Below are 111,314 nucleotides of genomic sequence, written 5' to 3'. Positions count from 1 at the left end.
GCTCTTAACATCCCGATAGCAATGAATATCTTAATGCTTTGACAAAATATCCATAACAAAATGTCATCTGTGGAAGCCGTAGTACTGTAAAAGCACGACCAATCATTTTAGCCGACCCGCTAAAATAACTGGATGGCCTACCTGCCTGTCAGCCTTCCATCTGTGCACAAACTTATCTCGTGCCCTCATTGGTCATGTGCGCGTTCGTGTGTGTTGGAGGAGGGGCTCTATAAGGAAGTGGCAGATTTTTTCCGGCTGTGTATTTTCAAATTCTAGCGCACTCGAGCTGGTTTCTCCAAAATTACATACCCTACCTTTAAAGGGGCGAAACTGCAAAACAAACAACCAAGATATGAGTAGAGGTAAGTGGGAAAATATATACATTTTATTCTGTCATGCTTCAATGTCATGAATACAACATATACGCACAGTTTATTTTATCAATTTTCCAACAATGTGTCTGTATGTTAACATCTCGTATTCTATTTAATCCTATTACATTTTGGGTCATATTTATCAAGTTTGTGTATAATGACAGAAGAGACACATGACCAATCAGCATAAAACGACAAACGTACCAAACATAAAAAAACAGGGACGACAGCAGTTAATTAAAGTGACATTAGAAGAAGCATTTTGATGAAGTGTCTAAAGAACAAGTGTGAACAGCAGAAAGCCATTCATGCTTGAGGTCCAGCAGGACACCTGACACCACACAAGGACAATCCTAAGGGCACTGCGTCAACCCAAACACACACACACATCTGCTCACAACGCAATGATGATCCAAACTTAAGACCTTGGAGAAGCTAAACTATCCTCATGTTAGCGTTACGTTGGTGCCAACTGTCAGAGGTGTCTCTTGACTGTTCCATAATGATGATCAAGCGTTTCAATCCGTGATGGCGTTTTCTCTTTTTTATCCCCCTGCCCTGTTTACCAATTGATAAAAAGGCTTTTATGATCCTACTTTTCTCTTCCTACATGTATTGTTTTGAACATATGTTGTCCCCTATATTTCACCTGACCCCTCCTTGAACTCAATACATCCATTTAATGCAGTGGATAAATGGCGGAGAGTGAGTCTCAGCTCTGGGACCTCTTGGCACTCGGCTCAGTGCTGAAAGAACACTTATCCCCACTCACCCAGATCAAATTCATTTTCTGGCATTGACGCGGAGCAGCACCGTGGTCAGATCATTTAGAGTCAAGGTAAACTGCCAATAGTACACGCCATGAAACAAGATGAAACATGAAATATGTTGGCACACAATGAGCAGTGTGTGTCTCCTTCGCAATCTTCCCCTCACTTCTGCTCATTTTCTCTCACTCTCACTCACTTGAGCTTTAGTGGCGCCATAACCCCCCGAAAGGCAATTACCATGACAACAGCAGTCAGGCTTTGCACCACAGTAATTAGTGCGGTTAAAAAGGGAATTATGCGTTTTTGTCTGAGAAATGATATGACACACATCAGAGTGTAAGGTGCAGCCCTGGGGATGAACCTGTGGGGGGAAACGAGGAGGTAAAAAAAATGGTGGTGGCACACAAAGAGAAAAGAGAAAAGGCTAGCTGTATCAGGTCAGTGTATTAAGATCTCCATTAATCACTATGATACAGTGGAACCGATGAATAGAGCAGCCACGTCTCTATGGAAGTGATGTCATGTCCGTAGTTAAAAATGATGGTGGAAAAGGGGCTGCTCCCTGTCTCAGCAGGGTTGCAAAAAAAAATCATAAAATATCATCTGATGAAGAGACTCTTTCTTTCAAGTATGTAAACAGCGGCTGTGGCCCTTGATTCCTCAGCGTTGAGAGAAAGTGGGAGGGCCATTTGTTTTATTTTTTCCTCATTCTTGTTGAAATTCCCAGTGTAGTGCAGCTTGAATCTCATTGCCCTGGATTGCAGCTTGTCGGAGGTGTGTTCAGGCTCACCTCCAGCCTTGCTCAGCCGCTGTAATAGATGTGTTTGTTGCTAAGTGGCGGTTGTAATGGGATGCTTGTTTGCCTTGCTCGGTGCACTTTCATCCTTCACTGTAGTGCTAATGTAACGCAGCAATTTGTCTCACGGCTGCAGAGCTTTCTGCTAGGGGAAGAAAACAAAGACGCTGGGAGTCGGGCGTCATTTTATACTCTGTGTGCACATTTGAATTTGTGTTGTACATGTGAGTGTTTGTAGTCATTTGCCACCAATTGGGAGGGTGAAACAGCCATATCCCTTTCTTCTCTCATGCTGCCTCTGTGCAGAAAAGGTGCAGATTGTACAGATGGAGAAGGGTCCCCCGTGGGCTGCAGTCCAGTACTGAAGCGCCATATACACTGCAGTGCTCCATAAATAGAGGAGAGTGAGGGATGGGCAGAGGTGGAGGGAAGGGTAAAGATAGCACCAGTTCTCATCCCACACACTCGGATTGTCACTGGCCTCAATGAATCATCCAATCGTGGATAATCCTCCAAAGAAAAGTCCCCGTTGCTTTCTCACAAACACACACACTCGACGAGTCACTCCAAGAGGCCCCTTAATGTCGTGCACAGTTATAGCTGTTGTCAATGCATCATTTATATGTCTGAGTATCTTGGCCTCTACACAGGATGACCCGGGGTCGGCCCGTGGTGTCATGAAATATTCAGCATCTCGCAAAGCAGAGACAAGCTTATTTTTTGCTCTGATGAAGTGGAATCCTCTTTGTCTCAGCATCATTAAAGAAGCGTTCTTGTTTGTATTTTCAGATGCTGCCGCAATACTGGTGCAGTCACTGCAGCATAGTGTGTGTGTGGTAGAAATACTCCATGCTGCCTGTAAGTGACATTTAATTTAATTAGACATAATCATGGGATGGCGCATTGTTGTGAGTCGCAGCCACGACCTGGATATGTGGATTTGTGCAGAGAAATCTGCAGCATTACAGAATCTGTAACCTTGTTTGTTCAGGACACGTGCTGTTTGCCCTTAATTTATGTGTTGTGATCTCAGGGTACATGTATTAAGTGTATTTGCACATGATTATTATGATAAAATAAATCACATTGAAATGTCAAGGAAGCATTGCGCAATAAAAGCGCTATATAGCTCAGGTTGTAAGTGTGAATGTACGCCTCGCCTTTTATTATCCTGTTCCTTTTATAACCTGTATAATTACTGTTGTAGGCTACAGTGGAAAAGGTTTCAACACCTCCCACTATTTTTACATTTTATATCCATTTTACACGTCTTGACTTGAAACGCAGCCAGCGTCGAGGCTTAAGTGGAATTCTCGCTGTGTTTTGATAACTGGGCAGTGCGAGAGTTCGCACAGTGGACCCTGAGGAGGCTCTGATTTCATGTCATAATGAGACCCAGCTGTCAGAAACAGAAACCAGAGTCTTTGTTAACAAATGTTTTTTTCATCTCGGTTCCACAGTAAGTCACATCAGTGAGTGCTAAATGTACAATTGGGCTAATTGGTAAATACATTGGATAATTGGCTTGTAAAGTTCAGTTTAAGTAGGTGTCATCTTGGTTAAATAAGAAAAAAATGTATGATTATAACCTGTGACATCTTTAGGTGAATGTTGCATTTGCTTGTCTTAATCGTAATGTGGTGTAACTCATAATATCGAAAGCATTGTGTATTTCCTACATTTGCAGATTTAACTACCTGCTATTTTGACAAATGGTTTGGCGCACAACACACAATAATACCACAATAATACTAAAATAATTCTACAAAGAATATTATGAAACCATGAGCCTTTTGCAACAATAGAAGAAGCCACAACAGACACACAAACCACAGTAATGTTTTTGTAGTCACAGTACACATCCAACGGACACCATTATTATTTCTTCATGACTTTCTACTGACCTATTGAATGTAATTCCCAATTTTGATCCCATTTTAGCTCTGAATTGGTCTCCACCAACCCCTGAGAAAAAATAACCGTGTTATATAAGTGTGTTAAACATGTATAGCCACTAACTCTTTCAGTCTGCCATTTGGCACTGGGCATATACTGTAGCGTGCAGAAGGATGATCAGAGCTTTTAAATTGAAAACAGCTGTTTCGTTTTGCTTCTGGAATTAATAAGGGCAAGGGGGGCTGGACTGAAGATTGAAAATGTGATGTAAAACCAGAACAATAAAAAGATAATCAGTGGAACTGTAAGGGCAAAATGGTATGCTCACAAAGGTTGGGATGTGCCCACACACTCCAAGACTACGACACCTTTTACAGTCCTAAACTACAAGACCAATATAATGGTGCAGCTGACCATCAGAAGACACATACTGTACTCTTTGGGCAGCTTCACTATAAGTGGTATGGTTGTCCCTGTGCAAAGAGCTGAAGAGAGTAGCAGAGGAATGTATTTACTTGAGTGACCTCAGTAACAGTCAAAAAGCTTGACTTGGTGGTTTGCTTGATGATATTACAGAAGATTTTCTGAAGAGTTGGAGTTCATTTTCTGTCTAAAGTTGTGAATTCATCATCGTGAAGTAAGTATAGGATGAACTCCAATGTGCGCTCAAGGACATGAGCCAGGATCCAGCGAGAGGAAAGTGTAATCTGCCAGCACCGACACAGAGCGCTGACCCACGACCAAGGGCTGATGGGATACAATTTCAATCGACAGGCTCAGCCATTGGTAGGTACGGACCTGAAGCAGTTCAGGTCATATTTCTCTGGCCTTCATTAATTGGTATTTTGACTACAGTCCTCTCTCTTGTGGTAGACCACCAGTCCACCCACATGAAGTCCTTGAAGTGTGACATTGCAATTACACTCACAGTGACACATGGGAGAAAATCCCAGTCTGCTAATAGAGATCTGGTCGGCCTCTTCCCCTCTCTGCACTGAAAGGAAAAAGGAATTTTCAATAACATGGCCATTTATAGCTGCTACCACATGGCATTGGCACAGTAAAGCATAGAGCAGAAGGAGAAGTACTTTTCACTATTGATGGTTGTATAAATGCTAATGGTTTGGCAATCAATACAGCATTACAGTGCCCCCGGTAAATAGAATTATGATCCGGACACACTGTATAAATGATCACATGATTGATGTGTTAAAGCAGCACATTATGTCTTGATTGTATATTCAGCACAAAGAAGAGGTCAGTGATATGGAAAGAAAATAATCAGACTGGGTCAATAATCCTGGTATAACATCGTATTTGTCAATAGTGATGTCCAGCCTGTTTTTTTTTTTTACCAGTAGCATTATTCATTAATTGGCAAAGTGTCTCATTTGCAATGGGATAGAAGCCTCTGTAATGAAAACACACTTCTTCTGTGTTCAGCTAAATGAATGCAGAGCAGTTTTTTCATTCCAAATACCAGCGCCATTTTTCAAACATGATGCGTACATATATTCAAGAGGAAATTCATAGCAGGTGTGGCTGAATAATCCTCAATTTGGTTCTACCGAAACCCCTTTCGTGCATACGGACATATACAGAAAGCATTTACATAGAACTGATAGAGTGTGTGTGTGTGTGTGTGTGTGTGTGTGTGTGTGTGTGTGTGTGTGTGTGTGTGTGTGTGTGTGTGTGTGTGTGTGTGTGTGTGTGTGTGTGTGTGTGTGTGTGTGTGTGTGTGTGTGTGTGTGTGTGTGTGTGTGTGTGTGTGTGTGTGTGTGTGTGTGTGTGTGTTGTGTGTGAGTGTGTGAGAGAGAGAGAGAGACTCCATTTAAAATCTGACTTTGGCTTGGAGGCACAACTTGAAATGCATGACTAACAATATTTAATGACTGAAAAGCTTCTCTCTAAAGCAAACTCACACGAATTAATGATGTTCTAATTGAGAGAGGTACTGCAGTTCACATACATGAAGGGAGTCTCTCATATATTTCCAGTCTAGATAGTAAATGCCTTGTTATTCTAATCTTAACATGTCTCCAACGGCAAAATACGATGTGTGCCGGCCACTTTGATGAGCAGCAGACTGTCAGTGCTTCCTTTGAATTGATTTGCAGATGTTGTTCAGGAGTCAAGTCGGCACCCAACAAAGTCTAAAAATTGCAGTTTTTGAAACAACTTTTTAAGGTACAATCAAGGGCACTGGAAGCGGGGGGGCCAGGGGGCCATTGGCCCCCCTACTTTTCAGCCCTGCCTCACATTTTCGCAGCAGCAGATTCTTTTTTTTTTCAGTCTTTATTTCGAACAGATTAAAAAATAACAAATAACAAATGTGAAAAACAGAATACCGTATTGTTATAATACAGTATTTATCCACATCCATGGTAATATTTGTATATTAAAAAAAAAAAAAAAAAAAAAAAGTCTTCATATTAATAATAATAATAATAAATCATATGTGTCCGAAAGGGAGTAGGAAGCAAATGCTTATTAATTCCCACCCCTTACTTGATCAATGATTGTCCTTTAAATCATTATGCAAGTTATTCCTACTTCGATTTACATTTATACATACATAATCATTTCTCATCTTCAATCACCTTTCTTCATTCTCATATTTTTCCAAAAAAGTGTTTCTGTACATCCTTTTAAACTGAATTATGCTTGTGCTTTTTTTTAACTCCTGCTCCAAACCATTCCATAAAATCACCCCACAGATTGTTATACTCATACTTCTCAGAATTGTTCTGACCTTGAGTTGTTTAAAATGTAGATTTCCTCTCAAATTATACCCACCCTCTCTGTCTATGAACAATGTTTTTAATTTCCTAGGAAGTAGATTATGTCTGGCTCTGTACATGATTTGTGCCGTTTTAAATGGATAGTGGAAATTGAACCCCAAATAGTTTCGTTTTAACTTATATACAAGCATAATTACGTACCAAAACAATCACACCTGATTAAAAAAATATAATAATTGCCTTACGCATGTTAGAAGCACTTCCCCGAACTTTTTTAGAAACAAAATGATCGATTCAGCCAAACCGGAAGTGAGGAAAACTCAGGAAGACGAAACAATAACAAACCATGGCGTCTATGCAGAATGAACGTGGAAGGGCAAATATACCAGACAAAGAAGAAGGATTGTACGAGGTATCCAGTGATGATAGCGAGTCAGAAACATCCTCTCGGCTTTCCTGCGAAAATGTAGTTTTAGGAACTGAATCTGAATCCGGTTCACTAAGCGACGATGGTGAGAATATTGAGCCAGACGATGGACCATTACGTCCTTATTTGTTCGAGCCCGAGGTGATGGAGTTAGTTCACGGCATGGGCAATGGCGAGGATGACCAGGACCAGGCGCCAGATGATGCACCCCTACGCACAAATAATCTTGACTGGTAGGTCCCTAAGCATAGCTCACGCTAGGCGCTATATTATATATTGCAAAAGTTGGCATGCATGCACTGTAGGCCTATGGCTATGCCCGAGGATGACTGCATGTAGGGTACATTTCATAACATACCAGGGTCAGGTTCACATAAATTATCTTGTCACATTTATTATTGTATATGTAACAGCCTTATGGGTAGTGCTGAGTACCTGGACTCACATTCAGGTTCAGGTCCGGACTCAAGTCCAGAGGTTCAGGTTCAGGTCCGGACTTATAAGTCCGGACCTGAACCCATGGCTTGTGTCAAGTTGTATGAGTAACTAAAGTGAACTTATTGTGAGCTAATTATCAATTGAAAATTAACTCATAATAAACTCAAATTCAAACTCGTCAGGTTTATTGTGCTCCCTTCCAACTTGTGTCTACATTTCTCTACAAAGTACAAATGTAAAAAAAAACACTTTTTGCCACTTAGTCTACAAATGACTTATGACAGCAACTACAGTGAACTACTACAAAGTTCAAACGTTTATTTCATTTACCAAACTAAAGTAACCAAACAGTCCCTGAGCTGACTGAGCCTAAATCCCTAAAACGTTGCTGAAAGGTAGAGTGTAGAGTAGACTATACGCATTACACTGTTACACACCTACTATACAGTATAGGCTACACTGTAGTGGCTGTACAGTCAGAGTGTACTGTACTGTCTGTACACCATGTATTTTCTACAACTCTACATGTGTACATTATACAGTACATACTACATACATAGTGATGTACAAACATACTGTTAGAAATTAAAATCAATGTTGATATGGTGTAATTTTGAATTAAATACACTATTTAATTTAAATCAGTTTTATTCTGAAAAAACCGGAAGTTCACACTATTAACTTTTATTCTGAAAATTATTCACTTCCGGTTAGCATTAGCATGTGGCGAAATGCTACGTTTTCAAACCGTGAATCAAAGGTGAAATGACATGTGATGTTGTACACTGAGCACACTGGGATTAGCACTCATTTATTGACGCTGAATAATGTTTATCAGGGAATGTTTAAATGACCACAGAAACCAGAATAGACGTAAGTGCTAGTTCTTTTGCGAGTCCAAGTACCGGTTCCCGACGTTCCGGTTTTAACCGGACTTGAACCGAAACTTTTTACAAGTCCAGTACCGGTTCGGCGTACCGGTACGCAGCACTACTTATGGGCATTAATTACATGAATGAATTTAAATGAATTGTATACTAGCATGATATACAGCTAGAGCCAATCGGTCTTTTGACGTAGTATGGTCCTAATCCTAGGCTAGCCAGGCTGCCTGTCAAGTGTAGGCTGTACTCACAGTACTGTTAGTCTATCATGTCTATATGATGACTGTAGTGTACACATTCGACACTGTGTACCGGATTATCGGATGACGAGGCCTCCGGTCGCCTAATCGACAGGCAATAAATGGCGTTGTACACAATGGTACAGGCTAATGATGCATTAAATCAGCCAGAAAACATAATAAAATACTCGTGCCTCGTCCAATGTTTGTGCCCGTCTTCCTTTGTTTTCATCATCACCCGAAGATTCCCGAAGTATTTCGTTTCATTGAGAGGGCGTGGTCGGGAGCAGTAAAATTGAAAATAAAATGAAACTAGGCGCATGAAATAAAAATAAATGGTTTATTATGCTTATTTTTAATAAAAATACATAAGTTAAACCCAAAATTCGCGGATTTCCACTATCCCTTTAACCAGATCAATGAACTTCAATATGTGTGACTTCAAAAATAATACATTAGTGTGTTCAAGATATCCGGCTAGATATCCGGCTGTAGGTTGGTTTTGTACGTGTTTCCCCAAATCTCCACACAGTAAATCAGATATGGCTATATTAGTGTGTTATATAGAGTATACAATGAGTTATAGTCCAGAATGTATCTGGCTTTTCCCAATATTGCGATAACTTTGAAGCTTCGGCATAATTACAAGCGGAGAACGGAGTAGCTTAACGTCACAGCAGGCATAACAACAACCGGTGTTTCTCGTGAGTGCAGTAATCCAAACGAAAATATCTTCCCTCCGTAGTATTTTGATCATTTGCTCCGCTAATAATCAATCATGATGATTAATGATGAGAAATTATGGATTCAAGAGAAGAGAAAACTTTAAAGGCCTTTTTCTCAAAATGATGACTCTGTAACAGTCATTATATAATGTGACATATTTTGCTTAATATTTGGAGTACAAAAACAATCCTGATATCATTAGAAAGCTAGGAATCAAAATGTGTCTTCGCGTCAATGCGACTGATTTCGATGGAGCAGGTCACTTTGCATTAGGTAAAATAAAGCAGGCAGACATAACAGGAAGAATATGTACATTTTAACCCAATCAAATAGGACATTGTCACACCATTCAAATGTATCCATGTAAATTACAACCAATAAAAAAGCTTAGATTTGTTTATTTGTTACGTTGTTTACTTTATTTGTTACGTTGTTCTGTGTGTGTCAGCCTTTAACCTAGAAATAATATATACACTTGCAAACATGTCAGAAGAACCAGCACAGAAGAAAACTAAATACAGTCAATCTAAACTTCAATTTAACAACTGGAAGGTCACATCCCTGACATCCACATCTCCGGAGCCTGGACCTTCATCAATCATAGAAACAGCAAAGCCAGATGAACCCAAAAGCAGCACCTCTGCGGCCGCAGAAACTGTCAAAACCGCCGCCGCCCCCACCGCCGCCGTCGTTGAACCGAAACAGGCTGGTTCCGACTGCATGGAGGTTTGTTGTCGGGAAATTGAGGCGGGTAAAGCTGTCCAGCTAACTGTCGGAAAAGGGAGACCGCTTGTAGATTATTTGAGCAAAGAGAAGGTACTTCAACGCAGAATGGTACAAAAACAGAGAGAGGTTAATTCTTTGCAAAACTACTAAACGATAGTGATACATTGCGATGTTAACAACCTCATGATAACCTCATATGTTTTTAACTTAGGATCATACCTGTGTTTAGTCTAGAAAAAGGTAAATGTGTGCATTTTATTATAAAGTTGTGTATATTTACAGACTATTGCAAAAACTAAGAAGCTTATAAACATCAGGTTTAAAACTAAAAGAGCTTTACAAAAAGTAACACAATTAAAGATGTTTGGAGTTTTATTTGAGTTATTAATTTACATTTTTTGTCAAAGAGATGCTGATTTGAAACCGTTGTTAGGCCTACATACAGTTACGGAATTTCCTGTTTCTGCCGGAGAGAGGGGAGTTTGTCCCAAAGCTTGCCGCTGTATTTACTGCCTCCATCTGACAGGAGGGAGCGTCATGTGTCACTCCACGGAGTTCACTCCGTCACAGAGGGGGAGTGTGTAGGTGTAGGGCGTGGTTTGGGATTGGGCCATACACACGCACTTGTTTTGGCCCCCCCACTTCTAAAATGAATCCGGCGCGCCTGGGTACAATATGTTATATTTGCTGGCCCAAGGGGTCTCAAAATCAAACAATAACAAGAGATGGAGTTTGGAGCTGTCATGAAGTAGCGTGGGGTGGTAGCAGTCGTTTATGGTGTTTCTCTGAAAACTTAAAGGTCACATGTCATGGCCATTTCTACTGATCATAATTCCATTGTTGAGGTCTACTAGAATAGATTTATACTGTGCAATTTTCCAAACTCACATTGGTTTCGCATACAGCATCTCCGTAAAGTATGTGTATTCACTCTCTCCACTAAACGGCTCGTTGCAGCTCTCCCCCCCCCCCCCCCCCCCCCCCTCCCTGTGAGCACAGTGTGCTCTGATTGGTCGGGACGTTGTGAATCGCGCTAAGCTCCGTGGAGGTGTGATTTCCTTGTTTAGCGATACACAGCGAAACACAGCCAAACTCACCCTGAGCACACACAAAGTCTCAGCCGAAGTAAAAATAATAAGTATGGCTTGATATTGAGTAAGAAAAAGGTTGATGAACGCTGTGAGAATGGGTCTGCAGAGAGAATTTCGCCGCGATCCCAACTGTCTGTTATCAGCCTGCAGCCAGGGAGGAGAAATCAGCAGAGCTGCATGCACTGAGTGTGTGAGGAAGTCCGTGGATTGGTCAATTTGGACCAATCAGCGGGGGCTTAACGTAACGGATCCGCGGACGTAACATAACGGCTCCACGGATTGGTCCATTTTGTTCCGGGGACGACATGACATCATGATGTCCCCGGAAGAATCAAATGGACAGTGACGTATCTCCAACGAGGCGTTTTGGGGAGGTATTTTCTGTTTTAGAGTTTTACTCCCTACATGGTGTACTTTGAGGGTTTTGACTCTGCAGACCGTTTACATGCATAAAAACCTTCATAACACACAAGGGGACGGGCAATAACCGGAAAAGCATGACATGTCACCTTTAAGATCCATAATTCTGATAATTAATTTCCCTCATCCAAAAGATCTAAAAGTTCAAATGTGGCTTAAAATGTAATGTAATAATACATTGAATTAATCATTTCTGAGAACCACAATGCTGATACATGTGCAAAGATAATATGACACGGATCATTAACTAGATTTAAATTACACATATCTCTAGGCTTAAAACATTTAGAAATGGTACGTTTTAACTTGACAAAAGATATAATATAGATCTTATAATTTTAAGATATTTCAAAACAGAAACAGGATTTTCTATGCGTCTATCTAATGGTCAATAAAACTGTATTGATACACTTGTACAATGACAGTTTTGAATCAAGTAAAAGCACAAGCGTGCACATGTCACTCAAGGCTCCACACATCATGTTGGAGCCCATTAGGAGCAACACCTGACCCTTTACCACCAAGTGACAGGGACAAAGGGTTAGCAAAACATCAATTACACAAAAACACATCAATGACAGTAACACTGAAGAAGAGAGTGGCATAAAGTGTTGGAGCAGCCATTAATACGTCGTTTAGGCTTCCTTGTTGTGAGACTTTAATTGGCAATGCAATACAACACAATTAAAGAGGTAGCTGCAAATGCACTTAATGCTAGAACCACTTTGTATCTATATATTGTAACTAGCCTATGATAAGGAGGTTGCTGTGTTATTTGAGTGACTACTCTTTTTCAGGGTTTTCTTATACTACTTATATATTTTCCTTATTGTCACAACAAATACTCTATTCAAGATGACCTGCGACACCCCACTAGATCACACATTGACAACCTCTCAATACACTCTCATCCCACACAATTTCCCTTCCCTTTTCCTCAGAAGAGTCATTCCCTCCTGCATCTTGTAAGCTTTTCTTTTCTTCCTGAGGAGGGGAATAAAGGGGACCCCATTTCTCTCCACCTCCTTATCCCTAAATCCAGGCTGGTTTCCATGAGAAACTGGAAGGAATGTGTTTCATTAACATTCTTTGAGGAATGCATATGCACTTCTTGTTCATCAAATCTAAAGCAGCCTACCGCCTCCCTAATCGAAAGCAGCCCATGACGCCTTTTAAGTGGGGCTCAAGTGTCTTCTAAAGAAGCAGCATGTCCATATGAATGCCACAAATGACCACATGTTTGAGGGTGTGATCCCCTTGCTAAAGAAAGGATACAAATCATTTTGGCAAGATTATGGGACAGAAACGACGTAAACGTGTGCCGCAATATCAGCAATGCAGAAATAACAAACTGATCTTGTATCAAAACTGAACATCAGTTATAATTTTTCATTTGTCATTTTTTTTTTTTTTTATAGCTGTTCTATCTTGTTCCCTTTCCCATGTTTTAACCCTTTATTTCCAGAGTAGAGCTAGAGGGTCCTATCTTAATTATGAACAGTGAAAGATCCCAGAGGTCATGAGGACCCTTACGCTAAAGGGACCTCTGGGGTCGAAGCACACACAAACACAGACAAACATACACATGGATACCAAAAGGAAAACTCGTCTCATACAGCTGTCCGTCATCCAAACACTGTTTTGAGTAGTGATGCTACTTGATGCAGCTCAACAAAGATGGATGCTTCATTGACAGGAGAAGGATGAAACCGTTAAAGTGGTAGATTTGTTTAACCCCAATACAAATCCAATTGGATCATGGGAAATCTCTGCAGAGTGATGGATGCGGTGAGGTCTTGTTACTAGGATGTTGTTGTTTTTATCTGTGGTGTGTATCCCTTTGAGACATTTCTTTGAGTTTCTTTAAAGGGGCCATTCAAAAAACTTGTCAGAACGTATTTTATTACTCAACCTTAGAGTTGTCTGGCCCTGTAGATAGTTTTGGTGTTATATGTCAGGGCAATGACAAATCATTTTCTACTGTTTACATGTAATGAAGATAAATGGAATAGCACTTTCAGCATTTCCAAAATCTTGTTGACTGACGATAGGAGATTTCTCAGAAGTTGTTAGTGGGAGGACACGTTTTTTAGATTCTTCAGTAGTAGGCAAACTATCAAGACTAACAAATAGCACTACAGGTAAGAGGAGAAATATGTATTTTTTGTCATTTCTGTGAGGTGTCCAGTTGAAATGTGTCACTTTCCCAGCAGCTACATCACATCCTTTACCTCTTTATGACGAGGCTTATGACTCGAACACACATGCAGTGAGTATACTAGGAAATGCTGTGACTCAACACAGTGACTAGAAGGTACTCGGCTGCAGGAAACACAAAGCAGATCAAAACAGGCTCTGGTAAATCTGTGTGGTCTCTTTGTGGTATGGCGGACATTGGGAGGTAGCATGGAGCGAAGGGGGGAGGCCGCGTGTTTCACCTCCTTGAAAATCAGACAGAAAGTCATTGATTTTCCCATGACATACCCAACCCCCCAACACACACCCCTTCGGATTCAGACGGCTGGCGTGGGGAACATGCACACCATCTCACATACAAACATGCTCCTCAAACCCGGAGCCCTACCCCCCACCTCGGTCCCGGCGACCACCCCCTCTTCCCCTATCTCTCCCTAGCTGTCTCTCTCTCCCTTTCCCTGTCTCATTTATGCCTTTGCGGAGCAGCTGCTGCCCAGAGAACTGAGGGAGCAGCATTCACATCTGAGCACATTAGTCACCAGATGTCACCTTTTGCTGCCAGCCCATCGAACATCCAGGCAGACAATGCCCCATGCATTCTGAACATCTGACTTACGACGTCTCCTACAAAGGGGGCTGGGTGGCGCTCTGGACTCCAACAGCCACGGCTGGTGGAGCTCAAAGCCACGTCGACAGTGACACCTACAGCTTGTCCACACACAGTTGAAGTGGAAAGCTGCTCATGAGGCATTCATATCACAGACCGCCTCGAGATACACAAGCTGATAAGGGATATGAGCTCTCTCTGCAATATGGATGACAGTATTTTTGTTTACACCAAAATAGGCAGTTTTTCTAACTTCATACCAAACATTTTATACAGAAATGTGCAGAGAATTTTGAGTGTTTACCAGTTTTTATGTATCCTAAATATGTCTGAGCTGCTCAAAGATGCTTTCTGACAACCCTGATGTTGCCTTCGACACCAGCCACAGATCTGCCGCTGTCACCTTCAGGGTATCAAACCTGTGTTCAGACTCAGAGAAGGCAGCACGGCACGCCCCGCAATACAGACATAAGGAGAACAGACATGAGGACATTAGAAGAAAGCCAGGTATAAGGTCTCACTCACAGTAGTAAACAGAGCACACAGAATAGCAAAAAAAGCCCAGAGGCATAACACGTAAGAATTGTAGAATGCCATTAACTGGCACATGTACTTCTCTAGGCCTCATGTCAAAGTTTTCTATTTAAAAATATGCTATTATCAGGTTTACTTACACTCTTAAATAATGCATGCCAGTCTGAGAGCTGATGTCACGCTTATATGACCTTAGGAATGATCTAGTTTTATATTCTTTGCGCTCAATAGTTAATAAAAACATAGTTTTGTGGTTCAGTGATTTTCGACAGGGGGATTATAAGAGCAGCTTTAGCATTGCACTCCTATGACAAGTCGGACCCATGACAAAGAGTCTAAACATTTAGAGAACCAGAAAAATGTTGTCTTCTTTACTCCATAAATGATTCTTCACTGTCAAAACCTGGTGCCTACATTCCCCATACTGCAGCTCAACCCCCAATTAGCTGTTATGCTAATAGAAGCTAACGTAGCTTCAAGTCGCTAGCTTCAAGCTGAAATAATTTGTTGCAAAGGTCTGGTAAACTTAGATTTTTTCAGCATCACTTGAGGTAATTTATCCGATTTCCCGCAGGGTTCTGCGAAAAAAAGTAAATTATTGAAATTCATGTTTGGCAAAATGGTAGGTTCCGTCTAATTACTCAAATGAATACTTACTTTTCGGGATGCTCAATGTCTTTTTTTACTTGTTCTAGATGATTTCCCTAAACTGTTGGCTTATATACAATTTGTGAAAACATCTGTTTAATGCTCGCCTTGTTTAGCAATGTCATCATGTTCCAAAATTCCAACAGTTATTTTGGTGATTACAATGTTTTCACAACAGATAGAAATGATGGCCAACATTATATAAAAAGGTCATGTAAAAAAAGAATACTCATTAGACAAAGCTTTATTAAAGGTGTCAAAAAAGGTTGAGCACAAAATGCTATATTGCTATAGACACCAAAGACACAAATCACATGAAGTTTATGACATCACAGTGCAGTCATATATCCACAGATCACTGCCCTGGATCAGACAAAACAACAATTTAAGTGCTCTTTTACTCCCATTGTTTATCCTTGTTACGCCTTATCAGCAGAGTGATGCCTCCTCCTCCACCCTCCCTGCCTCTCTCTCCTTCCTTCTCTCCATATATTAAACGACGGGTGGCACTTTCCCCTCACAGCGTTATCTGCTACGTCGAGTCACCTCCAGACATATTAGCATATTTATCATCAGCTTCACAGTCTTCAAAGTCAGTGCTTGCTTCTCAGAGAGATGGGGAAGCGCCACCAGGAAGCTGCCGCAGATTGCAAAGCACATGGTGTTCCCCAGGGATCAAATATCCATTTAGGTAAAAGGAAGGGGGAGGCTATAAGCAGAATTCAATTCATTTATTTGCAGTGGTGATGATGTCTTTAGCAGTGACTTTAAATATTTGCTCAGCGCTAACCACACCTTCACCACAGTTTTGTGATGTTAGCACGCAGCTAATGCTGGAGGGAGCGCTCAGGATTCTTTAAGAATGGATGTGTTTGAAGAAGGATGCTGTCAAAAAGACTATTTACATGTCACACAACATAACAAACATCAACAAAACAAACAGAATGCAAGCTCATACATGAAATATCAAATCATAATGCAAATGATCGCCCCAAGTGTGTACTTTATCTGCTTCTGTTTGTTGTAAATCCTCTAATCTGTACATCCTTGCTGCTAGGAAACTGGATAAACAGATCACTACATCTTCTGTCAACAACATCACTCTTACCTGCAATATGTCCATCCTGATGGAAGCAGCTTGGGTCAGACTGCATTTGTCCTCACTCAATGCACACTTGATGGACAGCTTGTCCCAGCGTGTGGCTGCTGAAACAACTACGAGGTTAAAGGCAGGTCAGTGAGCAATGGGTTCCCCTTTGCATTACTGTACTGCAAGGCTGTACGACAAGCTTCAAGTTAAAGAACTTACGTGTTCATTGACTAGGGGAAGCGATACGCCCACATTCAATAAACAAAGCTGGTTCAGATTATTCTTTTATTAAGATTGTTTTTTAGTTATATTTTTGGATAGTACAAATAGAGGGGCATGAAAGGGGGACTCCCTTTATTTAAGTTGAAAAATCAGCATAAACTCTAATAAAGATTTTAGTGAAAAGTGCTTATAATAAAGTAAGTGAATATGATGTTTGTTTTTTCATAAACAGACAAAAATGTCCGAACTGCTACATCTCACACAGAGGATTACAATATAGCGGCATCATATTTCTGTTGTGTGGTTCTACTACATGCTTTAATGTTTAAAAAGGTTCTTTATTTGTCTCCTACTGCTTTTGCTGCAGCACCTCTTTTCACCCTCTGTCTGAAACCAGAGCCCAGTCTGCTCTGATTGGTGAGGGAAGTAAGTATAATTTGTCTGTTAAGCATTAGAGGTTCAAATTGGTCATTGTACTGTGAACAAGATGTGGTGCTGTGTTTCCCCTATTACATGTTGTCATTCATTGAGCCTGACTGCAGAGGGCACCTTTATGCATGACAATACACAGAATTTAGCTAGGCTACTTTTCTAGTTTGACTGTGCCTTCACTGCAACCTTTGCATAAGTGTCTCACCTGTGCTGCATAATACATTTTCAAAATTGACGGATGCTATTTTGTATTCTTTCTTTCTATTTCTATTTGTCACATGGCTTGCACAAAGCTTACTCTTGTTTTGATCCCTTTTTAATGTGCACTGACATTTCCTGTGAACCACCACTGCGTGAAAAGCCTCATTTTTCCTCACACATTCTCTCTTGATTCCTAAACATACATGCTCTGGTAATAATGTGATTTGAATCATTAATACGCTACATTGTAGGCACCCATTATAATTGGAAAATTAGTTACAGCACAGTGTCTAACTGCTTCCTACAACACTAATGCCATCCCTCTCTCTGTGTCATCTAAACCCTATGCTAATGAGGCCTGGGCACACAACATGCAGGAGGTTGAATATCAATTTAATAAGGCCCTCCCTGCAGGGGCTTTCAGAGAGAAATGACAGCCAAAGTGCATTAGTAATTCTACTGCTGTCACTTCTCATAGCTGCTTACCTTGCAAACAAACTGCTCTAATGGCACCTGCCTGCTGGGCAATTTAGACACTGTAGAGGCAACAGAACATGAAATGGACTGGAGACCACTGACCTAAATGAAAAAAGGCCAACTCTAAACAAGGAGTGGCTGTCTTATCGTTGGAGTGGAAAATATGTGGGCAATGTGTACGGACAATTAAAATACTTTACTGTAAATTAACCTCCAATACATCATTCAGTCTAAAATCCTTTTTTCTTCTCTGCAGAAAAGCTTCTTGATCTCAAATGTATGTGCCTCTCCTTGAATCTGAATGTTCCGGAATAATATACAGATAAAAGGCATAAAATAAATACTTTAATAAACAAATGAATGGTTAAAAGGAAGGGTTCATTACCTCCACTCATACAATTGTATTGCATTGACATAATCCCCTTTATTCCTCAAGGGGATGGGGGAGGGAGAGAGCATGATGGGATTGTGTGTGTGTGTGTGTGGGTGTGTGTTTGTCTGTCTGTGTGTGTAGGGGGTGGTATGGCTCATTTCCGTGTCAGCCTCTGTACGTCAGCAAGGGGGAAAATATGTCATTTCTCACTGCACCCAGTGTAGCGGCCCATGTTTTCATTCACTCTGTGTCATCGTAACACACTGATGCTATTGAGTGTGTCAGCTTTGAGGCCTGATTTGAACACGTTGACTGGTGAGCTAGCGCCACCTCTTGTTAAAACTCACATACTGACTGACTTCCTGACCTACTGCAAGTGTTACATCTTGTGTTGTCTGACTCTGAAATGAAATCCATCATGCTGCTTTTTATTTGTCCTACAGTTTCTCTCTTGAAAATCCTCTCCTCTAACAGACTGCTTGTTCAATATGCTGCGGCCAGATGCCTCTTAGCAGCCATGCCCCTTCACATCAATATGTCAGGTCAATAGTGTTGGGTGGTATTGAATGTGTCAGAGAAAAGAACTTCACTGGAGGAGGTGGGTTGGTGCTTGTGGCGGCAGGGGAGGGGGCCTGTAGCGTGCAGGTCTTCTGAAGTCGATCAGATCCATTCCAAGACTGCAGAGAAAGAAAGAAAAACATGCCGTAATCAGCTGGGTAACACAGAGTAGGGATATGTCAAGAGAATAGATGGGTCAAGTCTGAGCATCAGATCTATAGAGTCATTCTACTGGTAAAATCCACTTGTAGGTCTGCCTATAAAAGCACCTTTCAAGAATGTCAAACACTTCTAAATCACACAAAAATGCCTCCAAAGCATGGCTCTCAATTACATGACACTGTATATGAAGTACCCCAACACTTTAATCCCTGCTGCCACACCTTGTGTTTTACAGCAGACCTTATGTAAAGCCATAATGAGAGTAGCCTGGCGTGATTAGTATTGTCTTGGGCACATATTAAAGCCTGATAGGATGACACAGAGCAAGACTAAACATTTCCCATCCAGTCATGGCGACTGCTCATTTAACCATGGCAGATATCGAGGCAAAGGGGGCGTTTGTTTGAGCACCGCGGCTGGTTTCATTTCTCCCTTAAGTATGTATGAATATTTAAGGTGCTGCATGCAGTCGATGAGACTACCTGGTCTGTTTAAGCAAGGCCAGCTGCTTTTTCAGTAGACTCCCTCTCGTCTTTAACTACTACAGCACCCCAGTGAGAGTCCCCTTGAAAACAATTGATTCATAGTCATCTATCTCATAGCCGAGGGCTGGGTAATCACAGCCAGAGAATCAAATCTACCACACTCCTGTTCCACCAGGGAAAGGACTCTGTAATGAAATAACCCTCCTCTCAGCCTTAATTGTCTTTGTGGCCAATGGCATAAAGATTCAGCAGTTGCGTTGTTGTTTTTTTCCTCTGGTGGAATTAGAACAAAAATATTTAATTAGAGCATGTATTATTACGCTTCTGAATAAATATGCAGGCTTTTATTTCGTCAATCACATAAGATGGCCTACCCAGTGATATATTTGAAGGGTCACTTCCCAAATTATAAACACATATTGTCTCCTATACTTATGGTATCCAGGCATGCAAATAGCCTTGGCTTTCGGTGCAGAGATTTTGAGAATGTTCTGCCAATGCTAATGCAATAAAGCTGAAGGGCTTTTAAAAACTCAACAGCAATGTGATTTTCCATAAACAACTACTTGGTTACACTGAATAATCCACACATCTCACTGTCAGCCTGCCAGGACTATTTCTTTAGAATAAACTAGTTTCAACAAAGGTATTAACAGTTTAAAACCACATTTCTTTGCGATTTAGATTAATTGACCCTGTAGATGAACAACAAGGTGATAACAGGGATGGGCATTGATACACACAGTTATAGTCGACACACACACATACAGTTTCACGCAGCTCTGATCTCTCAGATTGTGCAGTATGCAAATGTTGTGCCATCAACTCAGCCTAGCGGAGAATGACAGGAACATTTGATGCAGCGCGGCTTTTTAGTGGAGTCCCTGCAGAAAGCTATTTTCACAGGATGTTATGTATGCATTTTTCAGACAGATTGCTGCAGGAGACAGGAGCTCAGGAGGGAAGCAAACACGACTGGAATGAAACACAAGCCATAGTCTGCTGAATGAAGTCAACCACAGTGCTGGCCGTAAAGAGTGCTGTATTCATCTCACATTTTTGCAGAGCCAAAATAACATGTTCGATACATCTTTTACATCTCTGAATAAAGCTTTTTAGGGGGGCAGGAAATCACAAGAACATTTTAACATTTTATTCTCATAAGCATAACTGATTTGGCTGTTTCATGATGCTCATTCACACAAATGAACATGCAATACTTGTTCATTTATTGGATACATTATTCAACCAATTATAGAATAAACACATTGTACACCACTGATTTGAACTGTGCTGTTCTTTCTTTATCAGTAAATGAACACAGTTTCAGATTTCTACAGATTTATGTTTTAACTATAAATACTGGACAAATGTGCAATGACAATGCATCGCAAAACCTTGCATGCTAATACCACTGTCACGGATTTGACTCAGGGACATTTGTGACTGAAGAGCTGACAACTACACACAGACAGACAGAAATCTGAAGAATTGAAAGATGATATTATCACATTAAATGATACAAGTAATACAACGTGTCCAAGTCTGAGGGGGATATGTTTAAATGCATTGTTTTAAACCTAAAGATATTCAGTCTAACATGATGTAAACAGATAAATGCGTTGCAGCACTTCTTTAGTCTCAATCTTTTTAGCATGATATCATATCCTTCTGACCCAGGCTTAGCTTTGAATGTTAAGAACTCTGAGTTTGACATTTTTTTTTTTACCAAATCCTAGAAATGTAGCGCTCGTTTGAGTGTTAGCATTAGCTTACGCAGAAAAAAACAACTAACATCTCCAAAAGAGAAGCCTACTTTTGAATCAAGTCAATGACTCATGGTTTTAAAAATAACTATTGCTGTAACAATAGTCCATCCATCCATCCATTTTCTCCCGCTTATCCGTGGTCAAGTCGCGGAGGTAGCAGTTCCAGCAGAGAGCCCCAAACTTTCCTTTCCCTGGCCACATCAACCAGCTCTGACTGGGGGGTTCCAAGGCGCTCCCAGGCCAGCGAAGAGATATAATCCCTCCACCTGGTCCTAGGTCTACCCCTTGGTCTCCTCCCAGCTGGACGTGCCTGGAACACCTCCCTAGGGAGGCGCCCATGGTGGCATCCTAACTAGGTGCGTCAACCACCTCAACTGGCTCCTTTCGACGCAAAGGAGGAGCGGTTCAACTCCGAGCCCTTCCCGGATGACTGGACTTCTCACCTTATCCCTAAGGGAGACGCCAGCCACCCTGCGGAGAAAACCCATCTCGGCCGCTTGTATCCGCAATCTCGTTCTTTCGGTCATGACCCATCCTTCATGACCATAGGTGAGGGTAGGAACGAAAATGGCCCGGTAGACAGAGAGCTTTGCCTTCTGGCTCAGCTCTCTTTTCGTCACAACGGTGTGGTAAAGCGACTGCAGTACCGCTCCCGCTGCTCCGATTCTCCGGAACAAGAACAAGACCCCGAGATTCTTGAACTCCTTCACTTGGGGTAGGGACTCATTCCCTACTTGGAGTGGACAGTCCATCAGTTTTCTGCTGAGAACCATGGCCTCAGATTTGGAGGTGCTGATCCATGAATATTACAAACAGGATTGGTGACAAAGCGCAGTTCTGGCGAAGGCCAACCCTCACCAGAAATGGGTCCGACTTACTGCAGAGGAACCGGACACAGCTCTCGCTTTGGGAGTACAGAGATTGGATACCCCATACTCCTGCATCACCTCCCACAGTAACTCCCTGGGAACCCGGTCATACGCCTATTCCAAATCTACAAAACACATGTAGACTGGATAAGCGTACTTCCCTCCAGGATCCTTGCGAGGGTAAAAAGCTGATCCGTCGTTCCACGACCAGGATGGAATCCGCATTGTTCCTCCTCAATCTGAGGTTCGACAAACGCCCTGACCCTCCTTTCGAGTACCTTAGAGTAAACTTTCCTTGGAAGGCTGAGTAGTGTGATGCCTCTATAATTGGCACACACCCTCTGATCCCCCTTTTTGAAAAGGGGAACCACCACCCCGGTCTGTCACTCCTTCGGTACAGTTTCCAACTTCCACGCAACGTTGATGAGACGTGTCAACCATGACAGTCCCTCAACACCAAGAGCCTTCAGCATTTCTGGGCGGATCTCATCCACCCCCGGGGCTTTGCCACTGTGGAGGTGTTTGACTACCTCAGTGACCTCCCCCGGGGAGATTGGTGTTGATCCCCCATCATATTCCAGCTCTGCCTCTAACATAGAGGGCGGAGTTGTCAGGTTCAGGAGTTCCTCAAAGTGTTCCTTCCAACTCCCTAACACTCCATCAGTTGAGGTCAACAGCGTCCCATCCTTACTGTACACAGCTTGGATGGTTCCCTGCTTCCCCCTCCTGAGGTGTCGGACAGTTTTTTTTAACAACTTTGGTGCCGCCCGAAAGTCCTTCTCCATGGCTTCTCCTAACTTCTCCCACACCCGCTGCTTTGCCTCGGCTGCTGCCCTTCGGGCCTGTCGGTACCTTGAACCTGCCTCGGGACTCCCCCGGGATAACATATCCCTGAAGGCCTCCTTCTTCAGTCGGATGGCTGCCCTGACCACCGGCGTCTATGGTGCTCTGGTACCACGTACACTTATGAGCATCCTTATGTTCGAACATGGTGTTTGTTATGGCCAATCCATGACTGGCACATAAGTCCAGTAACAAACCACCACTCTGGTTCAGATCAGGGGGGCTGTTCCTCCCAATCACGCCCCTCCAAGTGTCTCCATCATTGCCCACATGTGCATTAAAGTCTCCCAGCAAGATTAAAGAGAAAAAGTCCCATACAGGACTCTTTCCAGGGTCTCCAAGAAAGCCGAATACTCTGAACTGCTGTTGGGTGCATAAGCACACACAACAGTCAGAGTTTTCCCCCCCATAACCCGCAGGCGTAGGGAGGCGACCCTCTCGTCCACTGGGGTAAACTCCAACAACGAAGCACCTAACCGGGGGCTTGTGAGTATCCCCACACCCGCCCGGCGCCTCACACCTTGGGCAACTCCGGAGAAGAATAGAGTCCAACCCCTATCCAGAAGTAAGGTTTCAGAGCCGACGCTGTGCGTAGAGGTGAGCCCAACCAGATCCAACTGGTACCGCTCCACCTCCCGCACAAGCTCCAGCTCCTTCCCCCCCAGAGAGGTGACGTTCCACGTCCCCAAAGTCAGCTTCGCCCGGGTCTGGTCCGTCGAGACCCTCTGCTTTCACTGACACCCTTCTGGCAGCGCACCCGACCCGATCACTGTTTCCCGTAGGTGGTGGGCCCGCGGGACGGAGAAGCAGAGGTGTTGCCCACGTTGCTTTTTCGGGCTGGGCCCGGCCGGGCTCCGTGGCAAGCCCGGCCACCAGACGCTCGCCAACGAGTCCTCCTTCTGGGCCTGGCTCCAGAAAGGGACCCCGGGCTTCCTCCGGGCCGAGTATCCTCACTTTGTGTGTCGTCTTTCATGAGGTCTTTGAACAAATCTTAGTCTGGCCCCTTGCCTGAGACCAATTTGCCATGGGAGACCCTACCAGGAACACAAGGTTCCAGACAACACAGCCCCCAGGTCCATCAGGGCACACAAACCTCTCCACCACGGTAACCCCCTAAACGCACCAGGAGCGTCTGCGCTGCGTTACGGCCGCGCCGCGGCGTTCGCAAAGATCGCGGCCACTCTAGTCAATGGGTGCTATTCCACCAGACGCGCCGCGCCGCGGCTCGAAGCGTCCCAGAAGCTCCTCGCCGCAAGGAATTTCTAAAATATAGGATGAATCCTATTTTTGACGCAGCGCGGCGCAGGCAGGAAGTGATGAAAATCACCTTGTTGTCTGCTTTGCTGGTTGAGGGGGTGCACCCAAAACCGGCTCCTTCTCCTCCCCCCCACCACCGTCTTTCAAGTAGGAGAATACATGCCAGCGTTCTACTCCGGTTTACAGGCACTGTCAATTATATACAATAATTATGATGAATGCATATTTTTTTACCACTAAAATACAGCAACACATCTTTGATTCATGTCGTTTATAACTGGAATATTACAATTATTATTAACTGTGTCTGTAGTCTACAACACAACAACATAGGAAATAACAACAATAAACACGATTTAAACAGACACAAACATAAACCATTTAACTACATAGCCTACTACTTGTAGAAGTACAAATGTCCAGGAAATATTCCAAAATCAACAACAACAGCGAGGCTGCACACACGACGCTCCGCTTCCGCAACGTTTTGAAACGCGCCTGGTGTGTTTGGTTGCAGGAGGAGGTCGCAGGAGGAGGTCGCAGGAGGAGGTCGCAGCGTGGTGCAGCCGCAGCGCAGCGTGGTGCAGCCGCAGCGCAGCGCGGCGCAGACACTCCTGGTGCGTTTAGGGGGTTAGGTGCTGGTTATTCAGGGAGGTGGCTAACACATAGTGTGATATATAAATCAACCATGATTTTATATAATTTTAGAGTACTACTATTTAGATCCTCTCTGTTATCAACCCTATCAAGTAAGCTATAAGCCTACAAAGTACAAACTGTCCATCAATTCTCAGAGGACTCACACCTTTTTTCTCTCTAAAACTTGGCTGAAATGAGTGCACATTATGCCCAAAAACGACTGGATAGCTCTGTGACGAATACCTTCATCATGACAAAGAACTGGAAAGATTTCCATAACATGTGCACTCTGCACTGTTGAATAGTCCACATACAGTAAAATAAAAATAACTGTAAATAGATCTTCTTATATAATGCTGCCATTTTTCTGTGATGGATTAAAGGAGCACAGTGAGTGCTTCAAGAAAAGTGACTGTTTTCTTGTCTTTCTGCTGTCTTTCCCCTAAAGGGCCCAGACCCAACCCTGCCATCTGCTGGCTCCATCCAGGTGAACAAAAACTCATGATGGCAGATGACCCAGAGCACGCTGCGTTCCTACTGTTTGGAAAATATGTCAGACGTCCTCCAGCAGCTTTGAGTTTGATTTTAAAAACAAGAGACTAGTATGAGTAATATCAAGTGCTTTTAAACAATCACAGAAGAGGTTCATTTACAGAGGAAATAGAGTGCAGGAGGGAAAACACTGTGCTGTTATGAGGAGAGAGCGAAGTGTGTCATTGGTCATTGAAGGGGGTTTCAATGCTTATGAGAGGTGCCTCATTTTCCAGCACCATCTGTTCATGGTTCTGCTTGCTGGAAGCCTCGTTTGTGTCTAACACCTCCCACATGCTCGGAGCAGCCCGACACCAACAGCAAGGACTTCATCACCTGTTTCAAACAACTGCACAATGTGACCCGCTGCATCCGTTAGCTACTAATCACAGTGTGTTTGATGATGTTGTTAACCCACTGGTTGAGAGGTTCCTTCCCTCAGGCTCCCTTACAAAAGTTCCAACCAGCCCTGAGCCACTGCTAATCTGTACTTCGGAGGAGGACGACGACAATGAGAAAGGTTGATGGAGGAAGAGAGAGAGAGGGTCGGACCTGGAGGCTGGAGTCGACCCTGCTTCCCCCTGAGGAGGACAGAAAAAGGAGGAAGACAGAGGCGCATGAACAAGGCCATGCTCCTCCATTTCAATCAGCTGCTGCCGTCTCACATGGCAGCAGAGCATCCGGAGGGGAGGTGCCGTCATGAATCCTAATTGCTCCCTTTTCACCATATTGCAGGGTGTTTCTATGTAAATCTGTCCAGAGAGGTATCTAGTTTATGCAAGGCAAACTGTATGAACTGAATTGTGAGGAGGAATTTTACTCAGACAAAAGCTTGCTGGGGAGATGCTGGTATTATAATTCATTTGGATAAATTATTCATTTTGCACATGGCTCTCCTGAGTGCAGGACAGAGCGCGGTTTCACACACGTTGCTAATGTTTTGACATGTATGTATTCCACTCAATGGGCACTGGCCTCAAGTTAAGATATATGGCTTTAATAAGAGTGACGAAGATGCAAAATAATGAGATGTCTGGGAGGGGAGCTCCGGGGTGTCCGTGGAGAGAGTGAGAGAAACGAGAACATTATTCCTCAGCATGTCGACTTATGTGTCTGTTAAGCAGATTCTACCACATTGTTACACCTTTATGAATACCAAGTGATGCACACCCTTACACATGTATGGATTTGTAAAACTATAACTGTTTAAATCTTTAAATGTTCACAGTCAACAAGATTGGCATCATATAGGGACTTTGTGGTGACATGATAACATATTTTATGTTTAACATAAATCACTATGTATATTTCTACAGCAGCCATACATGCACTCAGGGATCAATCAAAGTCATGATGCTTTTAAAACTGTCAGGGACTACTCTAAGTCTAAGAGTATTATTTCACATGCTTAAAAAACAGACTGACGTATGATTATTCAATATGTTTGTCAGATCATAAGTCAGTTACATATATTATTCAAACAAAGTATTTATGTTTCACATTGAGCTGGAATTCTCTCAGCTGGAATGTTAAGGATAGCCTTCTTCTTAGGTCTATGCTATCTTTAACGCTTAAGGTTTTTCTCGGTGTCACAAGGATGAGGCAAGGTGGTGGCAAAGCTATACCCTTTCTTAACTTTCCTTTACACATGTCTTCTTTGTGTGTTTGTGTTTATCACAGTGTGGATAGCACATTTATAGCGAATGTTGTGCCAAAAGACACGTTTGGAAGATTGATTTGTCAAACAGACCGCAGAATACTCATATTAGATTTGGCTTATTCTCTCTCAACAATATTTGCATAACAATGCAGCATCTCTAGGCAGCCTGACAAGAGTTTGGTATCAGAAGCGTTCTGGTTACGATTTGTGGTCAGAGGCGAATTGAACATTTACATTTGAGCGGGATTTGGTGGCATGCAAGTTAAAAGTCTGTGTGGAGGACAAAAGAGGCGGAAAGCATTGGCTAAAATTCCATCAAATAATCCAATAACTACCATCTATTTGCCAAAAGAAATTAAACAGCTGAGTGTCTACTTGTGAAACAATATGTTTGGGAACCTCCAACTCTATTCTAGTGAATTCTAAACCACTGGTAAACAATGGCCAGTTCACAGAGGATGAAGTCTTGGCACGAATATTCAAATCGTCTGGAACACCATAAATATTGGAATTGTCATCAGCCTGAAAGCCGATTGCCTTTTGATGAACTCACAACGAAGACTGTTAGGATTTATTTTGTCACCCATGTCCTCCACTAAAAATATATTTTTGGTACGAGGCAAGAACAAGTTTAACGGGCATAGGGACACATGAGTTTCGTTTTAAGACATAATAAAAAAAGGTTGAGTAATTATCCTTTGAGTGATCTATTATTCTCAAAATAAATTCTAAGGCCTTCAAAGTGAACAATGTGTATCATGTGATATTCCACAACCTGTCTTCTCTCTTTGTTTTGTAAAATAGGCTGATTGAAAACCAAGAACATCTCATAGATCAAACATTATTGCTCTTGTGAGACCGATGGTATACAACTCAATATGCATTGTGCTGATCAAAACGAGTTGTGAGAAGAATACAATGAAGTCCATCTCCACCCCCGCCCTCAGAACACATACCCATACACACAAATGCACTCTGACGCTGAGCTCTTATTACAAACCCGTTCCTCACAAATGACCATAATCTATACTGTGCTCCCAATGGCTCTCCTGGGAAGCTCCCCTCATTTCATTTTTCATCTCATCCTCTTTCACTTTATTTCCAGTAATTCAAACCCACTAAATCCAAATGTGACGAGACACAGAGCCCTGCTGTTTTGAAAAGTTAAATGACTGAAGGCAATGATGTGCTTCCCAGCCAGTCTGTAAGCAGCACACGTCGCCAGCCACCGCCTCGCTGTGTGCTTAAACAGAAACCTGTGTGTGTTGATGTGCAAGCTTTTTTCCACGTGCACAGTGCCCCTTATTCCTGCAGCCGCCCGACCCTCTGCAGCATCTTTTTGAGGTGAAATTGAAATGGATTGTGTAGTTCAATATTTTATTGACATCAACTTCACAGAATGTAGCTGCAGTGACACCGGGGATAATTATTTCACCACAGATTTCTCCCTCTCTCTTTCTGCCTTCCTCCAAGCCCTTCCATTCCTGTAGAGAATTAGTTCTGCATAAATTACCCGGTGGAATATTGAATCAGTCTCCAGCCACCAAAGGCGAGTATGTGTGGCTGATTACCGAGCAGTGCGCACAACATGCATGCAGACAAACACACACACAGAGCAAAAAGGGAGAGGGGCCTCTAAGCGAGGAGCTGACACCATTGCAGAAAACATGGTAGAGGAGGAGGAGGAGGAGGAGGAGGAGGAGGAGGAGGAGGAGGAGGAGGAGGAGGAGGAGGAGGAGGAGGAGGGATCATCCAATCTGGATATGGAGAGCGAAAAACAGTATTAGCCACCCTAGCTATACACTATCAAGTCATTAGCAGGGGCATGGTTTTAAAGGAGGGAGGGATCAATCAATTGTCATGGGTCAATGTTTTGCAGCCCCATTATGAACCTTGGGTGGCTCTGTAAATTAAGCACAGTAATTACTCATGTTAATTACACAAAGATGGTGGTCACATTGATCTACAAATACGTGTTGCATAATGTAAATGGTATGATGAGTAAACACTGGGTTGCACTTGAGTATTTAAACAGACCCACACTCATCAGATGAGAGGCAGAGAGCAGCACTCCTCCCGGGTTTGAAGGGTTTCTAATCATTTATTTATTCTGCAGGCTCGTGCTGAAACCATTAGTTATCGATTAGTCAATTAACAGAATAAACAATTTGTATGATTGATTAAACATTTATTAAGCCAACATGCCAAATATTCCCTTGTGCCAGCTTCTCAAATGAGAGCATTAGACATGTTTTGTCTTTTTTATTTCACTGTAAATTGAGTACTTTTAGATTAATTGTAGGTCAAACAATACAATCAATTGAAGGATGTCATGTTGGGCTCTGGGAACTATTTTCTGGCTTAATGGACTTCTTGATTAGTTAACAATCTGGAGATATATGCATCAATTCATATTCATATTTGGTGGAAATTGTCAGTTCATCACATACCGTGAGAGCTTCAGTACATACAAGTGAGCAAAGGTGAGTTTTGCATAATTTTTCTTAGATCATTTATCTGAATCAATGAGTATTGATGAGTAAGGACAGTGATCAAATCCCTGGATACACAGTCCTGAGAGACACCAAGTGTTCTTCATCCAAAGTGATCTGAGGTATTACATTCCTCCAAAAGGGATTTCAATGTGTGTGTGTCCCAAAGTTATATGTCCCCAGATGTTAACATTTAGAGAGACATAGCTCTTTGGGGATGCCTTGCCTTGAGAGACTGATTCAGGAATCCCAGACCATGGTAAATGTGTTATTAGAGGTATAATTAAAGTCCCTTCGTGATGCAAGTGGAAGCAGAGTAAAAAATGGAAAATCAGATTCATGCAGGCAATTTTCCCTGTTGGTGGTTATCAGTTGACGGAACAATTCATCAGCTCAAGCAGCGTTGTGGAAGGAAACTCATCAGGAAGTCATCAGTCTCCCTCAGTGCTCCCTCCCATATGTATCAAACAATACCTGTATAACAGGTTTGTTTAGTCTCTGCACCTCCTATGTCTTTACATTACCAGCTGTTAGAAATGCATTTGGTGCCATCTAGAGGCAGGATTACAGACTAACCTCATTAGTTCAACTTCACCACTGAATAATATGAATGCAAATATAGGCACAAAAAGGTATGATAACATGCATCCAGGCATTTATTTGCTTTCCCGATGCCAACTTTGCCATCTTATTCAGTATAGAAAGAAAATGGTCTTCTTTTGTTGAATTGTCAATGAATCAAAACAACACGGTTACATTTTGTTTAAAAATATGAATGATGAACATTTCCTGGGGTGAGAACACTGCCAAAATATAGATAGGCTACAATTGTTTCAGAAAAATCATAACTAAAAAGACATTTATTTGTATTTATTTATTTCTTATTTTGCCATTTACAAACGGAAACTATCTCCTCATCTTGGATATTGCAAAAAATAAGCGAGCAAATATTTTTGAAATGTCAAACTATTCCTTTAAATTAACAATACATTCACATTTTACTAAACTAAATAACTTCCTGTAACTTATTTCAGTTAGTATAATTTCATTGACTTTTAGTAGATAAAACCTATTCACCATTCCCATTACATGTTTTTACAAATGTTAGCCGCTAGGTGTCAGCACTGATTTGAGACTGATCGTGCTCGTGCTCCCGTGCCTTCTTTTTCTTGCTGTTGTTGTTCAGACGCGTGTGCTGCTTTCAGGCACTTCTTGTAATATGCATACTTCAAGAAAATCAATTATAAACAAGCGTTTTCATGGGCTTAAAATCATAGATTTTAGAATAAACGTACTCTAAGTGATCTCTTAATGAAAATAAAGAACAATTGCATAGCACTAAACTCAGTATAAAATGTGCTTTTTCACCATTTACTATTAAAGTCGCAAGATTTCAGATGAACCCTGAAGGCAGTGTTACGCATGCTATCAACACATTGCATGATGCTGACTGCTAGCATTTTCACAACATATGAAAATGATATGACAGCGTGCTGGTTGCAGTAAAGCCTGGCCTGCTGGAATGAGGACAAAATAACAATTACAGTAGTTTCGCTGTAGCTTGGTTTGGAGAAGTTGCCAAAATGGTGAAGGAACAGTTCAGAGAGACAGATGTGGCCAAAAAAATGTAAGTCAAACAGACTGAGAAACACTGCTAGCTAACTAGCTCACCTGTTAGCCAGTGTCAGACAGTTTGCTATGAAGCTTATATTAACAGTGTTAACTTAAAGTTGGGTTAATATTAAAAAGGATACGTATGATTAAGTTTATCGCCGTTAGCTAGTTGTTCTGATAAACAAGTTAACGCCAGCTCACTAATGCATTGTGGAAAAGACAACGTGACATTCTGTCAAACTCAGTTAAAATGTGACGATTGAGCACATGTTGTAATTATGAACGTATTTAAGTGTTAAATCAATGGTAAACATGCATTAACCACAATTTGCATTCAATAAATATGTTGTTAGAATCTGTTCCTGTTCACTTCTCATGCAACAATGTGTCAACAGCAAAACTTGTTTTGGTTGTTTGTCAAGGTTTAAGTGCAGCTGATGATGCACTGTGAGATATTCCTTGCTTAATCGTTACTTTTTGTGCTTATTTGCAGAAGCCACATCTGCTTTGGCATGAAATCTGCTGAACAGATGCGGAAGCAGGCCCACATCCAGGTGGTCAGTAAGAATCTGTACAGCCAAGACACCAAACACACTCCACTGGCCTATGGAGTGTTGGACCACCGTATGGTATGACTTGCTTAGCATCTCCCTTATTTGCAGGGAAAGAAGATACTCATTGTCAATACACCAACATGCAAAACATGTCACTGTTGTCACTCATTTCAAATATTTATCACGCCTACCTTTAGGCCAACATCACACCATAGGCTCATCCCTCTGCTCATGTGTTTTTGCAGGGCACCAGTGAGAAAGACAGACCGTGTTTGACATGTGGGAAGAATCTGGCAGACTGCTTGGGACATTATGGTTACCTGGATCTGGAGCTGCCATGTTTTCATGTCGGCTATTTTAAAGCCATCATAGGAATCTTACAGGTGAGTTCACAGTCTAATCAAATACAGCACTTTAAGAGCGCAGACCTCAGCCAAGGAAAATTGCCCTTTCTCGAAAAGTCAACCAAAAGTAAATATGTTATGTTTGCGCCATGTGATCCAGATCTACTCAAATCTAATGGGTTCTTCCTAAGTTTCATGACTAATGGGCCGTTCATTTTTCTTTAAGCCTTCTGACAACAAACAAACAAACAGGAGAGTTTTTAGATTTATATAGTATTTATTTTGTTTACATCTTGGGCACTTACACATTTGTGCAAGGCTGTATTATTTGGTCAGCTTAAACAATAGTAAGACCAAAATTCAGAGCCTATGTTCCACACTGCAAGAAGAAGCATTGATACAACCAAAGTTAAAGATACCTCCATCGGGAATAAAGCAAACATTACATTACATTACATTGCATTTAGCTGACGCTTTATCCAAAGCGACTTACAATAAGTACATTAGACCAGGAAGACACAACCTTGAAGAAAACAGAATCATAAATACATCAGGTTTCATAGAGCCAAGTATTTTAAGTGCTACTCAACTGGCTATAGATAAGCCAGTCCTTTATTAGTATATAAGTGCTCTGTTAGCAGTTCGTTGTTAGTAATTCTATCGCTCGAAGTAGAGTCGAAAGAGATGAGTTTTCAGTCTGCGCCGGAAGGTGTGTAAGCTTTCTGCCGTCCTGATGTCAATGGGGAGCTCATTCCACCATCTTGGAGCCAGGATAGCAAACCCACGTGTTTTTGCTGATGGGAACTTGGGTCCCCCTCGCAGCGAGGGTGCAGCGAGTCGTTTGGCTGATGCAGAGCGTAGAGCACGCGCTGGGGTGTACAGTTTAACCATGTCCTGGATGTAGGAAGGGCCAGATCCATTCGCAGCATGGTACGCAAGTACCAGTGTCTTGAAGTGAATTCTAGCAGTTACCGGAAGCCAGTGGAGGGAGTGGAGGAGCGGCGTGGTGTGGGAAAATGTAGGAAGGTTGAAGACCAGACGAGCCGCTGCATTCTGGATGAGCTGCAGAGGTCGGATGGCACATGCAGGTAGACCAGCCAGGAGGGAGTTGCAGTAGTCTAGGCGTGAGATGACGAGAGCCTGGACCAGAACCTGCGTCGCTTTCTGGGTCAGCTGGAGACGTATCTTCCTGATGTTGTAAAGCGTGTATCTGCAGCAACGGGTTGTAGCAGCGATGTTTGCAGTGAAGGACAGTTTGTTATCTAGGGTCACACCCAGATTCCTTGCAGTCTGAGTCGGGGAAACAATAGAGGTGCCGATGTTGATAGTCAGGTCAAGAGTGGGACAATCTTTTCCCGGAAGGAAAAGCAGTTCAGTCTTGTCAAGGTTGAGCTTGAGGTGATGAGCAGACATCCACTGAGAGATGTCAGCTAGACAAGCAGAGATGCGTGCGACCACCTGGGTCTCTGAGCGGGGAAAGGACAGAATTAATTGGGTGTCGTCAGCGTAGCAGTGGTATGAAAAACCATGCGGGCTAATTACTGATCCGAGCGAGTTTGTGGTCTTTGAGGTATGAGGTGAGGAGGGAAAGTGCAGAGCCTGAAACTCCAAGTTTTTGAAGAGTGTGAAGGAGGAACAGAAATATATATATCGCCCTTATTCCACCTAGCTTAGTACTTTTGTTGTTATTTTGTTTTACCTGCTTGTAAGCGCTTTGAGCACCAGGAAAAGCGCTTTATAAATGTAATGTATTATTATTATTATTATATATTTCCTCTAGATGTCACTAGAGTATCACAATTATAACAGTAGGAAATGGATTGTTTTTGGCAAAGTTACTCGGCTAATCTTGTGGCATTGGGTCAGCTGTAAGGTTGGTGGTTTGAGCCCAGCCGCTGCAGATAACATTTCAAAGTGCCATTGGGCAAGAGAATGAACCCCTAATTGCTCGTGATGGCATGGCCAATGGTGTGTGAATATTACTCTCCCCTGAGCAGGTGACATCTTGTACAGCAGCCCCTGCCTCTATATCAGGGGTGGGCAATTATTTTGCCCAGGGGGCCAAATGAGCAACTGAAAATATTTTGGAGGGCCGGGCCAAAATGCCGAACTCAATTATACATAATATACATTTTATTTCTATATAGAAAGCAGTAAATGGCATTGTTTTGACCGCTGGTAAGAGTGTATGTTATTATTTGGCAATTAAAAGGTGAGGTTAGCTTTCAAAAATATCATTTATTCAAATAGAATTTCAAAAATGATAAACATTTTCAGTAACATTAATAACAAAGGGCATTTTGAGTTTCATATACTATTGAAACAAGGATTTTCTTAGCTTTCTAAAGACATCACATCATCTTTGTAGCCAAAATAAACGAGACATATCACTGAACTGTGTAAAGAAAAGTGTCCCAGTTTTGTAGCCTTTTTACATGCTTATATTAAACATTTAATGTTTTCAGAACTGCGCAAAAAAAAAAAAAAAAAAGATCAAGTGTCCCATTTCACTTGTTATATTTCCACATTTTAGTGTTCTTCAGTTCTTTTTTTTCATTCAGTGTGAGAAATCCAGTCTCTGTTGAGCTTTAACAAGTCCATCAAAGTCAGGTTGAATGTCTGAGGTGGAGATGCGAAGCACAGCTGACAGATGTTCATCAGTGAGAGAGGATCTGTACCTGGATTTGGTAAACTTCATGACTGAGAATGTCTGTTCACATGTGTAGGTGGATCCAGCTTTCACATGGCTATGCATTTCATGAGCAACAAGGCCCTTGCCCTGCAGTTGTGTGTTCAGTGCATTCAGCATTGCAGTCACATCAACAGCAAATGTTAAATCTGCCATCCAGTCCTCATCAGACAGCTCTGGGATGGTTTTGCCTTTCATCTCACAAAACTCTTTTATCTCTGATTTCAGAACCCAAAACCTTTTCAGCACTTTGCCCAGGCTGAGCCATCTGACAGCTGTGTGGTACCTGACATCACCATGTTCGCTCTCTTGCTCCTCCAATAGTGAAACTGCCTGTGATTTAATGCTCGCGCTCTGATGAAATGAACTGTTGTAGTAACAACATCAACCACATGGCTAAGTGTTAGCACTGACTTGCACAACGCTTGCTGATGAATAATACAATGTATAAACACCAATTTCTGCTCTGCGTTGAGTTCACTCACTTTATCTTGCATTCTTTTCAAAAGCCCAACATTTTTCCCTGTCAAATTTGGACATCGTTTACCTCGGTGAACAGATCACTCCCCGTTGTGGTTCCTTTCATTGGCCGCATTGCTGCCAGCTCCTCCGTAAGCTTGAAGTCGCGCGTTATCCCCCGGAGAAATATGAGCAGCTGGGCTGTGTCACGGACGTCACAGCTCTCATCCAAAACCAAAGAAAAAACGTCGAAGCTTCCCACTTCACTTTGCAGCTGAAACTCCAGATGTTCTGCGATGTCCTCCGCCCTTCTCGTCACGGTGCGGCGGGACAGCGGGATGTTTTCAAACGCTTCTTTTTTCTCTGGGCATAGCAGTGCTGCAGACTCGACCATGCACTCTTTCACAAACTCCCCCTCCGAGAATGGCTTACTGTTCTGGGAGATTTTGTGGGCTATCACAAAGCTGGTTCTGGTCGCTGCATCTCTGTCTGCATGCAGCTTTGTAAAACAGCCTTGTTGTTTTCCTAGCTTTGCTAGTAAATCAGTTGATGTCCGCGCTCGTTCGGCATCAGTCAAGTTTTTGTATTTCGCGGCATGTTTCGTCTCGTAATGCCGTTTCAAATTGTACTCTTTAAACACGGCGACATGCTCCCCACAAACCAAACACACAGGTTTACCCTTGACTTCAGTAAAGAAAAAATTAGTAGTCCATATTTGTTTGAACGGTCTGCTTTCGGCATCCACTTTCATCTTTTTGGCATGAGCCGACATTTTCGCATTTTTCAGGGGTGACAAGGAAGGTAGACACGCATTTCACGTGCACAGTTGACGTGCACGATTGCGTGCACTGTGAGAATAAATGGGCTTCAAAATAAAAGCAATGCGGTTTTAGTCCACCCATAAGATAATTAGAAAATATGTTTTATTTTCTAATTATCATGTAATCTTTCGCGGGCCGGTCAGAATCATCCCGCGGGCCGTACAATGCCCAGGTCTGCTCTATATGAATATGTGTCAATGGGCGAATGCTAACTTGTTGTAGTGAAATCAGGGATCAAATAAGCGCTAAATAAATTCATTTCATTTACCATTTATCTCTCAAGTAAATATGTGAAATATGAAAACAAGCAAATATGTTTATACCTCTCCAATAATAATAGTTTGTACATTTCTGTAAATGATTCAAGCACCTATGTGAGACAATGTTTTACCACCCTCATTGTGATCATTGTAATTTGTCATGTTTCCAGATGATCTGCAAGACATGCTCGAGCATAATGCTGACAAAAGAGGACAAACTGCTGTTCATGGATATGTTAAAAAGGCCCAACCTGGCCTATCTCCAGAAACGAGGGTTGAAGAAGAAGATCTCTGATAAATGCCGCAAAAAGACGATCTGTATGAGTTGTGCTGCTTTCAATGGTAATAAGAGAAATTGTTTAGTTTTACTTTTTGCCACATACGTTTCATTCTGATTCAATAATTGGAGAAGCTGAGTCGTGTGTCTCTTATACTTTTCAGGACCAGTGAAAAAATGCGGCCTGCTAAAGATCATCCATGAGAAGTACAAAACCAACAAGAAGGTGGTGGATGTCTTTGTGACAGATTTTCTGCAGTCCTTCGACACTGCCATTGAGCACAACAAAGTGGTGGAACCTCTGCTGACCAGAGCACAGGTACAATGTTTCACAGTTGGTCTCATTAGTGTTCCCATGCAGAGGGTGAAAGGTTACAGCAGTGTCAAACCTTGATGTTTTTTACCTTGAATTTAGTGATTCTACTTGTTGGTTATATTCTTAATCTATTATTTGTCGATAATATATTTCATCATGTAAATCAGGAAAAGCAAATGTTTAACACCAAGTATTGATTTATTAATAATAACTTAAATGTATATAGCGCCTTTCAGGGGTTTTTAAAGAAAAGAATGTTCCATTACATTCCAGTAATTTACTAAAAGGAAAACTTGTTTTTATAAACCATTGGTATATTACTCAAACAACTGTTTAGAAATAAGTATTTTAGTGTCATCAAAAGCATTTCAAGCAACACTGAGCCATATATGGAGGTCCTGCACATTCCTGTATTTTGCCTTGATTATTATTTCCTCTTCAGGAAAACCTGAACCCTCTGGTGGTGCTGAACATGTTCAAGAGGATCCCCCAAGAAGACATTCCCCTGCTGCTGATGAACCCTGAGGCAGGGAAACCCGCGGACCTCATTCTCACCCGCCTCCTGGTGCCCCCTCTCTGCATCCGGCCCTCTGTGGTCAGCGACCTGAAGTCCGGCACCAACGAGGACGACCTCACCATGAAGCTCACAGAGATAATCTTCCTCAACGATGTCATCAAAAAGGTTGGTATCTGTTATTGAAGATGATGGGGCTGGATGTCTGCAGGGACTTGTAGGACTTTAGCCTCTAGTTTTGAAGACAGAAGACACTAGATGATTGACCTCATTTCAAAGTATTGAGCTGTGGTGGCTTTTAGCAAAGAGAAAAAACCATCTTGTTTTTTTGCTGAGCATACAGCCTCTGAAATATAAATCCGGCGGCCGAACTCTGGGTCTAATATTGTCTTTAAGTGTAGAAATCAATTTTCTATGACTTCAAACCTGCCTATTAGTTTTTTATTTAGAGTTTTATTGTTTGTAAAATGGACTAACACATTATAACAAAGCTAACCCATTATGAGCTTTACAACAAAAAACGTCCTAAATGCAGTAATAACATTTCATCATTTCATTGTAGACGGTCCTCATTAACAAAGTATTTGATCATTTAGCACCGTATGACAGGGGCGAAGACCCAGATGATCATGGAGGACTGGGACTTCCTCCAGCTGCAGTGTGCGCTGTACATCAACAGCGAGCTCTCGGGCATTCCCCTCAACATGGCACCGAAGAAATGGACCCGAGGCTTTGTGCAGAGACTCAAGGGAAAGCAAGGTAAAGTGAATATAAAAATATGTGAGATCTTATTTTGCCAATTTTTAATGTTTTAAATAAACTCTGTAATGTGGACACAGTGTATTTATTCAACTCTTCACACTAAATGCCATTATCAAGTAAATAAAAAAACTAGGGCTGTCAAACGATTAACATTTTTAATCAGATTAATCACAGTTTAAAAAATGAATTAATCAGGATTAATCACCATTCTAACTATGTCCAAAATATGCCATTTATTTATGTATATTGTTGTGGGAATGGGGGGGGCTAGTGGAGTACTCCGTGACCACAGAGTGTAAACGTTGTGATCAGCTGTTTTAGCGCAGTTCTCCAGTGAAGGGGGGAGTCTCCCTCCGCAGCCGGTTGGCGTAGTTTTGGCACAATTCCGTTGTACCGAACGACGTTAACAGCAGCCCTGTCTGTGCACACGGAGACCGACTCTGTCGGTACGCAAATGCGCTTTGTGACACAAGTGACGGTACGCATTTCAGATTACGCACATAACCTGCGTACTAGTTAGTTATGTGCACCCCTGTACTACAGCAAAAGTATTCTCCGTCCGGACTTCCTGCAACAGCACGACGCCGTTATCTTGATTCTGATTGGCCAGAAGACATTATCAAAGATGTTCTATTGAGAAGTCGATCACTACGTGACAAAAGTTTTCAAAACCGTGGCTACTGAAATCAATCTGACTAACTGCTGTCTGTGCAATTTACTCCGCGCGAGTTGGCAGACTTTATTTTGCTTACTTTAACATCATTGTTCATGGTGGGGCTAAGCCATTTCTTGGTATGGGTGTAGCCTACCCCAGCCATACCCTGGCGCTGCCACTGGTGGCACGTATGGGGCGGGCCATTCTGCACATGCGTTAAATGCGTTAAATATTTTAACGCAATTAATAAAAAAAAAAAACCGCGATAATTTGTACAGCACTAAAAAAAAACACTTGGTAATGCCAAAAGTTGCACCTAAACATTTTGTTTCAGATTTGTCCATTTTTTAAAGAGATTAAAGTAGTCGGGTACAGTGTAAAACATAAAGCAGAGCAGATGTGGGTACCTATCCTAGCTTTCTCACTCTTGCACTCACATTTGAGTGAGATTTTTATGTCGGTATAATGGGTTTAACAATCCAAGAAGCACTTTACAGAAATTGCGTGTGCAACTCGGTGTAGAAAAGGAACTGAACATTTTAAATTGCAGACTGACTGATTCATTTACTGTGAAAAATTCAGGTCGATTCAGAGGAAACCTCTCGGGAAAAAGAGTGGACTTCTCTGGCAGAACCGTCATTTCTCCCGACCCAAACCTGAGGATAGATGAGGTGGCCGTCCCCGTGCACGTGGCTAAAATCCTGACATACCCAGAGAAGGTAAGCCTCCCTACACTAAACAACCACTTGCCAGGACTAAAGTCATCTAAATGTGATTCTTTATTATAGGTGAACAAAGCCAATCTGGAGCTATTGAGGAAACTGGTCCGCAACGGGCCTGAAGTTCATCCCGGAGCCAACTTCATCCAGAATCGTAGCACACAGATGAAAAGGTAAGGCTGGCTAAGTCTTTGGCAAATTAAAAAACATTCCTTACCTGACGTGGTTCACCTTTTAAAACAAATATATATTTTTGTATTTGTATCTTCTGCCAGGTTTTTAAAGTATGGAAACCGTGAGAAGATAGCTCAGGAGCTGAGGTTCGGAGATGTGGTGGAAAGACACATGATCGATGGAGACATCGTCCTCTTCAATCGACAGCCCTCCCTGCACAAACTCAGCATCATGGCCCACATCGTAAGCTTGGTTTTTGAAAAGAACAAATGAAAGAAAAAAAACAACCTTGTTTCAGTACACCGTGCTTTCATCACTTAACATTTATGCTATTATCAGGGTCGTTACCTTTCTCCCCTTCTGTCTAAAATAGCGTTTTCTTTTTCTTGATAACTCATGATGAATCCTCCACAGTTAACTTGCCAAAACAGTTAATTAAGGTCAGTGCAAAGCTAAAAGCTGCTACTTTTATCTGTGAAATGTTTATTTTTCTACAGTGGCTGGCATAAACACTATAAATTAAAATGCCCTTTAATGTTAGCAACAGTATAATTGAAGCATCTTTTACAATTATCTACTGAACAAAAAGTATTATCTACTTCAGATTAATTAGGTTGGCAGGCTTGACAGATATTTTTGGCAGTTAAGAAAAGAAAACTTTAGTAATTATCGGCGGTGCCTGAAACTGCTTCTATATGTAGGGAGGCGCGTGGTGCAGGGGGTTGTGCGATGGGGTTCGGATCAGGGTTCAAACCCCACTGCAGTCAGCATGTCGTTGTGTCCCTGGGCTAGACACTTCACCCCAAATTGCTCCTGTGGGGATTGTCCACAGTATTGAGTATGTAAGTCGCTTTGGATAAAAGCGTCTAATAAGTAACATGTAATGTAATGTGTCTAAGTAAGAAGTATGAATTTATAAACACCTGTTTTAAAAAATGAAAAAAGCTGTACAGTATTTAAAACAAATGGATGGAATGGGCCAAGATATGTTGAAATGTTCACAATATTAAGAATAATTTCACTGCTAAAGAAGACGCCGGGTTACACATGCAGTAAGTCTTCATTATGAATGTCTCTATTTTTACTGTCCCCAACCTCCCAGGCCAGAATCAGACCTCACAGGACGTTTCGGTTCAACGAGTGCGTGTGCACCCCGTACAATGCCGACTTTGACGGTGATGAGATGAACCTTCATCTACCTCAGACTGAAGAAGCCAAAGCCGAGGCCCTCGTCCTGATGGGGGTACATTTCATCACCACGCGGCTCCATTCACAACACACACGTCACCTAACAGAGGGTTCCTGCGGGGTCTTAAAAAGTCATTAAAAAGTCTTAAATTTGATATTCAGAATTTAAGGCCTTAAAAAGTTTTAAATATGATCAAAAAAATAAGAAAGGTCTTAAATATGATTTTAGAAGGTCTTAAAAATGATCGGATTTGAAAGGTAGCCTACTTCTGTGTTGCGATCACGTCTAAATGTGTTTTGGGGAAAATGTCCGGGCTGCAAAGTAACCAGCACGGTAATAGCCTTTCAGTTCCCCCCAACAATTTGTATTGAAATAAATCAACATGGAACCAGTAATCACTAACTTTGTTCCCCCCAGTAACCTAGCAACCAAGCTTCAGCTTCTAATCGACTTGGGCTACAAATAAATATGGGGAAGTGTAAGTTCAACCGTATTTGGTTGGAAAACATCAACTTTAGTGCTTGGTTGAAACCAGTGCAGGGAAATGTGTTTGAAGCCCGCTGCACCGTTTGCAAAAAAAATTAGCGTTCTTTTTTTGCAAATGTAGCGTTAGCTAGTGCAGCAGCTCCCACAACAACATCGGGGGACGTTTGGGTCTACGTCAACCCTAAAAACAGAGGTGTTGTGGACGCTAAATACCATACTGTAGTTAAACACCAATCCTACAACAGCAACGATGAAAGATTGTAGCCAAGGCAGCAGAGCTCAGAAGATAGCTCTTGTCACACACACACACACACACACACACACACCCTCACACATACAGACACACACACACTAACAGAGACACACACACACACACACTTTTTGTCTAACACGCTAACACAGTTCTGTGTACTGTTATGCTGTTATGTTCAGTCATTGTTCTTATGTTCAACATGAATACATTTATTTTGTAAGTATTATGGGACGTATTTCTTCTTTTATAGCAATTTTCCTTCATACTGTCTTGCTGTGAAATAGGGCTTAAATTCTATTCAAAGTGGTCTTAAAAAGTCTCATTTGAGTGTTTACATTCAGCGATTAAACCCATGTTTTTATCTTTCTTCCAGACGAAAGCAAATTTTGTCACTCCAAGAAATGGTGAACCTCTGATTGCTGCTATTCAGGACTTTCTGACAGGTCAGTGCGCTGACGTGGTACACTCTTTCTCTCTGTGCTCTTTATGTGATGTGAGAGTCCTGCTGCTTTGAGATACAGGTGGAGGATCATTTATCACTGCAACAAGGGCAAACTGGCTATGATGGTATAAGAAAATGTTCATTCTTTTTTTCCTTTGAATATTTGAGTAATCCGTAGGCATTCAATAACCATTTGTACCTAATGGGGGTGCACTTAAGCCAGAAAATACGAAAAACCACTGTATTTAATTTCCATTAATGTATTAGCTTATTTCTACCTCCTAGGGGCCTACCTCTTGACGCTGAAGGACACCTTCTTTGAGAGATCAAAGACCTGCCAGCTTGTGGCATCGATCCTCGTGGGGCATGACGAGAAAGTAAAAATCACTCTCCCCCGCCCTGCTATCATGAAGGTACTACACTCTGGTGGGCTTGTTACATAACTCCATGTCTTTGACCCGGCACTAACACTTTGCTGTGTGTCCATCAGCCCATGGCTCTGTGGACGGGCAAGCAGATCTTCAGCCTCATTCTGAAGCCCAATAAGGAATGTCCAGTGAAGGCCAACCTGCGGACCAGGGGCAAGCAGTACTGCGGCAAGGGAGAGGATCTCTGTTACAACGACTCATGTGAGTCAGAATCTGCTCTAAACATTTCAAATTAAAATGTCTTATTTGGCTAAGTGATGAAATGTATTCTACGATAATACTTAAATGGTCAGATCAAGTCTGAAATGCAGCTATATGTATAACATCAACATAGACAAATATCAAGACACAATACATGAAAAACAAACATTTAACATAACAGCACAATCGCTGAGAGAAAGCATGCTCAAAGACCCTTTAGCGTGCATTTGATCTGCATTTGTTCAGCTCTGTATTTACTGTGAGGATTGACGGATGCACAAAGGAGTGCTTCAGTCTGACTTTATTATATGTGATTCCTTTATTATCACAGTTTTCAGTCGGTTAATCCGATTTATTAATATACAAGAGGTTTAGAGACACCTGAGTAAAGCCGGAATTAGTTTTTAACAATAAATAACAGCCATCTTGGTGTTTTTTTGTATAATCACAATACAATGATGTACATCCAAGAGCTTACCTTATAAACAATCAACAACCTTATTAATGAAGTTTCAGAGGAGAAGCGATTGGGGATATAATTGAAAGCAACATAACAATACAAACATATTTGGTATGAAAAATGAATGCAAAATCCCATATCAAACAAACAGAAGAATGTTCAGTGCATTGAGATGCGTTAGAAAGAGATGCGTTAATGTAAAGAAAAGTGTGTTCTCATGTCAAGTAACAACTTGGATAGTTTCTGATCAGTTCTAATGGAATAATCAATTTCGGAATAATATATTGATAATAGTATTGCATTATAGATTTTCTCTAGGAGACAGTAAATGAAAAGGAAACATTTTCTTCTTAACTTTTATCCATGTATTTCTTCATTTGATTATCGTTGCTTTTTAATGACTGTTTTTAAATGCCATATTCTTAATGTCGTTCATTGTTGTAAAGCACTTTGAATGGCCTTGTGTTGAAAGGTGCTATATAAATAAACGTGCCTTTGCTTGCCTTACCTGAGAAAGCCAAGCTACTTTTTCCATGAGCTAAACCATATAATTTACTTAAAATATAATTTTTTAAATATCCCAAAATAACTTCACACGGCACCAGGTGTCTCAGGGCGAGCATCACGCTGCGATTTATTCCCCATGGTCCTGTTTTTCTATTCTGGGACTTAATGACTACAATTCCTGTCACATTCTCTCGTCACATTTTCAGTCGTGGTGATCCACAACAGTGAGCTAATGTGCGGCAGCCTGGACAAGGGTACCTTGGGGTCCGGCTCCAAGAAGAACATCTTCTACATCCTGCTGAGAGACTGGGGACAGCTGGAGGCGGCGAACGCCATGTCCCGCCTGGCCAGACTCACTCCGGCGTATCTCTGTAGGTGGCCTCCAGGGCTATAACAACTCTCTCTGATATTTGAATTGATATATATCAGTATCAACAGAAATAAACCTGTTGGTACATATAAGTTGATTAATACATTTTCAAGACTAAATGATCCTGCAAACTGGGTAATCTATAGAGATATTGATTGTAACTTCAGTTGATGTTGTTGTTGTTGTTTTTTCTTTAGCCAACCGAGGCTTCTCTATTGGTATTGGTGATGTGACACCTGGCCAGGGTCTGCTGAAGGCCAAACAGGACCTGCTGGATGATGGGTACAAGAAGTGTGACGAATACATCCAGGCGCTATCCACGGGCAAACTGCAGCAGCAGCCCGGCTGCACAGCAGAGGAGACTCTGGAGGTAGGTGTATATTCATCACAATTAAAATCTTCAATTCAACACTTTTATTTGCCACCGATAGCCTCTCACCCCATGGCAATTGTTGAATGCTCACACCATGGCTGAGTCATCAGAGATGTGACAGGTTACCGGTGAACATTTCTAAGTGAATTAGATATGAATCGTTGGCCAGGCAGTTTCATAATATCCTTTCAGCAAAGGCTGAGCATGGTCACTGGCTAATAATGGAGATGCCAACAAGACTGTAGAGCTGCCTGCCCCCTTTTAGTCCACCAAGCCCAATTCACACTTCTTCTTTGGATAAGAGACACCTGTGCTCTTTTGGGACACATGTCAACACATTTTGGACATCAGCTCGCTATCTTAACTCTCCGGTATCACTGTGGACGTTTTTGTCCATATGGGTCATTTTTCACTTTTCATTTTGCAATAACTTTGGTTATGTTTGTGCAAATGGCCTGGTTTTTTGTAACAAGGCTATTTTCTCGATCTATTTTGGAATTCCAACTTAAATGTGTCAAATCGGTCTTTAATTCACTGTGTAACAAATCGACTACGCTTATTTTACATTACATTGCATTGAGCTGACGCTTTTATCCAAAGCGACTTACAATAAGTGCGTTCGACCAACAAAATACAAACTTGAAGAAGACAGAATCATACAAGTACATCAGGCTTCATAGAGCAAACACATTTCAAGTGCTACTCAACTGGCTTTAGGTAAGCCAGCCCTTTATTAGTATATAAGTGCTTTGTTAATAGTTATATTGCTCGAAGTGGAGTCGAAAGAGATGAGTTTTCAGTCTGTGCCGGAAGGTGTGTAAGCTATCTGCTGTTCTGATGTCAATGGGGAGCTCATTCCACCATTTTGGAGCCAGGATAGCAAACCCACGTGTTTTTGCTGATGGGAACTTGGGTCCCCTTCGCAGCGAGGGTGCAGCGAGTCGTTTGGCTGATGCAGAGCGGAGTGCACGTTCTGGGGTGTACGGTTTAACCATGTCCTGGATGTAGGAAGGGCCAGATCCATTCACAGCATGGTACGCAAGTACCATTGTCTTGAAGTGGATTCTAGCAGTTACCGGAAGCCAGTGGAGGGGTTGCGGTCTTTGAGGTATGAGGTGAGGAGGGAAAGTGCAGAGCCTGAAACTCCAAGTTCTTGGAGAGTGTGAAGGAGGATCTGATGGTTGCAGCAGACAGGTCCAACAGGATGATGACAGAGGAGAGGGAGGCTGCTTTAGCAGTGTGCAGTTCCTCAATGACAGCAAGGAGGGCAGTTTCTGTGGAGTGACCTGCCTTGAAACCAGACTGGTGCGGATCCAGAAGGTTGTTCTGATGGAGATAACAGGAGAGTTGTTTAAAGACAGCGCGTTCAAGTGTTTTAGACAGGAACGGGAGGAGAGAGACAGGCCTGTAGTTTATAACATCAGACGGGTTGAGAGTGGGTTTCTTCAGGAGAGGGTTTACTCTTGCCTCCTTGAGACTGTTTGGAAAGTGACCAGAAGTTAGAGAAGTGTTGATGAAATGGGAGAGAAACGGTAGAATATCAGGAGCGATAGTCTGAAGGAGGTTTGAAGGGATAGGGTCCAGAGGACAGGTGGTAGGGCGGGCAGAGGTAATGAGGGTAAGAACCTCACTTGGAGAGAGAGAGGGGAAAAGGATGTGCGGGTGAAAGGAGGGTCTGGTGACCCAGTGGTGAGTAAAGGTGAGTCAGAAAAAGAAGAGCGAATATCATCAACCTTTTTTTCAAAGTGGTTAACAAAGTCGCTTGACAGAAGGGAGGAGGGGGAAGGGGCTTTGGGCGGGTCCAGGAGGGAGGAGAAGATGGAAAATAGTGTTTTGGGATTGGAATAGGAAGATTGGATCTTATCTTGAAAGAAAGTGCTTTTTGCCTGAGAGTTCGAAGCAGAGAAAGAGGAGAGGAGAGCCTGATAGGTTAGGAGGTCGTCACGGTGTTTGGATTTCCACCGTTTCCGCTCTGCTGCCGAAGGACGGTTCTATTAGCACGCAGTGCGTCATTTAGCCAGGGAGCAGGAGGGGACTGACGAGCCTGCCGAGATGTGAGAGGACAGAGAGAGTCCAGAGAGGAGTAGAGAGGAGAGTTTCTGCAGCAGAGTTTGGAGGTAGGAGTTGGAACGATGTCAGAGGAAGGGAGGGCTGAGAGCACCGATGAGGCAAAGGTAGAGGGGGAGAGGGAACGAAGGTTACGGCGGACAGGTGCAGGATGAGAAGAGATTAGTTCGTTATGTTTGGAAAGGGGTAGAGAGAATGAAATTAAGAAGTGATCGGATGTGTGGAGCGGGTTTACAGAGAGGTTAGAAGTAGTGCAGTTCCTTGAGAATATGAGATCAAGGACATGGCCAGCTTTATGAGTTGGTGGGGACGGAGACAGTGAGAAAGCTTATTGACCATTCGAGACAAAAATGTCCACTGCAAAAGACTTTGATAAAAACATTATATTAAAAGGTTTTTAATTTTCTTCCGCTCTAATAGAAAATACCAAGAATGTATTTTAACCCTTTAAATGCCATTTTGAATACATGAAACTGCTGGTTTTTTTCATGATGAAAACAGAGAAAATTAGCTATTTTCCATAAAATACATATCTGGGGACTGGCTCTTTTTTTTTTTTTTACAACAGACTTGGATATGTCAAAGATTAGCAACAAAATTGATTTGTTTGCATTATTAGTTTTTGCACAAAATCAGATTAAACAAAAAAACTCACACATTAGTCATTCGGAACAAAAATGTCCACTTCCAAAAACTGCTCTAAAATGACAACAGATTAATATTTTTTTAACTTTTTGGGGCTTTCAATCAACTTCAGTCCTGCTTGTCAACACTTCTGACTTTCCTCTTCTCTCCCCCTGCTATTTTTTAAAAAACATTTACAAAATGTTATGTATTTCACTGTATGAACACTGAACAACAGGTGCTATGACTCTGATAATACAAAATAAATAAACTTGTTCATTAAAACAAGTTATTATCGGTTCGACCTCGTCTACTTGCCAATGGAAAATGCTTTAGTGTCTGAAGGCCGACCCTTGATCAACCCAAACACTGATGCTTTCACTAACAGACATGAAAGGACAGGAAGTATCTGTCTGAAGGGAAACATTTGTGGAGTCTGTTCTAAAGGCTCCAATCATAATTCACAACACAGTTTTGTGTCTGTTTGTTGATCTTAATTTATGATGGCTTGATAAAAGTTTTAGTTTTTCAGCCAACAAAGATGATTAATTGCGTGTCCTTCTCCATAGGCTCTCATTTTGAAAGAGCTGTCCGTCATCAGAGACCGAGCGGGCAGCGCCTGCCTCAGGGAGCTCGACAAGAGCAACAGCCCTCTGGTCATGGCTCTCTGCGGCTCCAAAGGTAAGCTGACTAAAAAGGAAACTCTTGTTTCAAGTACTTTGATTGAGAAGAAGCATACAAGTGTAAGCAATAGTACAGACTTCTTTGGGGTGGAAATCATGCTTCTCTTTTTCAACATAGACAAGACCAACAGAACAGCCAACAAGAAATAATAAAGAAAAAACATGACAGGAATACCATACTTAATGACATACATTGTCCGGCAGTGGCTCAGTCAGTAGGGCCTTGGACTGTGAGCCGTAGGGTCGCCGGTTCAAATCCTCGACCAGACCTAAATATGGAGTGTGGACTGCTACTTGAAGAGGTCCCAGTTCACTTCCTGCCCTGCCGTGGTGCCCTTGAGCAAGACACCGGGCATCCCCCTTCCCCCCTCACTCCCATTGCTCCCCGGGCGCTGTGCAATAGCTGCCCACTGCTCCTAGTACTAGACTCCTGGTGCTAGGATGGGTTAAAAACAGAGAACACATTTCACTGTGTGCTGTGTGCTCTGCATGTGTGACCATTAAAGAGGGTTTCATCCCTCCGATTCTATTCTATACATAGAATAGAATTCTGGGAAAGAACATACAAAATAGTATATATAATACAAATAAATAAACTTAAAGGGTGCCAATGAGCCCAGACTACCCCCCCACCCTTCCCTCCCCGAGCAGTGCCACCCAAGCCATTAAAAAAACGATTGTTTGTGTAATGCATCTCAGCCGACCGTCCCCCTTATGAATGACACCATTGGACCCCACATCCTTTCAAATTCCCCCAGTCTATCTTTTAGGATTCTTTGGATCGAATTCTTTCAGTATCAGTCAATCAATCAATCAATCAATCAATCAATGTTTATTTCTGTAGCCCAATATCACAAATGTTACATTTGTCCCAGTGGACTTCACAGTGTGTACAGAATATCAGTATGACAATACGACACCCTCTGTCCTTTAGGGCTGTACACGAATATGTGTTCGTTGGAGTACTATCCTGGTTTAAATTTCGTTATTTTATTTTTTTTAAATTCAAATTGAATTTATTGAAATCTCCAATATCAACGTAAGAGCTTGTGCCTCTTCGGGGGGGGGCTAACACTTAACCATAAACGTTATTGTTTACTTTCTCCGTCTTTATATGTAGACTTTTCTCCGTTAATCTCCATCACGTTGTTTCCAAAGCAAAACAACTTCCTGTCAACTGTGCTAACTTACCTTCAAAAATAAAAGCATGTCCATAAATAGGAAGCCAAGCCAAATTACACTTAAGACATATACAACTGCAACGAAAGTAACAAACGCAATGCGATATCCTTTTCAATTTCAAAGAACACAAATTGGGTTATATTAACAAATAACTATAAAACAACAATACTGTAGAATAACAAAATGAATGCCGTGAATACACCGAAATATACGTGTTGAAGTGGTTCGCGCGGGCCGAATATTCGCTGCTGATTACTACCGAATATCTGGAGCCCGAAAAATGGTATTCGGGACAGCCCTACTGTCCTTAGACCCTCACATCGTACAAGGCAACACTTCTAGAGAAAACCCCACGGTTTAAAGGGGAAAATGGGAGAAACCTCAGGGAGAGCAACAGAGGAGGGATCCCTCTCCCAGGACGGACAGACGTGCAATAGATGCCGTGTGTAAATCAAAAAGATAATACATTTACAACATAGGTAGACCAAACCTGAAGAAGAAACCTTTCTTCAGTCAATGAAGAAAGGAAACTATTGCGGCAGTAATCTTAAACCAAGTGCCGCGAGGGACTAAACAAGAGAAAAAACACTGTGGACGCGCAAAAACTCAGTCTTTCCAACACAGTATGCGTTTGACCTTTTATTTGCTTTCCAAAAATGCAATATTCCATATGAATGTACGTATCTCCTTGTATGTGCCTGCGTGAGTGCGTGCGGTCAACAAAAATTGTCCTTCTCTAGCTCACTCCCCCATCTATTGCCACCTGCACAGGTAAAAGCAACCGGATATAAACACAAACGTCACCACCCCAATGCAATGACACGCCCACCACCTATAGTGACTCAAAAAACATGTATCTTAACAAACACAGAAATGGCTTCATATGTGGCTCCTACATTCCGGCCCCTAATTATATCAACATAATAATTACACAACTGGAAAATTATGTAGGAGACAATCAAGAAAAAACTTTTAAGGATAAAACGTCCTTTTGTCAAAGTGTCCTTTTCTTCTTTAGGCAAAAAATAGAAAATAAAATAAAAAAGATATAGTTTGTTAGCCTATGAAGGAGTGATCTTTACTATCACTTAAAAATCGGAAAAAACGTCAATGTCAAGGTCTATCAAGTTCACTAATTTCCTCACGGCTCTTCTGCTTCCTGTAGAAGGCAGATCTTTGTGATAGGCCTGTCCAGATAGCTTGTTTTTGTCTTCACTCGCACCTGACGTACAAGTCCTCTTCTGTCTGGAATGGTTTGTACAATCCTTCCTGTAAGCCATGAATTGCGAGGTGCTGAGTCGTCGACTATGAGCACAATATCTCCTGGTATGAAGTTGCGCTTGACATTTGACCACTTCTGTCGTTCCTGGAGTAGAGGCAAGTACTCCTTAATCCATCGTTTCCAAAACAAGTCTGAGATGTACTGAACTTGTTTCCATCTTCGACGAGCATATATGTCCTCTTTATGAAACAGTCCAGGTGGAAAAGATGGCTTGGTTTTTAGCAGCAAAAGATGGTTAGGGGTTAGTGCTTCCAAGTCATTGGGATCTGTGGATGCTCTCGTTATGGGACGGCTGTTGATGATGGATTCGGCTTCACAAAGAACAGTGTGAAGACACTCTTCATCAAGGTTCTGTGCCTTCAGGCTGGAATTCAGAACCTTCCTCACAGATCTGATCAACCTTTCCCATACTCCTCCATGATGGGATCCAGTAGGGGGATTGAAAGTCCACTTTATTCCTTTCTGAAGGAGGGTGTTGTTGATTTTAGCAATATTCAACCTTTCTATTGCCTCTCTCAATTCACGCTCAGCTCCAACGAAGTTGGTTCCATTATCTGAGCGTAATTCCAGTACTTGTCCACGTCTTGCGATGAAGCGCCGAAGAGCATTAACAAAGGAATCTGTATCCAAGGATGAAGCTACTTCAATGTGGATGGCTCTTACTGTTAAGCATGTGAAGAGAACACCGTACTTTTTAACTGTACTCCTTCCTCGCTTAACCTCAAAAGGTCCAAAATAGTCAACTCCAACACGAGTGAATGGAGGTTCATCTGGAGAAACTCTGTCTCGAGGTAAATCTGCCATCTGCTGCATTCCTGGAGCTCCATTTAGTCGCCGACAAACAACACATTTTGACAGGGTTTTCCTTATAGCCACACTAGCACCAGGAATCCAGTATCTTTGTCGCAGGCTAGATAGCATGTGGTTACGACCACCGTGTCCCACATCTTGGTGTACTTGCCGTAGAATGATGTCAGAAATGTGAAGATCTTTTGCCAATATAGCAGGATGTTTAGATTCTTCAGGCATTGCTGCTCTACTGAGACGTCCTCCCACACTCAGAACACCATCTTCAAGTACTGGGTTGAGCTTGTAGATGTGACTAGTCCTTTTCACACCTTCTCCCTTTTGCAAGCCTTTAATTTCATCAGGAAACCTTTTTCTTTGGCAAAAGCAGATCATTTCTTTCTCAGCTTTCCGGAGGTCCTCAATAGAAAGAAAACCGGAGACCACCTGAGCCTTGATAGTCTGCATTTCCTTTTTCATCTCTCGGTCTTGTTGTTCCTTATGCAAGCCAGACTGAGCAAGAGTCAGACTCAATTGCTTCCTCTTCCGACTAAGGCACAGCAGCAGGTTTTTCAACCTAAGGATCCAACCAACTGTCTTCTTCAGGTGGATCCAAGAAGAGAAGTGATTGATCAATCGGGTTACAGCATCCATCTCTTCTTCAACCTGCACAGCGTTCACATTCAGACTTATCTTGACCTCAGGGTCTTCTGGTGCCATTTCAGAGCCATCAGGGTTCCCAGGCCACTGTTCTTCAGGTCCAGTGAGAAACTGAGGTCCAGACACCCATGTGTCATCTTTCAGGAGCGTTTCCACTTTGACTCCCCTGGAAGCCCAGTCGGCAGGATTGCTTGCGGTGGGAACATATCTCCACTGAGATGGATTTGATACGCTGCGTATTTTTGAAACCCTGTTTGCGACGAAGGTTCGAAACCTTAATGTCTCATTACTGATGTACTTCAGTACGGAAGTACTATCAGTCCAAAAGATGAAGTCTTTAAGTTGCATTTGCAGCTCCTTCCTACACATCTTGTCCATACGACTTGCAACCACGGCAGCCGTCAATTCCCTTCGAGGGATGGTTATTGGTTTCAATGGGGCCACTCTAGCTTTTCCCATAATGAAAACACAGTGCACTTGTGCTTTGATGTTATGTAATAACAGATAAGTCACTGTTCCATAGCCGTCTTCGCTTGCATCTGCGAAGTGGTGTAGCTGAGCAGAGGTCACTTCCCCAAAATCCACCGGTTTTAGGCATCTGTCAACTTTAAACTCTTCGAGATTGCAGAGCTCCTTCAGCCAATTGTTCCACTCTTGTGCAGCTGAGGCTGGTATAATATCATCCCAACCAAGTTCTCTTCTGCACAAGTCTTGAAGAATCATCTTGGCTGATAGGACCACAGGTGCCAATATTCCTAATGGGTCAAATATTGAGCTGACCATGGAAAGGATCCCTCTTCTGGTTATGGGTTTGTCCTTGATCATGATCTTGAACTTAAAGACATCTGACTCAACACACCACTGTACGCCCAATGCTCTTTCCACAGGGAGTGTGTCATTATCCAAGTCCAGATCCTTAACTTCTTTCGCTCTCTCCATTGAAGGTATAGCAGCAAGCACGGTACGTCTGTTGCTAATCCACTTTGTGAGATGAAAGCCCCCTTGAGCACAAAGTGCACAAAGGTCATGATAGAGTGCCACTGCCTCCTCCTCTGAAACCACTGATGTTAGACAATCATCAACATAGAAATTGTGCAGGACAGTGTTGATTACTTTGGGACTGAACTGCTCCCGATGGTCCTCTGCACACTTTCTAAGGGCAAAACTAGCACAACTTGGCGACGATGTAGCTCCAAACAGATGTGCAACCATTCTGTGCTCTTCTAAGTTCTGATGATGATCTCCATTTGGCCACCAGAGAAACCTCAACAGATCCGAATCCTCAGCTGGTACTTGAACCTGATGGAACATGGCTTCAATGTCTGCCATGAGTACAACAGGTTCCTTTCTGAATCTTGTCATGACTTCAACCAGTGTGCTGGTAAGATCTGGTCCCTGTAGGAGCTGCGCATTCAGCGATGTTCCCTGGAATGTAGCTGCACAGTCAAATACGACCCTGATCTTTTTCTTCTTTGGGTGGTATACACCGTGGTGTGGTATATACCATACCCTGCCGTCACTGCGTTCCAGATCCACAACTGGCACTTTCTCTGCATAGCCCTTTGAAAGGATGTCATTCATGAAAGCGGTGTAATCAGCATGAAATGAAACATCTTTATCAAACCTTCTCTTGAGGCTCAGTGTACGTTGTTCTGCTACTCTCCTGTTGTTTGGCATACTAACATCCCTTTTCCTTAAAGGTAAGCCAATACAGTAATGGCCATCCATCAACTTAGCAGACTTTGTGACGTACTCCATAAAGTGACAGTCCTCTCTTGACGGTCCCATTTGCTCATCCTGACTGCATTCAGGGAAATCTGCCTTTTAGCTGCTGCTTCCACAGATCTTCAAGGTTTGCAACAGATATCCTATTGACAGTGACATCTGGCTGTCCACAAGTCATTTCACTACTCCTGTCTCCTCTGAGAGGTCCATTGACAGTCCAACCCAGCATAGTTTTGACTGCGTATGGGCCTCCGTCTACACTCCGAATAACTTCCCATGGCTCCAGTGCCTGAGGAACATTAGTTCCAATCAACAGGTCCACATCTGAATCAATCTCAGTAATCATTACATGTTTCAGGTGTGGCCATCTCTGAAGGTCTTTCTGACGAGGAATGTTGCCTCGATGAACTGGCATAGTTTTCTGGGTGTAGGTGTCAGGCAGCTCACAATAATGACTGCTGTCTAATCCAGCCACATGCAGGTCAGAAACAATGTGACTTCCAACTATTTTCTCCTGACCCATTGTCCGAAGGAGAATGTCTGTTCTTCTTCCCCTGAGATTCAGTTTGTTCATCAGCCGCTCCGTGCAGAATGATGCTGAGCTCCCAGGATCCAGGAAGGCATATGTTATGATTGTTTCATGTCCCTTCTTAGACTTTACTTGAATGGGCACTATGGAGAGAGTACAATCTGGCTCACCGGCCCCTGTAAGACCACTGGACTGAACGGAGATCAGAGCACTGCTTACAGCTTTTCCTTTAGCTTGCATTGTGTCATTTTCTTTCTCTTTCTGGTAGATATGAAGTATGCTTGGGTGCTTCAGACTGCATACTTTGCACGAGAGGCGTTTCCTGCAGTCTTTACTCATGTGCCCAATACACAAGCATCCAAAACACACACCATGTTCCCTCAAGAAAGCGATTTTCTCACTATGAGCCTTTCTTTCCAGTTGAAAACACAGATCCAGTGTATGTCCACCTCCACAAAACAGGCAAACACTTGTATCTAGTGAGCCTCTCTCCTTCATTCTTATTCCAGGTTCCACTTTATTGGCTGTCGTAATAGTAGTAGCAAAGCTGCTTCCCCTCATCCTTGAACGAGGTTCAAATGTAGCTTTCTTCACATCTTTGTTGGCTGCTGGTGGAGTATCCTGTATATCTCCAAACAGTGGATCACTCACAATATCCACCTGTCTTTCAATGAAGTTAACAATATCAGTGAATGTAGCTCTCCGGCCCTGCCTTTTCTGTAAGTCATAGGCCAGGGTTCTCCATTTGTCCCTATATTTGTAGGGCAACTTTTTTATGATGGCTAGCATATTGCTAGGCATGTTCAACTCACACATGAATTCCAACTCTTCCATGACATTGCAGCATCCTCTCAGAAAGAGACCGTAAGCTTGCAGAGCTCGCACATCTTCTACTCTTATTGGCTGCCATGAAAGAGCCTTTTCCATGTAAGCTGAAACTATTTTCTGTGCATTAACAAAATGCTCCTGTAGCAAAGCCTTTGCTTTGGCATATCCTCTGTCATGGGCCATATGCTGACAGCTTCTGACAAGCTCCAAAGGCTGCCCCCTGGTGTACTGTTCGAGAAAATACAGGCGGTCTTTAGGATTGTGAGTCTTCTCCTCAATGCTGTGCTCAAAAGCTCTTATGAATGCTTGGTATTGAAATGGAGAGCCATCAAAAATCTGAATTTCTCTTTTAGGCAGAAAAGAAAGAGACTGTTGCTGAACCAACATGGATGTTATTCATTTTGTCTTTCTAAGACATTAAGTAATGGGTTCTGAGCACGGCTGCTTGGTGCCAGTGCTGCTGGGTGATTGCTTTGGTGCTGTAACTGTGGATGTGATTGTGTTGAACTTTGATGTATATTGGCCTCTGAGATTCTTGTGGCTTGATGTTGCAGATGTCCATTGGCTACTTCATGTTCTCTGTGCGAAAACTGTGCATCAGACTGGCCACCTGTAGGCCTGGTTTGTGTCAGGCACAAATGTTTTTGCTCCAGCACTGAGTGTGGCTTCCTTTCGTCCCCTTTCCAAATAAGAATTCATGCCATTGGGACTCACAGATGCGTTACTTGCAGCACGAGACCTTCCAGAGCGTCTTAGCACATTCATTTTAGCCCTTGATGCGGCTATTTCCACTTCCATTTCCAGTTCCTCCCTCTGTTTCCTGAGCTCTTCCTTCTGTTTCCTGAGCTCTTCCTCTTGTGCATCCAATGCATGCTTGTCTTTTAGTAACATTTGTTGTGCCATGAGAGCGGCCATGTCAGCCTCAGCTTTGATGCATGAGGATGTAGCTGAAACACTGGGACCTGGTTCCAGCAGAGCTCTGCTTGCAAGACACATGCTTCCTATGTTTGAAACACTGTCGCTTGGTTTTATTTCATCTTGTGCTTCGGAAGTTTCAACATTTTCCCAGAGTGTTTTGAAACATGAGACATACTTTGCTGGTGTTCATCAGATATCTCATTTGAGGGCACATGTGCAATGGTGCTGCTCGGTTGTCTCCCAGTTTCAGAAAGCCATTGCTTGACATCGTCGATAAATCCATTATTGCATTTCAGTGTCTTGGCAAGCCATACATTTGTTTTTCCTGTTCGTCTGCAGGAAGAAGAGGAATTACAGATTTGTGTAACAGGGTGGTTTCATTAACCAGTTGAATTAAATGCTCAAGTTGAGTTTTGTATTTGTGAAAGTGTTGTCATCCCTTTGCATGAGACCCTTCATTGTTTTAAATCACACTTTTCATATTTGTGAACCTTTGATTGACGTTCCTTTTGAAGCTTTTCCATTTTATTTGCCAAAGCCTTGGCTTGAGTATCGACTCTCTCTTTGTTTCATCCATTTTTGCCACATTGACATCTGAATTTGCTCCACTTATTGACATATTCTTTTAATGTTTTAATGAATGCACCAACCACAAGCTCCAATCCACTCAGCCGAACGCTCAATATATCACAGCTGCCGATAATAAGCAACCTCTAGCGCACAAACCAACACACGCAAGCAACAAGTCAGTCCCCAATGGACACGCAGCAGTAACTTATTCACACTGTGTTTCTAACAAACATTTACACAGCATGAATGAAGAAGTTACATACCTCGCTCTTGATGCTGTGTGGATTGGTCCGTCAGTCCTTCTTTATCCTCCCGGCAGTACGCTGAAGTTTCCTTAATCCGCTCTCCAATACAGCGGCGAACACAGCACACAATGTTCCTTTTAATTCCACAGCGTCCAGATCGATCCTAGGAATCTCCGTATATATCTTCGTTTTCCGTAGATCCACGCTGTGGTACAAACTTTTTTGTTGACTTAATATTGCGGCAGTAATCTTAAACCAAGTGCCGCGAGGGACTAAACAAGAGAAAAAACACTGTGGACGCGCAAAAACTCAGTCTTTCCAACACAGTATGCGTTTGACCTTTTATTTGCTTTCCAAAAATGCAATATTCCATATGAATGTACGTATCTCCTTGTATGTGCCTGCGGCGTGCCAACAAAAATTGTCCTTCTCTCGCTCACTCCCCCATCTATTGCCACCTGCACAGGTAAAAGCAACCGGATATAAACACAAACGTCACCACCCCAATGCAATGACACGCCCACCACCTATAGTGACTCAAAAAACATGTATCTTAACAAACACAGAAATGGCTTCATATGTGGCTCCACAGAAACTCTTAACCGGTCAAAGCCTTGTTTCTCTAATAACAAACTCCCAGCAGAATAATGCTCAGCCTCTTAATAATGTAAACACTGAATTTATTTTGAGAAATATCCACAGGGAGGTTTATCCAAAACATTTTCAGTGAACAGTGGGTATTAGAATATTAAAACAAGTCTTTATTCAGATGACTGTGTCCTTTATGTAAGATTCAAAGTAATGAGCTGCAATAAAATATGTATCCCTTTTAGCTGTGGCTGAGGGAAAACAACAGTGTAGAGTTAAAAGCTCTTCATCAGGGAAAACTGTTTTCTATTAAGGCCAAACAGTGTGGCCTTTGCTGTAGTCTATTCACAAGCGAGCGCATTATTCTCCTACATGTTCCAATCCCTGTATTTAAACATAGAAGTGACCATAAAGGGCGCCCAAGTGGCCCTTGAAAACTGCGGTAAACATGTGCAATGTCAACAATAGTCTTTTGTGCAAGTAGATGCATAACTAGGAATATCTGCCTGTGTTCTGTTACTCTTATTTAGATTATTATTCATTTGTTTTTGTTCTATATGTAACATTTCCGCTCTGTATACGTTCAGGGTCTTTCATTAATATCTCTCAGATGATTGCCTGTGTGGGCCAGCAGGCCATAAGTGGCTCTCGAGTCCCTGACGGTTTTGAGAATCGCTCCCTGCCTCACTTTGAAAAGCACTCCAAAGTAAGATCCAATTTCTTTATTTAAATGACTGTGCTAATTGATACCTATGATTGATACTCCAAGGTGTTATACACGTTGTATTCTGAATTATTCTGCTGTTATATAAAATGGTTTCTTTTTTTCTTTGAATTGAATGGCTGTTATTTGAGGCTTTATGTGTTTTTTCCATTGAATTATTAATATTCTGAAATGGGATCACAACAACAGGGGGCCTCTTCCAGCTCTCACACAGGCTTTGAAGGGCCTTGACATTGATTTTTCTTTTGGTAGTTTGGTTTGTCATTATATAATCACAGCCACTGATTGGCTAAATCAAAAATCCTCAGTGCACTGATGGTAATCACTGTTTCGTCTCTATGTATACATTTTGTTTCTATGTAATTCAGAAGAGTAAAAACAAAATGTATAGAAACTGGATAACAGAAATAACTGTAGATACACTTACCATTTTCTGGAATATTAAGGCTTCACAATCATTTCTCCACAGCTGCCTGCTGCTAAAGGCTTTGTGGCTGACAGCTTCTACTCCGGCCTGACCCCCACAGAGTTTTTCTTCCACACCATGGCTGGCCGAGAGGGTCTGGTGGACACTGCTGTAAAGACTGCAGAGACCGGATCTATGCAGGTAACGCCTGATGATTTATTTCCAATTAAATCCTGCAAGTAGTAGCACCTATTCACAAATGATTCTTTGAATAAAAGAAATGTCTCGCAAAAACGTATTACAAGCGTATGTATGGGGCGGTAATAGTGGGGCGTAATTCACTCTACAACATATATTCATAACTGTTATATATGATGTGATGCAAGTACATTTGTGAAAAGAAAAAGGGTTCTTGACAAATAAAATGAGTCATTGGGCTGGAACTTATGGTTGTATTCATCTTACATTGCATTGCCATGGTAATATTTTCTTACCATTTAGTCTGTAGTATTGGAAAGTAGCAAAAATAGAGGAAATGGCGATCACAAGATGCACAAGCTGTCTTCAGGGTATTAAATAAAACAAAAATGTGAAAACAATGTGAAAGGGGGCCACTTGTAGTGTTGAGCCAAGATGGCATTAATTGGCTCTAAACATACGTTTTGTTCCTCACTGCGGTCATAACCATTTTACCAATATTGGTCTAAATTTAAAAAAGGAAAGACTTCCAAAGAATAATTGTCTATCCAGCTGTCCAAACCCCAAAAGATATTACATTTAAAATATACAAAACACTGAAAAGCAGCACATCTGGGAGCTGGAGTTTGTGAATATTTTGCATTTCTGCATTATAATGAGAACTTTTTTCATTCAATTAATCCAGGTTTGTCTCCAAACATGCAAATAAGATGCTTGAACACTTTTAGAAGAAGTTTGCATCTCATTTATTTTCACACATTTGTCTGAATGTAAATATACTTTTACGTCAGTGCAGATGGTGCCTTTCTTTCATGTCTCTGAGATATGTCACCATGATTTCTTTTTGTGTTCCTGCCTGTGCTTGGACAGAGGCGTCTGGTGAAGTCCCTGGAAGATCTGTGCTCACAGTACGACCTGACAGTACGCAGCTCCACCGCGACATCATCCAGTTTATTTATGGCGGCGATGGTCTCGACCCAACCGACATGGAGGGGAAAGACGAGCCGCTGGAGTTTCAGAGAGTCCTAGACAACATCCGGGTGAGCTTTCCTCGCTCGACTTGGCATTTTCATCTCTTTCATCTGCTGTTTCTTATCTTCCTCAACCTTAGGATCCTCCACGTCTGATGCGTCCTTGCCTCCCTGCACACACACCCCCACAAACTGTACACAAACACATGTGCAAACCCATACATTTTTTTGGTGCAGACATAAATCGCTAACAATGGTCCTTCATTCATTTTTCGTTTGGTCTCATATGTCTATATCTATATATATCGTATCTCGAGTTCATGGTCTATGAATGTGCTCTGCAAACTACTTCACTTTGAATAATTAGTCTGTTTTATTTGTAATAAAACATAAAAGTCTATGGGGCTTCTCAAAACCAGAAGGTCACGGTTGGAGTCTAAGAGGTAGAAGCCACATTTCCTTTAATTATGCTGAGCAACCTGCCCAGCTGCTGTGAGGCTAAAAAGAAGAAAATGGAGCGTAGTGAGCCAGCTGGTGGAGTAGGTCCTGGGTTTATAAGATGTGTATATTTTAAGAGAAAAAATAATAGATTTCCTTTTTTAATCGACCGTACTTTTCGTACTATAAAGCGCACCTGCATATAAGCCGCAGCAGCTAAATTGTCCGTCTGTCTTGCTCTCGTTCTGTCTCTCGGTTCCACTTTTACTTGGTGCGCTACCTGTCTCACTCTTTTCCTTCCGGCCTCCAGCTTTTCCTGCTGGAGCCCGCCCCTTAAAGGTGGCGGGCGCGGACCGGTCATAGAGCCCATAGTGGTTAAAGGTGGTTAATTTGTACCTGTAAAATCCATAGATTTAGGAGGTTCCCTAGTGGCCGTTAGCTGTACAAAAAAAATGGGGAAAAAAGTCGCGGCTTATAGTCCGCAAAAGTGAGCTAAGTTCAATCTCACACATACTAAACAGACACAGAAAAGACAGATCAGTCATCAGGCCTGTATGACATTAATATAGAAACCCAAGCTATCTGTCTAATAGCACTGGTTCAATAAGGAAAGCCTTTCAAATGTGAGTAACACTAATATATACCGATGCCACCGCGAGAAGCCTACTGCTAACTTTAAAAGGCAGCTCATTAGCGGAGAATCTCCTCATGTGAAAACATTATCATGTTTCTTTTTTACTGAAAAAACCTTTCATCATTTCAGACCCCAGGCAACACAAATAGTCAGGATCTTTAAAACGATTATATCATTAAATAAACTCCTGGGCTTCACAGCAGACTATTACAAACTGTGTTATAAATGTTGTATGGAGCTGTTTGGTTTCTTTACATCAGTAAAAGTTTAAACAAGGCAGTATAAAACCCATATGTTCAATTATAACAGTTATAAAAATACAACAGAAAGCTGTTGTATTTCTTAAAGTGAACACCCATTTATATGTAAGAACTTGGCCTTTTATAACTATTCAGGAAAATATAGTGTAGTTTCCCTTGTGTTTCTGTGTGACTTCAGTCAGAAATCAGTGTCAAAAGACACCTGTGTTTACCGCAGTGAGAGGTAATGAATGGCAAGATTATGTTTGCAGAGAAGATTGATCGAGATGATGAGCTCTGAAGGAAAAGCCATCTGCTGCATGTCATTTTGTTATTGACAAGCCATTTCTATACGAGCAATACTTCAGACTAGGGTTGCAAAGGGGCGGAAAGTTTCAATGGAAAGTTAAGCTGGGGGATTTTTGGAAATATTCAATGCAAAATTAAACAAAAACATGACATTTCAACAGATTTTTTTTATTTATTTTTAAAGTAGAACAGAACAAGTTTTAATTATTTTATTGAACAATTATTTGTTTCATTGAAGAAGTAAACAGGAATGTTGAGTTCAATATTACTCATCTGTGCATGTGATGGAGGAATGCACAGTGCCTGTAGGGGGTGTGGTCTCAATAGCCATGCAGTAAACAGTGTGCTATGGCATGGATATTCAAGTGTACTTGAATGGCATCTGTTTGTTTTAGTCAAGATTATGCTAAAATATACTTTCCCCCAACTATATTTCAGTTCCCTATGAAGAGCCAACGTTCAATTTAGAAAATTCCCAGTTTATTCCCATGGAAATTTCCATTTTTGAAAATTCCTGGAATTTTGCAACCCTACTTGTGTTGTACAATAAAATAATAATAAATGTGTGTGTATAGGCCTGTCACGATAATACATTTTGTTGGACGATACATTTTCCCGGAAATCATTGCGATAAACGAAAATATTGTCGGGTACCCGTTGTAAGACCATTTTAGACGACTGACATAATGATAATAGATAATAATAAATAATAATAATAATTAAGTACATCCTTTCAAACATGACTTTGTATTGAACATTCAACATTAAAATGAAATGTGAAATAATATTCAAATATATAATAATAAAACAAATACATTTAATTATAACAATTTCATTAAAATCACACACAACCATTAAATAGACTCAGGCTGGAAAACAGAGCTCTCTCTCATATATATATATATATATATATATATATATATATATATATATATATATATATATATATATAAATAAATAAATAAATATGAGCACACATTGTGTCACAAGCAAAAAAAAAAACTCCTTAAAACAACAGTCAAGTGTACAGTCCACTGTCCATACAAAGACCAAGATGCCTCAACAGGCCATATCCAAATCTGTATTTCAAGGATTTCGAACATGGAACACCAACATGTTTGCTTGTCGGGCAAATGCATCTTTGATTGCAAACTGTAGGGAAGGTGGGGGCTCTCCATCTCCAGCTGCCGTGTTTGCTCCCAGCTGGGAAAAACGAAATGGGTAGGTTGTTTTTCAGGTGCAGTTTAAGGTTGGTCGTATTGCTAGCTTTTGTTGCTACCTTTTTAAAACAAATGCGACACACCGCCCGGCTCATTCAAGTCCGTAGGTTCGCCTCGTTGATTTGGCTTAAATCCAAAAATATTCCCACACCGGAGATGTAGTATTAGGTTTTGCAACCAATTCCATTTAACTTCAAATTCCTCTCAAGTAAGTCACACGTTGTCTCCTGCTTGTCTCTATATTATTAATTTGGCTGCTGCACGCGGAGTGTCCTGACCTGGCTGTGTCATGGGCTGTGTGTGATCCCCGCCCCTCACAGCGCACCGGGCCGGCAGCCACAGCGCTCCTGGCTAAAAATGCTGGGCACATCCTTATGTAAACTAACACGCATGTAAAGGGCAATTTATCAAGCTCAGAAAAGTTATCGAGTCCATTTTTTATTTATCGTACCATAAGTCAATTTATCGATTATCGCGACAGGCCTAAATGTGTATGCATTTCTGTCTGTCCTCCATCTGTCTATAATGTATCCCATTATAGTAGGGCAGTTACCATCCATCTATCCTTGATGACATGTACACCCCCAGTCTCACGGAATTTCGTGTTAGTCACAAAATACAATTTAATCTATTGATTCGTGTTCACCCATACGATTTTCCAATTGTTTTCGTGTCACACAGAACGATTTTAAAAGCAACGTATTTCTATTGGTAGTATGTTTCGTGCCTGCACCATGTCTTTTGTCCGGTCGGGTCGTGGAAGACCGGAAGCTGTGTGGTTCATAAAAACATTTTCTTGCTCAATATCAAGCCACGATTATTGTTTTTATTTTAAATTGTATAATGTCGGACTTCTTTGCCGTCCGTGAGGAAAAGAAATGGGGCTCAGAATACTGAAATCTTTATTTATTTAAAAAAAAATTCCTTCTAATTTGTTATTATTTGGAGCAGGCACGAAACATACTACCAATATAAATACATTGCTTTTAAAATCGTTCTGTGTGACACGAATCAATAGATTACATTTCATGACTAGTGAGACTGGGTTGCATGTAATGGTACAAGCACTTGTAGCCAGTGGCGTTTTTATATGTACAAAAGTGGTGGGGCACAAAAAACTTAGATGTCTATATATAAGCTCCTGCAGTGAGGTTCATGGCTGGTGAGGCACTGGCACTGACTCTTCAGGTTTACAAATATTATATTTGGACCTAAATCTAAATCTAATATTATTTTCAAAAGCTTTTTTAGTCTGATGCTTCGATTAATTTTAAACACAGTTCAACAAAAGGATACCCAAAAAAAAGTATTTTATCATTTAAATATTGAATTGTTCTCTCTTAGTAAGATCCCATTTTCAATAAAATGGTGGTCTTACCTTGACTTGAAGATGAAGTCCATTTGCCTATCCTTCTGGACACAAATCTCTATTACTTTTTTGTAAAAGTCCTCCTTATCTTCTTGTAGTTTCAAAAATCATAAATCTAATCGATTAGATTTATGATTAAAAAATGATAAAAGTAGGGTAGACATGTGGATATTATCCGGCTGAACAAAACATGCATTTATCTAACGGGTACGTTTCCCACAGATCTTATTTCGAGCTATTTTCTAAAATCCTATGAAAAATTCTCATTGCTTTTTTGTGGAGGGAAGCCATGCGCAGCTTACTTCCTGGTTTTAGGACGCGTCTCGTCTCCTGTTCATACACCACACTTTTTGCGGCACACGTACTTACAGCCAATCAGCTCTGAATGATGTGAGATGACGTATGGTGGGGATGGCAGCTCTTTGCCCCTATGGTCATTATTTTTTTGCCACACACATTAAATAGGAAAATACTCTGAGCATGCGCAGTGTAGTTTTTACAGTCACCGTTCACTTAGACAGTGAGAGGGAGGGGCATGATCAGGTTTGGTCCCACATGGCTCTAAACAGCTCAATAGGCACACACTGTAGACACTAATTAGAATAACACATACTAAAACAGCAATGTACAGACGAATCAGATGATTAAACATGATCTTCAAATATATTTTATATATATATATTTTTTAATCATTATTTTTTATACTTTCTGCTGACACTAGGTGGGGCTGTGCCCCATCTGCCCCTAATGACCAGTCGCCACTGCTTGTAGCCCTATATACAGGGGTGCACATAACTTTTTTAGAGAGTTACTCAGATGAGTACCAGGAGACAGCGTTTGGTACTCACCACACACGAAGCGTGGTCCTCCTCAGTGTCTCCTTAACTGTCCTCTATTTACACTTCTTGCATGCTAGATGATGAAGATGATGAAGATGCACCTCCCTGTCTCTTTTTAAGCCTCCGATTTGCTTTCTCCAAAACTTGTTTCCAAAACTGTGAAGTTCTTGCATTTCCTGAGGCCAAGTGGAAGGATCAATACTAAGGAAATTATCACTTGACTTGAAGTCATATCTGATTTCAGATGTGGGAAGTTACTAAGTACACTTCTTCAAGTACTCTACTTAAGTACAATTTTGAGATATTTGTACTTTACTTTGATCTAATTTGTAAAATTAGCTGCACCTTTACCCGCTTTGAGAACACTTTAATGATCAGTCATTACAAAACATATAATATATATTATTCTGAAATGGACCAATCTGCACAATGAATACTTTTACTTTTTGTACTTTAACTATATTTTGATGATAATACATTTCTAATTTTACTTGAGTAACATTTTGAATGCAGGACTTTTATTGTAACAGAGTAATACTCTGGTACTTCTACTTTTACTCAAGTACAATATCTGAGAACTTCTTCCACCTCTGTCTGATTTCAAACTCTTCCATTAACACCCTGAGGAAGTTTGCAGCTGTGTGTTTCACTCCACTTTGTTGTAAATAGAACTGCAGCAGCTTGACCACAGAGCGTGAACGTTGTGATCAGCTGATTTTGGGCAGTTCTCCAGTGTGTGACACAAGTGACGTTACGTAATTCAGATTTTTGCCGCGTACCTGCGTACCAGTTATGTGCACCCCTGCCTATATACCTTTTTAAAGAAAACAGCTCCAGTGAATTGAGATCATAATGATTATTTGAAGATGTAATCGGAACTACTGCAACTCGTAACACACTCTCATAACCAAGAGATTGTGCTGGGAGTCGGTGAGTGCATTTTCCTCCTAACAACCCCCTTCTGTTCCCCTCAGGCGATCTATGCGTGTCCAAAGGAGCCCGCGCTCAGTCAGAACGAGCTGGTCCTCACAGCTGATGCCATCATGAAGAGAACCGACTTCCTGTGCTGCAAAGACGTCTTCCTGGAGGTAACCTCATCACAGTAGTGTGCTCTCTTTCAAAGTTCTATTTTCTTTTATATTTCTGAAAAGCACTCAGTGATCTAAACTTTAGGATTCTGTTCACCTTCACTTCCATCGTGGATAAGCGGTTAATTGGACACACAGTTTGCCAAATGAAAGTAGCTAAACTCCCATGGTAAAGTGGTTCCCTTCTTCGAAGTGTAGAGTAGCAGGTAGCACTCTTTGTTAGAGCTCACAGCTTATTTCAATGATAAACAATCTCCCAAATGTTTATTTCAGCAATCTTAATATTCTAAGCTTACGACTTCATGAGGAAATGCGCAAATGTTTAACATTTGTGAGAAAGTTAAGAAATTCAATCAAAGATTTGCATCTGCATCAACAATTCTCCAAGGTTTTTTTTTCCATTTAGTGATTATAAACCATCTATTCTAAGTGAAGGTTTTTGACGGATCCACTTAAAAATTTACAAGGCCGAGAAGACTACCTCCTTAGAGAATTTAGCACATTGTGCTTCCTCCAGAGCAGTCACTCATAAAGTGAAAGGAGATCTAACATGTTGAACTTTCAGTGTGCAGGATTTAAGGATAAAGCTGTGATGTTATGCTTTTAAATTCACACGGATTGATAAATCTTGCTTGCTGTTTTAGAAAATATTGTAATAATATAGCATTTCCTGTTCCTTGATAAACATGCCATGCAAAAGAAGACCTTCCTACTGCAGGAAACACAACAATTATTTCAGCAAATACAACACAAGGATACTTAAGGAATAAAGAATAAATGTTGTTAGAATAAATCTTACAGGGTTTATTGTACAAGGGCACAGGATGTCGAGTGTATCCTAACAGTGATGCAACCTTCAACTCATGTGCTTTTTAGGTTTTTTACCGGTACTTTTAGGGTTTTTTTTGTATATTTGTTTTCTGAAGTGATGACTGGATTAAGCACAAGTTTCATCATAATATAGTATTTTAACGATTTTTAAAAAAAATGCTATTTTCTGGAACTATAAAGGTTGACAAATATTTCAATTTAATTCGGGGCTGCTGTCTATATCATGTCTTTTAACAGATTCAGTTACATTTATATCAACTCCCAAAAGTAATTTAAATAGGATTTGTCTATTTGAAAGCGGTATTTGAAAGACTCAAAATAAACCTTCTGTTCACTATAAAGTGCCACATTTCACAATGATAATAGATTATTGATTTTAAATCGATACTTCATTTAGCTAAGATGGATCGTTACATCTCTAGTAGACGAAGCAGAGAAATAATCATTACACCTCCCTCGGTCAGCAAACATTCATAAGCACAAAAACATAAATTAAAGTGTTTGTTTTGACCGTGTGCTTTAATGAGGACGTCTTGTGAAAGGTTATTAGGCGGCCTTTAGAAAAACGGTTGCCTTGGGTTAAATTCTTAGCGTCAACATTTCATCATGTGAAGTCAAAGCCAGTTACATGCAGATAATTGTGAGCTGGGAGTAACTCATGTGAACCTTTCCCCCCTTTCGTGAAGGAGTTAACTGACACAGGCTCAAAGAAGTACCTGGAGGTATAGTGACCGAGCATGATGGAGTGTGCTTTAACGACCCGAGGAATGGCGTGTCAACAAGAACTCAAACAGATTGATAATAATTAAATTACCCCACTGTTGCCTTTTTTGTGCTGATTTGTAAGCTTTGAGTGCTCTCTTTAAAACACTGCTGATGTTTTATTTTCAAAGAGATGGTTCAATGTGAACTACTGGGTGTTTGCATTTGATTTACTGTCATTTCTAACAACTGCATGACCGTGTATCGTTTCAAGCAGCACGCACTTGGGTAATTGTTTTTATTGAGAGATTATCCTCTGAAATTGTTGAATTGTCTTCCCTGAACTGTAGGAGATAAGGAAATTTGCGAAGAACATCTCAGAACGGATCAAAAAGACCAGAGACAAATACGGCATCAACGACAATGGCACCAGCGAGGTTAACAGGCATCACACACTGTTAATGAATGTGTTTAATACAGCAATGTCCTTCAACTACATCTGTATTTCATTGCTTGTCTTCCCACCTTTGTTGTGCAGCCAAAAGTGCTTTATCAGCTGGACCGCATAACCCCCACCCAGCTGGAGAAGTTCCTTGAAACCTGCAGGAACAAGTACATGAGGTACAAGACTCCCGTTTTCTGTGGTTCATTGAAATATGAAGTTAATGGCAAACATTTCCAGTCAGTTTTTCCTGGAACGCATTCAAAGTGACGCTTTTACAGTGACTGAAATAGACTGCAAAGACTAAAACGCTGCTTATTTTCTCACTGCGCACACCTTGCCAGTCACTGCATAAAGTGGTCAAGAATAAAGATGTGGGTTTGATTAAAGTTACAACAGTATTTAGTACAGTATAGTTTAGCTACAGGTCCGGCAGTGGCTCAGTCAGTAGGGGCTTGGACTGTGAGCAGTAGTGCCGCCGGTTCAAGTCCCCGACCAGACCTAAATATGGAGTGTGGACTGCTACTTGGAGAGGTTCCAGTTCACCTCCTGCCCTGCTGTGGTGCCCTTGAGCAAGGCACCGGACATCCCCCCTCACTCCCATTGCTTCCTGGGCGCTGTACAATAGCTGCCTACTAGGGGTGTAACGGTTCACAAACATTTCGGTTCGGTACGTACCTCGGTTTTTAGGTCACGGTTCGGTTCGGTACGTTTTCGGTACAGCCGAAAAAATCATCACAAAACATAACATATTTTTTTTTAATTATTATTAAACTGTAAATAATGTATTCACTCAAATAAATACAAACTATAATAAAATAAACATTAAGGTGCAGAATTCGATGAACTGAAATAATCTGTATTTGAACTTTACTGTACTAGTACTCACAAAACATAAACTATTAGTTTTGGGTTTTTAATTATTATTAAACTATGAATATTCACTCAAATAAATATAAATAAAATAAACATTAAGGTGCAGCTTTTCGATGAACTGAAATAATCTGTATTTGAACTGTACTGTACTAGTACCTAAGCAGCCAGTTAGACATAATGACTTGCTTGTCATTGTATTTTCATGTTTTTTTTAAAGAAAAATGTACTTGTCCACATTGCTTGCCGAAAGGGCAGATCTGCTGGCACTAGCAATGTCTCCTGCTGTGGAGAACACACCCTCTCGCTAGGGACAGAGCTAGTAGCAGATACAGCCAGGTAGCGCTTTGCTAATATGGCAGCATAAGGATATTTGCCGTTTGTAATAGCTTTGGCTCGGTCTGAAGTTTTTGCGAGTGGTGGAAGCTTAAATGCTAGTGGGAGTTGGGTTTGCACTTCACTCTTTTGGTACCGGTGATATTCACGTTCGGGTGATGCCTTTTCAAATGAGTGCATGTGCAAGTTTGATGTATTGCCAGCCGCGTAACCAATTTTAGTTGAACAATGCCGACAAACAGCTTTGGTTCGGTCCACCTGTCTTTGTCCGTCATCCTTGTACGTAACTGTGAAACCAAAATGTTCCCAAACTGGAGACTTCAATGATGCTGGAGGATTTTCGAGCTCAACTTTATCTGCGTTCGCCATTTCGACAGTTCCTCAAATTACTGACTACATTTGAACGCATCCCTCTGACCAGCTCGTCCAATGAAATGACTTGGTCGCTCTGACGCGTTGAACACAATGGGAGCAAATTACTCTGAATGCTGCGACGCAGCACCTGAGATTACTTCCAAGAAGTTGTTCACGTTCTCAATTTTTTTTTACGTTTAACGTTATATTCGTTCGGTACACTTCGGTACACACGTGTACCGAACCGAAGGGCCCGTACCGAATAATTTCGGTACGGGTATGTGTACCGTTACACCCCTACGTGCCTACTGCTCCTAGTGCTAGACTCCTGGTACTAGGGTGGGTTAAAAGCAGAGAACACATCTGTGTGCTCTGCATGTGTGACCATTAAAGAGGGTTTCATCCCTCCCAATTCTTCTTCTTCTTCTTCTTCTTCTTCTTCTTCTTCTTCTTCTTCTTCTTCTTCTTCTTCTTCTTCTTCTTCTTCTTCTTCTTCTTCTTCTTCTTCTTCTTCTTCTTCTAACCTTCAAGGTCCTGACATGAAACCCTCCTGTTGAGAGAAAGCCATTGCTATGTTAAACTGTGCTGACACGGCTTATGCTACATTTGAAACCACATTTTCACTTGATAATTGTTTTTGTTAGTTTTAAAAATATGATTTCTTAGTTAAATCAAAAAATGTGTTTTACAATTAAACGATATTCTATGATTAATGTGCATTCACACAGTACATTCATTAGCTTTGGTAACGTTTCCTTTTCTTGTGTTTTTTCCCCCGTGCAGAGCTCAGATGGAGCCGGGCTCAGCGGTGGGAGCTCTTTGTGCCCAGAGCATCGGAGAGCCCGGCACTCAGATGACCCTGAAGACCTTCCACTTCGCCGGTGTGGCGTCCATGAACATCACTCTGGGGGTGCCTCGCATCAAAGAGATCATCAATGCATCAAAGAACATCAGGTTTGAGAGATAATAACGGCAGAGAAGAGAGAGGAAGCAGATCTTTTGTCTGACATTTCCTGCTCACTTTTAATTAAGCAGTTCCTTCTTAAGTCAATGGGTTAGAAACTGAATTAGGGCACTTAGCAGAATAAGCTGTGCGGGGCTACAGCATCGTCTCTGTGTCACAGTAATGTATACACATCCCTAATGTAGCCCTCTCCTCACCACTCAGCACCCCTATAATCACGGCTCATTTGGATGTGGACGAAGACGCTGACTTTGCCCGGCTGGTGAAGGGGAGAATCGAGAAAACACTTCTAGGAGAGGTATTCCAACCGCATGCATATTTTATACATCATTTTGTTCACAGGTGTGCGAACATGTTGAAGTGCTGTAATGAAGCCACGGTCTCTTCCTGTTCTGTTTAGATATCCGAGTACATAGAAGAGGTTTTTCTACCCGACGACTGCTTCATCCTGGTGAAACTGTCCCTTGAGAGAATAAGGCTGCTGCGCCTGGAGGTACCACCCATTATCTTTTTATTTTTAGTAGCACAGTGTCACAATATTCCAAATGCATGCCCACTTCCACACTGATTAAAAACAGCTCGAGTTTATCTACCCATGATTACAGTGTTTACCACAGTAATTGCTTAATCTGGGACCATGGAGACATCACAACTCGCCCTGCTAGACCTTTTTTTCTCCAGTAATGAACCATGTTGTTATTGTTAAGAGGATAACATTTGGAAATTGAGTTAAGTTATTGAATAAGAAAATGTTGACGATCCAAATATAGATATTGGAGTGTAACTGATATTACAGGGTTGGTTTTCTCAACTTTTCAAGATGTCTTTTTTCACTTCTACATCTGAGCATGCCACAGATACATATTTTAGAGTTAAACAGGACGTAAACCTCACCAGGGGACATGCTTGATGTCTCCTGGCAATTCTACTCTTTCGGGGCTCTTGAAGGAACAGTTGGATATCTATGGAAACACACGGGGGAGGACACATTTACAAGGGGAAATGCACCTTTTTATGTGGGTATTCATTTATTTTGTAATACTGTTGTCATAGTGACACAATCATTTGGGTCCAGAGAGAGAATAGTGAACCCTATCAACAGGGACAGTGCACATTAATCAACATTTCTGTAAATGTGCCAGTTATTCAAGAAGCTATTTTTCATCTGTAGTCCCTGGACAGATTTTGTAAGTCACCCTAAAGACTCATTTCAATTGTATTGATTTTGGAGTTAAAACAAAGAGCCTGTGATGAAGCACCAATGTCTTTCTTCCTCTCACTGTTTGATGGCTTTCTGTTTTGGAGTGTCACATTATCCGAAGTGCTTGTGTTTTGTTTAAAGAATAACAAATGGATGCTTTGCCTCAGATTTCTCGTGTTTTTCTTCCAGGTAAATGCGGAAACAGTGCGTTACTCCATCTGCATGTCCAAACTCCGGGTGAAGCCGGGAGACATCGCTGTGCACGGCGAGGCGGTGGTGTGTGTGTCTCCGCGAGAAAACAACAAAAGCTCCATGTACTACGTGCTGCAGCAATTAAAAGGGGAACTTCCTAAGGTGATAATCTGCTTTTCTCCACATTCTCAATTAGATTTCTTGACCTAGAAATCAGTTTCCAAAGCCCTGATTAGTACTCACTCCGCACACTGAAGGCTTATTTATGTTTTGTGCTGGATCTTAATTCACGTGATGCTCCAAAATGTGTTGAAAAGTAGAGTTCATGTTTTTTATTTCTCAATTGGAAAGGTGGTGGTTCAAGGGATACCTGAAGTTTCCCGAGCTGTGATTCACATCGACGAACAGAGCACCAAGACCATGTACAAGCTCCTGGTGGAGGGGGACAACCTGAGGGCTGTCATGGCAACGCATGGAGTGAAAGGAAGCAAGACTACTTCAAACAACACATATGAGGTATCTGCAAACAGAGATGTAGAGCCAGAGGTGGTTAAGAGTAGGGTTGGGTACCGAGAACCGGTTCCGGTTCGGAACCGGTTCTCGGTACCCAACCCTACTCTTCCGAACCGGAACCGGTTCCAACATTTCGATTCCAACGGCATCATTTAGAAATGTGAATTTCGGTTCCGCTTTTCGATGCCTGAGGAAATGTTTCTCGCCGCTCTCCGTAGCCTGCCCTACTGTATGACTGCGGCGGGGCGGGAAATGTAGCGTTGTACCTACACTTCCTACAGCGTAACCTGGGACCAGGGCCGCCCCGTTGCACTGGCGTTAGATGTTCGCCTAGGGCGCCAGATCTGTGGAAGCGCTGCACTGACAGCTCTGGGAGGGGAAAAAATAGTTTTGACCGTTGGTGCTCATCCTAATTTTCGGCCTTGATGTAACAACATTCATAATTAAGTAAATGTAACACCCTTTTCATCCCGGTTACACTTTTAATTTGCTGTACGATGGGCGCTGCAAGTGATGAAAATGGGGGATGTTGGTTTACCTGGCGCCCGCAGCTCACAGCCAAAGTGCGAGTGAGCGAGGGAGAGAGGGAGGGTGCACCGGTACCGGCGCAGTTATTACAATCTGGTGCTAGCTGCTCTAACGGATATTAGAAGAAGATGTTTCTCCAACAAGGTGGAGGAGAGTCCTCTCCAGTCAGACTGAGGCTGATAACTACAGCTCAGTGAGGTAAAGGACTCAGTGTTTTAGATAGTTCACTTTAGTCTAAGTTCAAACGGTTTGGTCACAATTTATGTAAACACATATTTCCAAGGCACTCCTTTATAATTATTGGGATAAAACAGGTTTGAAATCATTCCAATGTAAAATATAGGACAGTAAACCAGACATATCGTTTTAAACTGGAGAGATAAAAAAATATGCATAAATAAAAAAGTTAAATAAGATGAATAAACAACACAAATAAAATACGTTACATGTATTTGTTATTGGCTATGGGTTATTAGTTATGTTCACATACTTATTTGATTATTAAAATGTAAACCGATCTTTTTCATATGGGTGTTTAGAGTTGTACCCCCTAGATCTAGTCTCTAGTAATTCTGCTTAAAGTGCACCAGATTGAAGCATTTTACTTCAAAATGTTCAAACATTTCTTCCCGGTATTCCTGAGAAGGCAGATGCTTGTTTTTCTCAACAAGAACTGTTTTTAAATGGGGGGGGGGTTCCTTTCAAAGTTGGACCCTAACCCACTGTTGTAGCTTCAGTGGTTCTCAGGTTACAGTTACATAGCAGTGAATATAAACAGACTGATTAATGTGAATATTACAAAAAAAATTGGTGGAAGAAGCATGTATCATTTTTTTACCCTGCCCCTCAAAGAATCGGAATTGAGAACCGTTAAGAACCGGAATCGAAAAGTAGAATCGGAATCAGAATCGTGGAAATTCAAACGATACCCAACCCTAGTTAAGAGTCCTTTGTTTGGTTCCACATCTGCCCTCCTGCTCATTGCTATTCTGTTTCCCTGTCAGATGAAAAATGGAATATAAACAAAAACATGTAGCCTGCAAAGCTTAGCTAACACTTTCTCCTGGGGCTGCCTCGCTCAGTGGCTCTACTGATAAATGAAATAAATAACCTCTTAAAGTCTGAGGCAGAATGTTTGGCTGATGCTGCTGCTGATATTCTCCCTATCTTTGCGGTGTAAGACCGGTGTAATAATCCGTATTCTTTTGGATGGAAGTTTGTGGCTCGGAATGCATGAGATAAAAAAAAGATGCATTTTTAAAAGCGTATCCTCATCTCTATGTAAATGGTCGAGTCAGTCTTTGAAGCAGAATGTTAAATGGCCTTCACTAAACTGACTGGGGTCATTTATCTTGTGCTTACAAGCTTGTATTTGTATTCATTCTAGGTGGAGAAGACTTTGGGTATTGAGGCGGCCAGATCCACCATCATAAATGAGATTCAGTACACTATGTCGAACCATGGAATGAGCATTGACCGGCGCCACGTCATGCTTCTAGGAGATCTCATGTCCTACAAGGTATGACCAGTCCAAATACTGATATATCTTCCTAGTGTAAGAAGCCTTTTCAAATGTGTGCAATCTGTTTTTCTATCCATTCAGGGGGAGATACTGGGAATCACCAGGTTTGGTTTAGCCAAAATGAAGGAGAGTGTCCTCATGCTGGCCTCCTTCGAGAAAACAGCTGATCATCTCTTCGATGCCGCGTACTTCGGACAAAAGGACTCAGTCTGTGGTAAAGACATGCTTCATCTCTGTGTGGAAAGAGCTTCACTCTTTGTTGTAGTGGGTCTTGATATTTCCTGTGTTCTTGTTTCAGGTGTGTCTGAGTGTATCATCATGGGGATCCCAATGAACATCGGAACAGGACTGTTCAAACTGCTCCACAAGGCTGAGAAGGATCCCTCTCCAGTCAAAAGGCCTCTCCTCTTTGACAATGCAGACTTCCATATACCGCTGATCACATAGCAGTGTGGGAAGAAGCAGCAAAGATGTTTTGAAGTTGTTTGTCCCCCCCCCCCTCCTGCTGTCTAAAGACATCTTGAGATTATCTTCAGCAAATACAGAAGTGCCTGGCAAAGAATTTGACATTTCCTCTGTGGAGATCTTCAGAAAATATGATTATGAAGTCTCTTTTGAGGGGAAGGATATTGTCTAGGTTGCCACAGACTGTGAGGAGTCAGCATTGCATTTACACAACACATGTGTAAGCATGTAAGAGTTAGTGAAATTGCTTCTTTCAGTTAACTGTGGATTTGATGTAACTTTTTGGCTTTCTTTACTTGTGTGTTTCCTGTGTTTAAGATGTTATGAAAATCACATGATCTTTCAATGTAATGCCTCTGAACAAGTGTGCAGCAGACAAAGTGTACCTCTTAATCATAAAGAAGATTTGGTCTCTTCTGGTTTGGCATTTATGTTGGCATTGTATAATAAAATGCTTGTTTTCAGAGATATAACCTTACAGGTTTCCTTTTCTAAAAAACTAATATTTTTCACAGAATATTCGATAGGCAGCAGTTCATTGGAGTATACATGTTTCATCCTGTGTGAATCCAAGTAATTAAATGTATATAATCCAATAAAATAAACAGAATCATGGGAAAGTATTTTTATTTGTGGATCAAGTGATCAGGAATAGTTGTTTCAATCCATTTCGGAAGCTGGTAACATAACGTTTCAAGACACTGTTGTAACCCTGTAAGGTTCGGTGAGGTCAGATCAGTACCGGACATTTAGTCAATGTTTGTTTACAAAGTTTCAAATATAAAACAAGATTTATTTATTTGTATGTCTGAAATATATAGTAGTAAAAGTATAGTATTTCGGAAAAAAGTTTATAGTATGTGTAAAAAAAAAAATCATGTTACAGTATGCTGAACATTTCAGGGAAATCTAGCCTAGTATATCGGGGGGAAAAGTAATGGTATACTATTTCAAAATATCAGCAAAAATATTGTCTTGTAGTATGTTGAAATGTCACAAATACAATTCAAAATACTAATTGCCCCAGGGAATGCCTTGGTTTATTAAACAGTGAAACATTAGGGTTCACCCCCTCCCTACTCAAGTCATGTTCATAGTCCTTTATTTAAAATAAATATAATATTAAAATACCCCTTTTTTATTTATGCCGCAAAGAAAGAAACAAGTTAGAATAAGTCATCTAATAAATTAGTTTCTTGCATAAGAGACGGAGCACACGGTATAAAATGCCACTGACACAGTTGTTCAAGGACTTGTGTGACACAAGCCAATAACTAAAGCTACTAGCATTCTAGTCTAGCGATCTGCATTTAAAAACAAAGCGACAGCTTTAATAAGACGATCTGCATAGAGCCCTGTATAGAAGCTAAAAGCCAAGCTGTTGTTACCAAACAAATCATCACAGGACGTGTAGCTAACTTTGAAGACACACCAAAGTGATAACATTCACTTAAGTTACATTTATATATCAACAATACAAAAGTATTCCACAGCACCATTGAGCAAACAACATAAAAACGAATTGTGTCCCTTGTGTGTGTAATGCCACAATCCTTTCAGGGCATATTATTTATGCTTTGTGTTTGAATGTGTTCAAAAAGATTGTATAAACTGATAGGAGATTCTGATCAAATTAAATACGTGTCATATAAGGTTGCACAATTTCAATCCACATATAAATACATCTGTTTTATTCTCCAGTTAACTATAAAACGTTATGGCTGACTAAATCCTTAATGGTGATTAAGGGGCACATTTTAAAGAGAACTGTACAAGGGCTGTGTATTCAGGGCAGTCTATTGACCCCAACTGCTCATATAGGAGAACATTACATTACATTAAATTATAAATTGTTCAACTGAAAGATAAGTGAGAGCAGTGTCTCTGATCATCCTGCACGGCTAAAAGGCATATGGCTCAGTGAGTGTGCTTTATTTGCCGTTTTCTCACACAGTTCCCTGTGTACCATAACATGGGATAACATTGTGGTTCCCTCCAACATATCACTGAATACGTTCCCACTAAGAGGGGATGAATTTCTTGCAGACATTAAACATTTATCTCCATTTAGAAAAAAAAAGACAATTTCATTGTCGACCGCTGGTACGGATGGCTCCAAGGACAGTCCTCTTTATCGCAAAAATGCTGTCATTAGTATTCCTTCCTGCTTTTTCTCCACCACAACAAAAAGAATATTCTATTGCCTCTTGCACCTTTCCCAAGCTATTGGACTTGTTTGGGTCTTCGAACCACAACTGTGAGGCATGAAACCACATCTGACTCATCCCCAGCTGGTTGATTTACAGCCAACAGGATGGTTGGTGTTCAACGGTCGCTCACCAGAACTTTGAGCCAGTTCTCATTTGACTTCAGAGGAGCCATTTGCCGGGAGATCTGTTTGGATGGTAGAGATCTTTTCCCCGATTATTTCCATCAAGCTCTCTCGAAGAGAAGAACTTGAAGGTCCTTTCGCTGCCAAGTTCTGCTTGGAGCCCTCGCCTTCATCTGTCCTCAGGAAGGCTTCTCTGCTCTGAGGTTTGATGAACTGCACGGTCAGTTTGGGCGCCACCGCTGCGATCTGCTGGTCAGGCTTCCTGATGCAGTGGGACAGGGTGGAGACGCAGCTCTTCTTGAAGTTCTCGTTCATGAAGGCGTACACGATGGGGTTGTTGAAGCTGTTGAAGAACCCCATGGCCTGAACGATGGCGAGTATCATACTGACTGTAACTCCATCATATTTGTTCTCCAAGTCATCTGGTGAATGAAACACAGACATGGTTGAACACAAACTGTAAAGCTTCACAGACAGATAGGATTTGCATTTAAAGGTCCCCTATTATACTGTTTGTCATCAATATATTATAGGTCTCAGGTATATACAAACATGTCTCTGAAGTGTTTGGTATTTGGAGCCAAACACTTCAGAGACATGTTTGTATATACCTGAGACCTCTGATGCGGCTTTCACACCAGCGCTTTTCAGTTTCTAGCTCCGAGCGGGAGCTTTTCTGGTTCAGCTCCAGTTTCCCTTTTCAGCTCCCGCTCTGTGCACACCGCCCACTGGCGCCCCAGAGCTGCCCTTGCTGCGTCATGACGTCACCGTTTACATCGCTGATTTGCCCCCCAACGGCAGCTCACAACAACAACTGCGTCGGGTCGATGATCGTGTTGCTTTTAATCACACGAAGCCAGAATAAATTGAATAACGACTTCTCCAACCTTATACTTTGCTCCAGAGTGCCGTGGTTCATTGTTTATTAATGTGTTTCTGCAGCATTTACCGACCGCTGCAGTGCTGCTCTTCCACAGGAGTTTATTCTCCCGTTAGCTCCCGGTTAGCTCACACTGCAGCGGCCGCTCTAAAGTATTCACTGTCCGACTCACACAAGCAGCTGATGCATATCCCCAGTTCCCCTTAGCCTAAGTGAATGTGTGTCAGTCTGAATTGACACTGTTTGGTATCACAACGCTGTTATGAAAGTTTCTCTGGTATAAAACGGGAGATGTTAGCATAGCAACCGAAGCTAAACTGACTACTTGCATCCGATAGCTGCAATAATACAAAACAACACGTCTGCCTCTCTCCACAATGATCGATAACAGCGAACGGATGGTCAAAGTAAGGCACAAATAAACAGAATCACACGAAGCCTGGTTAGTGTTGCCTGACTTTATAAAGTGTGTTTATAGGCACTACTGCTTGTAGGCAGGCATAACAGTCGACCCATGGGAGGTGGGTTTAGTTTCCTGCACGCCTCGACGTAAGAGAAACGTAAGCGACGTCACCTCTTAGCTCCAAAGCTCTTGCCTCTGGACCGACAATTTTTTGGAGCTGGAAATGAAGCGGATTCCGGAGCTAAGAGCCGGCGCAGCTCCGGTGTGAACTGGAAAACCCAGCGCTTTTCAGGCTCTAGCTCAGAGCCGGAGCTGAAAAGGCGCTGGTGTGAAAGGGGCATGAGAGATATTTGGTTAAAAAGAACACAATGGTGCTCTAGGAGGAGATTCAGGTGATAAGGCGGTTACCTTGGTTGCTGAATGGTTACACAAGCCAAAACATCATTATGACATCATAAAGTGGCCAAAATCTGATCAGCTCATTTTCAGACAGGTTTTTATATAAATGGATCAGGACAAAAAGTGAGCGAATCTTTTTTCCTGAAACGTTCAGAATCTCTTTGCACAGAGGGGACACATGTTGATGTAGAAGAGACATGAAGAAGTGTATTTTGCATAATAGGTGACCGTTAAGCAATTGTTGTTCCTATTTCCTTTTCACATTGAAACGTCCTACTCACTGTATTCAAACAACATGTGGACCGTGTGGAATGGGGCCCAGCAAATGGTGAAAAGCAGGACGATGGTGATCATCATTTTGACCGCTCGTTTCTTTTTCCTGCAGAAAATCACAGCAGACATGTTGACTTGTTACAGCAAGAAATAATTGAAGTAAAATGACTTACACCTATAACAGCACTCTTCCGTTAAAATGCGCCACTGATCAGCATGTAAAATGTAAGGACCCTGGCACCTGAATAACCCGCAGCAATCTCTAAATGACACCCATTCATATATGCAATTTCTTTTTCATTTTTCATTTCAGATAATGTTCTACAACATTGGAAAGTCCATATCCGATGTTTATGCCTCTGAGGTTCCAATTGTCCACATCATGTTGAGTCTTCAAAGTAAAAAAAGCAGAAATGTAACGTGAACATACATAACTTTCAATTGTTAAACTTCCAGCAAAGAAGCAAAACACGTTTTGAGTTAAAAGTGGACTTTAATTACAAACCACATTTGCTGTTTTGAGTTGTAGCATTTAATTAAGTATCTGGCATTAGCAGTATAGGGAATACATCAAGATACAACCACAGCTTTTCTTAATAGGTAATGTGCTTTAATGGCAAGATGCTGTGTATGTGTGTGTTGCCCTTTACCTGTTGACATTAACGTGCTAACATGTGACATTTTAAATCCCTGTTTGTCTATCCAGAACATTCCCATCATTAAAATTGGTTCCAACAGTCTAAAACTAAAGATGTTCACTCTACACTTACACTTAGTAGAACATTATAAAGTAGCAATGGATGTACAGAGTGTCCGTGTTTGACTTTCTTCTTCTTCCCTAAACATAACCATCATTTATTCAGCATCATCACAATCTTTCCCTACTTCAAGTTTCTGTAGACTGACAAGTTAGAAGGACTTTTGGTAACAATTTAAACTCCAATCGATCCACCTTGACAATTTAGCTCCTTCTTGATTTACTACTGGATGTAAACATTAGTTGGTAAAAAACCCACAACATATATATTTTCCTTAACATCCAAAAGAACCCCAGGCATGCCCATTCAATAAACTGTCTTTACCAGAGCCACAGACAGATACTCTTTGTAGCATTCTCCGCTTTTAAGGCTAATGATCTTTTTTGACCTTAATCTATTGAATCACCTGTGTGTACCTCCAACCCAGTCTCATAAAAAAACGTGTAATAACTACGTTGGTCCACAACGTAGGACGTAGTATTTCTACAAAAACGCCTCTGAAATTGTAGGATCCCTACGTTTTTTTTCACCATTCATTCCAATGGCTGGCGTCTATGTCACGTGATCTTCACATTTCTCCCTGCAGAAAAAAAAAACATGGCCGACATTCGTTTTATTCTCGGTGGAAAATGCCTATTTTAAGGTTAGTTTGGCCATTAAAATGCGTTTTGATGTCATTTGATGCGAGAAATATGAGTTGTTATTTCAGATTATGTGTGCAGTGGATGTACATGATCTTTAGTTTGCTAGTTATTACGAAGATTACTTCAAGAAATTGTGTCTATACAACGTTTTCATTGTTACCAAGGTGGTTGCTAGGGACGCTGCTGTCAATATTATTTCTGTTATGTTGTGTAACTGTTTAATGGTGTTATCTTTATTGCTACCCCCTTCCCCGTCAATGTATAGTGTTGGTCCACAGCGCAAACGTATTAGTTTAACAAAATCCGCATCTAAAATTGTGGCATAGTGTGGTGCCGAGAGATGGGAGTCGGAGGCTAGACTTTTATTTAGCATCTCAAAAGGTCAAAACACATGTAAACAGCTTCATGCCCGGGAAGCGAAGACCGGCGGAGACAGGAAGTCCGGCTCACTAAAATGTCCGTGCAGAACAATACCCTAACCCAGGGGTCTGCAACCTTTTTGACCAAAAGAGCCATTTCGCTCCTTTTTCCCAAAAAATGTTTTGTCTGGAGCCGCAAAACATATTTCATAGTTTTTTATTCTTATATCTGACAAAAACTACAGGTTTTTTTGCATTTATTAGGCTATTTATTACATGATAGAAAACTGTTAACCTCTAATAAGAAACAAAGAACTTTTATAAGGAGAATTAAAAATAATACACAGGCCTACTTTAAAATAAATTAAACACAGCACTTGGGGAGTCCTCTGCACATTTGAAGGGGAAAAAAGTATTATTAAATGGGCCCACTTTGAAATAAATAAAACATATATCTGCACCCTAAAAAGAGTTAAAGATAAGAATGGAGAAACCAGCTCGAGTGCGCTAGAATTTGAAAGTACACAACCGGAAAAAATATGCCTCTTCCTTCAGACTTTCTTACAGAGTCCCTCCTCCAACACACACGAACGCGCACATGACCAATGAGGGCACGATATAAATTTGTGCCCAGATGGAAGGCTGACAGGTAGGTAGGCCATCCAGTTATTTTAGCCGGGCCGGCTCAGATGATTGGTCGTGCTTTTTACAGCGCTACGGCTTCCAGAGATTCATTTTTGTATGTATTTATTGTCAAAGCATTTAATATATTCATTGCTATCGGGACGTTAAGAGCATTCCATGGAATATAGCAAAAAGTGTTTTCTGAAATAAATTACATACCCCATTGAATTATGACTGAAGATCGTCAGCTGTCTTCCTCTCCCTCGTAAAGGCTGCACCACCGTTGACAACTTCTCTCTACATATCAAACATCCCGGTAAACCAGCATTGTTTGCTGTGAAAGCATACAACTCTGTCCACGCAGAATTAAATCCTGTGTTACTCCGGTACATTTCTCTGATTTGTCCATAGCTCGCTCATCGAGCCGGGGGTCAGGTTATTCCTCCAAGAAAAGGCGCTCGCGCGGGACCGGAGCAGGATGTGACGCATTATTTTAGTTGACCTAATTAAAACCGTTTTGTTTTTTATTTATGTGTCACAGTATCACCTCAAAATACAACATACGAAACATTTTCAACCATGCAACAAAATATAAATAGTCCTACAAATACTTTTATTTTATTTCCTTCTTATTTGTGTCTAAGCTCAAGGGAGCCAGAGCAGAGGGCTTAAAGGGCCGCATGCGGCCCGTGGGCCGCGGGTTGCCGACCCCTGCCCTAACCCATAGATCCGTGGGTGAATAATGTCAATCACCACAATAGATACGTTATTTCCCCTGTGCAATTCTCAATTTACTCAACAATAACACATAATTATCCTTGTGTTTATTTATTTGTTTGATTAATAAACACAAGTTGGAGTCCGTCAGGACCGAGGGTCTGAGCAGCTCATTTGCTTTACAGAATATTACACCCGGAAGTAAGTATTGTCTCCGCTTCGCTTGACAAACCCCGTGATAGTCCTCAAGCTCTGTGATTGGAGAGTGTGCAGAGCGTCGAACAGGGATGGAACCACGGCAGACTGTCCAAAACTGGATTTGAACGGGTCCACCGCGTCCCCCCCCTCCCCCACCCTGTCCCCAGAACTACACATGCTGGCTATTGTGTTTCGCAACATGTTCTCTATCTATGGCACGTCTCTACTGGGAATTGTAGTTTTAAAAGACGTTTTCATATTTCCCATAATAAGAAGTTGCCAGTATTAAACTGTGTACATCCCTGGAGGTTTAGGGGATTGGAAACACTCAAATTTAAAACATATAATTAATAAATGGGTGAAAATTGCTTGTGCCCATAATGGGCAGCATTAATATATATACCCACACGACAGCTAAGGTCAGAAGAGCTTTATTTAACAGCTGGTCTTATGTCTGTGACCCCTCCTGTTGTTCATTGATAAGCCTGAAACATGCACTTGTCAAGGTTCAGAGGCACATTGTGCAAATATGGCAGTAGCCATCAATCATCTTAAGATAAGATGTACTTTATTGATCCCAAGTTGGAAACATTTGCGTTACATCAGCATGTGTATAGTTGTAAATATGCAGTGGTGTTTATTTGTAAATCATTTAGTATAATCACACAAATTCTGTGTTTTATATTTAATAATTCTGTGTTCTTTATTTATTGATTGTTCAATACCTGACAAGTCCGGAGATGAAAAACTTGGGTCACAGGTTCCTCAACAGTGCATCACAAGACATCTTTCAATATTTGTGTACCTCCACCATTAAATTGTCATATTCTGCACATTTCTTATACTATCTACATACATCTTATAAGAGTATAATACATATGTATAATATCAGTTAAAATAAGTGCTTCAACATAGTTAACATTGCTGGAGGTATACACAAAGTTTTACATTCATTGCATAACTACACCGTTTGTGTATGATATGTCAATAAACCTTAGAAAATCTTGAAATCTTAAAAGGGATGTGCAAAATAGTCATTATATACAGTCTTTAATTAACTATTAGTAGAGAATAACGAGTAATGAACATTCTTTATAGGGATTCTATTAATATCTAATAATAAAAATAATGAAATTCAATAACATGCTTTAACCACTAGGTGCCCCTTTATATCAGCTGTGCACCTTTATGGTATAAATACAGCCGATCTACCAATTGGATCAAATATAAAAGTCAGCCGAATTAGTGTTGATACTGCAAGGAGACGTATTGTGTGAAAAGAAATGTAAGATGTTGTTTAATGGCTGATATATTTATGATCCACGTCACGTTTCCAGTGTAGGCGGCAGTTCCTCATGTTTGTCTAGAAGTCTTCTCATCAGGGCTCTATAAATACAGAACTACGGCAGATATGTAAAATTTAATGCAGCCGAACCGTGTATTACAATGCCGTTATGTGATGACTTTCAAAGAGAAAAGCAAGCACACTCGGAATAAAGTGTTTTCGGTCTGTTTCCGGTATTTGTTAATGACGATGTGATGTGAGATGTGAGACTGGAATTGCACAGGGGAAAATAACGTTTCTGCACCATTTTAGATGCGGATTTTGTTAAACTAATACGTTTGCGCTGTGGAACAACACTATACTTTGACGGGGAATGGGGTAGCAATAAAGATAACACCATTAAACAGTTACACAACATAACAGAAATAATATCGATAGCAGCGTCCCTAGCAACCACCTTGGTAACAATGAAAACGTTGTATAGACACCATTTCCTGAAGTAATCTTCGTAATAACTAGCAAACTAAAGATTATGTACATCCACTGTACACATAATCTGAAATAACAACTCATATTTCTCGCATCAAATTACATCAAAACGCATTTTAATGGCCAAAGTAACTTTAAATAGGCCTTTTACACCGAGAATAAAACGAAGTTCGGCCATGTTTTCTTTTTCTGCAGGGAGAAATGTGAAGATCACGTGACATAGACGCCAGCCATTGGAATGAATGGTGAAAAAAAACGTAGGGATCCTACAATTTCAGAGGCGTTTTTGTAGAAATACTACGTCCTACGTTGTGGACCAACGTAGTTATTACACGTTTTTTTGTGAGACTGGGTTGGTACCTCTGGGAAAATCACAGCATCGATTTCACAACCTCAAACTGCATTAGGACAGAGGATAAATGGCTGTCATATATATATAAGCACTTTTAGCACCAGGAAAAGCGCTTTATAAATGTAATGTATTATTATTATTATTGTTATTATTATTATTATATATAAATAATGAACATAAGTAGCTTTCTTAAAACTTTCCAGAGCAGAATTGTTTTCCTTCTAATTGCTGAAAAATGAACCAAACCATAGCGTGAACTTTCTACGGTGTTCCTCAAGGTCTAAGTGTATTATTTTGTATCTTTTGGAGGAATTTATGACAATTTTAACCAATTTTTGAGTGGTTTAAAATGGTTAAATATCAGCAACAAATTGAATGAACAAAAAGATGCTTGTAAACTTAAATACTAAGATATATTACAGGTACAGCATGGGAATAGCCATCAATGTACCCTTTGGGGTGTCTATATCAAAATAATATCCGGCGTACTATACATAACCCTGCTTCTAACACGGCTACTTACTAAAGAAACTATTATTTTGACTCCTTTAATGCTCGGAGCCCAGATGCTCCTCTGGCTGCCATCACATCTCACAGCCTGCCGGGTCACAGACATTCCCAGCCTGTGAAGACTGAGACAGCTGTGCTCCACGCTGTCATTTGTGTTTCACATTGGAAGCCAGACAGCCTGGCCCCATAGAGAACCACCCTCATTGTCTGTTCAGGAGCTGTTGGTTTATTTTTAGTAGCTGGAGGTAAACAGCTTTAGTGTCAGGAGGGCAAAGGGATAAAAAAACCTTTTAAAAAGGGCAACAGATCAGTTAACCTTTTACTTCATGCCTGACGCCTTCAACCATGGGAATTTCTTCCTCTTCTGCTTTTTTCAGTGCTGTTCTTATTCTGTTAATCTTTCATTTACTGGGTGCAATTTTTCCTTTAACCCTCTCTATGGTATGATGTTGCCTCTTTAAAAAAGAGGCAGGACCATAAGGAACCAATAGTAGTGTTTGAATTTGTCCCATGACTCTCTGGTGGCCAATTTGAAGACCCTGTTTGCCGCCTTTCCCACAAGGATCAGCTCAGCCATTTCTCTCCAAGAAATGTGTCTAAAAACGTCATTTCCTGCGCATTTCTTGTCTGGAAATGTTTTTATTCACAATAATAGGTGAGTAAATCTTAATTTGTAATAGTTTAATATACTTAATTTGCTAATAATGGAAACTTGTTAAAATGCAAATGTTGCTTGGAGGCAACACCGTACCATTATGGATTCACCATGATATTGGGGTATTGTGTGTTTAGGTATAAACTGTTCAAAAGCATACCATTCATCGTAGATCTCTACAATTTAACCAAGATAAATTTGATGTTAAAGCCAACCCAACGATCTCTGTGCAAAGGTGGGATAAGAAAAAGAAAGAAACATTGCAGGTTACCGGCCCAAGTGTCGTGCATGCATACAATAAAAGTATGGGAGGAGTGGATCTTCTAGACTCGCTGATTGCTCTCTACAGAACAAAGGTCAAGGAAGTGGTATCACAAGATCGTGTTGCACATGATGGATTTCACTCTGGTGAATGCGTGGCTCTTGTACCACAGGGAGTGCAAGGACTGCGGCATCCCCAAGAAAGAAATGTACAGCCTGCTGAAATTCAAAGCTGAAGTTGCAAGTTGTCTTTGCAACGAGAGGAAAGTCTTGAAAAAGAGGGGGAGACCATCTCATAATGTTGACAGAGACCTGCCTGAGAAGAAGGCTAGCACAGAGGTTCTTCCTCATCAGTGCCATCAACACCTGTGCGTCAAGACCACACTGACCATTGGCCTGTGTGGGTGGAGAAAAAGGGCCGGTGCAAATACCCTGGCTGTAAGGGTGAAAGTGCAGTGATCAAAGTGTGTCACGTACCTGTGCTTCACTGCTGACAATAACTGCTTCATGAACTTCCACAAGCAGTGAGTCTATTTTGTGAAATGGCTCAAAAAAGTTTAATGAAAGATGCCTAGGCTCTTCGCGTATTTATTCCTGAAGGTTGTTTCACAATGGTACAATGTGGCCTGCAGGCAACATTCAGACATGTAATCTTGTTAAAATATAAAAAATAACGATTTTCACATTTGAATTGGCATGCAATTTAACCTGTTGAGGCTATTTAGTATTTTCCATGTGTTTTTAAATAAATGTTGTTCAAATTTGAAACAATAACTCTCTTTTTTCATAACTTACCATTATGGTACAGTGTTGCCTCAAGGCAACGCACCCCAAAAAGTACCCCCAAATAATTATTTATTTAAAATGTCTTTAGATTATGTTTATTTGGTCTATGACAAAAAAACACTCCACATTTTTTTTCACCAAATGGCATCATAGTGCGTACCATAGAGGGTTCATGAATCCAAACAGTCATGCTCTCCATGTATTAAAGTTCAGGTTTGAAAAAAAAAAACCTGAAACTGCTTTTTGGGGTATGGTACGATATGATTGGACGTGGTCCTTCAGAGTCTATGGTCAGAGCATCCATAGCAACGGTCTGTTATACATAGTACTGTACAATGTCCGAATTGACCATTTTGAATTGAGTATTCAACAGTCTTAAAATAATAATTCCATAATTTCCTCTGAGCTCTTTTACACTCAAAATAGTCCGACATTTGAATAACCAAAAGTACAATGTTTTTAACTTAACACCCACCTTGTGATCTTAACCATCTCCCTGTGGTTCATGGTGTTGAGGACGGAGGAATCGCCGACCCTCTTGCGGATCCACAATTTGATGCCAATACGCGTGTAGAGGAAAAGCATGGCCGCCAACGGGAGCAGGAACAGCGCTACCATGATGAAGGTGGTGTACACCTGCCTGTGAGTGTGAGAGCGCCAACTCTCCTGACAGCACACGTGGTAGTGATCATACAGGAAGTCGTACTTCACCTTTGAGACAGAGTAAGAAAGGCTGTTAGTCCTGGAGGAATGAGTGAGGCAGATAGAGTTGATCTGACTGACAGGGTGGTATGTAGGTGGTAACTCTTAGATTGCTGTTTTACATTTGTATTTACATATTCATTTTCTTACAGTTTTTCACACCATCATTTTTCAATTTTGAAGTGCCCAATTCTCTACTGACAGCAGTCACTGCTATCCTCCAGCTGTCCTGAGCAGAGCAGCTGAAAACCTTTTTATTGAAGGGACTTTGATCGGCTTCCCTAAGGTATTAAGGTATTATTTCTACTGACAGAATAGGGGCAGAGCTTTGTTGCTCTTCCCCTGTCACTGAATAATATAATAAGAACAATACCTCATAAACCCAGTGCAGAAATCAAAACACTAGTTCTCAAATTTTGAAACTTTTATATTATCAACGTAATATTCCTACTCTATCCTTTTTGAGAATAAGATAATATGTATCATTATTGACTTAAAATAAGATAAATCAAAGTAAAAATGGAAAGACCCCATTCTAGCATGTCCTTGTTTAATATCCCTATAGACTATCATATAAGAACTTGTGATATTACACGACTGATGTACACAACTTTAGTTTAGTCAAATTAATCATACCATATAATAAAAAGAAATATTTAGTAGCTACTCAACTATGAGTTTCTAATATTTTCTTAATCGGTTTGATATTATTTTGGCAGTCAATTTGCGTGTAATGTCCAGTCGGATAATAATCCAGATGATGCTTCTGCAGAGAAGCTGCAAGAAGTTGGCAGAACAATCCTAAACACCCACATAAGGATCATCCCACTGTACTGACCTTTACTACTGTTTTAACCTCGAGAAACAAGAGAACATGCATGGAAATAATTCAGACAGATATCACTTTAGTACCAAGGAGTGCCCAAGCTAAAATTCTGAATAAATCAATAAACAAAGTTTCACTGGGCAAAACTAACAATTACGAATTAAACTTCCACCCGAAAGTTAAATAACGGTGAAGGGTGCAGGTCACGGGCGGATACAGCTCCCACTGCATGTTAATACATCTTTTCATGTACGGTATTCATTTTATGCCTGAAAGATTAGAGCAGTTAGTGTTTTAAATGAGTAAAAAACTGCAGCTCAGCTTAAAAAGTTAATCACAATCAATTGGTGTCTTTTTTTTATGTTTTTTGGTCTGCATAAGTAATGCTTCCCAGAAGCAAAGCATCTGTGGCGCTGGAGAGGACAGTCATCATGATTGCTGTTCTTTTTGCCATTTTTTCTTTTAAAATACAAAGGAATTGGTTACATTTGATAGATTGCTTTGAGTGCCACCCACTTACCTCTAGCTGTTGCACAAACAGCATTGGTGAACCCACAATTACTGAAGCGAGCCAAACCAGTCCTGTGGGATACAGAAAAATAAAACATTTGGAAATAGATATACATATACATTTTTTTTCCAATATTTCAACATGTTGATACTGTGAGGCAGGGGTGCCCACACATTTTTGGCTGGTGAGCTACTTTTGAAATGACCAGCTCACCGAGGTCTACCAACCAAAAATAAAATCCCAAATTGCAAGGGTTGCTGAAAAACACGTTTTATTTATACATGGGATAACTACAATAGGGCTGCAACAAACGACTCATTTGATAATCGATTAATCTATCGATTAATGAAACGATTAATCGACTATTACTGTATGCCTTGCACAATTTCTCAAACACTCTTATTTAGCCATCAACTTTTAGATTTAGCTTGAGGTTGTTTTAGGCATGTGGAAACTAACAATGAAGACAATAAAGATGAATAGGCCTACTTGATTCAAAAATACATATATTATTAACTAAACAAATTGTAAACAAAATTAACTTTTTATTTAATTTAAATAAATAATATTTCACATCAAAAGAAACAACAATGTTTTAACAAATGGTATTAAATACACTGATGACAGAACTGTAAACAGAACAGCTGAAACTTTAACAAAATAAATAACTCAGTTACCTCTAAACATTAACCCATGTTTGTATAATTGAGTTAACTCTGTGTGTTGCTGCTAGCATACATAACACCTTACGTGGAAACGTTACTCGTGGATGGGGCTACAGGGCTACTAGAAAGACAGTCGAACCCGGTGCATTTCTCCGTCTGAATGTGGAGCACTTTTGCTAAATGTTTAGACAAATTGCTCGTGTTACCGCCCTTACATGCTAAACACTCAAGGCAACGAGCATTGTCCACCTCAAGACGGGTAACATTTAACCACACCTTGGAGCGCTTCTCTCCGCCATCCCAGCCGTGTGTTGCTGCCATAGATGGTTGCTGCATGGAGCAACCAAATGTGTGTAAACTGCCCCTCCCCCCTCGCACACAGACGGGGGAGAGAGAGACGCATTTTTCTTTTTCTTTTTGCATGTTAGAAACCAGTTGGCGACACTAAGACTGCGAGATAATGTTTTTGTAGCAATAATACAAGACCTTTGTCTTTCTCAACTCGCTACTCGGAGGGAAGTCGCTGTCATATGCCTTGTGAACACTCCGATAACCACGTTACCTTTCTTTGGCAGAGCGACGCTTGCTTTACAAATAAGGCAAATAACCTTTGAATGTGACATCACAAACATGGAAGTGGTATATTTTTAGCTTTGTGCTCGGTCCCGCACTCATTTTGTTGTTTGTCTCTTGTTTGTCTCTTTAACTTAATTAGAGTTTTCCCGGTGTTGCAGTATAACTTGAGTCATGACAACTGGCGACATTCTATTATTTTCGTCATAGGAATCCGGGGCGTGTACATTGAGGACCCATTGTTGACTTACCATGTCGATCGCCTCGTTTGTCGTTTACGTTCATCATTTGCTATATCTGCCTTCCTAAGATCACTTTGATGCACATTCAGTACTCGTATGTGAGGTTGTGGGTGAGAGGTGGATATCGTGACGCTAACAGGGAGGTATCGAACATTACAAAGTAGGTGACTGTATGGATGCCTGTTCAAAATATTACAAACTTGAATAAATCATTTAAATTATATATTTGTGTCCGACTTTCATTTGTACATCATTCTTAATGTGATGTATAGTAGCTCTGATAGCTGTCCATACCTTCAGACAGCCTAAAAGTCAAACACAAGTTGTTTATTCACAGCCCGAACGCTCATCGACCTGACTGGATCACTCATGACTAATTGTGATCAGCTCCGATTAAATTGTGATATAAATGCTGTAGCTATTCTCCAGGGAGCACGTTTTTTTTATGAAATACCTGTATCCCTCTCATCACAACAAGACTCTACACTGTGCAGGAAAAACAATTACATAAATGAAAATAACCTAGATGAATGGGAATGAAACACACAAACTATATCTTCCGTGGCTATACTGATATGTCACATGTGGTAAACTACAGAAAAGTAAGTCCAGCGGGGCACAAGTTAAATACATATTATAATACAGTAGTTCTATTATGCCTTTAATCCTATACGTTTAACCCATAAGAACCCGGACCCATTTCTACTTTTGGGGAAATTAAGGGGAACGTCATTTAGACTAAATAGACCACCTAGAACACATTTCTGACAAGTAACCCCCCCTAGTGTCAAATATCTGAAATGTGACATATATGTCACATTGGGCTTTAATGGTAAAGTAACTCTTATTTATAACTTCATTAATGAGGATGATTTTTTGGTTTACATTTGTTTGAACATACTTTGAATTGAATAATAAAGAATATGTTAACTAAATATAATTGAATCAGCTAAATTAACTGAGCAGATCATAATCATATTTGTAATTGTGCATATATGTCACTCCGGGTTTACTGTGAATGTTTAGGGTTAATGTCCCGATGTGACATCAGTGTCACAGCAATATTTATGGCATTTGTTTCATATCAATTTCATCAATAAATGTTTCTACAACAGGTTATATGTAATCAGAATCAGAAAAGAGCCGAAGACAGCTTAATGTTTAACAAATGACATGTCATGTAAGCATTTTTATTCTTAAATGGTTTGAATGTTAACTTTAGCAACAAAGAACCTTTCCAAATGTAGCTAGTTCTGTCACATGTGTTAGCCTGGCGCATGGACATCTTGGACATGTTGTTATGGGAACACAAAAGCAAATGACAAGGACCATAACCCACCAGACTGTTCAGTGTGTGTCACTTAGGGACTTCATGAGATAAAAAAGGCTAAAGCTGTATAAGGAACTTTCCAGAACATTTAAAGTTCATGTGACACCTGTGTCTAAGCAATTCTGTCTGCCTTCCGTGTTGCACCATGAGGACCCACTGATATAAAATGTGTAACTGTCTAAGTTGCAACCATGCACTTTTTGGAGGGCTAAGCGCCAGCTTGACATATTTTTGGCTTCATTTATAGAAGGAAAGACAACAGTGATAGTTATGTTTCAGAATAACATTTATTGGAAATTGTTAGAACAATCTCACTGGTCACCGGCTTGAGCTTCAATCTCAGGATCCATGTATTTGTGATCAAAAGTAGGCTAATATAAAAGTAGTGTAAGTCATTACATTTCAGAGACAGTAATATTGTAATGTAACGTAGCCTATTACTTAAAAAAGACAGTAATAAGTAATGTACTGTATTACATTTTGGAAGTAACTTGCCCAACACTGCAGATGATCCAGTCATCTCGATGCTGCTTTCGGGCTGTGAATAAACAACTTGTGTTTTACTTTTAGGCTGTCTGAAGGTATGAACAGCTATCAAAGCTACTATACATCACATTAAGAACGATTGTACTTGTAACCATTGTAATTGTCTTGTTGTGATGAGAGGGATACAGGTATTTCATAAAAAAACGTGCTCCCTGGAGAATAGCTACAGCATTTATATCACAATTTAATCGGAGCTGATCACAACTCACGAGTAATCTCGATGAGCGTTCGGGCTGTGAATAAACGACTTGTGTTTTACTTTTAGGCTGTCTGAAGGTATGGACAGCTATCAGAGCTACTATACATCACATTAAGAATGATGTACAAATGAAAGTCGGACACAAATATATAATTTAAATGATTTATTCAAGTTTGCAATATGTTGAACAGGCATCCACACAGTCACCTACTTTGTAATGTTCGATACCTCCTTGTAAGCGTCACGATATCCACCTCTCACCCACAACCTCACATACGAGTACTGAATGTGCATCAAAGTGATCTTAGGAAGGCAGATATAGCAAAAGATTAACATAAACGACAAACGAGGCGATCGACGTGGTAAGTCAACAATGGGTCCTCAATGTACACGCCCCGGATTCCTATGACGAAAATAATAGAATGTCGCCAGTTGTCATGACTCAAGTTATACTGCAACACCGGGACTTGACTGATTTTGTATCGCTTCGCATTCTGGTCGCTTTTTCTGTCAATCAAGTAAACTGCTGAATTAAGTTGCAGGGAGGCCAATGGAGGAGGGATCAAACCCTGTTTTGTCTATTTTAACGGAGCTGGATTTTTTTTTTATGAATGACTCGCGATCTACCAGCATTGCCCCCGCGGTCGACGTACTGGGCACCTCTGCGGGTTCAATGAGAGCAACACATAACATTAGCCACAGCTGCTATAAGTTTAGTTCCTCTTTCATGCATGTGATACGCTGCCAATTATGTCTGAAAGAATCTTCCACATTACTTTGTTTCCAAATAGAAAACTGTGTGAGTAGACATCTTTTCAGTGTTTTATTAATAATTTATCTGAAATATAAGCCCTTAAAAAACCTTTTTTAATGATATGTTACTGTTGTAATCAAGGATTTTCAGCAGCGCTTTCCAAACTTTCTGTTGTTGTTGTGTCATTTCTTGTCTGCTGCTTCACTGCCCCCTCCTTGCCCGGGATAAAATCTAGAACAGGTTAATCCTTCTGCACTAGAGAGATGTTCTGGGTATTGTTTGGATACATTTTCCTTGCTTGTTTTTTTGGATAAAGTCTTAGCGTCTCTATTTCAAACCCCATGACAGATAGTTGGATCATCCAATTTAGCTTAGGGCATGTTGGGTTAACACACTATCTTTGAAATAATGGCAGCTTTTTTCTTACTGACAGAAAAGACTGTCTGAACACACACAACCAATCAATAAAGCACACTACGGCAGCCGTGCACACATGGAATACCTAGCATCTTGTATGCTCTTTTGGATGAGTACTGTCTCCTCATTTTCAGCGGGAAGACAATGCCCTGGTATCTCTCAATGGCAATACAAGTCATAGTGAGGATGCCTGTCACTATGGCTGTAGTCTGTACAAAGGGAACTGTCTTGCAAACCAGAACACCTGCAAGAAAGAAACAGACATGAGGTTCAGTGAAGCAGCCAAAAACATTGTGTGGTGTTGTTTGATCAGAGACTTGAGGCGAGCTCCCCCTCGATATTTTCATCTTCCTGTTGGGTCTCGATGAAATTACACAACGATCGTATCTTGAACACACATATTCAACCCAGTCTCACGGCATTTCGTGTTCACCAACACGATTTTTAATCTATTGATTCGTGTTCACCATCACGATTTGCCCCTTTTTTTCGTGTTGCACAGCACGATTTTAAAAGCAATGTATTTCTACTGGTAACGTGTTTCGTGCCTGCAGGCTGCAGCACGTCTTTTTCTCCAGTCGGGTCGTGGAAGACCGGAAGCTGTGTGGTTCATAAAAACATGTTCTTACTCAATATCAAGCCACAGTTATTGCTTTTATTTTAAATCGTATAATTTCGGACTTTTGTTGTCGTCTGTGAGGAAAATAAATGGGGCTCAGAGCCTCAGGATACTGAAATCTGTATTTTTTAAATCTTTTTTTCCTTCTAATTTGTTATTCTTTTCAAAATAACACACTGTTATTTACTCACCAATAACAAATAATTATCCTTGCTTTTATTTATTGGTTTAATTCCATAATCTCGGGCTTTTTTGGCGTCCGTCAGGAACTGAATTTCAAAATAAATATAACCGGAAACAGATGTAGGCATTTCGAGCGATTACCCAAGATCCTCAGCTATGGTTTTAAACTCGCTGATTGGATGTGTTAGCCGCAATGCATGCTGGGATTTGGTGTTTATATTATATTAAATCCGGAAAACATTTTAAAAGTATAAAATAATACTTAATTCCGAGTGCTCTTGCTTTTCTCTTTGAAAGTCATCACATAACGGCATTGTAATACACGGTTCGGCTGCATTACATATTACAGATCTGCCGTAGTTCTTTATTTAGAGAGCCCTGATGAGAAGACCTTTGGAAAAACTGGAAGAAATCCCGCCGAAACTGAATACTTGACGTGGATCATAAATATATCAACAATTAAACAACATCTTCAATTTCTCTTCTCACAATACGTCTCCTTGCAGTATCAACACTAATTCGGCTGACTTTTACATTTGATCTAATTCATAGATAGGTTATATTTACACCATAACGGTGCACAGCTGATAGAAAAGAACTGTAGTTTTCAAAGATATTACTGATTTTCTTTGAATGTAAGAATGTAAATACTGAGTCTGAAATAGTATAGCAATATGCTGTAAAATGATGTGAAAGCATGCATAAAACTATACATCTTCAGATGTTGTACATACACACTAATAATACAAAGTTATTATGGCTGTGTGCACCTTGTGTGCACCTCCTAGTGGTTAAAGCACGTTATTGAATTATTGTTTTTATGTGTTATATTTGATTAAAAAAATATTAAGAGTACATACTTTCATAGGGGAAAAGTATAAATATAGAAATATAGAATATAAAAAATCAAGAAGATACTATAAGTGATCTCTACAATAAAACAGTTTAGTGCAGGATGTACACAGATATTAATAGGAAGAGGTGCAAAACAGAAAAACGGATTAACCTTTATTTAAACATTAAATATTAAATATTAAGCCTGACAAAGTAATTAACGTCTAATATATTGCTTTCCTGCAATGTTAACTATGTTGAAGCACTTATTTTAACTGATATTATACACATTAATTATACTCTTATGTATGTAGATAGAATAAGAAATGTGCAGAATAAGACAGTTTAATGGTGGAGGTACACACATATTGATAGATGTCTTGTAATGCACTGTTGAGGAACCTGTGACCCAAGTTTTTCATTCATTGCATAACTACACCGTAGTTGTGTATGATATGTCAATAAACCTTTGAGAATCTTGAAAGGGATGTGCAAAATAGCCATAATATACAGTCTTTAATTAACTATTAGTAGAGAATAACGAGTAATGAATATACTTTATTACTTGTTTCCATTCATGTCAATTGCAGATACATGTTTAGTCTTCTCAAGCACCAACTATCAAATATCTCTCCTGATTGTTGGCACTTGACAATCACCTTACCTGAATTTTACTCAGGTGTAACTAAAGTCTGATTTAAGGGTTTTTTATATTTCACATAATTAATCAGAATCTGCAAAGTAACTCAAATAAATGCAGTGGAGTAAAAATACCAGGTTAACCTCTGAATTGTAGTGGAGTAGAATTACAAAGTAGCAATGAGCTGTCATGTGGGTAAACGGCATTAATATAATGCTGCGCATTATGGACACAAGTGATTTTCACCCATTTATTAATTATATGTTTTACATTTGATAACACCAATGTGTTTAATAATGGCAACTTCTAATTGTGGTAAAAACGAAAACGTTCAGTAGAGACGTCCCATAGAACATTTTGCGAAACACAATAGCCAGCATGTGTAGTTCTGGAGCGGTGTTCGATTCCAGTTTTGGATAGTCTGGCGTGGTTTCATTCCATTTCACACAGCTGTTTGACGCTCTGCATAACCTTACGGGAACTGTAGTCCTAAACGATAGCTGGGGATTATGGGTAGTGTAGTGTCTTCGGCCATCCTAAACTCAGAAATGTTGACAATCGCAATGATGCTCGAAATGTCCCTTATAGGCCTACGTCTGTTTCCGGTTATTTTTATTTTGAAATTCAGTTCCTGACGGACACCAAAAAAGCCCGAGATTATGGAATTAAACCAATAAATAAAAGCAAGGATAATTGTGTGTTATTGGTGAGTAAATAACAGTGTGTTATTTTGAAAAGAATAACAAATTAGAAGGAAAACAATATTTAAAAATACAGATTTCAGTATCCTGAGGCTCTGAGCCCCATTTATTTTCCTCACAGACGGCAACAAAAGTCCGAAATTATACGATCTAAAATAAAAGCAATAATTGTGGCTTGATATTGAGTAAGAACATGTTTTTATGAACCACACAGCTTCCGGTCTTCCACGACCCGACCGGAGAAAAAGACGTGCTGCAGCCTGCAGGCACGAAACACGTTACCAGTAGAAATACATTGCTTTTAAAATCGTGCTGTGCAACACGAAAAAAAGGGGCAAATCGTGATGGTGAACACGAATCAATAGATTAAAAATCGTGTTGGTGAACACGAAATGCCGTGAGACTGGGTTGACATATTTGCCTTCGATAATGAAGCTCTGAGCAGAAACCCAGGAGAAACTGTGCACTGTAGTAAGACCCACATGTTATGTCTACAGTGATTCACCTTCAACTAATTGTGAATGCATTTTAATGGGAGCACATGCTTTGAGCTGGCCTACTATTGCTATGATACGCTCAATGTCTCTAGACTTCGATAAAGGGTCCTTGTTGGTATCACATAATGCCAACTGTAAAATGTAATGACATCCAATTGAGAAAATATATTACATCTGTAATCTGATAATCCCCAGGTGTTATGAATCAAACATTTTTAGGTCAATGCTGTAGGACAAGTTTACTCCAGGTGTAACTAAAGTATTTTTTTAATTGTATTTCACATTATGAATCCAAAGCTGTAAAGTAACTAAAGGTATACAAATAAATGTAGTGGAGTAAAAGTAGGCTACATGATTTACCTCTGAATTGTAGTGGAGTAGAAGTACAAAGTAGCATAAAATGGAAGCGAGTGAATGTATTTATATATTAGTTACTTCAGTTCCCACCTGTTTGAATATATCTTCCACATCACTTACACGGTTCCTGGGCTAAATAGTCACTTGCATGGTCTGTTTTTATGTATTTCTCTTTAATCCTTGAGGACACATAATTTGTCATCTAAATCCATTATCTCCTGCTGTGGCCAGCTCCATTCCTCCAAGGGATCTGAGCCTGTGTGCGGACCAAAGCAATTAGCTCGATTTACTCAGTTTGTTTGTCGTACAGACACGCGTGCTGCTGTGTTTGGTTTCAATTCAAATCCAGCTAATTTGCGACGCAGGTGCACCATAGTTGTAAAACCTGATAGTGCATTCGACCACTTTCAATAAAGTTGATTTCCAAGAGTGGATACGCGTATTGGTCTGATGCGTCTTAATTAGGCTACTCTAATTATCATCATTGTGTTTAAAAGTGTGAAAGTTTTCCAACTTACCTCCGAACCATTCAGAGGAGATGTTCTGCAGCAAAGTGAAAGGGATGCAGAAGAAAGTGATGAGCAGGTCGCTGACCGCCAGAGAACAGATGAAAATATCCGTGGCAGTCTGGATCGCACGCTTCTTCAAAACTATGTAGATCACCAAACTATTCCCAGCCAGTGCCAGCAGGAAGATGAGCATGTACATGATCACAAAGATGGTCTTGGCGCTGTACGGTAACTCTGGGATGTAGACGAGCGGCTGGATGTTGTAAGTGTTGATAAACTCCTGGCGACTGAGGTTGTACAGCTGGAGCATCTCCTGCAACACTTCTGGAGTTATCTTGGTGGAGCCCTGCCCGGAATCTGTTGAAGATGCGGCCATTCTTAGTCTTCATCAACCCCGAGAACAACTTGCTTCAAGGCAGGAAAAAAAACACTGATGGTGCACAGCCGAAAGCTTTTCATTAACCCACAAATGCGTCCGGAAGCTACCTCCTTCATCCTGTAGCTCCACATGCTGCTGTGGCTCTGTGAGGTGTGTGTGTGTGTGTGTGTGTGTGTGTGTGTGTGTGTGTGTGTGTGTGTGTGTGTGTGTGTGTGTGTGTGTGTGTGTGTGTGTGTGTGTGTGTGTGTGTGTGTGTGTGTGTGTGTGTGTGTGTGTGTGTGTGTGTGTGTGTGTGTGTGTGTGTGTGTGTGTGAATATATTATCCTTTATGGTCGGTAATGATATGATTACTTTTAGCGTTGAATCTTTTTATGGTAAACGGGAAATGCATTATGCAAATCATTAAAATGTTATTTCACTATTTACTATAAATGCAATTTAATTGGCGTGAACAAGGCACATTGTGGGTGAGTCTTTCAATGTATACAACAAGACATGTTATAACCATGTAAACAACATCCTGTGTAATAAAAAAAGAAACCATTACACTTTACAAACACCTTTATTGCAGAGCTATAATAAATCCAAATGACCAACAAGGTGTAGACATGGGGCAATTTTGATGCTTTATAGTCCAATTAGTTCACTTTTCAGCTGGAAATAGCACAGTATTTCTCTTACAAATGAACAATGAAACACACACTTAAAATGATGTGTGTTTCCAATGTGGGACACAGTCACATGACCATCTGTGGGTCCCAGCTTAAAATATAGTGAGTCTGCAGATAAAATGTAATTATTTTACTTCTTTGTCGTCATATATTTCTTCGTTTCATCTCTAATTAAGGGGCCATGTCCTAATTTCCGTAGGGAAAAAAATGAGCTTTGCACTAATTAGATTTCAAAAAGAGACAGGATTCAATTGTTATATATTTCCACTTCATTAAGTGTTATTATACAAGCGGATGCAACCAGTCTTTTGTCAGGGGTTCAGGACAGTTGGACATGCAGTAGTGACATGCATAATTAAATAATCATTATTTGCAAATAATGATTATTTAATTAGGTTTACATTTGATTTTATTTCAAGGAAATTCCTCTAGAAATTAACCACCAAATCCAATATCTTTCTAAAAGACTTGTAATAAGAACCAAATGATAAATGTCCTCCCAGAAAGCTTTTAAGAAATTATTCAGAAATAGAAAACAGGAATCAAGAAACACATGTAAACAAATAAATGTAGAGCACAATTTACCAATGATGCAATAGAAGATGTCCTCAGCAGTGTGAAATAAAAAATAAAAAAAAAGAACAATATTACAGTGGAATAATTTAAAATGCACTAGAAAATCCCCAAATGTGCTGTTTAAAACCCCTACAACCAAAAATATCTTTAATGATCAAATGTTTTTCTTTAACAACATGTCACAATGCAGCATCAGAGTTAATGCTCTCAGCATATTTTGATGTCCAAAGCTTTTACATATTGTACAATTTGTTTCAATACAGTTATAGGTTACAGTAGAGCATTATTTCTACAGTGCACTTTCCAGGGACACCACGTTATTTGCATTTTTTTTATCTAGATGCACATTAATGTAACTCAACTCACCTTTCTTAAAGACTTAGTGTTAACATTCATGTAAATGTGCTACCAATTTGTGTTGTGATTTTGTTGTGCATGGCTGACAGCTAATAACAGGCAAGGTTAAAGTTCAAAAATAAAGCCACGCCTCCAATGGGAGTGCTCGTTAAATGAAGTTTCGGATGTTTTGTTATTTCTCCGCAACACTTATTGATTTATTTGGATGCTAACAGCAAGGAACGTTGAGCTTACTCTGCTAACACTAAAATTGAGCAATGTGATGGTATTTTTATGCTGCCTCTGATTTCAATCTATGCTGTATAAACATATTGTGTGAGGTCATCAAGGCGTTGTTACATGGTGGGAACTCCTCCATCCTCTGCTCCACCCCCCCATGCATCTGGCTCTGTACGATCAATCTGCATAAAAGCCTCTTCTATCATTCATCCCCAACTGCTGAGTTTCCTGCCCCTGTTTCGTCACCTTCCCACCGTAATACTCTTAATTTGGCCTCAGCGTACATGTAAATTACAGATATCAGATTGTCGACACAGTGTGCCGAACTTTATAACCACCCATGACAGATTGTGATGGGAAAATGTCGACCTGGAGACACCTACTGCAGCAGGTTCTACCATTTTGAAATCATTTCCAGGTTCATATTTATTTTTGTTTAATCAAGATCAAAATGAAGGCTGAGTTTATAGATGGGTGTGGACGAGCAAGGGCACCAAAATTAGGAGGGCAAAAAAAGATTACTTTTTGATAGAAAGTAAAGCTTTCAAATTAGCCTTAAAGTACCTGCAACCCAAAAGGCTCATAATCTGTTGTCAGATTCCACTCATTTTAAACAACACGGTCTATTGTTAAGACTTATTCTTAACTATGGCATAATAAATTGGATTGAATTGTGAAAGGAGAAAATCAATGGTGTTTAGTGCTTACAGTGTTTTGCCAATGTTAGTCTTTTGAAAGACCTTTAGACTGAACGGCTCGGTGGCTTCATTCATGTTCATAGAGAATAATACCTTTGTGATCCCTGGTTTTTCCTATTGCTGTCAATCTTGCAGTTTCCTAAACTTGACAGCAATTTAGTTAAAAGTAAGAAACACATAACATGTTGCAGGTGTGGCTTTAGAGAACTGGGTAAAAGAAAAATGGTTCACGGAGACTGATGAGCCCAAAATCATTCAACCTGTATTGTGTTTAATTTAGACAGAACTGCAGGGAAATCACAAATGTTCTCTGGGCCAACAGCGTCTCAGATTATAATTTCATTTTTTATTCGAGTCTTATCAAATATTTTTGATAATGTTTGAATACAGAAAGTTGCCCAACAGTGCAATTAAAGTCCAACATTTTCTTGACAACAAACTCACATTGGTTGCTTGGTAACTGCTGTAACAACAAGACCATGAGAGGCACTCTTCACTTGGCATAAGCTGTCATTTTATATTCATTTTTATTGTTTTTATGCAAGGAAAAACAATCAGCAGTCTTGATGTTTTCTTAATGTATAGTCAATCCGAGGAGCATACATAACATTTTACATATTTCAATGTTAAGATCTGCTGCTATCATCAGCAGCAAATTGTTCTCAGAACTCCTGTCAACATTATTTCCCAGCAGATGTGGAGGAGTTCTTGCTCCATGTATCTGGTATGATTCAAACATTGTTGCTGTCTGGCATTTATCAACTCCCCTTTAGCTAAGTGATTAATTGCTTTGGATAGGCCGTATCAATTCTTCTCAACAGTCAGTCCAACATGTGGTTTGAAAAAAACCAAATCATTGTTCGTTTTCACTCTTAGTTAAGCCCCTTACTTTTCAGATCCTATTTACTCGGAAAAATGCATGCAGACATTCTCCTGGAGAAAAAAGAATTAACTCCAACTGCTTTGGATCATAAATTGATAGAAAATAATCATACATATTGTGATACAGTACAGTATGCAGCTTACCTCATAAAAAATAAAGAATCAACATTTTACAATTATCTACTGAGTAACAGGGAGGCGTGTGGCGCAGTGAGTTAATGCGCTGATCTTCGAATCAGAGGATAGCAAGTTCGATTCCCACTGCAGTCAGCATGTCGTAGTGTCCCTGGGCAGGACACTTCACCCCAAATTGCTCCTGTGGGGATTGCCCACAGTATTGAGTATGTAAGTCGCTTTGGATAAAAGCGTCTAACAAGTAATGTAACTGAGAACTATGAATGACACAAGCGAGACGCAGCATTATCATTAGTGGAATTAATCATCAGGTTCATCAAAGTTAATTCACACCAACATTCACACTCATAAGCCACAATATTTGCAGCACAAAATGGGTTAATTTTTATATATACAGCCTATGGTTAATTTACACATACACCATTGTGAGGTGTTAAGTAACTCAATCAGGAAGTTCACATTGACAGCTAAAGTAGGCTTTAATCGAATATATGTTTATTTAATTAACTATCACATAATAGCTTATTTCTGCTGCTTTGCATTTGAAAATCCAGTTTAAATGAACTGGAATGCCTGTTTCCCATTGTGCCATTGTCTTTTGTTTAGGTTAGGGTTTCTTAGCAACAAAAGCAACACAGTTCATGAAACACCAAAGGTTTCGAGCTGCAGGATGTTTTCTGAGGTAAAGTGATTATTCAAATGTATTTTCTTCTAAATATATAATTACTTCAACCTGGTAGAACACAAAAACCAAAATTGTCTTTGGAGCAAATTAAATGTGAGTGTCTAGTTAGGTTTTAGTTTTCAGCACTAAAGACAGATTTAGACAAAACTTCGAGCTGTCCTTTCAAGATATGTCGATGGCACAGAGTGGGATGACCGGAGAAAGGAGTCAAACCAATCAGGTGTAATTTACTCCTGAATTCACCAAGATGCTGACAAAAAGCAGTCCGCACTTTGGTGCTTTGAGTCATCACTCATTCTTCTCCCGGCACAACCCTCATCCACACAGGCTCAGACATATTCAAGGTGAGAGTGTGTCTTATGATTTCTCTCTTCTTACAGCAATTTATTTGGAGGTTGAATCATGCTTTGCCATATGCTCCCCTCTTAGAGACAATGGATGAGTTTTCTCATTTGTGCAGAACGGACATCAGTTGGTGTTTTGAAAATGAATTGTTATTTGCCTGAGAAACCTGAATAAAGTCAGCAGATCGCTCCTGTTCCAATCTAGGTTCATCAAATTGGATAAAGGAAAGACAATTTACAATGTATAGGAACTGTGTTTATGTGTACATTATCATAATGCACAATTCAATTCAGCAATTATGTAGCATATTATGGTATTCTCCTGACACCTATTAGTAATCTGCTCGAATGAAGACTCGTTTGTTATTAAAGCTGCTTACTTTAGCATTTTTAGCAGTTGACATTTGCTTATAAGCACTAAACACAAAGCTAGGCTGAGTCATGAGTCATGGGAATATCATTAGTTTTAAAAATAATAAGTAGACTTTATGACAAATGTAATATTTGACCTGATGGTGATGCATAATGAAAGTTCACAAATATTACACTAACAACCAGAAATGTCGACCTGCTAGTGGCATAAAGGAACAAAGTCAGTAGGATTAATCATCAGGGCCCAGGAGTTCAAAACTTTTAATCTCAATCAGATCCGATCAGATTTTGAAATCCCATTTTTTGTGATCCTGGATCAGACAAATCGGACAAATGTTGTCCCTGGAGTTCAAAGCAATTCAGGATAGGATCCCCCTGATCCAGATTACGACTTTTCAAGATGACTAGATCCTGAATATCAGTGCTTTAATCCTACCAATCGCCATCTAGTGGATATGAAAAATAACACAAGGAAGACAAAAGACCACATTGCAGAGACATCTATTGTCCGCAATTACTTTTGAAAGGTGATGACAGATGATGGACTTTTTTTTTGTTGAAGACATTTTTAATTTAATCTAAATTACATTTGTGATTGACAATCTTTGTTGTGATACTTTTATGAGCATAAACATTTATGTCATCAACATTTGGTTGAAAACAAAATAGGCCACCACAAACGTGAGCAAAAAATGGAAAAATAAAATGTATTTCCAATGAAGGCTAAAAATTGTGTATTATTTCAGTTAACAAATGTTGCCATCTAATTTAAATTGAAACATATTTTAAAATAAATTGTACAGTACATTTTGCTCTGGTAATCCACTGGAAATCCACCCCTCTGGTGGGATCAGGATAATCCAGTTTGTTGATCCCAATCCTGTGTTGTCGGTTTGAACTATACCCGTTTTGAAGATTTGATCCAGATTAAAGCTTGGATTGGATTTCCTGATCTGATCGGATATCAAAGTGATCCTAATCCTGTTTTTTGGTTTTGAACTCCCCAAAATCCAAATCTGATTTGATCAGATAGGGATTACAAGTTTTGAACTCCTGGGCCCTGGTTACTATGGATTTCTGAACTGAATTTCAAGCCAGTCTATTCAATGCATTTTCAAATGTTTTACAAAAAAAAACCTAAAAAAGGAATTAATATAAGAGTGTAACAAAGTAATTAGAACTGATTTACCTGGAACTTTGAATGTAGATGTAGACATTGAGGCTCCATACTCTGATAAACCCACTGAACACACAGATAGACCAGCTGCTGAGACATACAATATCTCATCCCCTTTAAAAAGGGTATACAAAGGTGTTAAAGGTGATACATGTGTTGTTCCACTTCCCCCAATTAGCATTTTCCTTTGCTTTGCAATCCGATAACTGTGGTAACTCTCACCTCACCTATTTTATAAATATTCAAAAACACATTTATCAGAGCTAATAACAACTTAATTTTACATTAACAAGGTTGTCCTTATTCTGATTTGTCTGATGTTTAGGTTACTTACACTGTATATGAAATGCTGCATGGGCACTGTATAAAAACGTATCATATAGATAGTGATATGGTACATGAAAGAGTTGAGTGCATTATTTCCAGAGAGTGGGTTTAATCCCTGTGTAGTGGAGAATTAGAGATAACTCAGTGTTGGCACTAGTTTTGTGTCTATCACTAGGTTCACCCAGGTGTGTCAGCCAGAACACCACTTAAGGCCAAAGGTCCAGAATAGAGGAAATGAGGAGCTAAGATGAGGCTTGACTTCTTTACTTATTTAGGCAGACATACAGATATTTGTCTGTGTGTGGTTTTTCCTATAAGGGAAATAAACAAAATACAATCAATATAAGATAACTTATGCATACATAAATAATACACATAATATTGCCAAACCCTATAGAAATGATAATCTCGACAAGCTATAATACAGCATGTCTGCTTTCTCTTATAATTATAAACACTTTAACATATGTCAAACACTCTTTACCAGGGACACGCAGAGATTCAAAGCTACGGCCCGTCCACACAGCGGCGTGCGTTGACGCTTCCCCATTCACTTTGAATGGGGTGACGTCACTTTTAGCCGAAATGCATCGTGGGAAGCGACGTGGAGCGTAGCTGGCGTGGCTCGCTGCAAAAGTTGAGCAATGTTCAACTTTTGACGCCTCGGCGAGGCGTCAGCCAATCGAATCATATGCCAGTACAAGCTCTAGCCAATCAAACCGCTGCTTGTGTGTCAGGGGCGGGAGATTCATGTGATTGGTTGTTGGTCGAGTTTCAGACACGCCCGCCGGCAAGCGTCAGCGCACGCCGCTGTGTGGACGGGCCGTTAAGCTACTGCTAATGAGTAACGTTCCACTTTCGGTTGGCGGAAAGCAGCAGCCGATGCTCTTACAGTACGTCCACACAGCAGCTTTAGACGAATCTTCCACCGCTTCCAACGCTTCTCTGCCCATTGACTTTGAATGGGGATGACGTCACTTTGCCTCGCTTTTCGCCGAACAGCATTGTGGGGGAGCGAAGCGAAGATTTTCAGGATTTCCAGGATTCAAAAGTTGAGCAATGTTCAACTTTTGAAGCTGAGCTGGAAGCGTCAGCCAATCAAACACGTTTATGCACATCTGACAGTAGAAGTGCTAGCCAATCAAACCGCGTGTAAGCAGGGAGAACCAGACCGCAGTTCATTTCCTCATATTCCAAACGAGAAATTACGGTAGCAAATCACCCGGTTCTTTACGATCAGAACTATTAACGGGATACAAACCGGAGGAACCAGGCATGGAGGGAGGTGGCAGAGACAGTGGGTGAAACTGGTAGGTTTTGCCTGTTTGGGGAGTTTATATATATATAGTACATGACCATTGCATGTATGATATGTGTAATGTGTATTTGTAAAGCGCTTTGAGCATCTGGAAAAGCGCTATAATAAATGTAAGGAATTATTATTATTATTATATATATATATATATTGCTCGCATAAAATTCCCGGGTTTTTTTGCTTTGTATGTCGGGGGCGGGAGATTCATGTGATTGGTTGTTGGTCGCATTGCTCGCAAACAATCCCCAAGCTGTCAGACATGCCCAGCTCCAAGATTTTCAAGATTTTAAGCTGCTGTGTGGACGTACCGTTATTGTGAAACGCAACATACATGCTACTTTCGGTAGCCGAGTAGCGGAGCAATAAATGACCTGTAAACACATAATATCAATAACTATAACTTTGGGGCCTTTTCTACACCCTGAGGTCCTTATGTAGTCAAAACTCTCAGCAGTTGGGAGTTGCCTTTGACAGTCCCACACTTTTGAAGCACTTTACGTTATGTGTGTGAACTGTGAATATTGTGTCTCTCTCTTTCCCACAGGACTCAATGGTAGACCTGTTTGCATGGTGAGAGATGATTGGTTTGTCACCTCATCATTATTTCCACATCCACTTCTCAAAAGCCACGTCTTCAAGAAAGCCACTGGTCCATCACTTAATGTAGTCAGTAGTAACAAAATCAAATCAGGTATTTCACTCACACACGCCGCCTACATTTTCTCATTACTTTTCAAAAAGCTGGGCGGTGGTGGCGAAGTCGATAGACACTTGGAACTGCAACTGGAAGGTCACCAGTTCAAGTCCCGGCAAAACCAAGCGCTACAGAGGTGTCCCTGAGCAACGTACCGTTCCTATACACTGCTCCCCGGGCACCGTTCAAAAATGGCAGCACACTAACACTAGGATGGGTCAAATGCAGAGAAACAATTTCCCCACGGGGGGTTTAATAAAGTATATCAAAATCAAAGCTCTGCCTTCAAAGATTACAATTTAGCTCCAATAATTTCCCTCTTTTTTCACAGCACAATTTTCAGAGGCCTGGAGGGATGAACTTAAAGACCTTGCTGCAAAAGTCAGCTTGTCTTCCGAAGCAGGAAAAGACAAAAAGCCCGTACGTGTATTGCTGTTATTGTTGTAATCTGGCACCTCAACACTTTTGAACACACTGCGTGATTTCATCTTATTCAGAACATTATAATTTGTTTTCCATTTCAAGCAAGGCCATATTATAATTGGTCAAGCATTGGTATTTGATGTTTCCGGTGAAGAGCTTGGATGATTTTGAGGATGTATTGCAGGAGGAAGAATTTGTCCGCCGAAAGACCCAATATTCCGCTGAAACCGGGAGAATTGTCCCTCCATCCACTAACTCTTACCAACGCAGAACCCATTCCCAGCGCATGATGTATCCTCAGCCTCTCCATGATCAAGAACTCATGGTGAAATACTCCCTTGATGTTCTTCTTTGATGAAAAAAGTGTCATTAGGGGTAGTTTGGGGATAAAATGGGGCATAGCAATGTAATAATACTTTCCTCTGGGAGAAGTAGGGTTAGCCACAGATCAAAAGGAGGTATCCAAAACCATGGATAATAGTTATAGCCTTAGGCCAAGGTTGTTAGAAAATAGCTCCGAACACAGGCTTGTTACCTGGCTTGTGAGAAAATTACTAGTAATCACTTGAATATAAAATGATGTGGTTTGCAAAGTAATGCTGTGATAGTGCTACTGCTCTGTTTCAGGTGTTTGAGCTGCTCTGTCAGATCCTGCAGACAGACTCCCTGTCTTCGGTCCAGCAGTGGCTTCTGCTTGCAGGACAAAGAGGTACAAATGCTTAGTAGTCTGTACACTACAAGTAAATTGATCATATTTTACATATATTTTTTTAAAAGGTAAAATTAGCAGATTAGTAGATAAGGGCATGTCAACAGTGTGTAATGACGCACTCAGTTAATTAAGTTGTGGATCTACATGTGAATGTAATCTTAAAAAAGTGTATAATGTTTGTGAAGATAATCTTTGTCTTTGCCAATTATTACTGTATTTTAACTTAAAGGGGACCTATTATGCAAAATGCTTTTTTTAATGTCTTTTATACATAAATATGTGTCCCCGGTGTGTAAGGAGACTCACACAGTTTCAGAAAATACAACCCTCTCTCTTTTCCTGCTTACCCACATCTCTAAAAAAAAAAGAATAAGAAAACGGGGGTGCAAACGAGCAGATCTAGGATTTGGCTCGTAATTAGCCAAATGTGGCACACGTGACACGTCCCAACCTATCGTCTCCGTATAGTTCTAGCTGAATCCCCTCTCGCAGCTGTGTGTCTGTGTATTCAGCAGGATGTTTGTTTGTAGCCTTTATTTAACCAGGTGAAAGCCCCTTGAGATCAAAAGATCTCTTTTTCAAGGGTGACCTGCAGGACATTACACATGTAACATAAAAACAACAGAACAACAATAAGGATGACATACAACATAATGTACAGGGTACAGTTTACAAACTCTATTTACAGTGACAGGTACCATGAGTATCAAACAGCATGTCACCCAGCCGAGTTTTAAAATGATGCAGGGGAACCAAAGTGCTCAGTTTTAAACATGTTTACAGACTGTTCCAATTTAGTGGAGCTGCACAACTAAAAGCTTTCGTCCTAGCACTTAGCACATTTAATAAAACAACATCATGAGATCTCAGGCAATAAGTACTTTCAATTCGTCGAGAGATCAGAGAGCAGATATAAAAAGGGAGTTTACCCAACATGGCTTTATAGATGAACATGTACCAATGACTGAGCCTCCGTACAGTTAGTGAAGGCAGACCTGCCTTGGCATACAGGGTACAGTGATGAGTAAGTGCTTTACAGTTAGTAACAAATCTCAGGGCACTGTGATAGGCGGCATCTAACTTTTCCAGGCAATGGGCAGGTGCATTCATATACATCAAATCACCATATAGTCCAGCACAGGTAAAAAGGTCACAGTGACTAGCCTTTTCCTGGCTTCAAAAGAGAAACAGGACTTGTTTCTGAAAAAGAAACCTTGTCTAACCCTCAGCTTTTTAAGCAGATTAATGACCTAAAGTTTAAAAGTAAGACAATCATCAAGCCAGATACCTAGGTATTTATAACAGCTAACCACTTCAAGTACTTGTCCTTGCATAGTAACAATATCCAAAACAGGCTCTGGTGTCTTTTTAGCTTTTGAAAAGTCTGAATGTCTGCAGGAGGCACTTGTTATAGTACATATCATGGCACTGTTCTAGCAGTAAACACTTAAGAAAGAATGTGCTGTATCAGAAACAATGTGCGGCGTGTTTTGGGAGTAATATGGTCTGTTTTTACATTAGCAAGCATCGCTAACACTCAGAGCTAATGCTGCACTGGAGAGAATATGTGTAACGTAATGTCAGTAGACCCTGCGAGAGAGAAACGTTTGAGCTCCATACTGTTTCAGAAATAATGCTTGAAGTTGGTGGAAGTGGTTTGGAACATAATATGGCATTTAATCATGGCAGCGCTTAGCTGAGTTTCTCCCAGTAGAAAACTCTCGCTACAAAGGGGCGTGGCTAACAGCAGCTGTTCCATTTAAAGCTACAGTCACAGAATCAGCCTTTTTGGAACAGGGCTGGAATAGAGGGGTATGAGGCATGGCTATAATGGGTGATCTGTTTGGTATTTTAAGCAAAAAACTTCACTGACATGTTTTGTATAGGTTCAAATATAGCATAATAGGTCCACTTTAATTTGTATTCATGAGTTAACACAGTAAATTACATTAACCATAATAGAGTGTTTAATTGCTCTGCTGATGGAAGAGTCACTAAACCTCTCAATGGATATTTCCTGGCATTATGTGATGTGGCGTACCCTCAGAGAAGGACCTGGTGATGGGGATGATCAGGCAGGCTCTGGACGGAGTCGACCTCTCGGCCCACCCACAAAGGAGCTTCCAGCAGCTCCAGGCTTTTCATCCTGGTGCATCTCCGGTGGTGTACGGTCCATCGTGTGATCAGTCGTGGAGAAAACCTCAGAGAACGAGGTCAGGAGGATCTCAAAGGTTCTGGTGGTTATTTCTTTCAAAGCTCAGCATGTTTAACATTGTTTATTCACTTCCACAGCTCATACAGAAGGAACCAAACCTTCAGCGTGGAGAAACCAGGTGACTACTTTCTTATTCTTTTTCATAGGTTGTTGTGATTTATTGTACTGGAACATTTTCTTCTCTCTCTCCTATCCGCTGTAGTCTTCTTAATGCATGTGTCCTGCCATACAGTATGCTTCAACATTTAAATAAAGCTGAACCACCAACTGAGTTTGTGTGTGTCCTTGCATTAAATGACAGTTCTTTCTCTACTCTGATGCAACATAGACTCAGTGGCAGTCATCTTATAGGCACTGCAGGAGGTCCTGGAAGTCATCAAAGTCCTACTTTTTCAAATGTTCCTGTTTGAAAAGTGCAATTATCCTCCACTGAAATTATCTTTTGTGTCTTCCATGATTCGTACTTCTTAGAATATTTTATTTTTTAACAGAAGACTGTTAAGTATGCTATTTAAATACAATATTAAAGGAAATGCGCTTGACAATAATAGAAAACTGATTTTACAGTATTGCAACGTACAGTATTTGTATGTATTCTATACCCTTTTTCTTTTATTTCTAAAGAGAACAGATGTGGTTAATGAAAATACTGGCTTTGTGTGACTCTTGACTTAAATATTATTTTCCAGAGAGGATTGGAGAAGCAGAGGTCCTTGAAGTCCACGCTGAAACTCAAAATAATCTTCAAGATCCTCCACTTGAGCACACAGGGAGTGTTTAGTTTCCTGATTTTCACCGTACTAATAACTTAATTCTGGTTTCCTTATAATGAGTATTGATTGGTTTCTTTGTTTTTATGTTCATGGAAAAATATATAATAGGCTCTCATTTTTCATTTTTGCTCTGTTACTTGAAACCATGGACAATGTAATGAGTTCTCCAGATGTATTTTGTAATTTAATTATACAACATACTGTACAATAGGAAGGATAGTGTAACATAGTACTGTGGAGGATGTTTCATAATTGTATATCATCATCTGGTAATACTGAGAATAATTTTCAAGATCATCCACTTCAGAACGCAGTATAGTTTTTGTGTGAAAAAAGGAACACAATACACACATCGTTTCACCTTGGTCAGAGAAAGTCCTCTAAGTTCCTAAAATGCAACATACTTAGCACCAAATGGTGCTGTTGGCGGTTGGTGTATTAGCCAGCCTTACTAACTGCATTAAAACAAAAGAGTAAATAAATCACATGCGCAGTAATGCCAAAATGAGCCAGGGGTGTAAAGTTTGAGGGGGGGATATTTGGATCACACCATCAGAAAACTCTCCTGATGCTGTTCTCTGTCTTGTTTTGCTTTCCAAAATTACTGTAGCACCAACAAACCTTTCTACCATTTATATGTCATTTGTCATGGTTATGTTTTTTTGTGGATTATGTGGCTTGCTTGTGTGTGCCGTGGGCACATTATACACTGAACAAAAATATAAATGCAACACTTTTGTTTTTGCTCCCATTTATCATGAGATGAACTCAAAGATATAAAACATTTTCTATATACAGTACACAAAATAACCATTTCTCTCAAATATTTTTCACAAATCTGAAAA

General features: G+C 40.7%; 3 protein-coding genes across 3 annotated transcripts; 2 read left to right on the top strand and 1 right to left on the bottom strand.

Moving 5' to 3' along the window:
• Window positions 1-30,998: 30,998 nt before the first annotated feature.
• polr3a (polymerase (RNA) III (DNA directed) polypeptide A) lies at window positions 30,999-75,098 on the top strand. The gene is given in 32 exon segments (XM_034107177.2): window positions 30,999-31,200; window positions 31,681-31,816; window positions 31,987-32,124; window positions 36,485-36,656; window positions 36,756-36,910; window positions 37,350-37,589; window positions 38,018-38,180; window positions 39,421-39,557; window positions 39,627-39,730; window positions 39,833-39,974; window positions 40,834-40,974; window positions 42,033-42,102; window positions 42,387-42,514; window positions 42,592-42,730; window positions 43,904-44,068; window positions 44,265-44,437; window positions 47,701-47,812; window positions 57,715-57,833; window positions 58,321-58,458; window positions 59,326-59,389; window positions 59,392-59,495; window positions 65,449-65,562; window positions 67,446-67,532; window positions 67,634-67,716; window positions 69,884-70,054; window positions 70,269-70,362; window positions 70,465-70,557; window positions 71,455-71,619; window positions 71,809-71,973; window positions 73,886-74,017; window positions 74,102-74,234; window positions 74,319-75,098. Coding segments are annotated over 32 exon segments (4,170 nt in total). The 5' UTR covers window positions 30,999-31,156; the 3' UTR covers window positions 74,468-75,098.
• On the bottom strand, window positions 74,980-97,891 carry qrfprb (pyroglutamylated RFamide peptide receptor b). The gene is made up of 6 exons (XM_034107179.2): window positions 97,525-97,891; window positions 93,261-93,419; window positions 88,459-88,520; window positions 86,886-87,121; window positions 78,781-78,878; window positions 74,980-77,239 (listed from the first exon to the last, which is right to left on the bottom strand). Exons 1-6 carry the CDS (start codon window positions 97,889-97,891, stop codon window positions 76,845-76,847), a joined length of 1,317 nt encoding a protein of 438 aa, XP_033963070.1. The 3' UTR covers window positions 74,980-76,844.
• A 4,473-nt stretch (window positions 97,892-102,364) lies between these two features.
• Window positions 102,365-110,477, top strand: tbata (thymus, brain and testes associated). The gene is made up of 8 exons (XM_034107115.1): window positions 102,365-102,461; window positions 106,197-106,343; window positions 106,678-106,766; window positions 106,954-107,094; window positions 107,397-107,478; window positions 109,529-109,694; window positions 109,774-109,814; window positions 110,386-110,477. The coding sequence occupies exons 1-8, from the start codon at window positions 102,365-102,367 to the stop codon at window positions 110,475-110,477; spliced, it is 855 nt and encodes a 284-aa protein (XP_033963006.1).
• The last annotated feature ends 837 nt before the right edge of the window (window positions 110,478-111,314 follow it).

The sequence above is a fragment of the Pseudochaenichthys georgianus genome, chromosome 19, assembly GCF_902827115.2.
Source record: "Pseudochaenichthys georgianus chromosome 19, fPseGeo1.2, whole genome shotgun sequence".
NCBI lineage: Eukaryota > Metazoa > Chordata > Actinopteri > Perciformes > Channichthyidae > Pseudochaenichthys > Pseudochaenichthys georgianus.
The sequence above is the reverse complement of the archived record's forward strand: the minus strand, read 5'-3'. Positions and strand labels throughout refer to the sequence as shown.

Excerpts from the sequence above, each read along its gene's own strand:
- qrfprb (XM_034107179.2), bottom strand. The coding sequence starts at position 97,891 with ATGGCCGCATCTTCAACAGATTCCGGGCAGGGCTCCACCAAGATAACT. Across the intron at positions 88,521-93,260 it reads AAGAGCATACAAGATGCTAG|GACTGGTTTGGCTCGCTTCA; the intron begins GTATTCCATGTG and ends TGTATCCCACAG. Across the intron at positions 78,879-86,885 it reads GAGATGGTTAAGATCACAAG|GAAAAAGAAACGAGCGGTCA; the intron begins GTGGGTGTTAAG and ends GATTTTCTGCAG.
- tbata (XM_034107115.1), top strand. The coding sequence starts at position 102,365 with ATGCTGACAAAAAGCAGTCCGCACTTTGGTGCTTTGAGTCATCACTCA. Across the intron at positions 107,095-107,396 it reads TCCATGATCAAGAACTCATG|GTGTTTGAGCTGCTCTGTCA; the intron begins GTGAAATACTCC and ends GCTCTGTTTCAG. Across the intron at positions 109,815-110,385 it reads CTTCAGCGTGGAGAAACCAG|AGAGGATTGGAGAAGCAGAG; the intron begins GTGACTACTTTC and ends ATTATTTTCCAG.